This window comes from Hemitrygon akajei, chromosome 5, assembly GCF_048418815.1.
Source record: "Hemitrygon akajei chromosome 5, sHemAka1.3, whole genome shotgun sequence".
NCBI classification, from domain to species: Eukaryota; Metazoa; Chordata; class Chondrichthyes; order Myliobatiformes; family Dasyatidae; genus Hemitrygon; species Hemitrygon akajei.
In genome coordinates this window covers 25,937,000-26,061,989 of record NC_133128.1, presented here as the reverse complement: position 1 = coordinate 26,061,989, position 124,990 = coordinate 25,937,000, and the positions used below count along the sequence as shown (strand labels likewise).

Genomic DNA, 124,990 nt, shown 5'->3' with positions numbered 1-124,990 from the left:
AGAAATGTGTGAAGTATTCCTAGACTGATGCAGACCAGGCATTAATTACAGCAGAAACAAACCAGTCCTGATGCAGGAGAGTTCCTTTCCTGCCACAGATGCTGCTCGATCTGCTGAGTTGCTCCAGATTACAGCATCGGCCGTGTCCTGTGTCACAGCAGGTATCTTTGTCTTTGATTGTCCCATGGCAGAAGGTTAGACAAAAGTAACAAATAAAGGAAACGGTAGGGTACAGAGGCAAAAGTAGTTTACTGATTGCTCTAGGTACCCTTCAGCTGTTGTCTAAGCTACCTGGTCAATACACACAGTAAGGGCTGGTTTAAGCTCTGCAAACAACTTATCAATACAAGAGATTCTGCAGATGCTGCAAATCCAGAGTAACACACACAAAATGCTGGAGAAACTCAGCGGGTCAGGTGGCATCTACCAGGAGGAATAAACAGTTGACTGTCCTGGCCTGAAATGTTGACTGTTTATTCCTCTCCATAGATGCTGACTGACCCACTGAGTTCCTCCAGCATTTTCTGCAAACAACTCGGCTAAATGACCAGAATTAAATGTAATGCTGCTCTGTATACAAAGGTTCCCTGCTGTCCCAAATGTCCTGTCATAAGTAAACCAGATACCAGTTAACTTGGCTTTGAACTACTGTGATGAATAAACAGCAAAACTCCAGTAATCCAGTATTCGGCTGTGTGAAAATAGTTTGGCCTCTGTCTCATCCGGGATGTCCCACTACACTCAGTAGGACCACTCTCCTGTGCTCCCTTTGAATTCAGCAGGTCTCTGCTTCCCGTACTCTGTTTAAAGGCTTGATTCACTGGAATGTTTATTAGTGTAACATCTAAACACAAAGTGACTTAAAAGTATGTTGGAGTATTAGAACGTAACGTTATACAGTACAGTAGGGGCTTTTCAGCCCACAACGTTGTGCGAACCTACATAAACTTACTCTATCATCAATGTAATCCTTCCCTCCTACACAGCCCATAACCCTCCGTTTTCCTCACATCTCTGTGTCTATCAAAGTGTCCCTATGCAGCACACAGTGTGCTCCAGACATAAACCACTGTATAAAAAGAGTCTACCTCTGACATCTCCTAGAAACTTTCCTGCACTCGCCTTAATAGACGTTATATCCAAGAATCCGGAAGATCTGCCATTCCAGCCCGCCACCACCAAAGTCCTGGAAATGCTGAATTAATTGGAGTGTTTTATTTTGATAGTCTCATGGTAACTTTTCAAAAATGAACAATTTAGATTTTCATGCTGAATCTTCTTGCTGTCACAGTTTGTAAGCGTGCAGATTAAAGGTTGTGAGCAAATTCTTCAGTGAAATCTGCAAGCAAGGTGTTTGGCAGGAAAATACTCGGGACCTTGCTATTTCCTCTAACAGTTTTGTTGTGGTCTAAAGTAGCCTGAATGTTACTCATCATTCCTGAGTGTACATGCTGCTAGACCCGCTCCTGTTTTGCTGTAAGCTCGGAGCCATTCCCTAGGTCTTGGAACAATCGGTTTCATGACTGCAGACTTGCTCCTACCTAGAGCTGGTTTTGCGGATGGAAATCCAACTCTGCACATGGAAAGAAGATCTGCATATTAAAATTGTGGGACTTGTGTGAGTGCCGTCGTAAATATTTCTATTTTCCCGTTTGAGCTGGAAAATCAGATGTTGGCACCTCATTGTTGAATCTAGTGGCATTTGCTTTGTCTTGATTTTGTTCCATAAGACCTTCCATGAATGATGATAATTTTGCCTTTCTAGGAATATGAAATAAAATGAAAATGAATGCCTTTTTTTTTGAAGAAGTGTACTTTTGCTGCATTCTTCCTCGTTAGAATAAAACAGTACAGCTGGCAGAAATCTGAAATAAAGACTTAAGTGCTAGAAATACTCAACATGTATAGCAGCATCCACGAAGAAGGAAACCGGGATAACATTTTGGCTCGATGGGCAATTCCAACATTTTCTGGTCCAACTCTTCAAAAACCTGATTTAAACTTCATTAGCATGACTCTTCTCCCTCAAGAAGGAAGGTGTGGAACAGGTCAAAATCTATAGAACAATCTTGTGTCCATTCCTCCAGGGGGTTTCTTTCACCATTCATCTTACAGTAGGATGTTTTCTCCCCGCATAGGATATTCCCAATTGACAGAAGTGCAATGCCCACCTCCACTGTGATTGCCAAGTTAACTTGGTCTGAAAATCACACAAGTGTACTTTATACCAGGGCTGCCATGGTTGCTTAGTGACTAAAGACTGATTTATACTTGTGCGTCGCATCTACGCCATAGGTACCGTGTACCCTACACCGTATGGTGACGTGCACCTCCCCAAAAAAGTAACTCACGTGTCACGGCAACGCAGACCGCAACAACTGTGATTGGTCCGCTTGGTAGCATCGCATTTCCGGTTGCTTCTTCTCAGCCATGTCTGTACACTGATGCAAAATAGATGAACCAAATGGACCTGTCGACATGCGAAAATGTTTGAAGTGCATATCCTCATCCATGTCTCTCACAAAGAAACTCAACGCAGTGGCATAGAAACCCCACCGCCAACTAGCGTTTTGGCGTGCACCAACGCATGCTCGCCACGGCATAGAGCGGCGCAGAAGTGAAAATCGGCTACGGCGCAGCCGGTACGCACAAGTATAAATTAGCCTCAACTCAATGCTAATGCTGTTCAGGGATATCGGATTTCAGTTCCAGCTCTGTCTGTAAGAAGTTTGTACATTGTTCCCATGAGCGGGTGAGTTTCTTCCGGGTGCGCCAGTTTCCTCCCACAGTCCACAAATATACTGGTTAATTGGTCCTTGTAAATGGTCCTGTGACTAGACTGGGGTTAAATATGGGTGGTGCCCCTCGTTGGGAATTCTACCTCGAAGTAAAAATACGAACCAAGATTTTGTGTTTTCCTTGGGGGGGGGGGGGGAGAAATTTAAAGGGCCGACACTCAAACAGTGATACACTGTTCTCTGCAACAGGAAACAACTTTGCATATACATGAACTACCTTGCCTGTGCAAGGTACAGGTTGGTTGGTTTTCATGCTGCAGTATCATTTCAGTTTCAGTTTATTGTCATTTAGAAACCACAAATGCAATGCAGTTAAAAAATGAGACAACGTTCCTCCAGAATGATATCACAAAAGCACATGACAAAACAGACTACACCAGAAAATCCACATAACGTTTGGCAATCCTCAATCCAGAGTCCGGAGAGGCTGCTGCATATTAATATCGCGCTACCGTCTTAGCGCGTTCCCCGGAAAGGAGCTCCAAATCCACCAGACAAACAAGACCAAAAACTAAAGCTGCAAAACCACATAGTTACAACAGTGCAAACAATAGCATAATTGATTTTAAAAAAAAACAGACCATAGGCTCAGTAAAAATATTCCAAAGATGTTAAAAGACCATAAGTTCAAAAGAAACCACCACACAGTTTCCACAAGTCCTCAGGGTCCTGATTGACTCATCATCCCATGCAGGCGGCAGAAGGGAATACCCCCGCTATGGACTTCCACGGCGCCGCCGGACTCAGCCTCACAGACGCACACACAGTGAAAGCTCGGTCAAACCCAGCCAGCCTCGCAGACACAGCACACAGTGAAAGCGACCTGACCACAGCGGACTCCGAGTCCTTCGAGCCTCCGACCATCCCCTCCGGCACAGCTTCTCTGAGCACCATCCTCTGCCGAGCGTATTGAGATGCCCCCGCCAACGGCCATTGGGAACGCGACCCCGAGGACTGGGGGCCTGTTCCTCCCAGCAGCAACGAAGGTCTTCCTGGAGATTTCCAGATGTTCCTCCGTGCACCCACGTCCGTTTTTCATCCGATTATGATTGCGCACGGCACCCCGCTTCACAAATAATCAGCTCCGGAGTGGCCGCTGCAAGCCGCGTCGCGCCGCCATCTTGGCAAGGATTTGCAGTTGCTCCTGAAGACCTACTCGTCTCGGTCCGAGCATCACTGGCGAATTCAGGCTGTTCATATTCCATGCAGGAAGATTACACAGCCCACTGAAACTGGCCGACTGGGCATAGGGATTTGCAGGCATTGATGGCTTCTGTGGGTCGCAAGCAGTCATGTGCAGTGTATTGGTAAGACTTCCCTGGAAATCTTATGTCAAGAGCACCAAGCTGTGGCTGGGAAGGAGAGTCACCTACAGTCCTCTTGCACAATAAAAATGCCTTTTGAAGGTTTCTGTTCTTTACTAGTATGCCCACCTCCCTCTGTTATCCTGGGAATACACTCAAATTCACCAACTATCATGATAGTATCAGTTCATTAAATAATAATACTTCCTTGGTATTGGTTTATCATTGTCACATGTGTCAATATAAAGTGAAATGTCTGTTTTGCACACCACATACAGATAAAAATCATTACTGTACACAGTGCATTGAGGTAGAACAATAACAATGCAGAATAAAGTATTCAAAGTGCAATGCAGGTAAATGATAGAAGTGCGATATCATAATGAGATAGGCTGTGAGGCCAGGAGTCCATTTATTGTATAAGAGGTCCAATCAAGAGTCTGATAACTGTGGGGTAGAAGCTGCCCTTGAGCCTGGCATTTCCGGGCTTTTGAATCTTATGCCCGATGGGCGAGGGGAGGAGAGAGAGTGCCTGGGGGTGGTTGGCATTCCTCTGAAGTGCTGGCTGCCAAGCCTAAATGCCAGCAGCTGTAAGATCGTGTGATGGTTCAGTGGAGAACCAGTACTGCTACACCAGGAAATTTGATGCCGCTGGCCTGTGAACCTCAAAATTAAAGATCTCAATTGAGCACAATGGTGGTAATGAAAGTTGGTGAATGGTAGGAGGTAAAGGGCTAATAGTCCAGCAATCTGGGTTCAAGACCCCGACTTGAAATCAGACTAATAAAGCAAATGTGTCATTAGTATTAATGACACTGAAACAACTAGATTATTATAAAACTTCATTTGGGTTCGTGTTTTGTTCAATGAATCAAGTCTGATCTATATGTGACTCCTGACCCACACGTGTGGTTGACGATTAATGCTTTGTTGCTGTTGCCTGACATGCACTCAGTTACACTGCCTATAAAAAGTATTCATCCCCCTCCCCCCCCCCCGGAAGTTTTCATGTTTTATTGTTCTACAACACTGAATCAGAGTGGATTTAATTTGGCTTTTAATTTGACACTCATCGACAGAAAAAGATGTGTCAAAGTGAAAACAGATTTCTACAAAATGATCCAAATTAATTACAAATATAAAACACAAAATAATTGCATAAGTATTCACCCCCTTTAATATGACACAACAAATCATCACTGGTGCAGCCAATTAGTTTTAGAAGTCACATAATTATTTAAATGGAGGTCTGTTTTTGGAGACCTGTGTGCAGGCAAGTTGTTTCAATTGATTGTAGTAAAAGTATACCTGTATCTGGAAGTTCAACTGCTGGTGAGTCAGTATCCTGGCAAAAAAATACACCATGAAGACAAAAGAACACTCCAACCAACTTTGTGAAAAGGTAATTGCATGGCATGTCAGGAGATGGATAGAAGAAAATTTCTGTCAGTGACTGTCCCTTGGAGTACATTTAAGTCAACCAACAAATGGAAAGAATATGATGTAGGTGTAAATCTGCTTAGAGCAGGCTATGCTCAAAAAATGAGTGACTGTGGGGGAAAGGGACCAGTGAGGGAGGCCACCAAGAGACCCATGACAACTCTGGAGGAGTTACAAGCTCCAGTGGCTAAGATGGGAGAGACTGAACATACAACAACTATGGTCCGGGTGCTTCACCAATTGCAGCTTTATGGGACAGTGAGAAAGAGAAGTTGGAGAAAACTCACAAAATCTTGGCTAGAGTTTGCCAGAAGGCATGTGGGAAACTCTGAAGTCAGTTGGAAGAAGGTTCTATGGTCTGATGAAACCAAAATTGAGCTTTTTGGCCATCAGACTAAATGCTATATTTGGCATAAGCCAAACACTGCTATCATCAGAAGCAACAAAGTTAATGTCCTGGAATGGCCAAGTCAGAGTCCAGACCTCAATCCAATTGAGAATTTGTGGCTGGTCTTGAAAAGGCCTGTTTTCTCAGAGTTTGGATCCTAGTAAAGCAAGTGAATACAAGTCCTTATGGGGCTTATAAACAGAATCAGCTGACCTTCAATGCTCTCTTCAAAAAGCAGAAGAATTTTGTTATAAATTTGATTGTTATCGAATTCATACTATCCATTCTGTGATTAACAATGACAAATAATTTTAAGTCCTATATTGAATCTTGGAATTTAAAGTTGCATTATGTACGAACTTGCCAAGGGTATGATATCAACTTTCCATCCTTTTGGTATAATATAACTTCAATTTGCCATGCTCTCTTCTTGCTGCTACCATTGGAAAAGAGGTACAGGAGCCTTAGCTTCAGAAACAGGTATTACACTACAACCATCAGGCTCCTGAATCAGCGTGGACAACTTAGCTCACTGCAACACTGAACTGACTCCACGCCTATGTGACTCACTTTCGAGGACTCTGCAACTCATGTTCTCAACATTATTTATTGAGTTGTTTATTTTTAATTTACGCAATTTGTCTTCTTTCGCACATTGGTTGTTAATCAGTCTTTGCTTATGTATTGTTCCCTTTTCATGCTTTGTGGCGCATTGGGCTGAATTTTCCCCCCCATTTCTTTAGCGTTTAACTGTTCCATGTGAGGCTGAGTTGCTGGCTTGGCACTCAGCCCAGCACGGATGGAAAGCGTGCAAGGGGACAGCCAGATTCGAATCCGGGACCGTTCACCTCAAAGTTCGGTGCTGATGCCACTGCACCTTTGTTTATGCATTTCCCCATAAATTCTACTGTATCTCTTTATTGTTCCTGTAAATGCCTGCAAGAAAATGAATTTCAAGCTCATATATGGTAACATACAGAATATGATTTTGATTTTTAAAAATTACTTTGACTTTGAAATAGAAAATGTCCTTGATATTTATTAGTGCGGGGGGAGGGGATGATTAAATAAAAGCAGTTGCTGCGATAGGCTTTAAGAGGTGACTGAGAGCAAATATTTTATTCCCTGTGTTTTTTTCCCTTGTAACTATTCTTAACGATTGTTTTCCAGATATTCCATCCAGTATAAGAGTTTCTTCTCAGTGTCTCTCCTTTTGAAATTGAGGAATGGGTTTTCAATTTACTCATTTGTTAAATGCCCTACTACCATAAACGTCTTTTTATTAGCCTTGAATGTACACTAGCTGTTTCACATTTGGTTTAATTAAATCATTTCCAAGCAGTTAATTAAAAATGACAAGTTATTCAGCCACAAGAAATGCTTTGCAGTACAAGGCTGACATTTTATTTTGTGCCTGTTAATTGCACATTTTATGCAAGAGACTAGCATATACAACTTGAAATGAAAATGCCTTTCCATTAATGGCAAACTAGGAGATAGCACAGTCTGGCTTGGAAATTCTATTATTTAGCCTAATGTTTACATGTGAAAAGCAACTGAATTTGTCAGATAAAAAATCCTTTAACTGATTCAGGGGAGAAGGCACTAGATGTTTTTGGCTTCAATGTGTTGAAAGCTGAAGATGGTGGATGTTGGACAGTAAGAGTCCAGGGATATGCAACTGTGCACAAGTTACAGGAGTGCCTCACTGAACAGCACAACAAGTGATATTTGCTCTACTCCTGCCTCCATGAGACTATAATATAGGAGAGGATCAGGCCATTCAGCCCATCAAGTCTGCTCCACTATTCAATTATGGCTGATTTATATTTTTCTTTTCTCAACTGGATTCTCCTGCCATCTCCCTGTCACTCTTGACCTGGTAATCAATCAATAACCTATCAACCCCTGCCTTAAATATATCCAAAAACTTGGCCTCCACATCTCCCTGGCTGAAGAAATTCCTCTCAATTCTGACAAGACATCCTTTTATTCTGAAGGTGTGCCCTCAGAACTGGAAACATCCTCTCCAAATCCACTTTTTCCAGACTTTTCAGTATTCAATAGGTTTCAGTGAGATCCCCCTCCACCACCCATCTGAAGCACCACTGAGTACGTGCCTAGAGCCATCAAACACCCCTCATATGTTAAGCCTTTCATTCCCAGTATCGTCGTCGTGAACCTCCACTAGACCCTCTCGAAGGGCAGCACATCCTTCTTTAGATATGGGGCCCAAAGTTGTCGCAGTATTCCAAGAGTGGCCTGACCAGCACCTTTTAAAGCCCCAGCTGTATGTCTTTGTTTTTATATTTCGAGTCCTCTTGAAATGAAAACCAATATTGGATTGCCTTCCTTACTATCAACTCAACCTGTAAGTTAATGTTGAGGGAATCCTCAACTAGGATGCCCAAGGCCCTTCTCACCTCTGATTTATGGATGCTTCCCCATTTGGAACACTGTAATTCTTCCTACCTAAGTGCATAACCTTACACTTCCCTAAGCTTTATTCTACCTCTCACTGCTTTGACCATCTCCTAACCCGTCCATGTAGTTCCACATAGTCCCTGCCTCTGCAACGCTGCCTGTCTCAGCGCCTATCTTTGTACTGTTTACAGTAATACAGCAGGGAAATAGGCCATTCAGCCCAACTGTCTGTACTGACCACAGCTGCTAGTCCCAGTTGCTGGTTCAGCCCATTACTCTCTGAGCCCCTCCTCTCCAGGTAACTATGAAATGTTGCAATTGAACCCATCGTGATAACTTCCTTTGCCAGCTCATTCCAGATGCTCACTACCTCACCAACGGCTTTTAAAATCTCTTCTCCCCTTATGTTGTATCTGTACCCTCTAGTTTTGGACTCTCCATCCCTGGGGAAAATATAATGGCTGCCCACCTTATCCAAACGGCTGCTGATTTTATAAACTTCTGTAAGCTCACCTTTTATTCTCCTGATTCCCAGGAAGTAACAATCCAGTGGGGGGGGGGGGGAACCTCTCCCAATAATTCATGCCCTTTAATCCAAGCAACATCCTCATAAATGTCTTCTATGCCTTCTCCAGCTTGACAATGTCTTTCCTAAAACAGGGTTAGCATTCAGGTGTGGTCTCACCAATGACTTACATAATGCTCCCACTCCTAAACTGGTTATCCTGACTGATGAAGGCCAGCATGTTGAACACCATCACCACCAAAACGTCCACCTTGTGCGGCCACTTTCAGTGAACTGCATTTGTACTTCCAGCTACCTCTTTCTGAACATTTGACAGTGCCCTGCTATTCACTGTATATATCTACCCTGGTCTGAAAGCCCACCATCACCACACACTTAGCTGTTGAAAATCATCCTCGGCCCATCTCTCAAACAGATCTAGAGGTCTTCATGATTTTTTGTATCCTACTTTCACTATCAACAAGACCTACTAATTTAACAATATTAGCAAAATTCCAAATTATACCAAGTACTTTCACATCCAAATCATTTATATACTTAGTGAATAAAAGAAGTCCCGAGACCAAACTCTGGGTTACCCCACTAGTCACAGGTTACACCTTCAACCATCGCTCTCTACTTCCCATTATCGATCCAATTTTGAACCCACCTTGCTAGTTCCCCACGTATCCCATGCAACCTAAGCTTTCCGATCAGCCTGCCATGCAGGACCCTGTCAAAGGCCTGACTAAAGTCCATAACACTGCATCCACTGCCAATCTTCATCTATCCCCTTAAGTTACCACTTTGAAAAATTCCAGAAGATTAGTCTGACAACAGCTATGTACAAAACCATGTTCGCTATTGCTGATCAGGCTTTGACTATCCGATTGATGGTAGATCTTGTCCCTCTTAAATCCTTCCAGTAACTTCCCTACAAATAAAGATGGGTTCACTGGCCTATAATTTCTTGGCCTGTCCTTGCTACCCATCTTAAACAATGAAACAACATTAGCTCTCCCTCTAGTCACCTGAACTTTGTCAATGGTTAACAACGAAGGAAATAACAAGGAAAAAGGAGCTACTGCCTTCCCGGCTAAAGTCTTGGGCTTCTAGCCCGGGTACAGGTATCAATGTTTCAATGACAAACTCTGTCATCTTTATCAGGGATGACTTCACAAGGGTATCCCATAAGAGGTCCACTTGGTCATCTCCTGGTTTTGGCCACCTTAATGTATGCAGGATAGTTTTTTGCATCAATACATAGAGGTACCAACTAGAGAAGGGGCAGTGTTAGATCTCCTGTTAAGGAATGAGATAGGTCAGGTGATGGAGGTATGTGTTGGGGAGCATTTCGGGTCCAGTGATCACAATGCCATTTGTTTCAATATAATTATGGAGAAGGATAGGACTGGACCCAGGGTTGAGATTTTTGATTGGAGAAAGGCTAAGTTTGAGGAGATGCGAAAGGATTTAGAAGGAGTGGATTGGGACAATTTGTTTTATGGGAAGTATGTAACAGAGAAATGGAGGTCATTTAAAGGTGAAATTTTGAGGGTACAGAATCTATGTTCCTGTTAGGTTGAAAGGAAAGGTTAAAAGTTTTCAAGGGATATTGGAAACTTAGTTCGGTAAAATAGAGAGATCTACAATAAATATAGGCAGCATGGAGTAAATGAGGTGCTCGAGGAATATAAAGAATGTAAAAAGAATCTTAAGAAAGAAATTAGAAAAGCTAAAAGAAGATACAAGGTTGCTTTAGCAAGTAAGGTGAAAATAAATCCAAAGGATTTCTACAGTTATATTAATAGCAAAAGGATAGTGAGGGATAAAATTGGTCCCTTAGAGAATCAGAGTAGACAGCAATGTGTGGAGCCAAAAGAGATGGGGGAGATTTTGAACAATTTCTTTTCTTTGGTATTCATTAAGGAGAAAGATATTGAATTGTGTAAGGTAAGGGAAACAACTAAGGAAGTTATGGAAACTATGACGATTAAAGAGGAGGAAGTGCTGGCTCTTTTAAGGAATATAAAAGTGGATAAATCTCAAGGTCCTGACAGGATATTCCCTAGGACCTTGAGGGAAGTTAGTGTAGAAATAGCAGGGGCTCTGACAGAAATATTTCAAATATCATTAGAAATGGGGATGGTGCCGGAGGACTGGTGTATTGCTCATGTTGTTCCATTGTTTAAAAAGGGTTCTAAGAGTGAACCTAGCAATTATAGGCCTGTAAGTTTGACATCAATGGTGGGTAAATTAATGGAAAGTATTCTTAGAGATAGCATATATAATCATCTGGATAGACAGGGTCATTAGGAACAGTCAACATGGATTTGTGCGTGGAAGGTCATGTTTGACAAGTCTTATTGAATTTTTTGAAGAGGTTACTAGGAAAGTTGACGAGGGCAAAGCAGTGGATGTTGTCTGTATGGACTTCAGTAAGGCCTTTGACAAGGTTCCACATGGCAGGTTAGTTAGGAAGGTTCAATTGTTAGGTATTAATATTGAAGTAGTAAAATGGATTCAACAGTGGCTGGATGGGAGATGCCAGAGAGTAGTGGTGGATAATTGTTTGTCAGGTTGGAGGCCGGTGACTAGTGGTGTGCCTCAGGGATCTGTACTGGGTCCGATGTTGCTTGTCTTATACATTAATGATCTGGATGATGGGGTGGTAAATTGGATTAGTAAGTATGCAGATGATACTAAGATAGGTGGCATTGTGGATAATGAAGTAGGTTTTCAAGGCTTGCAGAGAGATTTAGGCCAGTTAGAAGAGTGGGCTGAAAGATGGCAGATGGAGTTTAATGCTGATAAGTGTGAGGTGCTACATTTTGGTAGGAATAATCAAAATAGGACATAGATGGTAAATGGTAGGGCATTGAAGAATGCAGTAGAACAGAGTGATCTAGGAATAATGGTGCATAGTTCCCTGAAGGTGGAATCTCATATGGATAGGGTGGTGAAGAAAGCTTTTGGTATGCTGGCCTTTATTGATCATTGAGTGTAGGAGTTGGGATGTAATGTTAAAATTGTACAAGGCATTGGTGAGGCCAAATTTGGAGTATTGTGTACAGTTCTGGTCACCAAATTATAGGAAAGATGTCAACAAAATAGGGAGAGTGCAGAGGAGATTTACTAGAATGTTACTTGGGTTTCAGCACCTAAGTTACAGAGAAAGATTGAACAAGTTAGGTCTTTATTTTTTGGAGCATAGAAGGTTGAGTGGGGACTTGATAGAGGTATTTAAAATTATGAGGGGGATAGATCGAGTTGACGTGGGTGGGCTTTTTCCATTGAGAGTAGGGGAGATTCAAACAAGAGGACATGATTTGAGAGTTAGGGGGCAAAAGTTTAGGGGTAACATGAGGGGGAATTTCTTTACTCAGAGAGTGGTAGCTGTGTGGAACGAGCCTCTAGTAGAAGTGGTAGAGGCAGGTTCGATATTGTCATTTAAAGTAAAATTGGATAGGTATGTGGACTGGAAAGGAATGGAGGGTTATGGGCTCAGTGCAGGTCAGTGGGACTAGGTGAGAGTAAGCGTTCGGCACGGACCAGAAGGGCCGAGATGGCCTGTTTCCGTGCTGTAATTGTTATATGGTTAAAATGTGCTTTAAGGCTGAAAATACCTCTTTCCTTGTAATATGTTCCAATACCTCACTACTTATTTCCTTCATTTCTTTGGCATCCATAATATTCTCCATAGTAAACACTGAGGAGAAATTGACATTAGAAATCAGTCATCTCCTGCGCCTTCACCCATGGACAGCCCTGACAGTATTTAGGTGTCTCTCCCCCCAAGACATCTTTTAACTGTAAATATAACTGAAGACCCCGCTGGGATTGTCTCGAACTCTGCCTGCCAATGCCAAAACCACTCAGAACATCTACAGAGAGCGCTGCCACAAGAAAGCAGCACCCGCCATCAAAGACTCTCGCCATCCGCGCCATGCTCGCTTCTCTCTACCACTATCGGGTAGGAGGTACAGAACCCTTACGTACCACACCACTGGGTTCAGAATCAGATATTACCCTGCTGGTTATCAGGCTCCTGAACTGGTAGGGATAACTTCACTCACCACAGCTCTGAACCGATTCTACGACTTACAGACTCGCTTTCAAGGACTTTACAACTCATTTTGTCAGAATTATTTTCGTATATTTGCACAATTTGCCTTCGTTTGGACATTGGTCATTTAACAGTCTTTGTTTATGTGTAGTTTTGTTTTGTAAATTCTGTTGTATTTCTTTATTTTCCCGTAAATATTTGCAAGAAAACGAATCTCGAGGTAGTATATGGTAACATGTACTTTGATAATAATTTTTACTTTGATATTGACATCTCATTTGCTTCTAATATTTTGAAGTTAAAACTTCCTTATCAGAATCAGGTTTATTAATCACTGATGTATGCCGTGAAATTTGTGGCAGCAGGCCAGTCCAGAGCAATTTTTAAAAATTACTAAAGTTACAATAAGAAATGAATTAAAAAATAAGCCATGCAAAAAGAGAGTGATGTGGCGAGGTAGTGTTCATGGACAACTCATAGATCTGACGGCTTATTTCACACCCTGCAGAAAATTCCCTCAAATTGTACGACTTCATACCAGTCTCTGAAATATGACATTAAATTGAACAGGGGTACACACATTAGTACTTCTTGGATTTAATGTGATGAAAGTGATTATGTTGCTAAATGTTGTTAAACTGCAGTGATTAGGGTTGTTCCGGTTGATTCGAGAGGCTTCTATTTCCAGTGTTCTTATTGCTTTGCTTTTGCATTGTCTATTTTTATTTTTATCTGTTACATGATCCGACCGTATCTCATTCCTACATAAAGCCCAGATACAATACCTGCTCCCCCTGGCGGCGGCGGCGGCAGCAGCAGCAGCAGCAGCAGCAGTTACTACTGTTGCATTGTGGGAAGCCCTAGGCCGCAGGCTGGACAACTACCATGGCGACCAACATCGAGGAGATTTTCCGCTCGTTTGTGGTGAAGAAGATCAAGGAGATCGAAGATGAGAAGCACCAGAGGTAACGGCGCGTCTGCTCGATAAATGGCGTGGAGGTCAAGAAAGGAGGCGGCAGAGTTTTCGGTGCCCGGGTTAGAGGAAGGTCCGTGCGGCCTCCGGTGGAGCGAGCAGACGGCGGCTGCTGCCCGCTACCCGGCCCCGGGCTGGGAGGAAGAGTGTGAGGGGGTAGGGGAGAGTTCAGCCGGTGCTCTTGTTGCTGGCGTTCAGGCCGAACAGTCCTCTAGCGGCCCCTGAAGCCTGGTGTTGGGTTGGGGAGCGGGCACGGTGTTGGAGGAGTCAGGGAAGGTGGGGGTGGGGCAGAGTCCAGTGTTGAGGGTGATAAGGGAGAGGGGGGGGGGGGGTAGCTGGTAGGGGAAAGCATGGGAACCTAGGGATGGATGATTTGAACACAAAATGCTCTGCAGTTGCTGGAAATCTTGATGATGCAGGAACTCAGCAAGTCGGGCAGTTTCTGTGGAGGGGAATAAACATGATAAAGGTCTTGGCTCGAAACATCAATTGTTTATTTCCCTACAAAGGCACTGCCTGACGTGTGAGTAATTTGGCTGTCTAGGAGCTCAGGAGAAGGAGTTGGTTCAGGAGTGTAACTTAAGAGCTCGGGTGAAAGCGGGGTTACTACTGGACAGCCTGCGATGATCCAGCAGCATCGTGGCGGTTGTTGGGCTCCCAGGGTTAGAAAGTTGCACACAGCAAATGAGCTCGGAGGATTGGGGCTTGTTGGCCAGTCTGGCAGCCTTAGGGCACACCAGGGCAGGTGTAATGGGGGAAAAAATACAGTTCATTTGAAAACCCCAGTTACTGATCAGTGGGACCCAGGCTATTGGCCCAGTGAGCATTGCCTATAGATAGATAGATAGATACTTTATTCATCCCCATGGGGAAATTCAACTTTTTTCCAATGTTCCATACACTTGTTGTAGCAAACTAATTACATACAATACTTAACTCAGTAAAAAATATGATATGCATCTAAATCACTATCTCAAAAAGCATTAATAATAGCTTTTAAAAAGTTCTTAAGTCCTGGCGGTAGAATTGTAAAGCCTAATGGCAATGCATCCTGTCTGAGGAGCATTGCATCGATAGTAACCTGTCGCTGAAACTGCTTCTCTGTCTCTGGATGGTGCTATGTAGAGGATGTTCAGAGTTATCCATAATTGACCGTAGCCTACTCAGCGCCCTTCGCTCAGCTACCGATGTTAAACTCTCCAGTACTTTGCCCACGACAGAGCCCGCCTTCCTTACCAGCTTATTAAGACGTGAGGCGTCCCTCTTCTTAATGCTTCCTCCCCAACACGCTACCACAAAGAAGAGGGCGCTCTCCACAACTGACCTATAGAACATCTTCAGCATCTCACTACAGACATTGAATGACGCCAACCTTCTTAGGAAGTACAGTCGACTCTGTGCCTTCCTGCACAAGGCATCTGTGTTGGCAGTCCAGTCTAGCTTCTCGTCTAACTGAACTCCCAGATACTTGTAGGTCTTAACCTGCTCCACACATTCTCCATTAATGATCACTGGCTCCATATGAGGCCTAGATCTCCTAAAGTCCACCACCATCTCCTTGGTCTTGGTGATATTGAGACGCAGGTAGTTTGAGTTGCACCATATCACAAAGTCCTGTATCAGTTTCCTATACTCCTCCTCCTCCTGTCCATTCCTGACACACCCCACTATGGCCGTGTCATCAGCGAACTTCTGCACATGGCAGGACTCCGAGTTATATTGGAAGTCTGATGTGTACAGGGTGAACAGGACCGGAGAGAGTACGGTTCCCTGCGGCGCCCCTGTGCTGCTGACCACCGTGTCAGACCTACAGTCTCCCAACCGCACATACTGAGGTCTATCTGTCAAGTAGTCCACTATCCAATCCACCATGGATACTAGTTCAGTAAGCCCAGCCATTAAACTTAGGTTAGAAAGTTGAGAGCAGCAAGCTGGCGGACTCAACATGGAGCTCTTGCCATTGAGATCCTAGTTGCTCAAGAGCCTGGTGTATGGTACTGAAAAATGCATGCATTTTGAACAGAACATCATTATAAAATGGAACTGACCAAGATATGTTTTAAGTGCTGCTTGCTGTGTGTCACTCAAGATTTCCAGCAATTGCAGAATCTGGTGTGTTTTTGATTATCTGATCTCCCGAGCCCAGAGATTATCAAAAACACGAGATTCTGCATTTGCTGGAAATCTTGAGCGACACACACACACCCAGACTGCTGGTGGAACTCGGCAATTCAGGTAGCTTTTATGGAGGTTGACGTTTTGTGTCAAGATGCTTCATTCAGACCCTGAAGAAGGGTCTCGGTCCGAAAAATTGACTATTTATTCATTTCCATAGATGCTGCCTGACCTGCTGAATTACTCCAGCATTTTGTGTGTCTTGCAGCTGATGCAAGTTCAGTGTTACCAGACGTTTACTTTGGGAAGATCCTCAGTTCTCCCAAAAAACGTATGATGCTAGCAATCTCTGAGGATCTAACCTGGTCCCAACATACTGATGCAACTATAAAGAAGGCAAGAAGCAACTGTATTTCATTAGGAGTTTGAAGAAATTTGGCTTGTCAACTAAAACACTCAAACTTCTACAGGTGTATCGTGGAGAGTATTCTGATAAGTTGCATCGTCGTCTGGTATGGGGGTGGGGCTACTGAACAGGTTCGAAAGAAGCTGCAGAAAGTTGTAAAATTAAGTTAGCATCCATCTTGGGAACTAGCCTCTGTAGTATCCAAGACATCTTCAAGGAACAGTGCCTCAGAAGAAAGATGACGTCCATGATTAAGGACCCTCATCACCCAGGATATGTCCTCTTCTCACTGTTACCATCAGGTAGGAGATATAGAAGCCTAAAGGCACGCACTCAACAATTCAGGAACAGCTTCTTCCCTTCTGTCATCCGATTCCTAAAAGGACATTGAACCCATGAATACTACCTCACTTTAAAAAAAAATACATATTATTTCTGTTTTTGCACTATTTTTAATCTATTCAATTTGCATATATTAATTTATTTTTTTCTCTATTATCCTGCATTGCTTTGTCCTGCTGCTGCTAAGTTAACAAATTTCACGGCACATGTTGATAATAAACCTGATTCTGCAATCTTTCAACATCTGGTTTTTTGCGTATTAACATAGTTGATATACGTAGTTATTGATACAGTTATTCATGTTTCTTTTTAACCAGAATGGAATCGGCACTATAGCAATCAGTATATTGACTCACATGGTAATGAACAATTGAGATTCTGTAGTATTAGTTGGAGGGGGTACGGTATAACTGCAACTGATGAGCTGTTAAAAGTGTTGTGCAGATATGTCTAACACAATGTATGGACTGAAGCTGTATTTAACTGACCAATGTATGTAAATATCAACTGATGACTGATACGGGAGAAGTAACAGTCTGTACCAGTTTTCTTTTTGTATGCTTTAGTTGGGGAAACAACTACAAGGAAAATAAATTTCAATGTTAATATTTTTCACCCTGTAACCTTATTTTCACTTGTTAAAGGGCCATGTGTTTGCTGCACTAATTATCAGTATCATTTGACTTGTATGATGTGAAATATGTGGTTTCTTGGCAGTGGTACAATGCAAAGTCATAAAAATTAACATGAATTGGAAAATAGAGCGGGGGGGGGTGAAGGAAAAGTAAGGTAGTATTCATGGGCTGTTCATAAACCTGATGGCAGAGGAGATGAAGCTGTACCAAAGTCATTGAGTGTGAGTCTTCAGGCTGTCCTCCTAGATAACAGTAATGGGAAAAGGGCATGCCCAGGATAGTGAAGGTTCCTTAGTGATGCACGTTGACTTCTTGAGGCACTGCTTCTTGAAGATATCCTCGGTGGAGGGGGCGGTTGTGCCTGTGAACGAGCTGCCTGAGTCTGTAACCCTCCACAGCCTCTTACGACTGTGTGCATTGGAGCCTCCGCGCCAGACAGTGATGCAACCAGTCAGAATGCTCTCCACTATCCATCTGTAGAAATACTTGGTGACAAACTGAGTGTCCTTAAACTCTAATGAAGTAGAGTTGCCCGTATGCCTTCTTCATGATTACATTATTGTGTTGGTCCCAGGATAGATCCTCCGAGATGTTGACGCCCAGGAACTTGAAGCTGCTCACCCTTTCCACCACTGATCCCTCAGTGAGGACTGGTGTGTGATCTGATATTTCCATCCTGAAGTCCACAATCAGTTCCTGGGTCTTGTTGACATTAATTAGAGGTTATTCTTATGATACAATTCAACGAGTTGATCCTCCTCACCAACAATGGTAGCATACTCATTTCCTTCTGTAGAGGTGTGACAGAGGTTTGGAATTTGGACTTAATTAACATATTGGGACTTCAGTTAATACGTGGCTTCATGAGTTAGATATAGTGTGGGATGAATGCTACAGTTTGCTAGTACAATATTAAGCTGCTGTTGGAGCTTGGTGGATTTTGTGGTAAGTTAATCTGAGCTCCATTGTATATCTAATAATAAAGATTATAATTTTTATTATATACAATATAATACTGGGTATAAAGACACTTTGATCTAATTTGTGTTTGTGTTTTGATGAAATATTGTGCCCAAATTTTTTGCTGAGTTGAAAAGAAAGTGCTCTTGCTTTTCAAACTTCCAGATTTAGAAGGCACTACTAAAGAAGGGGGACTTACTGGCGGTTTTTACAACAAAAAATACGACTAACTTCTCTGTTGATAACACTTTTTATGGGTGTTGGTCTTTTTGATAATTGGGTTCTTGCTTTGTGGCTGCCTGTAAGCAGACCAATCTCAAGGTTATAGAATTTATACATGTGTTTACAGATTGTTTACAATAAGTTTACCAGCTTTTCAGTGGCAATTTGCAAACTTTAGAGGTAATTTTCATCATAACATTTCCTGAAGTGAATCTACAATGTACACGTGCAAGAAAAGTACAAAAATACAACTGCAGATGCTGTGGATCAAAGAATACGTACACAACGCTGGAAGAATTCAGCAGGTCAGGCAGCATCCGTGAGAAAAGAGTAGCCAACGTTTCAGGCCGAGACCCTAGGGTGCTGCCTGACCTGCTGAGTTCTTCCAGTGTTGTGTACGTATTCTCTGCAAGAAAACTACTGTCTCTTCAGTGAGTCAAATTGATGATTCTACTGAGGCATGTGGAATCTGAAGCATGTTATTCAATATGAAGGAGAAATCTATAGAACAAATAAGAAGGGAATGATGAGATTTAGAAATGGAAGAAGCAGACAAATGATTAACAATAATTAAAACTGAAGAAATAAGCTAGTCACCTTTTAAAATTAACTTTTAGTACAGGTGCTCCATGGGTTGCAAAGACCTAACTTAAAGGAATCAAACTTTATGTAAATTCTCCACTGAAGTTTTATAGAACACTTCAAGGTAATATTTAAGAGTTTTGTGGTATTCATTAATAACTGGATTCAATATATATTTTATCAGATTATGTGGAGTACCAGGGTGAATATTGAAAGAATTTTAGGAAGTGTATGTAGAGTGATGTGAAATGGTTATCTTTAGGAAGTGGGCCATTCTGACTTGTGGAAGAATTGGAAAAGAAGCCATACATAACCCAGGACTGCTTACAGTTGCACTGAACACATAACATTGCATTAGTGAGGTTATCAAGTTATCACATAACTCATGGGCAAGTTCACACCTGTGTTTCATAAGCAAATTGAGTAATGAAGTACTGATGCAACAGACATTGTTGAACTTCAAGTGTTTTCATTTCTCTCCTATGTAAAACGATAACTGTGGATACTGGAAATTGCTGCTTGATGTTCATCAATAGTTTTAGCATAAAATCCATGCTGACCTACTTCATTAATATTACACTTTAAATGGGTTATTACAAGTTTGCCACTGTTGGTAATGAGATTGCCAGATGTTTGAGGTTGCATAAACCCTAGTTAAAGTTGTTTAATTATTGTATGCAGTCAACCTTCACTAATCCAACTACCTGTAATCGAGTTCCTTTGATAATCCGGCACTGATTTCAAATTTTCCGCGTAATCGTAATTTCAAATTTCGTTGGCCACTGTACCAATCTACTGTGCATTGTTTTGTTTGTGCTAGATCTGTTCACGTGTTGGCACACTCTTGTAAGCACAGATAGGCAATTCCTGCTTGTTTTCCTACATTTATTATATCATTTGCATGAGGTGCAGCCGCCTGGCACACACTGGGTCGGTCCGCCTTCTCGCCTGCCTGCTGGCAGTCACACACTACTTTCCAGCATCGCCCGGCCGGCGCTCCGTTCTCTTCTGCCTATGACCTCAGATCAGATGTGGCGACCAGCTGAATTTAAGCATATTACTAAGCGGAGGAAAATAAACTAATGAGGATTCCCTCAGTAACTGCGAGTGAAGAGGGAAGAGCCCAGCACCGAATCCCCAAAATGTGGTGTATAGAAGACCTCCTTTCTCCGACTTCTGCTTCTGCTCACCCAGATGTGCTGCCACCAACATCAACAGTTTTTGAACAAACTGTTGTGCCAGTTTCAGCACCAGTTCCTGATGCTTCACTCATTTTTCAAGATGTAGATGTTGACGATTCTGACAACCCCACACATGCAAGCATGTAACTTTGTCTGAAGGTATATTAAATGTCTCACTTTAGAAGCGGAAGTGCTCAACTGTTCTGTGTAAGTTAATTCCTGTACATTTACCTGTACCTTTTATTTTATCTGTGCCTGTACAGTATATTCATTAAAATTTCACATGCTACTCATTTAATATTTGTATCATTATTATCTAACTTGTACTGATTTACATGATATTTTAAAGATATGATGAGGCGGTTAGCTATTGCTTAATGTGATCCTTCTGTAATTCGGCATTTTCACTGATCTAGCACTCTGCAGGTCCCAACAGTGCCGGATTAGTGAAGTAAACTGGAAATAATTCTTTAATGTGTTGGATACAGTGTTACATTGAGGAGAGAATAAAAGTTGAAATGATTTGAGAAAATGTGTCCAATTATAAAGTTTCTGTCACTTTGGAAAGTGGTTCAAAATGAATTTAGGTAGAGTTTGCAGATCTTGGTAGATCGGGTAACATGATAATTTTGCGGTATTGTCAGTAGTTCAGTGACGTACAGTAGAGGATGTGAAGTAATAGGACAACACATTGGGATCATTATTACTTCATTAAAGTGGAATGGACATTTGACGTTTTCTTGCTAAGCTTATTTAAATTGTTCATTTAGCAGTGTAAATATCATCCCACATATTTGAGTTGTCTTTGAGGAGGTTTAATAAAGCAGTCTGTTCTTTTCTCGTGATGGTTTGCGGTAAAGCTTTGGTTCACTGTACATGATATGAGTAAGCATGCCGGTGGAATTGTATTTATCTAGCATTGCTGTTGTGTGTCTTCCCCTTAAGAGAAAATTCAACTTTTTGCTGTTACACTCCATCTTGTTGTTAGGATCAATAGTTTGCATTCATACTGTACCTTCATCCCAAACATTCCAAGGCTCTTCGCTGGAACATAATCAGAGAAATGTTGGCAGTGAGCAAAAGGAGTTATTAGGAGGAGTGACTAAGAACTTGGGCAAACAAGTAGAAAGTCTTAAAGAAAAGGAAGGATGCTAAAATAACATTTTGAATTGTAAAAAGATAGCTTAATAGGAGAAGTAGCATATAGTTTTAAAATAACTTTGAAGCGCATTCAATTCCATTGATGCAACACTATAATCTTTTTTTCAGTAAATTACAGTTGACTGGCTGTCAAGCTGTGCCATATTGAATAAAATCAGGGGCAGTAGAGAAATTTTTGTAGATGGGGTGGCAGGTAGGCTGGTGACATTTCCTGGAAGTTGATGTATGCTGTAAAGTTCCTATCACTGCATAAAATCATTGCAATCCTGTTGTGCTGTTTCTGATTCTTGGCAAGAGTTGGGTTTATACAACCCGAAGGTAACCTTATGTGTGACTTGTGCATGTGCATAAATGTACATGAGTATTCCTTATTTACAAAGGGTTGAATTCCTGAAATATATAGTTGAATAGTTGGCATTTGTATTGGTGGGATGCAATGCACTATTCTTTAGAACAGAAAATAAGTTCATTAATGGAAGTCTGCCCTAAAGAGCCTCTGGTGTTGCAGCAGTAACTTGTGAATTGAATATTTCTAAGTGGAAGAGTTCCTGAGCTAGTATATTTCTATTGAAGTTGCTGTTTTCCCATCACTTAGTGTTACTCACAGAAAAACATGTTAAAATGGCACATGCCATGGTTACTGAATTCTAAGAGTTCCTGAATTAAGAGAAAGGATAGTAAGTTAGTTGTTAGTTGACAACTTGAGACCGTAAGATATAGGAGCAAAATTGAGCCATTTGACCCATAGAGAATTTATTTTATGGCAATAAACCAGGGCCATTTTGAAAAATAAAACTATAAAAATGAAGTTATAAACCATGGAGAATGTAGTCTCCATTTCTGTCTGCAGAATCATACCTGTGCTGCTGAGTGTTTCACCTTCATTTTTGTTCTAGTTTTGCATGAAACTGTAGTACCCAGTATATTAGCATTGATGAGTCGAGGCTTGGATAACATGCATTAAGGTAGCTACTGTATATAATCGTTCTTTTATATTTCATTTGCTAACTGTATGTTGGGGGAACTATCACAATTTTTTGAGCAAGACTTTTTCACTGACATTTGAAGTCTCTTTTATCTCTATTATTTAAATTTGAGTAATGTTTAAACCATTTATCCATCTACGATAATGTGACAACATCCCCAAAGTGTGACATGACAAATTCTTTCCAAAACCAAAAGTGCACGATCTTTTACACGTGCACAAGCTTTAGTTGTCTTTGCTGGAAAACAATCATCTGCAGCAAACAATTCTGTCCTCACTTGAGATCCATAGAAAATCACAGACAATGCAACAAAGTTAAATCAATCAGTATTCGGAAGATGTCAAATGATACAAATTCAATGGAAACTTCAGATCTTTCCAGGATATTAAAATTAAAGTGCTTTTATTCATGAAAAGGTTGATCTGAGCATCATTTTATGATCTTTTTACAGTAATAAGCCACCTTGGATGTAAAGAATGAATATTATGTAATTTTGATAACAAGGAAACATCTCAGCAATACAGCAAGATCAAGAAATGGACAGTTGATTTTTGGGTCAAGACCCTTCATTTGGAGGCTGAATGTATGGTATTAACCCAGAGTGTCGAGTGTTAATTTCCCTCCACAGATGCTGACTGACCTGAATTCCTCCACCAGTTTGATTTTTTTTGCTTTAAGTAATTTTGTCATAATAGTGATGTGAGATTTTGCCCGTGGAAGTATTTGTAGATTTAAGTTGTATGTTATAGGTTTTTCTTTTTCCTTACTTTTCTAGTGGAAAGGTGACCAATGAAGCAAATGGTGAAATTAAGTTGGAGGTGGAGCCAAAGGAGACCGAAGTTGTGGCTGAAACCATTTTGGAGGCACAGATTGTAAACAGTAGTGATCATGTGTTATCCAGCTTAAATGAAAAGCAAAGTGATAAGCCTGGTGGGTATCGATGTTCTTTTTCTTCTATTACTAAAAAACGTTATTAAGATTTAAGCAAGTGCATGCACCATACAATATTGAAATTCTGCCATGTTTTTTAAAGATCTAATATTTCTTATGATTGAGGGACTGCCATTTGGCTCCTCAGTCTCATGTATTTACCATGCAGTCAGTTACCAAGGCTGAAATAGTTATATGCAAGCATTATCCTATATTTACATATGACTATGCTTTTTCAGCCCTATAGATGGATTCCATTCACATGCTTATTTGGTTCTTTTAAAGGCTCAGCAGAATCTTGCCCACTATCCCCTTTAGTAGTGCATTAACCACTCACTGCCTAAAAAGTTACAGAAAGGAAAACTGTTCTTTTGCTGATTACTGTCATTCAATGCTTCCACAGTTTCATGACCCAATTAAAATTTTGCTGTCCTCCTGACTTGCTCTTCCAAGGAGAACAACTCCAACTTTCACAGTCAGTATTCATAAACTAAAGTTTTTCATTTCCTCACATCTTCCTAATATATTTATTCTACACCTGCTGGAAGGTATGCAATAATGTGTAGTCTGGAACAGGCCACAGTCCTCAAATGTGGCAATAATATGCCAAAGATTTCCTGTGGACATAACAGCAGTTTCAATTTATGTGGTGTTTTAATGTAGCAAGACAGTCCTGAATTTCCTATTAGATTTGACAGCAAGTATCTTCTGTATGAACACAAGTTTTGGATTTTTTTTTGTTTGGGTCTCTATATTTATCCCTTTATTCAGACTGAATTGTTAATGGATCTGACAGGCAGCATTGAATCTCTCTTGAAACCTGAACAGAAAAATTATCTTGTATTTCCAGTTGCACAGAATGAGTGTAGGTACTAATGACACGACCTACTTAATATTCTGGCAGATCTCCCATTCCCTCTACTCAAGTGCAAGCTCAATGCATCACATAAACTTGCGTCTTTCTGCATTTGAGAAAGTTGAAGGGTTTGCTGTCATATCTGACACTTCTACACTTTTTTTCCTGTTCTGATCCCAAATTGCTGATGAGAATAAAGAAAAGTACTTGCATCAGAAGAATTTTTACTAGTCATAAATAAAACCAATAATGAATTTATTTGTTATTAATCCAACTGGTACAAGGACAGTTCAGTATGTTGAAAACATTTGGTTTCAATTATCATGGAATTTCTGTGGAATTCTGTCCATGAAAAATGCATAAACAAGTTCCAATACATTCAAAATATGTGCATTATTTTCTGACTCAAAAGAGATTTGATTTGTTAAGGTTTCAATTTGTACCTTGGCAGTTGTCTGTTTTTATTCTTTTTATTCAGATAATAAAGAGAATGTGACTGTGGACAGCATAACAACAGAACAAGTTAATTGCCCAGCTGTGGATAACAAAGAAGATGGTTCAGCTGCAGCTAAAAAGAGCAAAAAGCATAAACACAAGCATCACCACAAGCACAAAAGTAAGAAAAAAAAGAAAAAGAAGAGGAAAAAAGATAAGAAAAGAGACCACTCTAGGTCACGGTCAAAATCTCAAATAAGTTTGAAGTCAGGCTCTGACTTAAAATTACGGCCACAATCACAATCAAAGTCCCCCTCCAAATCTCCTTTACACACTGAATGTAGCAGCAGAGTAAGTGAAAATTGCTCCCTTTTGATGAAATCGGCTGATTTTGGGTCAAATAAAAATGCTGTTGCTGAAACAATTGATGTGAATACAGTTGTACCAGTAAAAGTTGAGAAAGAATGCTTGCTGGCTGAAATTAAGCCATTCCCTCAAGACAATTGTAAGACAGATCAACATGCAAAAGAGAACTGTACTGTTGACACAAATAATGGTAATGAATCAGCTACTACTGGAAATGTTTCTGAATTGTTGGCTGCACAATCAACTTGTGGACAAGACCAATCATCTAAATTGACTCTTGATAGAAGTTCGGACAAAGAACAGTCTAAATCTAGTCAGACTGTTGAGGAAAATAATAAACATGATCAACCTGAAGAAAGGAGAACAAAAAGAAGTCGGTCAAGATCTCTTTCAAAGTCATCGAAACATCACAAGTCCCAGCTGCATTCCCATTCTCATCATTCTCCTGTAAGAAAATCCCGTGCCAGCTCAAGTAGTAGACGATATGAATCAAGGAGTTTGTGTTCCAGAAAAAGGCCATCACCAGCACGACATAGATCAAGGTCAACTTCGAGGGAACGAAAAAAGCACACAGAATCATCCCCAAAGTCTAAAAGGAAAGCATCTAGATCTCATTCTATAACAAAAAAAGAACAACGGTCAAAATCAAAATCTCGTTCTCCTTTACGGATACGCCATAAATCAAGATCAGACTCTTTAGCAAGGTCCCAATGTCAGCCTAAATCAATATCACGGCACCGTTCTAGGTCCAGTTCACGTTCAAAACGCAGGAGTAGAACTCGTTCAGGATCTTCCCGGCGATCAAAATCCAGGGTAAAACGATCACACTCACCAAGACCCAAGTCAAGGTCCAAAGACCGGGTATGTCATCGATCAGCTTCCAGAGGATACCTCAGTCAGCTTGTGAGGACACGGAGATCACCTGATTGGCGAAGACGATCCAGATCTCCTTTAAGGAGAAGCACCGGCAGAACAGCTGAACGTCTCACAGATTTGGGTAAGAGGCAACTTTTTTTTTTGGAATAGGTAGGAGGTTTCATTTAGGCTGTATTTTTTTAAGATAAGATAAAATGACTTATCCTGAAGGAAATTATTTTTGCAAGTTTGTTCAGTCAGAAATACATACTTAAAAGTACAAAATGGAGGCATTGAGGGACGAAAAAAATACAAAAAGTGCATTAAAGGGTAATAGTGCAAAATACAGATGTGCAATGAAATCATGTACTTGAGGAGGAGTTGTAGTCTTATAGCCACAGAGAGAAAGTGCTGTTCAGTGGTGCACCTTGGTGAAAACAGTCTGTTACTAAAGGTTCTTCTCTGTTTGTCCAGTATTTCCACGGAGGGGTGAGAGGGGTTGTTCATAATGCTCTGTAGCTTCTGCTGCATCATCTTCTCAGACACAACCACCAGGGAATCCAGTTACACCCCCAGAACAGAACTAGCCTTCCTAATGAACTTATTGATCTTTATGGTGTCAGCTGCTCTCGTCCTGCTTCTCCAGCAGAGCACAACATAGAATAGAATGCTGGCCACCACTGAATCGTAGAACATCTACAGCATGGTACTGCAGGAGTTGAATGACTGGAGCCTCCTTGGGAAGTGCAGTGGGCTCTGTCCCTTCTTGTATAAAGCCCCAGTATTTTTAGTCCAGTCCAGTCGTCCAGGTGAGTTCCCAGGTATTTGTAGTCCTGGATGACTTCTGCATCCTTTCCATTGAACATAGGTTCCATCCCTTCGGCCCACAATGCTGTGCCGACCCTTAAACCCTTTCTCCCATATAACCCCCCACCTTAAGTTCCTCCATATACCTGTCTAGTAGTCTCTTAAATATCATTAGTGTATCTGCCTCCACCACTGACTCAGGCAGTGCATTCCAGGCACCAACTACTCTCTGAGTAAAAAACCTTCCTCTAATATCCCCCTTGAACTTTCCACCCCTTACCTTAAAGCCATGTTCTCTTGTATTGAGCAGTGGTGCCCTGGGGAAGAGGTGCTGGCTGTCCACTCTATTCCTCTTAATATCTTGTATACTTCTATCATCTCCTCTCATCATCCTCCTCTCCAGAGAGTAAAGCCCTAGTTCCCTTAATCTCTGATGTTTCCACATCCTTCCTATAGCGAGGTGACCAGAACTGGACACAGTACTCCCAAGTGTGGCCTAACCAGAGTTTTAGAGAGCTGCATCATTACCCCGTGACTCTTAAACTCTATCCCTCGACTTATGAAAGCTAACACTCCATAAGCTTTCTTAACTACCCTATCTACCTGTGAGGCAACTTTTAGAGATCTGTAGACATGTACTCCCAGATCCCTCAGCTCCTCCACACTATCAAGTATCCTGCCATTTACTTAGTACTGTACTCTGCCTTGGAGTTTGACTTTCCAAAGTGTACCACCTCACACTTCTCTGGGTTGAACTGCATCTACCATTTCACAGCTCACTTCTGCATCCTGTCAATGTCTCACCACAATCTTAGACAATCCTCTACACTATCCACAACACCACCAACCTTTGTGTCATCTGCAAACTTGCCAACCCACCCTTCCACCCCCACATCCAGGTCGTTAATAAAAATCACGAAAAGTAGAGGTCTCTGAACCAATCCTTGTGGGACACCACTAGTCATAATCCTCCAATCCGAATGTACTCCCTCCACCACGACCCTCTGTTTTCTGCAGGCAAGCTAATTCTGAATCCACCTGGCCAAACCTCCCTGGATCCCATGCCTTCTGACTTTCTGAATAAGCCTACTGTGTGGAACCTTGTCAAATGCCTTGCTAAAATCCATGTAGATCACATCCACTGCACTACCCTCATCTATATGCCTGGTCACCTCCTCAAAGAACTCTATCAGGCTTGTTAGACACGATCTGTCCTTCACAAAGCCATGTTGACTGTCCCTGATCAGTCCATGATTCTCTAAATGCCCATAGATCCTATCTCTAAGAATCTTTTCCAACAGCTTTCCCACCACAGACGTAAGGCTCACTGGTCTATAATTACCCGGACTATCCCTACTACCTTTTTTGAACAAGGGGACAACATTTGCCTCCCTCCAATCTTCCGGTACCATTCCCGTGGACAACGAGGATATTCCATCAGGCCTCAGGGACTTATCCGTCCTAATGTATTTTAACAACTCCAACACCTCTTCTGCCTTAATATCAACATGCTCCAGAACATCAATGTCACTCATATTGTCCGCACCTTCATCAAGTTCCCTCTCATTGGTGAATACCGAAGAGAAGTATTCATTGAGGACCTCTCTCACTTCCACAGCCTCCAGGAACATCTTCCCACCTTTATCGCTAATCGGTCCTATCTTCACTCCTGTCAACCTTTTGTTCTTCACATAATTGAAGAATGCCTTAGGGTTTTCCTTTACCCTACTCGCCAAGGCCTTCTCATGCCCCCTTCTTGCTCTCCTCAGCCCCTCCTTAAGCTCCTTTCTTGCTACCGTATATTCCTCAATAGACTCAGCTGATCTTTGCTTCCTAAACCTCACGTGTGTTGCCTTCTTCCATCTGACCAGATTCTCCACCTCACTTCACCCTACCATTCTTTATCTTCCTCACCAGGACCAATTTATCACTAACATCCTGCAAGAGATCCCTAAACATCAACCACATATCCATAGTACATTTCCTTGCAAAAACATCATCCCCATTCACACCCACAAGTTCTAGCCTTACAGCCTCATAATTTGCCCTTCCCCAATTAAAAATTTTCCTGTCCTCTCTGATTCTATCCTTTTCCATGATAATGTTAAAGGCCAGGGAGCAGTGGTCACTGTCCCCCAGATGCTCACTGACTGACAGATCTGTGACCTGACCCGGTTCATTACCTAATACTAGATTAAGTATAGCATTCCCCCAGTCAGCCTGTCAATATACCGTGACAGGAATCCATCCTGGACGTACTTAACAAACTCTGCCCTGTCTAAACCATTGGAACTAATCAGGTGCCAATCAATATTAGGGAAGAAAGAGATGGAATGCAGGGTGTTTGCACCCCCTGAAGTCCACTTCCAACTCCTTTGTCTTACTGATGTTGAGCTGCAGGTTATTCAGCCCATGCCACTCAACAAGGTCACCCACCACTCTTCTGTACTCAGCCTCTTGACCCTGGCTGATATAGCCCACAATTGCTGAATCGTCTGACCACTTATTCAGTGGCAGGATTCCAAGTTGTACCCCTGAAGTTTGAGGTGTGGATGGTGAACAAGAAGGGGGCAGGACAGTTCCCTGATATGCCCCTGTGCTGCTAATCACAATACCTGATACACAGCTCTGCAATCTCACATACTGTGGCATCTAGACAGGTAGTCTGTAATCCAGGACACTAGTGGAGCATCCACCTGCATCTCCATGAGTTTACTCCTAGTAAAGCAGGTCGTACGGTATTAAAAGCACTGGAGAAATCAAAGAACATGATTCTCACAGTGCTGCCTAGCTCATCCAGATGGGTGTAAGCTCCTGAAGCAGGAAAGTAATGGCGTCCAACGATTATTGGAAGCAGAATCAGAGTCAGGTTTAATATCACTGGTGCATGCTGTGAAATTCGTTAACTTAGTCGCTATACATTATTGTTTTAAAAAATCCTATAAATTACAATAAGAAATATATACTGTATATAAAAGTTAAATTGTTCAGAAAAAGGAAAAAAATACTGAGGTTGTGTTCATGGGTTCATTGTTCATTCAGAAATCTAATAGTGGATGGGAAGAAGCTGTTACTGAAACATTGAGTGTGTGTCTTCAGGCTTCAGTACTTCCTCTTTGAAGCAGCAATCAGAATGAGCATGTTCTGGATGATGGATGTGGCCTTCTTGAGGCACTGCCTTTTGAAGGTGGCCTCTGTGCTGGAAAGGCTGGTGCCCATGATGGAACTGGTTGAGTTTTCTACTTCCGGCAGCTTTTCCTGATCCTATGCAGTGCCCCTCCATATCAGATGGTGATGCAACCAATTACAATGCTCTGTGCCGTACATCTGTAGAAATTTGTGAGTGTCTTTGGTGACATACCAAGTTTCCTCAAGCTCCTAATAAAATATGTAGCCACTGTTCCTGTAGCTAAAAAGACCAAGGTAACATGTCTGAACAACTGGTGTCTTGTCGCACTCACCTCAATAATAAGCAAGTGCTTTGAGAGGCTGGTAAAGGACTACAGCTGCAGCATGCTACCACCCACACTGGACCCCCTACAGTTCACCTGCTGATACAACCAAGCAACAGATGATGCAATAGCCACAGCTCTACACACCATTCTTATACATCTGGAGAAAAAGGATGCATAATTGAGAATGCTGTTCTTGGACTACAGTTCAGCACTCAACACCATCATTCCCTCCAGGCTTGACTAGAAGCTCAGAGACCTCGGCCTTCACCCTGCCTTGTGTAGCTGGATCCTGGACTTCCCTGTCAGATTGCAGGCAGGTGGTGAGAGTAGGTTCCCTTACCTCTGCCCCTCTGACCCTCAACACAGGTGCCCCTCAGGGCTGTGTCCTAAGCCCCCCTCCTAAGCTCTCTGTATACCCATGACTGTGTCGCCACTCACAGCCCCAATCTGCTAATTAAATTTGCTGATGACACTACACTTATTGGCCTAATCTTAAATAATAATGAGGCAACCTACAGAGAAGAAGTCATCACCTGACACAGTGGTGTCAAGAAAACAACCTCTCCCTCAATGTCGCAAAAACAAAGGAGCTGGTTGTGGACTACAGGAAGAATGGAGACAGGCTAGCCCCTATTGACATCAGTGGATCTGGGGTCGAGAAGTTAAACAGCTTCAAGTTCCTCAACATAAACATTGCATGGTCTGTACACACCAGCAGTCTGGTGAAAAAGGCACAACAGCTCCTCTTTCACCTCAGACAGTTGAAGAAGTTTGGTATGCGCCCCTAGATTCTAAGAATTTTCTAAAGGGGCACAATTGAGAGCATCCTGACTGGCTGCATCACTGCCTGGTATGGGAACTCTACTTCCCTTAATCGCAGGACTCTGCAGAGAGTGGTGTGGACAGCCTAGCACATCTGTGGATGTGAACTTCCCACTATTCACGACATTTACAAAGACAGATGTGTAAAAAGGGCCGGAAGGATCATTGGGGACACGAGTCACCCCAGCTACAAACTGTTCCAACTGCTACCATCAGGGAAACGGTACTGCAGCATAAAAGTCAAGACCAAAAGGCTCTGGGACATCTTCTCCACCAGACCATCAGACTGATAAATTCATGCTGATACAGTTGTATTTCTATGTTATATTGATTGTCCTGTTGTACATACTATTTATTATAAAATACTATAATTTGCACATTGCTAATTTAGACAGAGACATAATGTAGAGATTTTTACACCTCATGTATATGAAGGATGTAAGTAATAAAGTCAATTCACTGTCGTAGCTTCTTCGTAATTGCATCAGTATGTTGGATCCAGGCTAGATCTTCAAAGATGTTGACACCTCGGAACTTGAAATTGCTCACCCTTTCCACCTTTTTGGCTTAAGATTAGTTAGTTTAGCTGCTACATAGCTCCAGGGCCCTGAACTACTGAATAGTCTGTGGAGTTTGGGGGAATGCAAATGTTCCAAGGGCTGGGATAGATTTATTTACCATCACTTAAGTTGTACAGAAATACAGTGAATTCTGGTTAATTGGGGCACATTGGGACTAGTACATTTTGGCCCAATTAAGTGTCTGCACCAATTAGCCAAAGTTTCATAGAAATAGTTAAAGGCTATAAAAAATGATGAACTACCATTTAACTGAGTAATATATTATGTATTTAAATGAAATACAGAAAAAATTAGACCACTAACAATACTACTACAGTACTACAAAACTGTATAGTTCTTAAAATTTATCAACGGAAGAACTCGTCCAATGTATGTTCCTTTGTTGATTGATTGTAAATGAACAAAGTCATTGCAGACACCTAGTGCAGATAATTGATTCATTGCTTTCTTCGAACCTGATAGTGTTTTGAGTTTGTAGCTATGAGAACCATTTGGTGTAGCCCAATTTTTTTTAAAAAAAATGCTTGTTTCATCAGCATTGCAGATACCATCTGCACAAAATCTTTGAGGCGTCAGGAAGTTTTATAGATTTCCATGTTTCTGCACTTACAGCATCATCATGTGCTTTCTTGAATTTAATGTGCCAAATTTTCCATCAAGCCTGTGAGCTATCTGTTATTTTAAAATCTTTGAGACCAGCTTCTTATCTAGTTCCACTGACTTGTTTTTTTTTAACATTGATCCACTGACACACACACGCACTTTATCCAGTAATAGTGGAAAACTATTAATTGGGATCCTCTTCAACATCTGGATCTGTAGCTTTTCCATAGATGCTGTCTAGCCTGCTGAGTTCCTCCAGCATTTTGTGTGTGTTGCTTGTTTTTCCAGCATCTGCAGATTTTGTTTTTGTGATTGGATTACTACACTTCGAAGTCTCTTCCAGGGATGCCTATCCTGAAGAAGTTTAAATCTTCCTTTTGATGGGACTTTAGTGAAGCCCTCTCTTTCTTCTCCCCCCTATGATCTCTGCGGCATCCCGACTCTTCGACCACGTGCTCACCCAGATCTACCACCACAGCCATGTATCCTTCCTGGGAACATGTCTTTGCTGCTGGCTTGTACCAGTCATCTTTTTTTTCCGCCAGTCTTGATGAAGGGTCTCAGCCCAAACCAATGACTGTACTCTCTTCCATAGATGCTGCTTGGCCTGCTGAGTTCCTCCATCATTTTGCGTATGTTGCTTGGCTTTGTAGCTTTTTGCTTCTGTTTTTGGGGTGTTCCCTGTTATCCCTTGTGTAATGTCCTTACTTCTTGCAACTCATCTTGCAGATGTATCAGATGTGCAATTGTAGATCTCACCATGCCAGTTATCTTTGCTAGCTGACGTCCCAGCTGTTAGGTGGATAGCTTTTAATTTGTTTCAGTAGAGTAACTTTTTCGCTGATTGTCAGATCTTTTCATGGTATTTTGGCAAGAGTCTGAAAGATTTTAATAAAAAAATCAAAATTATCAAAAATCACTGCTTTTTGAATCGGTATGCATCAGCCCATACCAAAAACACATGCAACTGTTTGTGCTAAGTGCAGTGCAGTGTCTAACAGCCACACAAGTGCACGTGACTGATGCTAGTTAGAAACAATTTGATAAGTTTCTTGTCTCAATTAGTGGCATGGGGCCTCAAATAAACATAGGGAATCTCGTCTGTTTTCTTGTTTTTGTTCTTTGAGTTGTCCCAAATAAGCGACTGTCCTGATTAACCGATGGCCCAATTAACCAGAATCCAATGTATTAAGTGAGAATCCAGATAGATGTTTTGGCCAATTTACACTTTCAATTGCATATGCAGCTCTATAGTAGACAGGTACATAAGCAACTTCCCTCCCCTGCAGATCTGTGAATTTTGATTTTCTTTTCCTTATCCAAGTTTATAGGACATTTGTTTCGATTGACTAGTTTAGAAGAAATTGACTTGGTGTTGCTTAGATTGTCATTAATAACAAGAGTTAACATCAAGATGGCGGCGCGACGACGCAGGGCGCAGCGGCCACTCCAGTAAGGAATATCCGTTATCTGTAAGTAGGGGCCGTGCACAATCCTGATTTGATTGAGACGGATGTGTGAAGCACGGAGGAACATCTGGCGAAACTTCTGACATGCCTGTGCTGCTGACGCTGCTACTGAGCGATCGGAGAGATCTCCAGAGAGGAAGGCCCCGAATCCTCGGCTTTGCCTGTTGCTTGGTGGCCGGAGCCGGGGTTGAAGCACTCGGCAGAGATGGTGCTCGGTGCTCGGTGTCGGAGGGCTGGTCGGAGGCACGAAGTTGTCGGAAGTTTTCGGACGGACTCACAGTTGGGCTGTGCTCGGGTGCTTCCAGAGGCTGCATCGGGAAGTTTTGCCACGTTGGAGGTTTCTTCCTTCTGCCATCTGCGTGAGATGATGGGCTATCTGGGACTTTGAGACTTTTTTTTTACCGTGCCCATGGTCTGCTCTTATCAAATTATGGTATTGCTTTGCACTGTTGTAACTGTATGTTATAATTATGTGGTTTTTTTGGTCAGTTAGTCTTGGTCTGTCTTGTGCTTATGTGATATCATACTGGAGGAACATTGAATTTCCCCTTGGGGATGAATAAAGTATCTATCTATCTATCTATCTATCTATCTATCTATTCCAACATGTCTGGATTCAGTTGAATAACCCAGAGGTAATAGGGGATGGTATGGTTGACCCATAATACCACTCATAATTTTTAATAAATCTACTAATAATATTGAACATTGATACCTAAAAATGGGATTAATATGGTTTGTGGTGTTAACTTTTTTGAAATCACAACATGATGAATTTTTCCACAGAAGCCTGATTTGGAGAAAAACAGAATGATTTAAAAAAAAAATAAACCAGTGGGTATTTTTTCCCCCTTATACACAGATAAAGCACAGTTGTTAGAGATAGCAAAAGCCAATGCTGCAGCCATGTGTGCCAAAGCTGGAATGCCTCTGCCAGCAAATCTGAAACCTGTTGTGCCTCTTGTTAAAGAAGTGATCACCAAAAAAAGGGGTTGTTCATCAATAGAAGAATTCACAGAGGTAAATATTTTATTCTCCTTTTACTGTTTTCTGACCACATAAAGCCTTAGTTATTTGCACTTTCCTAACTCCTGATACAGGCAGCTTGAAGCTTTAGAGATTTGGAAAATCACAAAGTACAAGATACTGGGAAGAATTTTATATTCATGACTTCTAAGGACCATTCTAAGTCTGATCTTTGTTCTGTGTAACTATTTGAGATTGGGAACTCTGTGCTCATTGTCTAGATTTGTGTGTGTGGTATGACTAGAGTATAGGAAGGCTTTTGGGGAGAGGAGAAGGTTTAGCAACATAATTCTGGGAGTAATAGTAAGCCCAGAAAACTGATATTACCTGGAAAGGATAATCTCATGTATTTCAGCTGGGAGCTTTGCCTAAATCTGCTTGGCTAAAAATGAATTTTATTCCTTGGTCCCTGTCTCTTATAGGAAGAGAGAAGGAAGGCAAAAATAATCTCCAAATGACATTTGAACATCTAAAAACAACATTGGTTTTATTTTAGCATTCTAACATTGGCATTCTTAACTTCAGTAGCTTGTAAAACAAATTATGAAACTTAAAATCCAAGTTGGAAAATTTGCTGCTGATGCATAGTATTTCCCCATCCTTCTCAGAAAAGTCGTTTAACAATAAATCTCTATCAAATGGTACCTGAGCTTGAGCAATGGTAACAACCAGACAATTGAGGGTGTAAAAGAAGTTCACAATCATATCAAAAGGTGCACAAGCTTTGCATACGTGTGCTTTTGGAATTCAAAGTATTTACTAATATCTGTCAAAAAACCTCATTGAACCCTCTGATTAAATTTGTACATATACCCTTTGAGATCAAATAGTAATTTTTTTCTGTATGCTTGAATTAATGGTCAAGATCTTGCTGGATTTTGCAGCAATTCCATGGTGATCTGGCATTATAATGGCAGGAAGTTTGCTACATTGTATGCAGATCTGATCACAAGTGCCAAACTTGATGATTCTGGTGGTGGATCTGCCACTACTCTTAGCTCTGAACTTGCAGGAATTTCTCCTGCATTTAAGTTGGGGAGTCTTTTTACAGATGGAGTTGTAAGTGCACCCATTTGAAAATAGATTTTATTGTTTCATGAAGAAAGGTAAGAATAAAGTAAGTTACGCTTTTTAATTGTGTGTTCAGGTAATCTTTATAAATAAAGAACCATAGAAATGTGCAGCTTAAACAGGTCCATGATTCATCTTGTCTGTGACTATCTTGCCTATACCATTCGCTGCATTAGGTCCATTTCCCTTTTCCTATCCAATGTAATGCCAGTGTCTCATGCATTGCTTGGATTAAACTCGTATCAGTCATTACTTCTCAACTGTCCTATTGTATTATTTAAACAACTTTCTTCACCGTCTATGATGCCGATTTTCATGTTGTCTGCAAACTTTCTAATCATTTACCCTATATTGTTATTAGGTTATTTGTTTTTGCTTTTAAAGGAAGTGCAAAGGTCCCAGCACAGATCTCTGCATTAGACCACTTATTACAGATTTCCAATCAGGAAAACATTCTTTCACCTCTACCTTCTGTCATCCAGCCAATTTTGCTTCCAGTTCACTATCATGCCTTGGATCCCTTGTGCCTTAACCTTCAGAGCCAGCCTACTATGCAGGATCTTACCAAAGTCCATATGGACAATATCTACCATACTGCTTTCCTCCATCAATTAGATTATCACACAAAAAAGATAAGATTTATAGGACTAACTTTTAAGTATTTTGAGGGAATTTTATTTTTAAAATGTACTTGTTTAATTGCTAACTGTTAAGAATGTCAAGGAAATTCAAAGGCATTGGGGAAAATTTGCAGCTTGATGAATGGTGAAAGAAGTGGTGTGGCTTTGGTGCTGCTGTTTATTGGAGACCTTCTGAGCAGTTTGATGAGCAGAGCTCATCTTAGACTTTCAGTATGACCCTGATTATATAATGCAGGCTTTGCTAGTTGGGAAGAGAGGGCTTTTGTCCACATGTACTCTTTGTATGAAAGTTGGACATCAAAATCTGGGTTTATGTTTCTCTTTCACTGATTCACACTTAATATAGCCATGAACATACTAGACAGCTATTAGAAGGAACAGTGGCTGTTTCCTTTTCTTCAAACTTTATTCTCCTCACCAATCTAGGGATAGAAGACTGCTCCTGGCAAGTGCTGAGGTATTATTTTTGTGCTGAGTTCTCTGCAAACAATAAATGCAGCAATTGCTGGATTCGTTTGCAGAATAAACTTTAAATGCTTTTGCTCATGTTGACGATTGATTTAGTTGTAGCATCTATATTGTGTGTTCATTCAATGTGTGTATTTGGATTTTTATAAATTATTTGGATACTTCCTTCTCAGAAATGCAAGAAAATAGTTGAAAGCAGCGATGATAATGAATTGGGTAACAAACCACATCTCTCTGAAGAGGATGAACCATTCAGTAGTCAACCAATTAAAGTTAATGAACTGAAACCCATTTCTTTCAGCTTGAATGTAAGTAATTTATGCATTAATGGAACCAAGTCATAGTGGTTTAATTTGTGTTTTCTTATTATCTAAGGGGTGTAATCAGCTTAGATGGATGCTCGACAGCTAAAAATAACATCAGTTTAACACACAGCCATGCTCAATTAGATGATGGGCTCAATTCTCAATCAGTGCTCAAGGAGGGTGTTCCCAGACAAAATAACTATTGGCTTTCTAATGGTTGGTTTCTAAAGATCTGTGTTAAGTAATCAAAAATCAGTTTCCATTCTAAGCACGGTTTTGTGATTCCATTGGAAAGGGGACATAAAATGATAAGTAAAATCACAGCTTTTGATCTATGTCCACTGCCATCAATGGTTAATTGGCCAGCTCCTCCTTTAATGGACTCAAATGTCATGAAGAATTTCATTAATGTACTTTAAGGCAGCAAGTGCCCTAGGAATTAATTTTCTGCAAAATGTATAAGCTTAGAAAATTTAAGGTTATCATTTGACTGAAAATTAATTTACTTTTTAAAAAGAGTTCCAGATTTCTGCCACCACTCTAGATAGAAACGATTCCTAACTTCTGAAAGGTCTGGGCCTACTTGTCCAGTGCATGAAGTTTTTCCTCTGTCCATTATATCAGACCCCATCTTTGCAATGTGAAAATAATAAATCAAATTTCCCCTTAACCATCTAAATTTGTTGCTTAGCTTTTTGATTTACCTAGCCTGTTACCTTTCATACTTTGGTGATTCTTATTACCTACTTTGTCAACTTTTGCTATTCGGTGTATCTTGCCCAGTCTTATGGGCCTGTGCTAGTTATTGCTTTCGTAAATTTTTGGTTTGTTTTCTTCCTTCTCAAATTATCCAGTGTTTTTCTGAAATTGAACCATTTGCTCTTTTTAAGATTATAGACTCTATCATGTTAAATTCTTTCATATACCCTCTCAAATGTTCTAGTGTGGTTTTAGAGATTAGCAAATTCTTCTGGAGTTCCATAGATAGTTTTGTTTCATGGAAGTCAGCCTCAACCAATTCCAAACTGTCTCCTGTTGTTTGTTTCCATTCAGACTCCACATTGACATTGATTTGTATTAAAATTGGAATAGAGAAGTTCACAATATATTTTGGATTGCGAACTAATCTTGGTTCACAATATGATAAATATGATGCTATGTCCTGTTTCCTTGTTAGTTCTGTGAATAATGGGCTAGATTAAGCTGATGATTCGCTGAAGGCTCTGTAGGGACACATCACCTGGTTACTATACGTTATCGGCTAATTCTGGGCTTCTACTGTTGCACACAGCAGCATGGAGATATAGAATGTGCTTTAAGTCAGATGTGCTTGCATCTAATCTTTTCAATTGTTACCTGGACTCTATGGAGTCTAGGAATGGTTTCTCATCAAGAGACTGGGAGCACTTTGTATCTGGTCCCTAACTTTTACCAAGCTGGCATTTGTTTAAATATGATAGTAGATTTTCTTTAAAATGGTAAATGAAGCTAAGTGGTTTTGTTCCATTATTTTAGCTAATAATGATTATAATTAAACACTTTTTAAAATTTTTAAAATATATTTTGATTGTTTTCTGAATAGCCCTGATAGCAGATATTTATAGATGAAAAATATAACAACAGCATAAGCTGTCATAGGTTATCAGTATGGTCCACAACCTGAAATCGTGTTGATGCAAATGACCCATTTCATTTTGCTGTGGCAAATTAGAAGCTACAAGGCCAACAAAAATGGTGGGAAGCTGGAGTAGTATGAGGATATACGGTATATCTGGATGCCCTGTCTCAATACTGTTGGAGCTTTTGTTTCAGAAAAGACGCAGTAAACAAAACCAGAAATACCCTTTCAGTTATAAGGTAGTGTTTTTATTATAGTCTTTAGGAAATGTGGCCTCTTTTACTTAACCCTGCCCCCTCTTCACCTGCTACTAAAAGCAACCATACCTTTTCTACATGCATATTTTCTGCAATTGTGTATTCTTTCCACAATTACTGTTGGGACCTGTGAACATTGTGTATTGGCCATTTTATAAGGGTTGTGGCAGGTGCAACATGGATAGAATTCAACATGTGAAATCCATTGAACTATGCAAGAAAATTTCAAAATTTACAGATTGATAACTATTGGTGTTGAATTCTACAAGGAAGATCAACTCTGAGATTGGCTATTTGTTAAGCTTGAACTGATTTCTTTGATCATTTTTAAATTGTTGTTATGTGTTTGTCACACTTGTCACTTCCATTATAAAATTCTCTACTATTCATATTTCAAATTAGATCCGCTAGCTTAAAGTTGCCACTTTGTGGGGCATTTCTTAGCTTTCTTTAGTTCAAATGCTTCTTTGTTCCTAAAATATTTTGACATATAGTGATACTTTAAATTAAACTATCAATAATATATTTAAAATCTGAAGTTTTTTGATAGGATGATTCATTAACACCACCTTCTTCTCACTTTCAACCCACTTTCTTCGGTATTCCATTCCATGACCATGCAGGCTTAAGGCTTCAATTTGAGTCCACCTAGCACAATCTCATGAGTAAAGGCTTATGAGTTGGATGAGTTCTAATCTTAGTGGTTGACAGTTATCAGTACTCTGCCTGTGTGCTTTTTTTAATGTTGCTCCCCATCCACACATGGCAGAGCTAGTCAAAGTCCTGGATTAACACTTCTTGAATACATCAGAATTATGTGAAGCAGCAATGCAAAAATACTTGCACTGCATTACTTTTTTTTTTATTTGACTGAGTTCTAGTGGGTCTTTAAAAACAGTAACTGAAGATTTTATTGACAATTGTCTTGGGGTTTAAAGCAGTTATTTGAGAGATCTGTGAAAGTTCTTTGTTGTCCAGGAAGATCTTGGCTGACTTCCAGTCCCTAGTAAATTAGCTCATTTCGTTTGGAATGCCAGTGAGGTGTATATATAATAGATAAACATTCCAGGAATAAGAAAGGAAACGTGTTCAGCATACACGTCACTGACTTGATCACTATCCTGTGACTCCTGTTGTTGTTTATGCCAAGTTATTGATGAATCTCCTTGTCCTGGGTACCTGTGCAGATTTGGTTACTGAAAATTATTTTAGCACTGTGAGAATATTGGTGGGAGGAATAAAACTTGTAACCTTGACTCAAAATTGTTTCTTAATATGTTTTTCTGCCATCCCCCAGACTTCTCTATTTAAACCATTGTCCAGCCACCCACAGTAGAAACCTTTTGCAGGTGCTATGTCTGCAGCAATGAAGATTGTGGTTGAAGCTTGGTTCCAGTGAGCACATTGAAATTCATTTTGATACTGAGTTGTGTAGTTTCAGAGAAGTCCACCTGAAGCACCTGATACTCGTTGTTTACTTTTCTGAAAGTACTCCTTCTAATATGACGGAGCAATGGATCGACTACTTCAGGCTTGTTTTCCTCAAGGTTGGAGAAAAACATCCAAAACTGAACTCTTCTTCAGATGTTTTATTATACTTCCCATTTAAACCGGAATAAGTAGAAGTAGCTTATTCCAAAGACGAGTTGAAGTTATCCCATGTTTCCCAGGAAGGATCAATGCAGATTCCTCCCTGTTTTGTAAGACACTGATGCAAAAAATGTGGCATTGCACTTCAGCTAACCTCAGAAGAATTAAATTCATGTTCTTGGTAAAAGACATACTGCTTCAGCTAGAAACATTACATGATGTGTTCTATAGTTTCCAGGTGTGTTTGTGCTTTATTCCTGCTGCTGGAGGAAAAAAATATTTTTTCATATTCTTCAATATGTAATACATCTTGGCAATTGTTTGATACTGCTAGCTTTTTTAGTTTTGTGTCTTTCATTCCAGAACATCATTTGCTGTCATCTCTGTAATAAAATTATTACACTAATATCTTGTGAATATAGTTTTAATTTTCTTACTCCTACCCCACCTCTTCAAAAGTGCTATTCCAGGTTGGTATATAAACCACAAGTCAGCCATTATGGGTATATAAGAGTTTGAGACCAGAAAAGGTAATTTTTCTTGAACAGCCCAATCCCAAGTCTGGAAGTTACGCACCAGTCTACCTTGATGTATAGGGATGTTGGACCCTGTTTTGTTCCATCTAAGAATTTCAGTTTAGTGTAGAGCACACATGAAGTTCAAATCTACAGTGTAGCTTGTTTGACCAGTTATCAATAATTATGTTTACCCATTTCCTTTTAATTTTATCTGGATTAAAACTTACTTTTGATTCTCTCTCTTTGAACTAGCCATCTCTGAAGTTTTCACAATTAATCTGCCTTCAGTAAAATGTATCATATCTTTCATTCTCTCAACTACCTGGGTGCAGTTGTATCCAACTGATATGTTTTTCTTCATTCTGTTAAAGTTAAATACCCACTCAAGTTATTTAGCAGTAGACAGAATTTTAAATTGCTTATTTCTTTTTTAACTGCTAATGCTTCATTCGTTTATTTCTTTTTGAAAAGTGGCTTTAATATCATGCTTTCATTATACACCTTCTGGGAGTATGTTTGAGTTCCTATGAAGTATGTTCTCCACAGTAGAAATCTCTAATAAAGCTGCTTATTTTCTTCTCTCTAAAATCAATTTCTTCATTTTCCCCCAACTGTTTCCTCTCAACTCTTCCTCCTGAAAAACAAGACTCAGTTTGTATCATAGCTGCACATTCTTTTTGTAGATGTGACTTTTACCATTTCTTCAAATCATTAGCCTAACTCCTAAGTCCAGTGCTTTACACAAGGAGCACTTGCATGGACAACAGGTTGTGGACTGCAGCTGTGCTGAGGTAGTTACCAGTTACTATTACCAGCTCTGCCATTATCAATGAGATAAACAAACTAAAATCTAGGGAGTACTTATGAGACATCCTGCTGTACATAGCTGAATGTCACATTGGGTAACGTTCTTAGAATCATCAGAGACTGGGCTATTTCATTTCACAATTGGAAAAATATAGTCTCATTTCGTATTAGCCTTCCACTAGAGTTTAAAAAAATCTTATCACAATTTCAAACTGATGTAGAATTTTTATTCTGGTGTTTAATAACCGAATACTGGAAAATTCTCATCTGGAGAGTCAGTATTATTACATGGTTGAAATTAGAACCTTGTTTCTACCCAATCTTTTTTTTCCAATTAGTTTCAGTCCTAAGAAGTTCTTTACACTTTTTCTTACTGTGCAAGTAATAAGGATTTTCTTGGGCTTCCAATTTAGACCATAAGACAAAGCAGCAGAAGTCGGCCATTTGGCCCATCGAGTCTGCTCCGCCATTTCATCATGAGCTGATCCAAACTCCCCTTTAGTCCCATTCACCCGCCTTCTCACCATAACTTTTGATGCCCTGACTACTTAGATACCTATCAATCTCTGCCTTAAATACACCCAATGACTTGGCCTCCACTGCCACCCGTGGCAACAAATTCCATAGATTCACCACCCTCTGGCTAAAAAAAAATTTAAAATTGCATAAATCAGTAAAGGTCTTCAAATTTAAATTTTAGGGTAGATAACCCTGGGATCTTACTTAACATACTGACAGATGGTAAACTGGAAGGTGCTTAGAATTTGTGGGACACCAGCAGGTATTACTCTCTTTGGAATGCAAGGCAGATAAAGACAACCAAAGGTTATCAAAGTATTAATTGTTTTATGGAATTGCAATTTTTAAGTTATGTTTTTTTAATTTGTAAAGTTAATGTCCTCATGGCAGATATTTAAATATACTAAATGTATCAGTGCACTCAAACATATTTGGAAAGTAGAAAAACTATGAATGCTGGTAATCTGGAATAAAAGCACACAATGCTGGAAAATCTCAATAGGGTAGATAGCATCCGTGGAGAATAAACAAAATTAACTTTTTAGGTCAATGAACTGACTTCATCCTGAGACATGACTTCGTTTCCCTTACCACAGGTACAGCTTGACCAGTGGAGTAGTTCCAGCACTTTCTGTTCTGAGACCGTCGTGTTTGGCTGAATTTTGCGCTATTTCATATCTGAACGCAGAAAGGGGTAGTTTGTTTGACGATGGAAAACAGCTACAGCAAGCTTGATTTCAGTCTTGCAGTATTTTTGCATGCCTTTTTCAACAAGTTTCCTAACATAGGGAACAAATTCAAAATTTTAATGTCCAGCACATAGTTTTTAATTCTCAGCTTTTTCCTTCAGCATCCATAAGGAGTGAAACTAAAGTCTCAGTTTGATAAATTTCCAGAGAATCAAAGAAAATTTTGAACAAATTTTATTGGCTTGAGTCATTAACTCAGTTTCATTTTCCACAGATGCTGACTGAATTGCTGAGTGTAGCCAGCACTTTGATTTTATCTCAGATTTCTGACATCTGTATTTTTTTATTTTCAGATTAAGAGCCCTTTTAATTTTATAAAATAAATTCTAATTTGGAAAGCTAATATGTGGTTCTTCAATTTCTGCATATCTGAGGTGATTCCAGTGCAAACAACGAATTGAGCAAGTACTGAGTTACGTGGATTTAAAATGCTACACATGTATTTAATCCTCTAAACTATCAAGTAAACTTTTTAACAATATATTGAGAAAATCATGATTGTAATATTTTTTGACAATATATTTATGTACATAATCCTTGCACAAATGATCAGTTCTTGTTAATAAATCAGCAATTTATTCCACATTTGTTTATTTCTACTGAATTTCTTGTTGCCTGATGATTTTTAGTATAGATCAATATTGATGATCTGCAAAAGTCATGCTAGCATAACAGCACAACGCTATTACAGCTCAGGGCTGGTTCAGAGTTCAATTCTGGCGCTGTCTATTAGGAGTTTGTACTTCCTTCCTGTGAACCGTGTGTTTCCTCTGGGTGCTCCGGTTTCCTCCCACATTCCAAAGATGTGCTGGCTTGTAGGTTAATTGGTCATTGTAAATTGTTCTATGATTAGGTTAGTGTTAAATAAGTGGGTTGTCGGGTGGTACGGTTTGTTGGGCCAGAAGGGCCTGTTCTGAGCTGTATCTCTCTCAAAAATAAGAGAGATGCACTTCAAATAATGGATTTTTCAATAAAAGCAGTATCATTAGCAAATTGGTTACACTCACAATGAAAAAGAAGAAATTGTGGAAATCTGAAGTGTAAACAAACTAAAAATACTCAACAGTTGAAATAACATTTGTGAGAAACAAACTTAATGTTAAATCTGAAATGGTTACACTGCTTTTCTTGGCACCTGTGTCAGGCAGGACAAAGATCACTTTGTAACACTTTCTGTTTCAGTTGATAAACATGAGATTCAGCAGGTACTGGAAATCTGAAGCAAAATATTTAAATGCCAGAGGAAGTCAGCAAGTTAGGCAGCATCTGTGGGAGGTAATAAACAGTTGCCATTTCAGACAAGAGTTGATGAAAGGTCTTAGCCCAAAATGTCAACTGTCTTCCACTCCATGGGTGCTGCCTGACTTGCTGACTTCCTCTGGCATTTAGGTGTTAGTCTCTTAGTCATTGACTGAAGTAGACTGTCTTGGCTTTAGTTGAGGTGATGTTGTGGCTTAACCACTAAGCAATGTCAGTTGTTTATTGGGAGTAAATTTCTAAGCTGTCTGTGAAAATAAGCTAAGAACTAGCCAGCATAGCCTCAGACGGGATGGATCTTGCATAGTCTACATGAATGGTGGAAAATCAGGTGGCCCACATGGAAATTGTAGCTAATTCAATGAATTATGAAGAAATTGGTGTTCATATTAAATGGTTGTGTTTTTCTTTGGGGTGGGGGGTGTTAGGAGAAGGATCTGCAGGGTACTTTAGTAATATTGTCCTTTTTCTAATGTATGTCAGTGAATTTGATTCTAAACTGATGAAGCACTTTTGCAAATGATACCTGTAGTGAAACGGAAGGAAGCCATTCTAATACTATAGACTGACATGGATAAAGACATAGGTAATTAATTTTTTATTGGAAATGGACATTAGGTTTTTCATGAATGGTTTTGAGTTTCAAACTGTTGGAATGGCTTAGGACTGATGTGAAAAATTAAAAAGACATTTGTTGATTCCTAGCAGTCAGCATTCAATAATGTTTGCTAGCATTGGTACAACATTAGAATAGAATAGAAATGAATGGAGTGGTATTGTTTTAAGTTGTGCAATTAACTAGACAGCTGCAAGCTGAAACCCAGCAAAATGGCTTCAAAACATGATGCTGTCAACTTAACAGGATGCGATTAAATTCACTGCATCATCAACACCTGTTCATCATCTGAAATGGAGCTTTAATTTTCACTTTTAATTCTATTCTCCCACATCTGCATTGATCCCACGATCCTGCATGTAACAATGCATTATACAGAACTAATGTATAGTAATCTGTGGTAAAGTGAGCTTCAGTTTTCGGTTCAAGCCTTGCTCCTGGACTTCCCATGATTTCTAGGCTGATATTACAGCACAGCTAACTTTGCTGTGTTATTGGAGGCGAGTCTTTTGACTGAAACATTAAGTGTTGAGTCAATGTGTTCTGATGGAGAAAACGGATTCTGTGGCACCATGAAGAAAAGCAGGGAATATTCCCTGGCTCCTGGTCAAAATTCATCCTTCATGATCAAGGAGATTAACTGGAATTTGTTGTTCGTTCAATGTTGTTAAACACAAGTACAGATTAGCTGTTTTAAGGCATTAGGTTTTTCTTATCACATTACGAACAATTTATGAGATGTAAAATGGTCATTAAAGGTGCTGTTTAAATGCAAGTTCTCTTTATTAATCATAATCCACTCCACCTCAGTGTTTATTTTTGCATTGTTTAACTGCTTTCTTGACTCTACTCATCCATCCATGACATCCATATCTATTGACTTTTCAAACTTCATTTTCAGATTCCTCTATAGCCTCGCCCAAAGCTTCCTCCAGATCTATAAACTTTCTGTTTTAAACTGACCTCTGGCATATAGCTAGGACTTGAAATATTTTTGGTCACTGTTTTACTTTGACAAAATAGGATATTCTGAGCCTTAAAAAATAGTATTAATCTGATCTCCAAAATACATTGCAAACAAAAAAAGGGATCTAAAAAGGGATTTTAAATCTTAAACACTTTAAGTTTATTTATGGTTGCATGTGTTTGCTGTTACATTTAGTATTACTGCCTCACAGACACTACTCTGGTCTCATCGCTGATTAGTAACCACAAACCCATTAATCTCTGCGCCATAGTCATGTTTTGAAATGGCCTTAAAATGTGTAAAATAATTAAAACATTGCCATCCCAATTTTATTGTTAGGAAAAATATAAAAACAAATTCCCAGCAGGTCTTTGGAAATCAGTGACAACTGGAAAAATCAAGCCTAAGCTAATACCATTTGTAATGGCTCCACCAGTGGCTTTTCTCTGACTAGACCCTGTGCATAGAGATTATTTTCCCCTCGTGATTTTGAAATTCATTTAATAACATTATGAGGAAAATATCCTATGTAAAATTAATAAATAGATTCAAGCTGATGCAGGATAAAAAAAATTACTTTTTGTGGAAACCTGTAATATATCAATTACATATCCTACTTTCCTCAAGATGTACAGCTTCCATTCAGAGTTATGCATTGTGTGATGGAATTTGCACTATTCTTCACCATAAAGCAAATCTCATTTTGCTACTGTAATAGAGTTGAGGAATTTCTTTAGCCAAAGGATGATAAATTTGTGGAATGCATTGCCACAGATGACTGTGGAAACCAAGTGTTTGGGTATATTTAAAGCAGAGGTTGATAGGTTTGTGACAGAATGTAAAAGGTTGTGGGGACAAGGTAGAAGAGTGGCGATGAGGAGAGAAAATATATCGGCCATGATTGAATGATGGTCGGAATGATCCAATTCTGCCCTCGTGGTCTTTAGTTGATGAAGTAGCATTAAAAGGGGAGTACGTGTTGCACATGTATTGTTTTTGAAGACTAATTACTTAAAGTTGATAAAACAGATTCCATAGTAGAGGTATCAAAAAGGTAAGGTTGAGATGAAGCATTAAAAGAGTTTTGAGAGATTTTTTTTTAACAGAGTTGCTGATTTCTGGAGCTTGCTGTCAGGAGCTGGTGAAGTTAGAGATAATCACTAGGTTAAAGAGACCTAAAAAGGCAAGGCATAGAATGATACCAAATATAAGCAAATGGGACTATGGTAGATGGGCAAAAATGTTGGCATGGACATGCTGAGTTAAAGTCTGTATTGTAAATCCCTATAACCCTGAGATGATTTGGAGTTGCATGTGTTTGTAAGAACAGTAGAATGTACAGAAAATAGGCCTTAATTTCAACTACAGGGACAAATCCAGTTTTGTCTCTCTATAGGCATGATTGCTATATATTATTCAACACCCATATTTCAACATGCTAACCCTCTCTCTTAATCATCTGGTCAGACTGCATGACCTTGCTGACTCACATTGGCACTTAGTTAAGTTGCATTTTTATTTCAAATCTATTTTCTGTTCTTCCACATCCCTCCCCCCCCCCCCCCCCCCCCCACCCAATACATTATAAACCTATCCTATCTAACCGGTTCCAGCTCGACAACTACCCTGAACATCATCTCACCTCAAAACATAGTTCTGAACTTGGTCATCTTCTGGCAATTAGCTGGAAAGGTTCCCAAGTTCTGGAATTTCCTTCTTAAACCTCAGTCACGCTATCTTCCTATCTGTTCAAAATGCCCTGCCTTAATCGTCTCCTTCAGTGACTTGATCACATTTTCTTTGATAGCACTCATGAACTGCCCTGAGACATTTTACCACATTAAATGTGTTATATAAGGGTAAGTCACTCTTACAAAAGATAATATTATGTGACGGCATCTAGGATAGTGGGAATTGAGAAGTAAGAGTTTTAGTCTGTAGCATTGATCTATTTGAAAGGAAAGAATGAACTCCATAATCAACACTCCTTGGTTTGGAATATTATTCCCTTCAAGACTTGGTTAAACTTAGTTTAAAGGATATTGAGAGAGGAATAACACTCCATAATGCCATTGTAAATCTCTGCCATATTGACAACTCTTCAAAAGAATCTACAGGGCGGGAAGGGGATGATAGGAAGGTACGTTATGCCAGAAACGAATCAGCAATCTCATTTATCTGTATGAATTAGAAAACTACATAAAAGACCTAGCATAAATTGAAAACCTTTAATTAGGGATGACAAAGTAAATGATCAGTAAAAATACACAAAATGCTGGATGAACTCAGCAGGTCAGGCAGCATCTAAAGAGGGGAATAAACAGTTGGCTTTTTAGGCTGAGGCCCTTCCCCTTCATAGTGGCTGCCTGACCTGTTGAGTTCCTCCAGCATTTTGTGTGTGTTTCTCAATATTTCCAGCAACTGCAGAATCTCTTTTGCTTGTAAAAGATCAGTCATAACCTTAATGGAGCAACCTTGAGAGGCCACATCACTTACTTCCCCTATTTCTGACTTCCATATAATTTTCATGAAAAATCTTTTTCCTAACATGTTCATGCTCCTTCAAGCAATAGACCAGCATTAATTGCAGAGGCTTGCTGTTAGATGGGCCTGTCTTTGGCCGTTGGATTTCGTGCATGGAGGGTTGTGCTTAGTGAAAGATGGAGGCTGTGCTGCTCCCTCTACAGGACGATCAGGAACTGCAGGAGGTCAGGCCCAATGGCCTAGAAATACGATTTTCAATGCTGTGGAAGTGAAAATGACCTTTCTCAAGAATGGATTCTCTTGCATTCTCCCCTAATTTCATTGAGCAGTAAGTGATGTTTGTAAGCAAGATGCAACTTCAGGATTAACGCAATCAAATATTACAATTTTCTACAGAATACAATACTACCTTTGGACTAGTAGGAAAATTTGTCCACATTTTCCTAGAATTGACCAGTATTGAGCTGTGTTTTCTTTGTGCATCTCCAGTTGTGCTTCATATGGACTTTTTATCTCTGAACTCCCTACCCTCTTTCCCATATCCTGCTCTGCCAATCCACTGGTTTTAGTCCACCTCCATCAATCAACCCAGACCTAAATACCTGATAACTAACCTACCTAAAAATGTCAACCTTCACTCCCAATATCCACCCATCCTGATCCTCGCACCCACCAATACCTGGCCCCAGTCCTGGGAAATAAGCAAATCCAAAATTATGCTCTTTTACTGATGCACTAATATTTCTGAGTTGAAGGATCTTCTTAAGCAAGAAAACAGAATAAAGGAAAAAGCAAGATAGATTCATTGATTCAATGACAAAATATATAAATTTCACTTACTTGGAGCCTTTAGCTCCCAGTGGAGCATAGGCCATCGCTGACCTCCCATTTCCATCGTCCTCTGAAGTCAATGGTATGGTTTGAGTTCATCAATGTTTCTGTAATCTATTGTATCCACTGTAAAAGGGATTGGTCTACACAACTTCACTGGAGCCCTATTTGCTGGCCTTACCCATTTCTACCTCTTATGACGGGGACATAGGGTTGGACTTAGAGAAGCAAAGCATATAAAGAAAACACAATATAAAGGAGCAAAGACTGGATTAAGAAAGAAAAAGTCAAATATTAAAAAAAATAACGCTACAAAAATGAAAACCTAAAGGTCTGAGGCTCCTAATTTGTAATAGTTTGTTGTCCCAGTAGGATTGACAGATGGGAATCAGAACATCATGTCATTAAAATGGCTTCAAATGACTTGACAACTTCTAGAGTGAGTTTAGCCTGTGCTTATAATGCAAGAACAGGATTTTCAAGTCACTCTGCATTGGAAAAGGAAGCTGATACCAGTGAAACAACAAATACAGCTTCTTAATAATTCGGCTTGGACTAAGAATGAAAGCTTTGTATCTTGGTGACAAAACAAATCACAGTTAGATTGGCTAAAAGCGGGTTGTCTTTAGTCCTTAATAATTTCTAATATTTGAGTTACAATGACCAGAAATTTATATGTTCTTTCTCAATGCAAATTGGACACAAGTTCTGAATTGTAAAGTATTCTCCAATTCTAACAAAGAAGATCAGTCACCTCAGGAATTATTTTCTAATTCTAAGTTTATTCATTGACATTCTTTCTCACTGAACTGTCAATTATGAATAGAAAATAAATAGCTAGTGTCTGTTTCCCATGTAGGGGTGTCTAATGCTAGAGAGTGTAGGTTTCAGTTGAGAGGGAGGAGATTTACAGGGATTCTGTGGGGCAAAAAATTTCACACAAATGGGTTGAATGGCCGGAGGAGGTGGTGGAGGCAGGAACAGTAACAATATTTAAGGTGTATTTTGACAGATACTTAAATGAGTAAGTCATTGGGGGGATTTTGAATTAATTAGTCAAGTGGAATTAGTATGCTTGATGCTTGGCACAGATGCTAAAGGGATTTTTCTATGTACAACTCTATGACTCCATGACCCTAACATCAAACATTTTTAGTCAAGGAGTGAACCCTTTTTGTGGTTATATAACCAAAGTTTGCTGTGTAAAATTTTAATCCGTTATTGAAAATTCACCTTGTGTTGATTCTTCATTTGGAAGAAAACCCCTTGAGCATTTTGAGCTCATATTGTCTGTCATGTTGAAAAATGAAATAAAAACAGAAGGTGCAGCATGCAGTAAGATAGGGTGAAACTGGATTAATATATTCCAGCGTAAATTGTTATAGCAAAATTTTAACCCTCTTTTCCTCCCTCTAACTGAGCAGATGGTGCCTGAGCTGCTAAGTAGGCCAATACTTTCGGCTTTTATATTAAACAATCAATAATTATAATAAACTTCTACACGAACATCATCGGCCCACAGTAATCTGAGAATGTCTCAGTTCGGAGTCAAAATCTAATTCTGATCGTCCTACAAGGTGGGGCTAATCCTAATTCTTCAACCCTGCTGAAATGGAGTTGACATTAGTATCCACATTAGAGTGCCTCTGTTTAGAAGAAGGTTGCTCAATGTGCTGTTTAAATTAGTGTCCCTTTATTAGCAGAATGCCACAGTGAAGCCAACAGCAAAAACCCAGGTGGCTCTAACTAAGGAGTTTCCAGTTTCCTCTGGTTCACAACACAGGAAGAAAGAGGTGCTGAATGGTTATGGAAAATGGGTTCCTGTGGAAAAAAACAGTAAAGAAACAACTGATGATGTCTTTCCAGAAGTCAGTTCTCAGGTGAGAATTCTGCCAGTGGATTTATGCAGTGTGTGATTGGGAGATGCATGCTTCATTTCTTTTTAATGGTTCTCAACAAATCCCAATGAATAGGTGCAAATTTGATTTTTTTAAATTATTGCAGGATAACTTTGAATTTGTTAACTATTTTGTTCTTAGCTTCCAATCACACCTATTGAAAATCTATTATTTCATTGGTAGAATAATGATGTCATTATATTTTGTGTCATTAACCATTAATTAAATTAATCATTAAATGATAGATGCTGTCAGTCAAAGGTTAGAAAGTTGGTTAGAGTTATTACTTCGTCTCTATTTGGCACTGTATTAAGCACTTAAGATATCTGGTTGATGCTCACTTCAAGGCTTCTAAGCTAATAACTCGCCAGCTGGACATTTAAAAAATATTTGTTTATTTTCAGTATTTGGGCATTGCCTGTAAGGCCAACTTCCTAATTTCTCTTCGCAAAGTGGTAGTGAGCCACGTGATTTACTTGGTATTAGTTTATTATTGTAATATGTACGAAGATACAGTGAAAAGTTTGTCTTGCATACAGATTAAATCATTGCAGAGTTCATTCAGTTAGAATAAGGTAGTTCTTCTGATGAAAGTAATCCCATCCCTATACCACAGACCAGAAACTCAGCTGCACCAGCCAGTAAATACCATGATGATAATAAATACCAAGCAGGTCAGAGGCAGGGTATCCTGTAGTGAGTCACTTATGTCCAGTCATTCCAGAGCCTTTCCACTATCCAAAAGGCACAGATCAGCAATCTGACTGAGTACTCACCACTCGCATAATTGTAGGGCCAACAACTCCCAAGAAGATCAACACCATCCAAGACAAGCAGCTTTTTGATTGGCATGCCATCAACTGTCCTAACATTCTTTCTGTCCTTCACTGGTGCACAGTGGCTTTAATATTTACCGCTGAAAAACTTGGACTACAATAACCCCTCCCTCCTATAGCACCTCTCAGACCTACAGCCCCTATTACCAGGAAGGACAAAGGCAGCAGATGCATGGGGACAGCACCACATGAAAGTTCCCTTCCAAGCTGCGCAGTATCCTGACTTGCTGGTATATTGCTGGTCTATTTAAATCCTGGAATGCTCTATCGAACATCGCCATGGGATTACCTTCACCAGAAGAACTACCTTACCCTAGCACAATGCACTGTGTAATTAATGACTGTGTAAACAGATGGTATCTTAAAGAGGCATTTGGGTAGTTACATGGAGGGGAAGGGCTTGGAGGATAATGGGCTGAAAGTTGCAACTGGGACTAGCAGGGAGGATGCTGTGGTCAGTATGGACCAATTGGGCTGAAGGGCTTGTTTCCATGTTGTATTATTCTATGGCAGTGGAGGAACATTGATTCATGATCTGCAAGGGGATATCAGGTGGTATTCAAGAGGTAGTTCCTTACCCACATTTAACCTGAGGCTGTGAAATTTCATAGGGTCAAAAGGTTCAAAAAGTTCAGTTTCATTTATTATCAAAGTTTGTATCCATATACAACTCTGAGATTCGTCTTCTTCAGATAGCCACAAAACAAAGTACATGAAGGTCGTTCAGAGAGTAACATCAAACCCACCCCCCGCACAAAAAAGAATGGTATTCCAATCATCAACACCCAGGTCCCCTTCCGCCGCACAAAATGAAACAAGAACATCGAGCCCAAACCTTCCTCCCCACACACAAACCAGAACAAGAGCATCAACCCCCAAAACCCATCCCCTTGTAGAGCAAAATGGAACTTAATGGGTGAAAAACACAGAATATTAAAACTGTAAGTCTGAGAAAGTCCACAGTTCATAAACACAATAGTCCAATCAATAACCCAGAGCCATGATAACATCTCCTCCGTTAATGAAGAGAGAGACACCACATGAGCTCAGGGGCCTCCCTGCTCACCACAGCGAGCCACACAGTGATAGGCTGCTCACAGACTCCTTCTTGGCAGTGATCAAAAGGAATGCAGTTGGCACTGATCTCTTGCTCGTCTTCTGCATTTGCCTCGATGTCTCAATCTTCCTTGGTGCTTTATTGGCGGTAAAGAATGTTTTAATTCTTTAATAGAGTTAACGGAGTTGAACATAAGCTCATGCCCCGTTTCGAAGTTTCTTTGCCTCAAGGCCGTCCAAGCATGTGATCACTTACCAGAATCCTCTTGAAGATAGCCAAGTGCTGGATCACTCAAACTATCTCCAGACTGTAAATTGCAGGCTCTAACAGTCCCAGAAACATATTTAAGATGAGAAACCTATGTAAAAGAAGTAAAATAGACTATCTGGAAGATGTCAACCGAGGGAGCATTGTATGCTGGTGCCATCTTGACCGGAAGAACTTGAGTTAATATTGAGGACTCCTGGGCTGCTCCCTCCGGCCTGTATACCAGTGAACCACTAACTTTGAAGAATGGACAGGAAATATCCACTGATTGTGATGAAGAGTCTGCAGCATTGTCTACTATCTGTCCTGGTATCCTGTTATAAGCACCTATCACTCTCTGTGTAACAAAAAATCTCACCCCAGACATCTTCTCTAAGATTTCTTCACCTTAAATGTATATCATAAAATATTTGACATTTCTACCCTGGGAAAATGATTCTGACTATCTGCCCCATATATGCCTCCCATAACACTGGACAACAAAGATTTTGCTTTCTGAATACCTTCAGGTGTATCTTATGAACATTGGGCTACTGATCATGAAAATCATCATGAAATTTCCCTATCATGCACCATTTTTTAATAAACTTATGTTTATTATTTCAATTCATAATTCAAATCAATTAAAATGTTGCCTACAATGTAAGCTGGAAAGTTTCCTATCTTGTCCAGGCATGTTTGGGCATGCTTAGACGGAGTGGCTGCTCCATGGCAGGATGGGTTTTAGTAATAATTATTGGGTTCAGGACTGTAAGGATGGAATTTGCTATCACCAGGCACAAAAATTTCTGTGAAGGATTTTGATATTTGAGACAGATAATTCCCAGAATAACTGATGCCAAGATTAAGGAAAGCATTTTTGTTGGTCCACAAATCAAATGGGTCATCAATGACAGGCAACTTGAAGAGTTTCTAGTGGGACCGGAGAAAATCACATGGAAGGCATTCAAGGAAGTTGTTGAAATTTTTCTTGGCATCTACAGAGCACCAAACTAAATGCAGCTGGTTGAAAGCATGTTTCAAGCATATAAAACCATGAAATGCAACATGTCACTAATGATTCATTTTCTGCATTCCCATTTAGACTTCTTCCCTGTAAATCTTGGTGCTGTTAGTGACGAGCATGGTGAAAGGTTTCACCAGGACATTGCGGTCATGGAGAAAAGATACCAGGGCAACTGGAATCCATCAATGTTGACGAATAGTTGTTGGACACTAAGCGAGAAGCCTCAGACACTGAGTACAAATGAAAATCATTAACAAAATATTTTTAACTTAGTTGAACTATTGCAAAGCATCAGCACCATTATGCAACTAAACACATTATATTCAATAAAAGTTAATTTGTTTCTCCAAATTCCTACGTGATACAAGTAGTCTGAAATTATATTTGTGTTCATCTTCAAGAAGTCCATCATAAACAAAAAAAATTCTGAGGAAGCAACACTTCTGAAAAAATTTGTTGTCCTGTGTGTTTATAAACTTTATCAGTTCCGTCCTCAGCCTTTGATTCTCCGAAGAAAACAATCCAAGTTTGTTCAACTACTACTTCTAGCTTATCCAGTTGGAACCAGGTAGCATCTTAGTAAACCTCTCACGCACCCTTTGTGAAGCTTCCACATCCTTCCTGGAATGGGCTGACCAGAACAGCAAACTTTATTCTTAAGTGTGACCTAACCAAAGTTTTACATAGCTGCAACATTACTTTCTTATTCTTATACTCAATACACTGACCAATGAAGGCAAGCATGACTTTATCTACTTGCGTGGCCACTTCTGGGGTGCTATGGAGATGGACCCCAAGATCCCCTCTTACACGTGATTCCTTGAGTGAAGCTATGTCAGATGATTGCTTGACTAGGTGATGCCTAGATGTTGGTGTGGAGGACCTTGCAAGGTCAAATGAGCCATATGGTTGTGTCAGAATACAGACCCTACATTGATGCCAGATGGTCCATACAGTGCTATTCTTTGTTTAAACAAAGTAATGCTGGTACAAGTGAGTTGCTGGCTATTCTATTTCAGATGGCATTGGATATTCAACTACATGAGGTGGACGTGGAGTCATATATTGGCCATACTGGGTAAAGCTGGGAGATTTCCTGAAGGAAATTCGTGAACGAGATGGGGTTTTATAACAACTAGTCTCTTTTCATGAGTATCTTTGTACCTCTGTGCCTCCCTCTGCAGCTGGACCTTCAGCTTCCTATCTGGAAAACCACAATCTGTACGAATTAGGAATAACATTTCCACCTTGCTGACAGTCCACATTGGCGTTTTACAGGGATGTGTACTCAACCCACTGCTCTACCCTTTCTATGCCCGTGACTGTGGCCAACTATAAATTTCCTGATGATACAAGCACTGTAAAATTGACAGAATTTTAGGTGGTGACAAAAGGGAGTACTGGAGCAAGATGTACAGTTACTTGAGTGGTGTCGCAGCAACAATGTTGCACTCAACATCAGCAAGACCAAAGAGCTGGTTGTGGACTTCAGGAAGAGTAAGACGAAGGAACACAAACCAATCCTCTTAGAGGGATCAGAAGTGGAGAGAGTGAGCAGCTTCAAGTTCCTTGGTGTCAATATCTCTGAGGACCTGACTTGGATGCAATATATCAATGCAGCTATAAAGAAGGCTAGACAGGGACTATATTTCATTAGGAGTTTGAGGAGATTTGGTTTGTCAACTAAAACACTTGAAAGCTTCTACAAATATACCTGGAGAGCATTCTGACTGGCTGCATCATCGTCTGGTATTGGGGTGGGGGGCTACTGCACAAGATTGAAATCAGTTGCAAAAACTTGTAAAATTAGTCAGGTTGATCAGAAGTACAAGCTTCTGTAGTATCCAAGACATCTTGAAGGAGCAGTGTCAACCATCAAGGATCCCCACCACCCAGGACATGCCTTCTTCATGATGTTACCATCAGGAAAGAGGTACAGAAGCCTGAAGGCACACACTCAGGTATTTAGAAGCAGCTTCTTCCCCTCTGCTATCCAATTTCTTAATGGACATTGAACCCATGAACACTACCTCACTACTTTTTTATTTTTTGCACAACTTACTTTAACTTAACTATAACTGACATATACATTCTTAATGTTAGTCAGTTTTTATCTGTATTTATTCATCATGTATTTCATTGTACTGCTGCCATAAAGTTAACACATTTCATGACAATGCGGATGATATTAAATCTGATTCTGATCATTGATATGATAGGTTGGTGGCTTTTTCCCTAACAGCAATTATTAATTGAATTTAAATTTCAGAGGCTTCTGGGGAATAACTCTGGTACATTTCTGTAGATTACCAGTCATTGAGTCGTTCAGTAATATATGAAAACAATCCCTTCAGTCCAACGTGTCCATGCTGAACAAGATGTCTACTTAAGTTAGTCCCATTTGTCCACATTTGGCACATATCCCTCAAATCTTTCCTATCCATGCACCTGACTGAATAACTTTTAAATGTTGTTATGTGTTGTTTGTGGTAAGAACCTTTACCACACCCTCTGGCAGCTTGTTTCATATACCCATCACCTTCTGTGTGAAGAGGTTGATCCTCAGATGTCTTCTCACTTAACCTATGCTCTATATTTTTGATTCTCTTTTTCCTGGGAAAAATATTGTATATATTCATTCTATGTATCTATGCCTCTTGTGATTTTCTATGTTTCTTATGTTCCAAAAAAGAACCTAGCCTGCCCAAATTCTCTCTATAACTCAGGTCATCAGGTCCTGGCAATAGCTTAGTAGTAGCGTGACACTGCTCGGGAGATCGGAATCCAGAGTTAAATTCTGGTGTCCTCTGTAAGGAAATTTGTATGTTCCTTTCTGTGTCCACATGGGTTTCCTCCAGGTGCTCCACTTCCCTCCCACAGTCCAAAGATGCACCAGTTAGTAGGTTAATTGGTCATTGTAAATTGTCCTATGATAAGGCTAGGGTTAAATCAGTGAGTTGCTGGGTGGTGCAGCTATAAGGGTCTGAGGGGCCTGTTCTACGCTGTATTTATGAATAAAAAATTATCTTTTAAATATTTTGTGCACTCTTTCGTTTAATGGCATCTTTCCTATCTCCACAGTAGAGTCATACAACATGGAAACCATTCTGGTAACATAAACTGCTGTGCCATTGTCAAATAATCGAATGTGGGCTGTTCAGATTTCAATAAAGAGCCAAGAAACAAAGACTAAAATTGTTTGAAGAAGAAAATGCTCTGCAGTTTATATCTCTCCAAATAGAAATGTTAGCATTTTGTGTTCTAGGTTGTGGATATCTCTGCAACAATGAGTGAGAGAGCAGCGGCACAGAAACGTCTTGTTAAGAATCCGTATGACGTGGAAGCAATGTCAATGATACTCAGAGCACAGGAACAGGTAAGTGGGAAATGGTCTGGGGAATGGTGCTCTCTTTCTTTCTGAAATGAGTGTTTGGGACTGTCCAGGAGTTTGTGTGGTTGTCTGAAATCTTGACTGATATTCCACTGCAGGGTGTATACTACATTGTAAATCACCAGAAAAGCTCTCCGTGCCGCTGTTGGAAGAAGAGTAGAATTCCTCTCATGGCCTGATCCTCATCCCTCACTCATTTAGCACCATTAGGTCATTCATCTAATTGAGTATCTTACCATGAATCCCTGGTCACTACTTTCTCATTTGTTTACTGTGAAGTGTTTGATAGTATTTTTGAAAGACATGATATCTAAATGTTAACCTTTTTGTTTTCTACTGAGCTTTTGCATTGTCATTGTCATTCCTTGCAGCTTCAACTTCAAAGCAATTTTATCCTTCCACTATTCACTCACTTTTAATTATGTTTTAACAGTTTATTTTTTGTCTCCTAAATTTCCCTTTCTCGATTCTATTTTCTTCTGAGGAATGCTCTATGCTTGCAGGTCATCCTTGGGACCTTGCCTAAGAAGTAATCTCACATATTCAATTCTTTACAGCAAGTGTTGCCAAATAGTTGACTAAGATTACAAAGTTATTATCCACCCACCACATTAATGTTCAATGAACAACCATCTGAACTGACAGTTCTTACAGTAGTTTTTGTTTGAATCTGAAATTAGAAGCCTTTCTTAATGTAAATGCAAATATAATTTTAATTGATGACTGGCTTAAACAAATTTTTTTCTAAGTTGTAATTAGATAGTATAAAACATAAGTTTAGAAGAGTTCTCTCCGGCTGCTGCTTCATGTTGTAAAAGGTGTGTAATGGATGACAATTCTATTGTAAGTTGCATTGGGAGTAGATGCATAGAGTGGGTATGTAGCTTCTCAGGTTCAGAATAACCATTAAACTGGGCAGCATTTGTATTTTTATTTTTTGCTGAACGGCAGATACTCTTAGCTCCTGCTGTCTGGGATCATCGTACAACACACAGTCGTTGTAAGGCGATGTACGCATATCAATAAGCATATATGTACTATACATCAATAAGTATTGATAAGGTCGCAATACATCTTTCTAACCTCTGCAGAAAATCTTCTGTTATAATGGATGAAGGTATAACCACTCAGCATTAAAATTTAGCTAATGCAAATTGATTCTCTCCAAGGGATGTTTTTATGTGGAGCATAATCATTTTTAGTTTTTAGTTTGGATAGCCCGTGTCCCACCTCCTAGATGATTCTTGCATACTCACATACTCAAAATGCTTTATTCGTATAGGAGCTTCATTCTGTTTAAAACTGAATTAATTGTATTAATACTGCCAGTTTTGTTATTAAAATATTTGATTCAAATAATTGAATATCTTTGTTAAGGGTGAATTCCAATTCAAAATCTTCATATTTGAAGATGGTTTAGAAAAAATGACTATAGATAGATTTTAGGACAATGAACAAGGAAACTGCTTCAATCAGACAACAAGGCTGTGTATTTCACTTTCATGGTGATTTGTTGAAACAGGAACCATACTAATATTCAATATTGGTATGATAGCTGAATGGAGTAAAAGCAATCGAAAGATTGTAGGCCAGGTGGGAGATAAACGCAGCACAGTTAGGTTGAGTCAAATTGATTGCCTCTGTGTTGGAACATCTGTGCTTATCTTCTGTAGACGGGTGGGTCCGAGCAGCCTATCTTAGTTGGAGTAAATGTAATATTGTTAGCCCTCTAGACTGACAACATATTGATAGATTTTGAATGTTTATGTCTTCAAGTTATTTTGATGTAATTGGATTTCAACCAAGTATTCAATGGTTTAATGTGGTTTCAATATATTTTATTTTTGTCAGATTGATGTGTGGGCTCAGGCAAACTCTCTGCCTGGTCAGTTCACAGGTAGTACTGGAGCACAAGTCTTGACCTATGACGAATTAACACATAGTGGTCCTCAAGCCTGGATCAGGAAGGTAATGGACATAGTTGTGGATATCTTATTATTACCAGCTTTGAAGTATTTGAAGTAGAAAATTCTACAACAGTTTAAGAGTGTGTTATGGGTCAGTAAGGGCGAGGTGCAGAAGAATCTTGTATTGACATTGCCCACTTCATTTTTCTCTTTAAAAAGAGTTGATTTCTCTTCTCTAAGTGGCTGCTGATCTCAATCAAATCTTAAGTACTTGAAAAAGAAGAGTTCTTCCTGCTCATTTTATATTGATTGACATTCTGCATTAAATGGTGCTGTTTTTTATGTGCATCCTACATAGAATATGACCTACAGATAGAGCTCTCTGTAGACATCATTTGCTTTGCATGAGGTTATTCTGGCAAAAGTAAAAGAGGAAATAGTTGACTAATAGAGAAAATATGTTGTTATGAGTGGAAAGCTGCTCTCATAGTTTGCCTCAATTTTGAGACCTCTTGGACTGGGTTGAAGCACTTGGTTCCACTGCATTTGATTCTTGCAAGTATTCTAAGACACCTTGCAATATTTAAGACAGGCTGTGCAGAAATGGGTAATAAAATGAAAGACAGTGTTAAATGGTAAATGCATTTGAGTCCTGGATTAAATGTCTTATTTGAATAGCCAGGACTTCTGAGGATTTTGGTAAGAATCCTTAGAAGGGAAAAGATGAAACTTGGCATATTACTTGCAATGTTATTATTTACTGCTTCAAAATTGATATTAATCAGAACCATTAGGTAAAACTTAAAGGATTTTTAAAATCATAGTTAATGTTATGATATCCTGGGCCATTCATAAAATTACAGGGTTTTAAAGCTCTCTTTAGCCTAACCAAATGTTTTTTTTAACTTAAGTATCAGTAGGATACAATACTGGCAGCACAAGTTGCTTTCAGTCTAAACAAGACAGAAATAGTAAAAGGAAGTAATGCTTTGCATTTCTGTATTTCTTTTACAAAATGTTGAATGATTTATGGTTCATGTTTCACTTCTGTCGTCAATTCATTTGAGGAAAAAAAACTAATGTCTGTTTCAGTTTATGTTCAGTGGTGTATCCAGTTCACAAACAAGAGATGCAGTTATGCAAAGAGAATTTAACTGAATTAGTCTGAATCCAAATTGGTATGAAACAGTGTTTCATATATCTTTTGTTTTAAGTATACCATGAATGTGTAAAAAAAACTTTTGCCTTTTAAATTTATACCATTTGGCAGAAATCATTAGTGCATTTGATGGCCATGGGAAATTGTCAAGGATTTTGTTTCCCTCCCATTCTTAACAAATTCTATTTTGAATTTCATGGTTCAACTCCCAGAAATATGTGAGGCTTGGTAATTTGTGCCTTGTCTGCTGCTCTCTTACCTCATTTGCATCACTTACCTCTACTTTCGAATTCTGCATTTTTAATTCTTTCTCCACTTTCAGGATCCTACCTTGAGCAGTGTTAAGGGTTGGGTAAAATGGCAAGGATATTCCAAGCTGCTTTGTTCAATGTTTGTAAGGCTATCAAACATCCAGACAATCTCCGTGAAGTTTAAGGTTCTTCATTAAGGGCACTTTTCACCTTCCCATCCATCTCAGTAACCAGAACTGAAATGCTTTTTTGCCTGAAGTAGCTCCATGAACTAAAATCTAGTTAACAAGGATATCTGGTATCCTTATGCTTTGATAGTTAAATCTCATAAATTATTAAGTTGTGGAGATTTAAGCTGACATGAACTCTTAATCACCCCTTGCTCTGAAAGTGCTTTGACTTTTTAAATACAAGCATAAATCTCCCTGAATGTATTATGACAAATCCTATTTGCATATTTAGAAGGTTTCTGAACACTAAGTTTGTCTTTCTCAGGAACATTATATTCTAGGTGTTGCAAATAATTTTGAATAAAACTTCTTGTTTTCAATACCCAAGTTTGATTGTGAAACATCTATGAGCGAGATTTTATGTCATTAGTAATTATATACTGGGTTAATGAATTCCAGACCTTGATAGTTGAAAATATGGAAAGAAAATACTTTGTAATAAATTCTTTGCTTTAGATCTCTTTTCTATGTAAGTTGTGTGCAGTCCATAACGTAGTGAAATTGGATTTGTGAACTGAATACATATTGAAAATACTGAAACAGATGTTGATGATAAAAAAATTCTATCATTGCAAAGCAGGTACAAAAGCAGGACGGAACCCTGGGCGACATTGGCTGGGGTTTGTATCATTCTCTGCATGGTTGCCTCTTTCTTTTGTGAGGTTCCTGGAAAATCAGGGCAAGAAGGAAACAGAAGTAAGTAAACCCATCCAGGTTTTTGGGAGGAGTCTCCTGGTATTCAACATCCTTGGTTTATTTGAAGAGCTACTCTGTTTAGACAGTTTTTGCATGTGTTCCAATATGTTATTAAAGAAACAGTTTTAAAGTTTCAAATCTTCTTACTCATTGTAATGAAAATTTATTTAAATTTTATGGTTTGCTTTAATAAAAAGTCACATATGTATGAAAACAGTTAAAAGGTTAATTAAATCATTTACTAAATAAATTGATTCTTAATTTCAGTCCTTTAATGAGTTTTATCTTTTTACATATGGAGCTCTTGCAAAAGTTTTTAAATTTAAAAGCAATGACCTTACTGAAGTAAATTATATTTGCATGGTTTAACATTTTAATTAGATTTTGCTGTTTTACCTTTCCCTGCACTGGAAATGATGGAAATGCCTATTTGTAAATGTGTTTACTGTGGTGTAACACATTTGTCAGAGGTGGGCCTCAAAACCATTGTGTGTGTGGGAGGGGGGCTTCTTTATGTTTGGAAACTCATTAAAAGTTAATAATAGCTTTCACTGTAGCTGAAGTAAAAGCAACAGTACAGTACAGATATTAGATGGATAACTAATATCTTCTTGGGCAAGATAATTTTTAATTATAGAATTCAGGGTATCATCTTGATATTGAAGGCAATGGGACATTATATCACCCCCCCTAAATCTTTAAGAACAATGAAACTTGTTCAAACTTGAATTCTTTATAGAGTTACAAGGTTTGCCTTTTACCGCAATTTAGCTCTTATACTAACCGTTAAAATTGTACATCTGACTGCAGGATTACATTCCCTTTGAGGTATTAATTGTCCTTTACCTCTACAAACTAGTAGGCAGAGAGGAAGGGCAGAGAAAGGTGATGGTTCATGATTGAACTCTGAACATCGGCCTCACGGTATGCAGATCATTTGCCAATTAAATCCTTTTAGCTGTCTTGTTGTCATGGGCAACCTAACATAATGTCACATGTAGGAAATACTTCACACTTGTTCCATTGTATCAGCCTCTGCAGAATCCTTGCTCTCCATCTCAAATGTCTTCCCCGTTATACAACACGTTACAGGATAAACTAGCCCTGTTATGATTATGCATCTCTGTATGAGATATAAATAAATTCTTGGATCAACAAGTTTATGGATAACACTAAGATTTGGGGCATAGTGGACAATGAGGAAGGCTGTCAAAGCTTGCAGCGTGATTGGACCAGCTGGAAAAACGGGCTGAAAAGAATGACTGATGGAATTTGATGCGGACAAGTGTGAGGTGTTGCGCTTTGGGAAGACAAACCAGGGTAGGTCTTGCACAATGAATGGCAAGGCACAGAGGAGTGTGGTAGAGTAAAGGGATCTGGGAGTGCATATCCATAACTCCTTGAAAGTAGCGTCACAGGTAAATAGGATTGTAAAGGGAACTTCTGGCACAATGACCTTTATAAATCTGAGTACTGAGTGCAGGAGTTGGGATGTTATGCTGAATTTGAATAAGATGTTGGTGAGGCCAGATTTGGTGTCTTGTGTGCAGTTCTAGTCACCTACCTACAGGAAAGACATCAGTAAGGTTGAAAGAATACAGAGAAAATTTACAAGGCTGTTGCTGGGATTTCAAGACCTGAGTTACATGGAAAGGTTGAATAGGTTATCACTTTATTCCCTGGAGCATGGGAGAATGAGGGGAGATTTTATGGAAGTATACAAAATTATGAGGTGTTGAGATACAGTAAATGAAAACAAGCTTATTTTAGTGAGGTCAAGTGTGACTAGAACTAGAGGTCTATCATTTAAGGGTAAAATGTGAAATGTTTAAGAGAAGCCTGAGAGGGGAGCTTCTTCACTTAGAGGGTGGTGAGAGGTGCCAGTGGAAGTAGTGGATGCTGGTGTCATTGCAACATTATAGAGAAGTTTGGAAAAATACATGATGGGAGAGTATTGTTCAGGTATGGATTAATGGGACTAGGCTGAATAATAGTTCAGCATGGATTAGATGGGCCAAAGGGCCTGTTTCTGTGCTGTTCTGCTTTATTACTCTATGGCTCTAAAAAAAAGTCCAGATATTCTTTTTCAATATTTCTCAGGTGTGGGTTTGGAGCATCTCAACTCACATCTGAGGAAGATGAGTCTGAATCAGGAAGATTTGAGACAAGTACCTGTTCCAAGCAATTCCAGACTGCACATTTTCCACCACCTGCAACCTACACAGTGACTTTGCATATTTTAGACAAATTTATTTTCATATTTTATTTGGCCAATGAAAGGCTTTTTTATTGTTACAAAGCATTGATTAGGCACTGCACAAAATTCAAAATACTGACCACCAAGGACTGATTGGCTGACTGATACAGGAACAGGCAGAGAATTGTGGGATATAGACTATGTACAGGCAGATGTGCAGTTTAATTTAGCATTTTGTGGTGAAGGGCATATTCTTTTCTATATAAGCTTAAATGAATCATTCCAACATCATTTAATGCAATGAATTCACACTATTACCAAATGTTCAGCTTTGCAGCTTTTATGATACACTCCACTCAAGACCACTAATATCCAAAACTGTTCATTTTATACAAGCGCTGACCATGTTTCTTGCTCACATTAATTTGTCCCTTTTTGAGCTATCCTCTTATTGCTTGTTGACCTTTAGTTGTAAGCAATTCTGATCATTTGTTACCAAGTTTGCAGTCTCTTTTACTTTCATAATATTCCAAGTTAAATATTAAATTAATTTCATTCTGAGACCCACTCTGAGTAATCTCTCACCCACATTCCTTTCCAATTATGACTATGCTGTGCAGTCTTTTTGAAGCATGTTTCTTGAAAGTTCTTGTTACTTAAACAATGACTTATTTACAATTGTAATTTGGATTTATATTTTAAGATGTATTATGTAATAATGCATTCCAGAAATTGCAAATTGTGTTGATCAGTGTAGCTGTAAAAGGCTACTTTGACCTCTGTCTACATGTCTACTTACGAACAGGATCAGTTCCTGAAAGCTGCACCTTTAACTGGAGGAATGGGAGCACAATTGATGCAGAAAATGGGATGGAGAGAAGGCGAAGGACTGGGGAAAAACAAAAATGGACCAGTAGAACCTATTGTTGTTGACTTCAAGACTGACCGTAAAGGTGAAGATGCGTTGTGGCTTTAGCTCAATATAGCACGGAGTAGCATTACAGCAACAACCCCTCAACTAATGTTAATGTCAGTTTTCTATGTTAATCATTAAGATTGATGTCACTAGTGTGATAAATCAGGTGTGTGGTTTCCACAATGTTTATGTATTCAGAAAATAGATTGAAATATTTACGGTCAGTTTCGACTTAACGTGTGCTCCTAGTAGAGAGAGCATTGGCTTTGGGTCAAGTGAGGAGTGGGGTCAAAATTTGGCATGTTGGTGGGGAGGGAGTGGATCAGCTGAAAAAGATTTGAGAAGCCATGTAATATGAACATAGTCCATCTCTGCTGGCATCAACTTTTCTGTGCCGGTTCCCTATAACCCTTAGTTCCTTAATCTTTCAAATATTTATTTCCATCTAATGATCTGTTCTCCCCCACCCTCCAGAGGAAAGAACTCAAGAGAATTCTGTTGTGCTGTAAAATTTAGTTTACATTATCTGCCACAGCCTGTCACTGTACTTTGTCAATTTCCTGCGCCACCTCTTTCTAATCTTCTCAAGTTATTAACTATCCTGTTAGCTTCCTCCAGTTTAAAGCAAAGACTACAATCCTGTTTATGCAATTTGACAAGACACTGGTCCCAATATTCTGCGATAAACCTCTTGGTGATTCCATGCTTAACTGGAGAACATTTCAGAATCTGGAATACAGTGCTAGGGAAGCAGAGAGAGCAAAAGGGGGCTGGATATCTTCTTGAAAGGGAAACAAGATGCCAGGCTGTGAGGAAGATAGGGGAATGGGTCTGGCTGGTTTGCTCTAGCACAATGATGGCACAGACTCAGTAAACAAAATGTCCTTCTATATGCTGTAGCCTTTCTGCAATTTTATTCCAAGACAGATTTTCATCTCCAACAAATCATTGTGAGCATGGCCGAGGATTTGCTTCTTTTAATAAGCTCTCCATCATTTAGTAGGTGAAGACTTTTTTGAAACTCAGCTTAATGTTTCAAATGCTTGGCCATGATCTGATAAAATAATGGCATTTTTAACTTTATATCACAATGTTATTTACTTGTATCCAACATTTATACCATTTAGGTCTGGTTGCAGAAGGAGAGAAAACGCAGAAGAAATTTGGAAATTTCCCCATAATGAAGGTCTTGTCAGGTACAAGTACACAGCCACAGTGTCATTCATCAAATCTTTATATTTTGCTGCTGACTTTAGGTGGTAGCTCCTCAACCAGAATATTACAAACTATCAGTAATTTTCTTAGTAACACTTTTACAAAAATTACATAATGCAGAATACTGAGCTATATTGCTTGTTTTTTTTTTTGTTTCCTTGGATGTTTATAAAAACCTTTTGGATTTAGTCATTGCTTTAATTACAAATTGTTAAATTTTGGTTGCCTGCATTTTATGACAAATTGCTATTACTTTGTTTGATCCTTAGGAAAACACCCAGTTTCTGCTTTGATAGAAATTTGTAACAAGAGAAAATGGCCACCACCTAAATTTTTGATGGTTTGTGACAGTGGCCCAGATCACTGTAAACATTTTCTGTTCAAGGTGAGGAAAGTCATTATTTAATTCATTATTAGCCATATTTTCTGAAGCACATTAATTTGTTATTTACACAATAAATCTAATAGTTGTAAGATTCAATCAAACATATGCTTTTGGATTAGGTAGTAGATTCCAAGTAATGACATAACATTTCTTCCAGGCAGGATTACCAATCTGGAGAATCTTGGAATTAGTATGTGTTTCAACTGTTTTGACCCTTATACACTTTTAGGGACAAGGTTCAGTCGAAATTGAATACAAATTCTAAAGTACAAAACTTATTCAGGAAAGGCTAACTAAAATTAAACGTGGTAACATCAGTACAAAAGTTGGAATGGTGGAAGTCAGAGCAAAGGAAATTAAACATCTTATTATTTTTGTGATTTTTTTCTCGTGTTTTCCTATAGTATATAAAAATAAGTGCCATCGTATTAAAATGTGCTTGTAATCATCTTCACAGTTTCATGACATGAACAGAATAGAATTAACATTTGAAATGAGCTAGGTGGTGAGCAAAGATGAAGCAACATTATACTAGACACCAAGGTTTGGACTGTATATAAATCTTTATTAAATTTTGCCATGTGTAAACAACTGCATCCTTGCAACCATTTGTTAGTGTAAATATTTTATGTAAGCTAAATATTTAATATTCTGAAATAAATTGAAAAATATGGTGAGCCTATGACTATTGCATTTACAGAAGATGATATGCATTTTTGTGACAGGTGATGATCAATGGCACAGAATACAAACCCAGCCTTGCTAGTCCCAATAAGAAGCATGCAAAAGCCTCAGCAGCCACCATTGCTCTACAGGCCATAGGACTTGTTCCAAAAGAAGGTGCTACTTCAGCCACAAGTTCTAAGAATGCCCCAGATGACCCTCCATAAATTACTTTGAAAATTGTTCAGCAATTCTGTAAATAAAGTTTTATTATACTATCAATTACTTGATGATTATTTTGAAAGCAACTTTTTCATGCTCTGTTAAATGGTTTTAACGATGGTATCTGGTTCCTACTCAGGCAGAGTCATTCTGGGCTTAGCCCCCTGCCCATATTCCTTATCCATCTGAACTTTTTCTTGGAGAGTTGGATGAGCATATGTAGCTCAGCACAGGCTACAGGCACTTACCCGGAGGCTCCATCCCTTGAATGATTCGAGAGCTTGCCAGTTTTCAAAAGCTTAAGTATTTTTAAATGCCTAATAGCAAAACATTTAAAAGATAAAATTTTAAAACACTTGAAAAAATACTAGGCATTAATTTGACTTTCTCAGATGTTACCAGTTGCCTCGTATACAAGCACTCACTGTCACTGCCATGAAGCAGGGCACTATAATCAAAGTACACCTCTTTAACCTGCTACAGTTCAGCTTCTGGGTTTAACATAGAATATCAGACAACTAGCAATCCAGTAATCTGAGATACTGAGTTGCAAATAAATGATAGCTAGAGGTCCCCCTTTCAACCTGCCTGTACCTGTAAATATAATGTTGGCCAAAATTAAGAGTAGTCAGTAGGTTTGCAAACATTTTCTGTAAAATGGAATCAGAATTAGAATCAGGTTTATTATCACCAGCATGTGACGTGAAATTGGTTAACTTAGCAGCAGCAATTCAATGCAATACATAACCTAGCAGAGAAAATAAAAACAAGAAAATCAATTATGTACATTGAATTAGATTTTTTTTAAATGTGCAAAAACAGATACTGTATATTAAAAAATGTAGTGTCCAAAGATTCAATGTCCATTTAGGAATCAGATGGCGGAGGGGAAGCTGTTTATAAATCGTTGAGTGTGCCTTCAGGCTTCTGTACCTCCTACCTGATGGTAGCAGTGAGAGAAGGGCATGCCCTGGGTGCTGGAGGTCCTTAATAATGAATGCTGCCTTTCTGAGACACCGCTCCCTGAAGATGTCCTGGATAGTTTGTAGGCTAGTACCCAAGATGGAACTGACTAGATTTACAACCTTCTGCAGCTTCTTTCGGTCCTGTGCAGTAGCCCCTCCATAAAAGACAGTGATGCAGCCTGTCAGAATGCTCTCCACGGTGCAACTATAGAAGTTTTTGAGCGTATTTGTTGACTGCCAATCTCTTCCAACTCCTAATAAAGTATAGCTGCTATCTTACCTTCTTTATAACTACATCAATATGTTAGGACCAGGTTAGATCCTCAGAGATCTTGACACCCAGGAACTTGAAGCTGCTCACTTTCTACACTTCTGATCCCTCTATGAGGATTGGTATGTGTTCCTTCGTCTTACCCTTCCTGAAGGATCTTTGCTTATTCTACCAAGATTACGAAACTAATCTAGACTGATATCGGTGAAATTTTGTCAACTTCATCTTTCTTTGAATGCTTCTAAAGTTACACCAGTTTTGATCAACCTCCATAAAGAGGTTGAGCACAGTTGACTGGCCAATCATAGGCACCGTAATCCAAGATAGAAGTCTTAAGCTTTGAGATAGAGTATACACAATGGGCCAAGGACATAGGGTAACAGAGGAAATGAAACAGATTGACATTCGGAAGGAAACGGTGATGAGAAGACTGATGGGACTGAAGGCTGACAAATCCCCAGGTCCAGATGGTCTGCACCCTAGGGTACTAAAGGAGGTGGCTCTGGAAATTGCGGATGCATTGGTAATCATTTTCCAATGTTCCTTAGATTCAGGATCAGTTCCTGAGGATTGGAGAATGGCTAATGTTATCCCACTTTTTAAGAAAGGAGGGAGGGAGAAAACAGAGAACTATCGACCTGTCAGCCTGACATCGGTGGTGGGAAAGATGCTAGAGTCCATTATTAAGGATGAAATAGTGGCATATCTAGATAGCAGTGATGGGATTGGGCCGAGCCAGCATGGATTTACCAAGGGTAAATCATGCTTGACTAATCTGTTGGAGTTTTTCGAGGATGTAACCAAGAAGTTGGACGGGGGAGATACAGTGGATGTGCTGTACCTCGATTTTCAGAAGGCATTTGATGAGGTCCCACATAGAAGATTGGTGGGTAAAATCAAAGCTCAGGGCATCGGGGGTAAGACATTGACATGGATAGAAAACTGGTTGGCAGATAGAAAGCAAAGGGTAGCGGTGAATGGGTGTTTCTCGGAATGGCAGGTGGTGACTAGTGGGGTGCCACAAGGCTCGGTATTGGGACCACAGCTGTTTACCATTTACGTTAACGATTTGGATGAAGGCATAGAAAATAACATCAGCAAATTTGCTGATGATACTAAGCTGGGTGGCAGTGTGACATGTGATGAGGATGTTAGGAGAATTCAGGGTGACTTGGATAGGCTGGGTGAGTGGGCAGATACTTGGCAGATGGCGTTTATTGTGAATAAGTGTGAGGTTATCCACTTTGGGAGTAAGAACAGGAAGGCAGATTATTATCTGAACGGTGTAGAGTTGGGTAAGGGAGTAATACAAAGAGATCTCGGAGTCCTTGTTCATCAGTCACTGAAGGTGAATGAGCAAGTGCAGCAGGCAGTGAAGAAGGCTAATGGAATGTTGGCCTTTATTACAAAGGGAATTGAGTACAAGAGCAAGGAAATCCTCTTGCATTTGTACAGAGCCCTGGTGAGACCACACCTGGAGTATTGTGTACAGTTTTGGTCTCCAGGGTTAAGGAAGGACATCCTGGCTGTAGAGGAAGTGCAGCGTAGATTCACGAGGTTAATTCCTGGGATGTCTGGACTGTCTTACGCAGAGAGATTAGAGAGACTGGGCTTGTACACGCTGGAATTAAGGAGATTGAGAGGGGATCTGATTGAAACATATAAGATTATTAAGAGATTGGACAAGGTAGAGGCAGGAAATATGTTTCAAATGCTGGGAGAGTCCAGTACCAGAGGGCATGGTTTGAGAATAAGGGGTAGGTCATTTAGGACAGAGTTAAGGAAAAACTTCTTCTCCCAGAGAGTTGTGGGGGTCTGGAATGCACTGCCTCGGAAGGTAGTGGAGGCCAATTCTCTGGATGCTTTCAAGAAGGAGCTAGATAGGTATCTTATGGATAGGGGAATCAAGGGATATGGGGACAAGGCAGGAACCGGGTATTGATAAGGAATTGATCAGCCATGATCTCAAAATGGCGATGCAGGCTCGAAGGGCTGAATGGTCTACTTCTGCACCTATTGTCTATTGTCTATAATGGGAAAACATCTTCCCAAAAGAACTACACACACAAAATGCTGGATGAACTCAGCAGGCCAGGCCTTAGCTCATGAAAAATATTGCACCTAATTATATAGTGGCAGTGAAAAAATGTTAGAATTATTTGTTGCATGAGACCAGGATTCATAAAATTATCATTCAATGAAAATAAATGATAAATCAGACCCTGAATTGTCTGAAACTTGACTGGCATTTTAACTTCACACATAATGAACACACAGCTGGTTACTGTTTATGATGTGGATTGTGTATAAACTGGACTGACCTACTGCTGACAAGTGTCATCTCTCAGCTTTTACTAGCTTTTTCAAAGTTAACAATGTACAACTGAGACTTGTCTTCTTACAGGCAGCTACAAAACAAAGAAACCCAAAAGAATCAATTAAATAGACTGCCAAACACCCAATGTGTGAAAAAAGAACAAGTCATGCAAGCAATACAAGGAAAACAAATAGCACTCAATGTTTTAAAATCTAATAAAGTCCAAACTCAGCCTCTAATGTCAACTAAAAACTGGGAATTGAAATAATGGTTTGATTTCTACTTTTCAATTAGATAGTATTGCATACATTTGGATGACAAGTATAAGTTGAGGAAGTGCCTAATGCTTGTCTGATTAAAGAAAAGACTCAAACAAAGCAATTTGAATATTTAATACATAATAAATAGTCAATTAGGCACTTTAAATGCAGCTGAAAAGGCATTGGATCCAGCAAGTGGAGTATCTGCCCAATGTTGAATATAGATTGTTCAAGTTAAAAACTGATTATATATACAGTATATATTTCTTTTCTATTTTGAGATTTAGAATTACTTTACACTTTCTTTTATAAATTGATTTATGATTAAATCAACATGCAGTTTGCTACAAACTAATATGTGCCGGAATCTTAAGTTGTATCAGTTGAGATCTAGTTAATTCTCATCCTATTTCAGTGTTAACTGTACGCTATATTTATCACAGGCTAAAACAAATTTCTAGATAAAATACACTAAAATAAGCAAAACTTCACATTCTAAAGATTAATACAACCCTAAATTTTGTTTGCTTATTTGCTTTCTCACTGTGGCAGTGTAAATAAAAAAAATGACTGCAGTTCTTATACAGCAATACCAATATATAAACACTGATATAAACGTTGTTACTGATACAGTTAACTGGAGAGAACATGCATGCCAGTAAATTGTGGGGCTGATGATCTGGAAATCGTATTTGTCACAATATTTGACAAGGCTGATTTCTAACACATCCAATAGCAGGGAATTATTTAATGAGAAAAGGCTACTTGCTGTTAACAATCTCCTAGATAAAGCTAAATATAATTTAGACATCTTGTCTAATACTCATAATTTTACCTTAATGAAAAAGTCAAATAGTATTCTATCCACCTACAGCTCCTTTAAATCTAGAATTCATTATGCTACACATTAATAGCCCCTCATTTCCAGATAAACTATTTACTATAGAATCTCACTGATCCAATGGTTCAAAAAAAATTTCCTTATTTCAAACAGACATTTCAAATAGCCTCCAATGACCCAGCATCACAAAATATGAAATGCATTTATTGTATGCATTAAAAACAATTTAAAATAACATGGTTAATACTAATGTATAATATAATAAATAGGTTTGGTATGTGTCATTTAATATCTATTTTTTGGTCCTCTGCTTCAATCAACATTCATTTATAAAATCCATCTGCCGTTTTCTCCAGCATTTAGTTGTATTTTGTCTCAACACCTATGAAGGTGACTTCTGAAACTTTTGAGTCACAAGTTCTACTGGAATTTCAGCAATTACAATTTCCACAAATACCGATAGTCCTTCATTTCTAGATGCTTCATGGAGGATTTTCCAAAGGTTGGCTGTTGCATTAGTTGATTCAGAGTTTCTGGGTGTAGACCATAATTAGACAGTTCACTCGAAGAGTGGTCCTGCTGAAACAAAAGCGGATTTGAATGCTCAGCATGGAAATAGTAAATGAAAATACAAGAGTGTAATTGGTTTATATTAAGCAAAGTACATGATCTCAATGAAATTCAACTTCCTAGATGGCATTGAGATAACCACACTATTCGTCACCCAACATCCCAAAGGGATCCTTTGGGATCTACATTTAAATTTTGCCTGAAAATCAAGCTAGTCACAGGAGTATGTATTCCCAAAGTTCAGATATCTTGCCGAGCAAGTAAAGCCATCTCGAGAAACAGCTCATCTATTTGAATTAAAACAGCTCCAATGGAGAAGTCAATATAACTACACTGTATTCGAGTGTTTTCTAATATTTAAATATACATTCTTAACTTTTTTTTTTATTGACTTTTGAATGATTTTAAAGTATCACACACACATCAAGTCCCTGACAGGTTGCAAACAAAGGGCCTGTCTTAACATTGTCCAAGTGTTGTAAGGGCCGAGTCAAAATATTTTATTTGGAGGAAGAGCACAGTAACACCTTTTCTGGCCCAGCAAGCCTGCGCATACTGAGGCGATATTAAAAAAGCAATTCTATCTGATCCATTTCCACCATTCTCCATTTTGTTTTTAATCATGTTATCAAACCCGAGATGCAAGAAGCAGCTAGGAGAATCTGGCACCCAGGGGAACATTACCTTGTCATGAGTATATTTAAAATCTGCACAGGGTCAGGATCAAACACAGATTTCTGGAACCCTGAGACAGCAGCATTATCTGGTGCAACATCACGCCACCCAAACTTGAACCATCCAGCTAAAGTTTAATAGGCAAGCTGGTTTACAGAAAATTAGCCCAATATATTTTCATATTTTTCCCCATTAGTTATGAGTTCCTTTTAATTTACAGCAGTATTTATCAAAAAATTTAAGCAACAAACATTCTGCCATCACTATTGTTTCCTTAACTCTTGCCTCTGCCTGCTTCTAGCTGGGTAGTGGTTCCCTTAGTCACACAGTACCTAATCCAATCTACCTTTCTGTTGATGGAACATTTCACAGCTGAAGTGCAGCAAGTGATCCTGTGAATTATACTAAGCCCCAATCTTTTCTGTGAAATGCTCGTAACAGACATGCTGAGAGTGTTTTACAAGGCTGTTGATGCTGTTACTCCCTATAGCCTTGGATCTAGGCTGATGATTACACTATGTTCAATTTCATGCACACTCTCTGAACAGAGAAGCCCAGATCTGCATGCAAGATTAGATTAAATTTAGGTAAGGAGTGATAAATGAAGGAATATTTGCTGTGAAATGACCATCTTCAAAAAGATAGAAGCTAAACCAGGAATTTCCTATCCAACAGCTCTGTGGGAATACCTTTACTAAAGAGATAGTAACAGCTCAAGTCAGTGGTTCATCAGCCTCAAGGGAAATGAAGGATTATGCAACAAAGCTGGCTTTGCTAGTGGCACCTACATCATAAAAAGTCTTCATCTTAAGTTTACACAAGCAGATTTTTTTTGTTTTAAATTTTGTCAAATGAAGTCTGGAAATAATTATTCCTGTTCTAAAGAGGTTGTTCCAATACGTTAATATAGGATGTTTAATTTATTGGTCCTCACCACAACCAACTCTGCAAGATTGTTCTATGTCCATGATCACCTTTTGTTACCAAATAAGTTTCTCAGTTCCACTCTTATTTTCATACCCAATCACCATATAAATGCCCAACTCTCACCTTCTCAGCTTTATTTCCCCTTTATTGTTCCCCATGCCCCATTCCTCTTTGCTAACTGCACTTTTCCCTCAAAATATTGGCTTTAATTATGCAGTAGTTTCCTTCAGCTCTCCATTCCTACTCTGATATTTTTTCTTTCACCCACTCCTAGATACGTCCAGTGTTCTTGCTTTTCTCAAAATTGTCTTCACCCTTCCCCAACTGTACAGCTTCTCCCTACAAAATCTGACTACAATGCAATGCTGCTCTTTGTACTCTTGACTTGAGAGTATGCTTTCCAATATAATTGATACTTCTAACCACTGTAGCAGTGAAGAGGGCACCAGTTTAAAACCCTGTACACAACATGTGATAATAACCAGGTAATCTGTTTCAATGATATTGGTTGAGAAACAAATATTGAGCAAAATACAGGCGAAAACTATTCTGTGCTACAAAATATTGTAATTAGATCTTCTACTTGCAGCAAAATATTGACTTAGTATCTCATTTGTAAGATGGTACTCCCAATAATCCATTAAGTGTTTTAATACATTTTGCTCAAGTCATTCGTTGGGTTTTGAACCTGGAATTTATTGACAAACCAGAATGACAACTTTGCTCATATTAATTGACAGCACATCTTGTGCATTATAGCAGTTTTACATATTTCCCCAAATATCATTTGCACCAGAGCTTCAGAAAATAATCCATTCAGAAAACAACTTACATTTTGTGAGCTAAAACTTTGAAGATAAAAATCTGATGTCCTTTACCTTGCCTTCATGATGTTCCAGTTTGAGAGCTACATTAAATACAGAAGTTGGTTCATGTGAGTGAAAGCCGGCTGTGAAGTTTCCTTTCTGTGCTGACTTCAGCATCAGTGTCAGACTGTGTAGGGCGTGAGGCATGATGGGACCAGTGATCTCAAGGCAGTGAGAGTCCTTCATTCCAGATAGATGCTGTGTCCTAACATTAATACTTCTAGCCTGAATAAATTATGAAAAAATATTACTGAAAATTCTAAGAAAACAGAATAATGTCTTGGTAATTTGATAAAAGGTGAAATATTAAAAATACACAGCAGTAGGTCCCAAAGCAATTAGAGAAAATATTTCAGGCTACTGATCCTTCAGAAAGGTCAACAACTAGAAACATTAACAGTTCCCATCTCCACAGATTTTCTGCTTGACTTTTAATTTTCAGTATTTTGCTTTGAATCTATTTTTTCCTCTCCACTCAAGTTTTGCAAGTTACTTAGCAAACGTCTCCAAAATAAAAACAACAGACTGGACTTCATTGACTAATACCATCAATTCTGAATGGAACCACCAGGGTTTAACCAATTAAACAGAAGTTCAGGGACAGTCTGTCAAATGTTCATGTCCCAGACTCACTGAAAGATTCAGAATTCTGTATGTCAGTTCATCCTGCTACTGGACTCCAAGGGCCAATGAAAAGAGATTTAAACAGTGGCCATTGTGGGAATAGCCATTGTTAGAGTGAACAGAGTTAGAATGTGGAACTGAGGCCTCAGCTCGAAAGGTTTTGGCGAAAAAAGGCAGAGACCAAGGCTCCTGAGGCTATGGCAAGGAGGCACAGGTGAGTAGCAGGCAAGAACATGCAAGACTTTTTTTTTTAATAAATCAGTTAACTAAAAAGAGACCAAATTACAACTAAATAAAGTAGCAATGCAGAACCAAGTAATGTGTCATGGCCGCATGATATGGGAGCTGTTGGACCCCCACTGTAATTCTTGATGACTACATCTGCAGAAAGTGCTTGCTTTAGGAACTCAGGCACAAAATTGATGACCTAGAAGCTGAACTTCAAAACACAGGGAAGGGATGACTTACCTGAATACTAGAATAACTACTACAAATTTGGTCTGTGGTCAGGGACAAGAGGGTATGACTACGAGTAAGGCAGGTAGCAAAGTCCATGAGGTAGTGCTGGAGGACCCTTGGCCTTTGAGATTGCCCCACAGGTCTGAGGTTGTTGCTCAGAGTATGAGAATGGGGGTTGATAGAAGTTTGAGAAACATTCATGGCAACATGGTTCTGGAGCCAGTCAAGAGGTGGAAGAAAAGGGAACTATAATTGTAATCAGGATATTATAGTCAGGGGAACAGACAATTCTTTGTCACAAAGATCAGGAGTCTTTAAGGCTATGTTGTCTGCTTGATGTCCGAGTTCCTGACTTCATATGACCTGCAGAGCAATTTGGAATGATCCAGTTGTCGTGGCCCATGTAGGTACATACAATGAAGGAGAAACAAGGAAAGAGGTTCTACTGACAGAATTTGAGCAACCAAGGACTAAGTTAAAATGCAGACCCAAAAAGGTAATAATCACTGGATTGCCACTGGAGCCATGTGCCAATTGGCACAGGGTTAATAAGATCAGAGAGCTAAACACATGGCTCAAAGATTGGTGTGGGAGAAATGTTTGAATTTGTGGGACATTGGCAACAGTATTGGGGAAGGATCAAGATATTTCCATGGGTCTGGGCAAATCACATAACTAGGGTTGTTGATCAGGCTTTAAACAGTGGTGGTGGGGGGTATGCAAGTTCAACAGCTTGGAAAAGTATGGATGAAGTAAATTACTGCAGAAATGACTGAAGTTTCCAGAATAAAAAGACAAAGTTTAGAATCGGATAGAATTTAACTTCAGGCAACTTGAGTCAAAATTGAAGTGTGGTGAATACAGGACTGAAGGTGTTATATTTGAATGCACGCAGTATACAAAATAATGCAGATGATCTTGTAGCGCAGTTGGAAATTGGCAAGTATGATGTAATGGGCATTAGAATTGTGGTTAAAAGATCACAGCTAGGAGTTTAACATCCAAGGGTGCATATCTTATCGAAAGGATAGGCAAGTGGGTAGAGGGGATGGAGTGTCTTTGCTGGTAAAATATATAATCAAATTTTTAGAGTCATAGGATCAGAAGATGTAGAATCCTTGTGCATACAGTTGAGGAGTTTCAAGGGTAAAAAGACTGATGAGAGTTATATACAGGTCTCCAAGCAGTAGCCAGAATGAGGGCTGATTACAATGGGAGATAGAAAAGGCATGTAAAAGGGGCAATGTTATGAAGGTCATGGGGGATTTCACTATACAGATAGATTGGGAAAATCAGGTTGATGCTAAATCCCAAGAGAAGGAACTTATTGAATGTTTACAAGATAGCTTTTTAGAGCAGCTTGTGGTTGTGCCCACTAGGGAAAAGGCAGTCCTGGATTGGGGTGTTGTGTAATGGAACCAGATTTGATTAGGTAGCTTAAGGTAAAGGAACCCTTAAGAGAAAATGATTATATTATGAATGAATTCACCCTGCAGTTTGCGAAGGGAGAAACTAAAATCAGATGCATCTGTATTCAGTCAAGAATAGAAAGCTTGAGTGTGGAGCTGGCTAAAGTTTATTAAGAAAGCACTAAAAGGGCTGACAGTAAGCAACAATGGATGGAGTTTCTGGGGGTAATTTGGAAGACGCAGGATTGATTCATCCTAAAGAAAATAATAAGGGCTCTTAGGCATATGGATGTAAAAAAAAATGGTGATAAGGGCTATGTAGGAGGGAAGGGTTAGATTGATTGTAGAGTAGGTTTATAAAGCTCAACATTGTGGGCTGAAGGGCCCACATTTTGCTGTACTGTTCTATGTTTTAAAAATGGAATATTCAGGATTGTTCTACAATCACCTCTTTCAGAATCCTATGATGCAGGGTATATCATGAGGATTTGCCCACATTTTATCCTCTCAATTTCCTTATTTTCTCCAATTTTAATTTTTTTTAAAGTTCACTGTCATAAGAACTTCACTTTCCATTTCTGCTACATTTGTAACCTCTGTGATATAGTTTAATGTATCAGCCATACTTTTAACTACCCACAATTTCCTATTAACATCAATATACATTGTGTTTGTATTTACTAGCCTCCTTTTTTAAAAAACATAGCTGTAGGAACTGGGCTAATCATTAGATAGATAGATAGATACTTTATTCATCCCCATGGGGAAATTCAACTTTTTTCCAATGTCCCATACACTTGTTGTAGCAAAACTAATTACATACAATACTTAACTCAGTAAAAAATATGATATGCATCTAAATCACTATCTCAAAAAGCATTAATAATAGCTTTTAAAGAGTTCTTAAGTCCTGGCGGTAGAATTGTAAAGCCTAATGGCATTGGGGAGTATTGACCTCTTCATCCTGTCTGAGGAGCATTGCATCGATAGTAACCTGTCGCTGAAACTGCTTCTCTGTCTCTGGATGGTGCTATGTAGAGGATGTTCAGAGCTATCCATAATTGACCGTAGCCTACTCAGCGCCCTTCGCTCAGCTACCGATGTTAAACTCTCCAGTACTTTGCCCACGACAGAGCTCGCCTTCCTTACCAGCTTATTAAGACGTGAGGCGTCCCTCTTCTTAATGCTTCCTCCCCAACACGCCACCACAAAGAAGAGGGCGCTCTCCACAACTGACCTATAGAACATCTTCAGCATCTCACTACAGACATTGAATGACGCCAACCTTCTAAGGAAGTACAGTCGACTCTGTGCCTTCCTGCACAAGGCATCTGTGTTGGCAGTCCAGTCTAGCTTCTTGTCTAACTGTACTCCCAGATACTTGTAGGTCTTAACCTGCTCTACACATTCTCCATTAATGATCACTGGCTCCATTTGAGGCCTAGATCTCCTAAAGTCCACCACCATCTCCTTGGTCTTGGTGATATTGAGACGCAGGTAGTTTGAGTTGCACCATATCATAAAGTCCTGTATCAGTTTCCTATACTCCTCCTCCTGTCCATTCCTGACACACCCCACTATGGCCGTGTCATCAGCGAACTTCTGCACATGGCAGGACTCCGAGTTATATTGGAAGTCTGATGTGTACAGGGTGAACAGGACCGGAGAGAGTACAGTTCCCTGCGGCGCTCCTGTGCTGCTGACCACCGTGTCAGACCTACAGTCTCCCAACCGCACATACTGAGGTCTATCTGTCAAGTAGTCCACTATCTAATCCACCATGTGAGAGTCTACTCCCATCTCCGTTAGTTTGTGCCTTAATATCCTGGGCTGGATGGTGTTAAAGGCACTAGAGAAGTCAAGGAATGTAATCCTCACAGCACAACTGACCCCATCTAGGTGAGAGAGTGATTTGTGCAGCAAATACGTGATAGCATCCTCCACTCTCACCTTCTCCTTATACGCAAACTGAAGAGGATCCTGGGCGTGCCTGGTTTGTGGCCTCAGATTCTGTATTATCAGCCGCTCCATGGTCTTCATCACGTGCGACGTCAAAGCAACAGGTCTGAAGTCATTCAACTCCTTTGGTTGTGGTTTCTTCGGTACCGGGACAATACAGGATGTTTTCCACTGTCTGGGTACTCTTCTCTGCTCCAGGCTCATGTTGAAGATGCGCTGTAGTGGTTCTCCCATCATTTAATTTTCTCATACTATCTCATCTACCTACTACTTTGCAATGTTTTAGTGCTCTGCTATGGAAAAGGTGTAATTAAGCTGGAAAAAGTGCAATAAATATTTATAAAGGTATTTGTTTAGACAAACTAACCTGTAAGCTAAATATTATCAGTCAATATGGCAGGTCATGCAAGGCCAATTTAATTGAAATAAAGGAATCACGAGAGAGAACATACTTCATAGTAATTTTTGACTTTTTTTGAAAATACCTTCACAAGATGGGTACAGAGGGGAAAAGAAACAAGGACCAATCAATGGATCAATTTATTGCAAATTGGCAGCTAAGGTAGGTAAGCAAGAATATCATTGGAACTTGTTTTAATTAGTAACTTGGTCAGCGATAAAGAGGTTCCAAAATAAGCAAAATTATTTTCTTGGGCAACTGGACACAATACTTAAGAGGCTTATTGTGAAATAAATACACAAGTTACAGAGTAAACTCTCAAATTATGAAATAGAGTAGTAAGGTTATTACATGATATTCTACTATAAACACATCTCCTTTCAGTAAAACAGTTTAGTACTTTAAAGCTCACCTTTAATGTCTGCATTGAGGCTCCTCTGAATGCAACAGGGGCCAAGAGTGTAGGTGGGAGTCCTGCTTGGGGCCCAGCTCCAGCTACTATGCTTTTGTTGTTCATAAGGAAGTTCAACAAAGTGAACGTCTGAGGGCCTTTCACCATTACAGCTGATTCAGGCTTATGGTCCATGCGCACAAGGGTGTGTTCCTTACGACTGGATTTTAACATGAAGGAAAAGCCAGAAATCCAGAGTTGATGATACAAAAAATTGTGAAAATTCAGAGTGGTGACAATCTGAAACCTATAGTCAGAGTGAATCAGATTACTCATTGTTGCTGAATTCAATTATTTGAATTTGAATTCTCAGTTTCCTTAGTGGGACACAAGCTTCTCACGATCAACAGCTGCCCTGTAACAACCACTTTAATAATATTCCCTTAAAAATTATGAGATATCAATACACAAAAGGCAGAAATCATTGACAGTTTATTATACAAGGCTGTCTTATCCCTACATTCTTTCCTCTACCTCTCACCACTCTTCCCTTTTATTTTATTGCTTTTCATTCTGGTCATCTTTTATTTTTCAGATCAACCTACTTTGAAAGCAACATGTGGTGTAAACACAGGCAGTTGGAGAGGTTTGGTTAAGAGCACTAGAGCTAAAAAAAAAAGTGCAGGAAAGAGCTAGGTCTTTAAAATTACAAGCCTACTCTCTGACTGCTGGGTTAACAAGGCACTCCTTCAAATCACAAAGTTCAATACATTTTTGCAATGAATTTTTGCATGTTCATAAAGTAACTCATGCTGAATCAAGTCAACTGGTGGATTAAACTTTGCCTGAAAGGTCAGCAAGAATCAATGCAAATGGTCATTGAGTTAATAAGCAATACATTAAAATTAGCCTGTTTAAAAGGAGCGAAAAAAAGTTGGAAAACAGTGATGTATTCTGGATAGTGTTTTGGGATTGGCCTGAGGATATTCACAATATAACAGTCAAGTTTATACCATAATAGTACTTTGCAAACCTTGACAACAATTCCCTTCTCTTCCTTGGCATTATTTACACAAGATGGAGCAAGATGGCCTATACTATTCTCCTGGACCCATCTGATACTTCTCCAAAACAGAGTGCAAATTGAGTTATTTCATAACAATGCTGCAATAAACGACAATCTAATTTTAACTGTTATGCATTCAACAATTAAAACTCTTGGATACTTCATAAATTAACCACTATTCAATTTATTATTGTAATCATCAGGAACCCAACACATTTATGGAATGAATACCCTAACACTAGTGAACAGTTTCAACAAAACTGCACCAAGATACATTGAAATAAGAGACTGCAAGTCTGAACTAAATTTACTGCAAGCTTCTTCATTGAGTCTTTGGTGCATCTGCTAAGCTGACAACGTTAACGTTTTCTGTTTTAAAAGAGTTTCATTTATATTCAGGTCACTTGCAAAAAATTGCTGATGTATAAGTAGCAATGTAATTGAAGTGACTACATGCACTTCTACCCTGTAATTTTCATAACTGCAAAATGAATATGCAAGGCACAAACCATTCCCTGCTACTTATAAAGAAACCAAGGAGCATACTATAGTAGACAATAAAACGTCTACATTATGAACATCTTAGCTAACAGATCAGGAGAAGCTAAATGAAAATGAAAATTTAACATCATTCCCTCTTCTGATCATTCAAGCTGAAATCCTGTCGGCGCTTCATTCTCCAGGAAACTTGGTTTAAAAGGATACAGTTTAATGGACATAGAACTAGGCTTTCTAACTTTGTCTTGTACACCCATCTCTTTCAGCCAGGATATTCCACCATCATCATTGTCATCATCTTCACTACTACCAGCATGTTCCCTATATCGAAAAAAAATATTAAATGCTTGTTAAACATTCATGATGGTAATTAATGTAATTATGTGAGTTATTTTCATAGTATCACTAATACCCACAGCTTTTATATTTTTGTGCCAGATTCATTTAAATATTAAACACAAATATTGGTGTGAATAATCTAAAAAAAATCTGCATTTATATGGCCAGATTCCCTATTTATAATTGTTCAGGTTTTTTTAAAATCTCTAAATATCAATTTATCAGTTCTAGTCATTTCATTAGATTTATAACTTGACTGGCTCAAGCAATTGTATAAAAGTTTTAATTTCTTAAAAATTGCAAGCCAAGGTGAAAATATAGGGATTGAAAAATTATAGTTCAGAATTTTTGCCTCAGAAATAACCTCTTTGGCTTAAAATATTGTTTTGTGACAGTCAAAACAAAAATGTTCTAAATATCTTATGTGCATAATTTGTAAAACTAATGCAGATTTGCTCCTATGTCAAGTCAGTAGCACCCATCCCCATGCCTTAGCTGCCTCTAAAAAAAATCACAAGACTTTTAATTAAAGCATTAAGATATCCTAATATCATGAAACCCTCTTTTCCAAAATATCCACATTATCTTTTCCCATAAAGTAGACTTACTCCTGAACATCCAAGATTTTTTCCTGTGTTTCAGCATCTGGAATGTGTAACCCCAAATCTGTAGTTTCACTTTTTTTAATTTTAATATTTCTTCTGTCATCCAGTAATGGCAAGGAAAATGTAATCCCTGTGCAAAGAAAAAAAACTGACATAAATATATACCCTATCAATATCAAAATGGGGAATCTAATGAAAAGTGTCACTATTTTTTATGGGAATCATGTTCTGAACTATGATTATAGCTACAGCGTTATTATACAAATGGATTTATGATCCTGTTGCATGAAGAGGGCTGAATAAACACTACAAATATTAGAACTGTTATAATTCACCTTCTATTTCAAAATGCAAGGTAGTTCTTTTTAAAAAAAAAAACAAGGTCTATGTCACTAGAATTCAACTGGACAGGAATTGACCTCAGAGAGCTAATCATCCCTGCCCCCACCAACTGCCATCATAGCACATCAAGGTTGAACTTATCTTACCTTCATCTTTCATAGCTTCTCTGAGACCTCTTGTTGTAGGGGAAATAACAGCAGTAAGAACACCACTCCCTGCTATTCCAGCTGCTCGGAACAGCACAGTGAATTGGTATGTGCAGAAGTAGAAATACGGGCAAAGTTTGGCTCGCAGCAGATTATACAATGAACTAAAGCTGAGTGACCTGGAAAAAGTGAATAAAGAAGCAGTCACTTGGAGTGAAGGTGTTGTTACATTTCATGATAGTCTTCTCTACTGAAGGCACTAATATTGAATTTAGAATTTCTAGGAGTTGGACTCAATAGCATAATTTGGAAAGACAATCAAATGCAAACTCACAATAGCATTCCATCAACAATGCTGTTATGTAGTTAGTGCAGCAGTCAATTTGGACAAATTTTGCAAGATCGAGGTAACCGTTGGGAAAAAAAATAATGCTGGCCAGGACAGAATTTTTATCTTGAGTCATGGGTCTGGACAAGCAGGTATGTACAATTATTTTTTAAGCTTACTGACTTAAAAATAATCACAAAAATACTGCAAAACTTCGGTTCCAAAAATCCTGCCTATCCAGTACAGAAATCTACATTTTCTAAGTGTAAGACACACAAGAGACTGCAGATGCTGAAATCTGATGGGTCATGAGAGCATTAAGCTCTCATTGAGCTCTTTTCTTATGGAAAACTGAGCAAAATTGCTTTCACTCCAAATTATGAATACAAATCCCAGAAAACAAGCTTTAACCCAAATCCATAGTAAAATCCTTAGTTAATTGAATTTTTAAAGTGAAAACAATAAGGCACCAATATACCATTCACTCATTAGCACTTGCTGGAGTTCTTCATCTTGTGCCCATGGATTATTTTTGCCAGCCATTTTCCGCTCTGCACCTATACGAGGGAAAAGTGATAGCCATGGCAGGGAGGGGTGAAGCCAGTATACAAGATTTTGTTGGAAGGCACAGCGTAAATCCGTGCATGATTTTGGGTCCTGTATAAAGGAAAATGTTTTATACTGTCAATAAGAAATTAGTTTTGTCACAACTTAACTTCAGGAATCTGTGCAACACTTATTTGAACTTTTCTTCTTTAAATTAACCCAATATATTAATGTTATTTCATGCATTGTTCACAACTCCAAACTCTTAATCCCACCTTTTCAAAGGCAAAGATTAGTTCAGCATCTGACCCACAGCACTTCCATCTTAAGTGATTAGTTGCCTACACACACAATGTTGGCAAACTGTCTTAAATTTGTTTGAATTATCAGAAAAAGGAATTTGACCTCCCACTATTAAAAATCTGCCCTCGCTCCGTACAGAGGAAAATAGACCTGATAAGATTCAAACCAAATGCCAAGTTTTTAATCAATTAATTTGGTTAATAATTCCAATTTTATTGTAGCAAAAAGTACATGAGGATATGAGTTAAAGATGATTAATTTAGTACCTCTATATGTAAAGGAAAATCAACTATTGAGGAACGACAGTGTTGAATTAATCCTTTGGCTTCTTCTGAAGCTTTGAGTTGATCAGTCCAAGTAAAAGGATGAGGGGATGTGAATAAAGCCCATGTTTTAACGCTCCAGTCAGCAGGGAAGTTTTCAGGTAAAGTGCATTCAGGTAGTATTCTAGAATCCTGAAAATTATTAAAAACAAAATCATGAGAAATTACTGAAGTTTGTCAAAAAGTCTGTTAAAAATGCAAGTTCTCCCTAATGCAATATGTACTTTTTGACTCTGAAGATCTTTTGAGCCAAATTACAAAGGAGGGGAGAAAAATATTCCATGCTACTCAACAATGCAATTACCATCAAATGATCCCATTAAAAGAACTCATGAGATTATAGCACTGAATTTTGAATTTTATTTTAGCAATACAGTGTTGGAGTAGGTCTTTCCAGCCACGCTGCCCCAGCAACCAATTATCCTACCTGGTATGTCTTTGGACTGTGGGAGGAAACTGGAGAAAAACCACACACTTCGGTGGTCATACAGAGACTCCTTACAGAACTGCACCGGAATTGAACTCTGGAACGCCCTGAGCTGTAATAGTGTTGTGCTAATCATTACGCTATCAGTTTATTCAGAAAAAAATTGTCCGTTAATTGTTCCCAACATGAAGAGCACTGATTCATCAGCTGAAGGAAGCTAGGTAATGGTAAGGATGTCTACCACATGACATGAAATTTGAGAGTTTCTGAAGTCAATGCTGAGAACACCAAGAGATCTTGCTTCCCTCCAGTATTACTGTTGTTCTACTACCATTGTTAGGCCTATTTTCCTCCCAAGAACTGTCAAGGAGTCTGGCACAATTGCCTTTAGCTACCACTCTGTATGCAGGCTGTTGTTTGACTAAACTGTGGAATAGATCTCCCAATTTAGACACTAATCACAGAGTAATAGTGGAGCCATCGGTCATCAAGGCGAAAACATAAAAAGTGGGACTAATAATCCAGCATGCTTGGGGCTCAAGTGGAGCCAAATACGCAAATTTCCCAGATGACCGGATGTCATTTCTACTAGTTTTCTTTCATGTCACACAACATTTTAATTGTGGTAACTGGTTACAAAGCAGCAAAGGGCAAGTCCAGTGCTAGACAAATTTCACCAGCTATCTATTTTCTGGAAGACTGGTTAATCTTTACACTACTAAATACTGAATGATTAATTCAGGCCAGCTTCACAGTAGACTGCATCTTGTCCCTGCCCAACACTTACAAATACATTTCCCAGGTCCTTCAATGTGTTCCATTTCTGAATTGCAACCTCTGGATTCTAATGTGGCATGTTAACCTTTGTATCCCAATAGCAAAATGAGCTGGCATCCCATTTATTGTTATTTGCTATTCTAGTGCATGCTGAAATATACATTAATCAACAAAATATAATGATGTACAAAACCTTACTTTATGTTGTATGGGAAATGGTATTTCTTGGGAAAAAAATTTTGCTTCCAAAATGGAATCTTCATCTCCTGAAGGCAGCACCTATTGTACAGAATGAAGATAGGTATTAGTAGATAAAATCTAAGTAACATTAAAGATATACAATTGTATGCTAAACTCCACTGGTTATCCATAGAAATTACCCAAGATTATCCAGTGGGGAATAGGACCTTTGAGCTGCACCGCCCAGCAATCCCGTTTCCGAGCCTGATCACAGGACAATTTACAATGACCAATTAACCTGCCCACTGGTACATCTTTAGACTGAGAAGGGAAACCAGAGCAACCCAGAGGAAACCCATGTAGTCACGGGAAGAATGTCTTCGTCCTTACAGGGAGCAGTGAGAACTGAAAACAGGTTGCCTATACTGTACAGCGTTGTGCTAACCACTACACTCGATAAACAAAAAGTGGCATCATAGTGTTAACCTATAACTGAAACGTGAAAAACTTCTCAGGTTTTTAAATCATCTCATGGGTGCTACGCTAGCTTTGCGGTTAGTGTGGCGCTATTACATCTGGGTGTGTTCCAGAGTTCAGTAAGGACTTTGTATATCCTTCCTGTGGAATACACAGATTTTCCCTGGGTGCTCTGGTTTCATCCCACAGTACAAAGACGTACGTGGCAGATCATTGTAAATTGTCCTATGAATAGGTTAAGGGTAACTTGGGTTGTGGGATTGCAGGGGCAGAGTGGCTTGAAGGGCCTACTCCAAGTTGTATCGCTAAATATTGTTCAAATAGAAGAATGAATGTATATTGGCAAATCAAAGTGATGAATTCATTGATCCTTGGGCACACAATTCAGGCTGTTATTCCAAATTAAGTTAATTTTAAACCACAGAAATACCCTTCATTCGAGATGTTAAAATGTCTTCATTTACAGGTGGATACAACAAAATCTTATGGCAAAATTTCTAAGGGAAGGGTAGCATCAGAATCAGGTTTATTATCACTGGCATGTGTCATGATTTTTTTTTAAACCTAACAGCAGTATAATGCATTATATGATAATATAGAAAGAAAATAAATAGATCAATTACAGTAAGATATATGTATATTAAATGGATAGATTAATATAGTACAGAACAGAAATATTATTTGAAAATGTGAAGTGGTGTTAATGGCTTCAACGTCCATTTAGGAATCAGATGGCAGAGGAGAAGAAGCTGTTACAGAATCGTTCAGTGTGTGCCTTCAGGATCCTGTACTTCCTTCCTGACGGTAATAATAAGAAGAGGACATGCCCTGGTTGACGGGTGTCCTTAATAATGGATGCCACCTTTCTGAGGCACTGCTCCTTGAAGATGTCTTGGATACTACAAAGGCTAGTTCCCAAGATGGAATTGACTAATTTTACAACCTTCTGTAGGTTTTTTTGGTCCTGTGCAGTAGCTCCACCACCCCCCATACCAGACAGTGATGCAGCCTGTCAGAATGCTCTCTACAGTGCATCTCCTGAAGTTTGAGTGTTTTAGTAGACAAACCAAATCTCTTCAAACTCGTAATGAAATATAGCCGCTGTCTTGCCTTAAAAGCTGCATCAATACGTTGGGACCAGGTTAGATCCTCAGAGATCTTGACATCCAAGAACTTGAAATTGCTCACTCCACTTCTGATCCCTCTATGTGTATTGGTTTGTGTTCCCTTGTCTTACCTTTCTTGAAGCCCACAGTCTTACTGACATTGAGTGCAAGGTTGTTGCTGCAACACCACTCAACTATCTGGTATATTGCACTCATCTCTATTTGAGATTCTACCAACAATGGTTGTACCATCAGCAAATTTATAGATGGTGTTTGAGCTATACCTTGCTGCACAGTCATGAGTATGGAGGGAGTAGAGCAGTGAGCTAAGCACACACCCCAAAGTGCGTCAGTGTTGACCTTCAGCGAGGAGGAGATATTATCACCAGTCTGCACAGATTGTGGTTTTCCGGTTAGGAAGTTAAGGATTCAATTGCCGAGGGAGGTACAGAGGCCCAGACTCTGTAGCCTATTGATCAGGACTGTGGGAATGATGGTGGTAAACACTGAGCTATAGTCAACAAACAGCTCCTGACATAGGTGTTTGTATTGTCCAGGTAATCTACAGCTGTGTGAAGAGCCATTTGAGATTGCATCTGCCGTAGACGTACTTTAGCGATAGGCAAACTGACCAATATTTATCCCTTAACTAATACCACTAAAAGCATTAACTGGTCACAATTTCTTTACTTACTTGTACACTGATACCTTTACCTGCAAAGATGACTTGTTACATTTCATAAGCCTTTAACCTAAAATATTAACCACTTCTTTCACAAGGGTTGCTACTGGAACTGCTGAGTACTTCTCATTTAAATAATTTCCATTTATTTAAAAGATGTTTCTTCCCAGGGCTGAAATGGCTAGCAGGAGAGAGCACAGTTTTAAGGTGCTTGGAAGTAGGTACAGAGATGTTTTTTTAACACAGAGAATGGTGAGTGCATGGAGTGGGCTGCCAGCGACAGTGGTAGAGGTGGATACGACAGAGTCTTTTAAGAGACTTCTGGACGGTACATGTAGCTCAGAAAAATAGAGGGCTATGGGTAACCCTAGGTAATTTCTAAGGTAAGGATAAGTTCAGCACATCTTTGTGGGTGGAAGGGCCTTCATTGTGCTGTAGGTTTTCTATGCTTCTATGTTCTAATAAAGTATTTTTGAAGTTAAGTAGAAGATTACATACAGGAAATTCAATTGGACTGTTAATTCTATGCTTACGCACCTACAATGATTTCAGTTTATAAATAAGCAATGTTAGCACCACTGTCCTCTGTTATTAGATGCCTTCCTCTTCAGTCCTTTATTCTACCCATCTCTTCTCAGATTCTTACCTCATCCCCCTCACCTGTCAGGTTGCATTCCTTCCCCTTCTACCACCTCCTTATTCTGGCTTTGCTCCTCTTCCTTTCCAGTCCTGATCAAGGGTCTCGGGCTGAAACATCCACTGTTCATTCCCTTCCATCAATGCTGCCTATTTTGCTGAGTTTCCCCAGCATTTTGTGTACATTGTTCAAGATTTTCAGTAGCAATGCTTTCATAAAGTTCTTTAAGCCCTACAATGTTCCAAAATATCCGTACTGTTTCAACTATGCTCTTTTGATTATTCCCCCATCTTAAAAATCTCTCGTATTAATCACCATGACTTCAACTGGAAAATCCAAAAGTTCAGGAGTTTCCACCCTTAATCTTCTGTGTTTTCCTTCAACCATCTACTGTATTAAAATCTACAACCAAAGGACACAGCATCAGAATAGAGCAATGTCCATTCAGAATAGATGAGGAGAAATTTCTTTAGTCAGTGGTAAATCAATGGAATTCATTGCCACAGGTGGCTGTGGAGGCCAATTCATTCGGTATATTGAAAGCAGAGGTTGATAGATTCTTGATTAGTCAGGGCATGAAAGCTTATGGGGCGAAAGCAGGAGACTTGGTCTGAGGGGGAAAACGGGTTTAGCCATGATGAAATGGCACAGCAGGCTTGATGGGCCAAATGGTCTAATTATGCTCCTATATCTTATGGTCTTTTGAATAGGCTATGATCATCCAAGGCTATTGTCTTGTTTTTTTTAATTGGTCTATTTCAGACTTGGTCTGGTAAACAGTCTTGATTATAGCAGGTAAGTATGATTCTGAACTTCAATGTATCACTCTGATCCAAACCATTTACCATTCAAGTTAATTCTTAGATAGATAGATAGATAGATAGATACTTTATTCATCCCCATGGGGAAATTAATTTGAAGTGCTTTATTAACTGCTTTGCACATTTGACAACACCAGTTTTCCAGCAACTTTCAAGTATTATTGTAAACATTCCATTTGACAAGCTTTTCCCAGATAGGCAAACACATTTTATAATCTGAAAATGCCCAGTAAAATTATAATTTTAAAATGAGATTAATGTTAAATGGGTGGTTAGTGTAAATAGAGTCAAGGTACTGAAAGATCCATTTCAGTTCTGCAACTCTCTATTGCTTTATTATACTTTGGAGGTTACTAAAGGAGGTGGCAAGATGTTATAGCTCTTTGAAATTGAAAAATAGATGCACTACACTTAAATATCTATTTCTTCCATTGATTCTACCAGAATTTTGGTGTAAAATTTAGGTTTCCAACATGTACGGGCCTTTATTTATAGGGAACCTCTCAGGTCTCTTCCAGTCCATCTCAAAGCCCCTTCCTGCCAAACTATTTTTTGAAATGCAGTCACTTCAATAATGTAGAAAGGGTGAGGGAAGTACACGCTAAACTCCCACAAATACAATCTCTCTACAGTTTACTTTAAGTGATTGGGGTTTCATGGATAACACCACCGTGCTTAATTTCCCCCCTTTACATGAAATAATCCAAAAAATGGCACATCCCCTAGAGAAAAACTCGAGTATATTTCTGACTTATATTATTTTAATCAACAAATGAAGATAATAGAAAGTTGCTGGAAGACTGAAATAAAACAAAAATGCTGAGAACACTCGGCAGTGGAAAGAGAAGCGGGGTTAATGCTTAAAATGGAAAAGTTCGTCTTCCCAGAGATGCTTCATGACATTTCAGATTTCCAGCACTTTGACTTTAGTTTAACTCTTCCTATGTGTTGCGCTGATATTATCTGTCTGGAAATGTAGACGTAAAGAGGGAAATCGTTGACATCGCCAACGTGGGAGTTTGGAAGGTGTACCTGAGGAACCCCTTTGCTCAGCACCGTCTCCTCGGCAGGCCGGCCGCTCTCAGGGCCCGGACTCTCGGCAGGCAGCCCACAGGTATTGGCGATGTTGGCGAACGGGTTCCTCCGGCACTTCTTGCTCTGCGGCTGGTGGCCGGGGCCGCCGTTCTCAGCCTTCTGAGCAGAGGAGGTTGGCGGCAGCTCCTCCGAGGGAAGCCTACCGGCCGCGCCGCGAGTCCGCTTTCTCCGCAGCCTCAGGATTTCCGCGGGCTTCTTAAAGCTGGGCGAGTAGCCGGCTACCTGCTCGACCGACATCCTACAGCCACCGGTTTAAGCTCCAAGCCCCCAGGAAGTGAAACGAGCGGCAGTTTTCGGACGTCTTAGCCAGGAGTTATTTAATAATTATTAATTAACTCGTTTCGTGGGACTTCTAACGAGAGCTAACTTAAAACTATTCCTTTCTATTCTTGTTATTAATTCAAAACTAAACGTTGTCTCTTGCTCTGTCTCTGAGTTAAACCCCGCACATCCGAGCTGGAAGAAAACCTACAGATTTCGCGGGAGATCCGATTTGAACGCTTCGCGCCAAGTTAGTGCGCATGCGCTGTAAAGGAGGCGCGGCTGACTGTGGGCGGGCTGGGGGGGGGGGGTCCGCACATGCGCACTGCCGTCCGTAACCAGGCTCAGCAGACGGCCGAACCAGCCCAGTCCAGTAAGTGAGATGGGAGGAGGGTGGATTGTCGGCATGTGTTTCGTGCACCCTGTCGTCCCTGTGAGGGGAGATCCTACCGTACACATGCACGCTGCAGAGCTGAAGTAGAGAGATGCGTGCAGACTCTCGGACTATGAATGCCAAGCTGCAGTGTTCACACTCTTCGATTAAAACCTTCATGGGAATACAAAAGAAACAGGAGGAGGCCACTGAAAATAAGGCCTTCTATTTACATAACTCCCCATAGTTTTCAAATTAACAAACTCTCCCCTCACCACACCACCACTTCTCAGTTTGTACATCGCTATTTGTGTCACAGTCTTTCAGAGATGTATAGCCTGGATACAGGCCCTTTGGCCCTACTGGCTATGTTCCCTCTAATTTGTAATGACTGGTGTGTGCAAAAATCCTGTGCTGTGCAATTTTCCACCTGGTAACAACAGCATGTATGCACTGAATAATTTCTGCAATAAAGATTATAAATAAGCCAGTTCTACGATCTGCAGACAAATCATCATGAACTCCACATTGTCAACACCATCTGCATCAGAAACTGGAAAAGAAAATGTGATTGTGTTCTATTTAATATACCAGCAAGGTGGAGGGTGACAACCTTCAGTGCGCAGTTTAAATTCCTTTGTGTGCTAGTAGAAAAAGATGTGTGCTCACATGTTCATGCACACCCTGGAGGGAACATTGCCTACTGGTCCTTGTAGATCAAGATTCCCATCTAAACTAGCACCATGTGTTGGGAATACTAATCAGCCATCTCTAATTGCAGATATTCTCTGTTCTCTCCAATCACCTCTACTTCGGCCTCTTATCTAAGAAAGGTTGTGCTGGTATTGAATAGCTTCACAAGAACGATTCTGTGAATTAAAGGGTTAAAGTATAAGGAGTGTTCAATGGCTCTAGGCTAGTGCTCCCTGCAGTTTAGAAGAATGAAGTGGGATTTCGTTGAAATTTACTGAGTACTGAAAGGCCTAGATGGACTGGATGTGGAGAGGTCGTTTCCTATAGTGGGAACCAGAGGGCATAGCCTCAGAATACAAGGACATCCCTTTAGAACAGAAATTAGGAGGAACTTATATAGCCAGAGGATAGTGAATCTCTGGAATTCATTGCCACAGACTGTTGTGGAGGTCCAGTCATTAGGTATATTTAAAAGGGAGGTTGATAGGTTCTTGATAATTCTAGGTGTAAAAGGTCATGGGGAGAAGGCAGAAGAATGGGGTTGAGAGGGATAATAAATTAGCCATGATGGACTGGCAGAGCAGAGTTGATGAGCTGAATGTCTTATCTCACTACCCCTGCAATTTAAAACATACTTGTATCTCATCTTTCCCTGGTACTGATGAAACTGTAACTCTGTTTCTCACTCAACTGATGTTGTCTGGCTCTCGAGTATTGTCTATTTTAGAATTCAAGCACCTACTGTTTTAACTTTCAAAGCACATATTCAATTGATTAATTTGAACGATGTTAGCATTGCAAAACAGAGGCAGTTCCAGATCCCTGAAGATCCTCCAAATTATATTAAAGAAGACATTGAGTTATTAATCATAGCATGTTGTGGTGTATCTAGACTATGACAGAATAGTCTCTCAGAGTTGAGGCTGGTAACAATTTGGAAAATGATGGTCAGAAAATTGCAGCAGTTCAGGTCATAATGCATCATTACTAAAACATAATTGTAACTGCTGTAGTTGTTGTTAAGACTTTAATAGACTCTTAAACTTTATGTGGATGCTGTAGGATAAGTTACTGAGACCAAGAGGACGGTGACGTCAAATACATAATGCAATGTATTCAAGGTTATGGAGATATTTATGATGATGCTACAAAGAACATTAGAAATGAGGAGTTAGACAATTTGACACTGTGTGCCTGTACAGCCTTTAAGATTACGGCTGACCTTCTACCTTGGCATTACATTCACGTTCTATCTCTGTATCTATTGATTAATAATTAAAAGTTATCTATTACTATTCAAATGAACCCAGCAACTAAGTCTCCACAGTTATTCTCAATAGACAATTCCAAAGTTTCACTAGTTGTTGACTTGTTTCAATCCTGAATGGTTTCCTTATTTTGAGATTCTGCCATCTTGTCACTCAATAGCCAGGGGAAACATCAGGTCTGAATCTACCCTGTTTTGTCCCATTAGAATTCTGTTTTATTGTTCTCACCTCTAATTCTTCCAAAGTCTAAAGAATATAGACACAATCTACTTAATTTCTCCACAAAAGATCATCTTTTCATCCTAAAAATAAGAAATAATTTTTATTTCATTTGTCACAAGTGTAGGGTTCTCAGTAATATTAACTATAATGTTAACTGTTACCTGCTAATAATAAAATGGCTTCTCTGAAGTGTTCTAATGAAATGGCTTCTCTGTAATGTTAACTGAGGTAATGTTCTCTGTAGCTGAAATATTTGGGTTATAACTACTGATAATGGGGAGACTAACCAATGGGAGTCTTATTATTCTATCTGCGTGTGGGAACCCGGGTTGATGCGCAGGAAGTTCGGTGAGGAGAAGTGAAGAGGGAGGACGTGCGGGAAGTGCTTTGGTAGACCACCGTGGTTGGTCCCAGTCCGGGGGGGTCATGCAGTTCGGAGGAAATTGAATGGTGGACTCTGGATCTTGTGTGAGCTCCAACATGTGAACTGTATAATCTCTATTCTTGGCGGCTTTTTATTTTATAATTTTGTTTCTCTACTAACCCCATAGTCACATTAAAATTTATAAAGTGTAATCATTTAAATGTACGTTGTGTACGGACTGATATTTTACATTGCGGGTTTGTGCCGGGGTGCATACACAGCATCTCCGCAAACGTGAGACACAGTTTGGCGGGCAGACGTGGTTTCCCCTAGATGAACGTGGGTTGATAGAGCTGAATGTTACATTTGCGTCCCGCCTTCCCTGGGATGGCAATCTCCTCTGGCAAATCTGCCCCTCTTATGTCCTCACTTGTCTGTACCTGTCTCAAAATCAAAGTTCCACGATGCAATCTCCATTTTGCGAACAGCTTTAACCCCACTCAAACCGCGAAGTAACACTTCTTCCGATACACTAGTCTCCACCCCCATCAACACGCACGCATTGCTCTCTGCCATCTTCACAGCCACACACCAGCCCCAAAACGCAGCTGTCGCCATCACAACTGTACTTTAAGCCGAGCTGCTATGCAACACGTACAGAATTCAATCACCGGACGAGCACCCCACAGGGGAGGGACAGCGCAGAGGGCTGCGAGTGGTGGGGGGTCCGCGAGAAGAGGGGCGGCTGGTAGCGTGTGCTATAACTGTGGGGAAGGGGGCCACTTCCTGCGGGAATGTGAGCGGCAGGGAGACCCTCGGAGGGCAGGCCCCGGGCATCCAAACAGGGAGAGGTGTCGGGAAACTTAGAGGAGACCCAGTGAGGAAACGGCCTGGTGTCTCTAGGGGAACACATTCCCAGCAATGTACCAAGGAACCCCCGAAAGCAAAAGGCCCGATTCCGGAAGGATTAGTGGGACCCCAATCCAGTGTGTTGCTACGGATAGAGGGACTCTATGCTGAAGCCATACTCGACACCGGGTCGCAAGTCATGTTACTATACCGTTCGTTTTACAACCAGAATATAAAGCATTTACCCTTGACCCCATTCAGTGCGTTGGAGATTTGGGGCGTCAGTGCTGGGGATTATCCGCATGACGGGTATTTGTCAGTAAAACTGGAGCTTTCAGAAGCCGATGTGGGAGTGTCTGAAGTTCTGGAGTCGTTAGTGCTGGTTTGTCCGGACCTGGTTGAGATGGGGGGGGGGGGGGGGGTGCTTCAATTCTGGTGGGGACCAACACCCCTGTGGAGCGGAGGCTCATGGGAGCCTGCCAGGAGAGGGCGGGTGAGAACTTTTAGGAGACCTGGGCTGTGTACCCAGTGTTTCGAGCTGCTTTTGAGAAAGTGCGGAGCTGCCCTGGGCCGGATACTGAATTTAAACGAGGGACTGTGTGGTGCACCCAGTTGAAGCCGAAGGTAATAAGGCCTGGGGAAGTAGCAAGAGTGATGGGAACCCTCAGATTTCCTGGAGTGCCTGATGGCGAGGCCCTTTTAGTGGATGCCCCGGAAGACTTCGAGGGGGAGTCACGATTTACGGCTGGGGTGCAGGTGAGGTCCGAAGTGCGGAGGCCCTCAGTGGTACATGCGAGGCGGATAGCCGCAAGTGTCAGGAACACTACAAAGAGAGAAATCACCTTTAAGAGAGGGATGCCACTGGTGCATTTGTTCCAGGTGACTGTAATGTCTTGTGTCCCCATGAGGCCCACGGTAGGGGGGCGGGGGAATGATTGGAAAACAAAGCTGAGTGCTGAGGCCTTTAACTTTGGGGACTCTCCTGTACTGCTGGCTTGGAAGCAAAGGCTGGTGGAGAAGATGTTGAAGCTGGAAGATGTTTTTTCCCTTGGCGAGTTTGATGTGGGTTGTTCCAAGAGCCACTTGCCACACTATCTGGGTGACTGAGGAAACCCCGTTTAGAGAGAGGTTGCGGCGACTGGCCCCTGCAGATGTGGAAGATGTGCGCTAGCACCTGCGTGTTGAAGGAAGCTGGGATCAGCTCGGAATCCCGAAGCTCTTATGCGTCCCCAATAGTAGTGGCCCGGAATAAGAACAGAAAGGTATGCATGTGTTTGGACTATAGAACCCTGAACTGGTGCACTGTCCCTGACCAGTATACAATCCCGAGGGTTAAAGACCCGCTGGCCTGTATGAGTGGGGCAAAGTGGTTTAGTGTGCTGGACGGGGGAGTGGATATTACCAGATCCCAATGACTGAGGCCGACAAAGAGAAGACGGCATTTATATACCCTCTGGGATTTTTCTAGTTCGAAAGGATGCCTCAGGGCATATCAGGAGCACCTGCCATCTTCCCAAGGGTCCTGAAGAAGACGGTGGGGGATATGAATTCGCTTGAAGTGTTGGTGTATTTGGATGATTTGTTAGTGTTTGGATCCACCTTGGAAGTACACGAAGCAAGGCTACTGAAGGTGCTAAGTCAACTGAAGGAGGAAGGGTTAAAACTCTCCCTGGACAAGTGCCACTTCTGCAAGACATCTGTTAGCTATGTTGGGCACATAATCTCGTGAGATGGAGTAGTTACAGACCCGGCTAAGATAGAAGCAGTGACCACGTGGCCGAGGCCCCAGACGGTTCGTGAAGGGCTACGCCAAAGTGAGTCACCCGTTGAACCAGCTTCTGCGTGGTTACCCTCCCTTGGAGAAGAAAGGGAAAAGGGGACGGGAGGTTGGAGACTGTCTCATCTTGTCGGAGCCCTTCGGACAGAGGTGGAATGCAAAATGTGAGGAGGCTTTTAAATCGCTGAAAGAGTTGCTGACCCAGGCACCGGTGCTGGCTTTTGCGGACCCCCGATTGCCTATGTACTACACACCAATGCCAGCCGAGAGGGAGTCTTGTATCAAGATCAGGACACCGGGTTGAGACCTGTGGCATTTGTCAGCTGGAGTTTGTCCAAGAGAAACTATCCCACCCATAAGTTGGAGTTTTTCTCATTTAGATCAACGACTTGCCAAGTATAGTCATGCCGAAGGTCAGACTGTTTGCAGATGACTGCATAATCTACCGAGAGATAAAAAATGACCAAGATGCTCAGCTGCTGAAAAATGATATTGATTCATTATGTCAATGGGAGTCTCAATGGCAAATGTCCTTCATCTCATCTAAATGTTATGCTATGCACGACAGTCACAAAGTTAAACCAATCAATACGACGTATAACATGAAAGGAAAGATTCTTGAACCAGTCACCCCCCCACCCATATCTTGGTGTTGAAATTAGCAAGGATCTTAACTGGGCATGCCACATCAATCAGATTGCAGCCAAAGCAAACAAAATGCTGGGTATCCTGCGAAGAAACCTCCATTCATGTAGTAAATCTGTCAAGGTCATGGCATACATGTCCGTCCAAAGCTTGAGTATTGCGCAGCCATATGGGATCCCCATCAAGCTAACAATAAGAAGTCCATCGAAAAAATCCAACGCCATGCTGCTGGCTATGTGTTAAATGATTACAGCAGGAAATCCAGTGTCACCAACGTGCTCTCTAACCTTCAATGGGAACCACTTGAAAAACGGCGTACTCAACTATGGTTATTCTCCATTTTCAAAGAAGTTCACAGCATCACTCCATCAAACATCCAAATTTGTCATAGGGTCAGTTCAACTTGACAGCAAAGTGGACCTTACATATTGGAAACCCCTTCATTCAACAAGATTTGCTACCAGTACTCCTCTACCCAAGATCAACAAGAGAGTGGAATCTTCTGCCGCCAGACTTGCGCAGTATTTCTGACATTAATATTTTTAAAGATAGACTCAATCAAATTAATTTAGGGGATCTAGTCAAAAAAGCTCACTTTACAATCTAACTCTCATGCTGCTCACACCGACTGCGCGTTATAACGGCCGTCCGGCAGTGCTTGTGCAGTACCAAGCAGAAGCAGAAGTTCCTGGCGTTGAAATGGGTGGCGGTGGATAAGCTGAGTGACTATCTCTACGGGGCCAAGTTTGAGGTGAGGATGGTCAACAACCCGCTTACTTATATCCTGACTTCAGCGAAACTTGATGCTACAGGCCATTGGTGTTTGGCAGCCTTGTCAATATTTGATTTCAGACTGAAGTACCAGCCGGGGAGCAGGAACGTCGATGGGTGCATGAGGAACTGGAGGGGGATGAGGAGTGGGAGAGCGTTCCTGCCCCTGGGGTGAAGGCCATGTGTCAGTTTGCTATCACCGTGAAGGCCGAGGATAAGGAGAGGCTGGACAGCGCAGTGGACTCATTGGGAGCTTCTGATGATGCCCTACCCCCGGTTTACTGTGACCTGACTGCTCTGAAGACCAAGCAGCTGCCAGAATTGGCAGGGGAAGTGGCAGCTGCTCAGCGAGATGACCTGGGCATTGGCACTATTTGGTATGCAGTGGAAAAGGGGGATATGGCGTGGGCGGAGAAGACAAAACATGCTTCAGTGCCTCCATTACTGAGGGAATGGCCTCGGTTGAAGTTGAGGAAACAAATTTTATACCAGGTAACATCACCTCCGGACTGACCTTGGTGTTGGCAGTTAGTCCTGCCTGAGAAGTAACGGAAGATTGTGTTGAAGTCACTGCACGATGATCTGGGACATTTGGGGGTGGAGAAGACTTATGGATTGCTCAGAGACAGGTTTTACTGGTCCCGAATGAAATGGGAGGTGGAAGAGTACTGCAAGTCGTGCATTCGCTGCATACGCCGGAAGACACTGCCTATGCAGGCCACTCCTCTGTCATTCTTGCAGAGCGCAGGGCCTCTGGACTTGGTGTGTATGGATTTTCTGTCCATAGAACTCGTTGCCAGCAACACCGTGGATATCTTAGTCATCAAGGAGCACTACACTAGATATGCTCAGGCTTTTCCTACCAAGGACCAGAGGGTGACTACGGTGGCAAAAGTGTTATGGGAGAAGTATTTTGTGCATCATGGCCTTCCCCGGCGGATCCATAATGACCAGGGACGGAATTTTGAGAGTAAGCTCATCTATGAGTTACTGGGCATGTTGGGAGTTGAGAAATCGAGGACCATGCCCTATCATCTGCAGGGCGACCCCTAACCTGAGAGGTTTAATCGGACATTCCTAGACATGCTTGAAGCTCTTGAGATCAGCAAAAAGAGCAGATGGTGTCAACATATTGGACATCTGGTTCACTGTTACAAATGTACACGCAATGAAGCTACTGGGTATTCATCCTATTATCTGATGTTTGGGCGCAAGGTGAGGTTGCCCACTGACCTCTTTCGGGACTGACGCGGGTGACATACTGCCGAAGCATTATCTGAAGTATGTGTCTGATATGAGGAGAGAGCTGAAAAAGACATACGAATTGGCGGGGGGTGGCGGTCGCCAAGCAAAATCGGGGAAATAAGAAGAGGTATGACCAGAAAGTGAAGTTCTCCCAGCTCCTGCCAGGAGACTGAGTCCTCATAAGGAACTTGGGTTTACCTGGAAAGCACAAGTTGGATGACCGCTCGGTGGTCACACCCTATGTAGTGGAAAGTCAAATACCAAACCTACCGGTTTTCCGGGTGAGGCCTGAGGACGGGAAGGGGCCTGTCAAGATTCTCCATTGGAACTACCTGTTGCCCCTGGGACAAGAGGTGCAGGTAGACCTAGAAGCCAACTTGGAGTCTACACCTAGTACGAGAACGTTGTGGAAGCGAGGGGCGATGGAAGAGCTCACCAGAAAAGAGCCTGGGTCGGGCCTGCCCCCTGAAAGGGATCTGGATTCGGAGGATGATGATTCGGATGGGTGGTTCATGCTGCCGTTCGTTAACTCCCTCGTGACGGAGGAAGAGACTCCAGGCCCTTCTCCCACTGTGTCAGATGAGGTGAGGGGGGCTATTGGTGGGCAACAGGGAGTGCAGCCAGACTCTGGAGGAGAGGGAGGGAGGCTTGAACTCGAGGCGGGGGCTCCGAGTTGCAGAGAGGTTTGAGTGACAGATCGCAGGAGGTTTCGCCAAGTGTCTCCAGCAGTGGTTGAGCCGGAGGAGCTAGAAGAGGGGGAACGGAGGTCACAGAGGATTAGGAACCCCCAGAGAGGTTGGCCTATGTAGCTCCTGGGGAGCAGGGTGTGATCTGTACTGTTTTGGGGAGTTATGTCACTGTCTTCTGCACAGATTGGGCTCTGTGTTTTGCAGGAAGGGTTGGTGAATTATCCGAAGATCATGAGGGCATGACTAAATTCGGTGGGGGGGGGGGGTAATGTAGGGTTCTCAGTAATATTAACTGTAATGTTAACTGTTAACTGCTAATAATAAAATGGCTTCTCTGAAGTGTTATAATGAAATGGCTTCTCTGTAATGTTAACTATGAGGTAATGTTCTCTGTAGCTGAAATGTTTGGGTTATAATGGGGGGACTAACCAATGGGAGTCTTGTTATTCTATCTGTATGTGTGGGAACTGGGGTTGATACACGGGAAGTTCGGCGAGAAGAAGCGAAGAGGGAGGATGTGCGGGAAGCACTCTGGTAGACCACCGTGGATGGTCCCAGTCCAAGGGTTGTGGAGTTCGGAGGAAATTGAATGGTGGACCGAGGATATTGCGTGAGCTCCAACATGTGCTCGAGCTGTATAATCTCTGTTCTTGGTAGATCCTCAGAGATACTGACACCTACTGATCTTGAAGTTACTCAACCTTTCTGGCAGACCTCAAGGATGTGTTCTTAGCTCACTGCTCTACTCTCTTATCAGCAAGGTGGAGATGTTATTTCCATTCTGCACTATAAAAAATATTTTAAAAATATCAGTGCAAAAGAGAAATAGCAAGGCAGTGTTCATGGGTTCATGGAACATTCAGAAATCTGATGGCAGAGGGAAAGAAGTTGTTCTTAAAATGTCGTGCGTGGGTCTTCAGGTTCCTCTACCTCCTCTCTGATATTAGTAATAAAAATGAGGACATGTCCCTGGTGGTGATGGTCCTTAATGATGGAAGCCTCCTTCTTGAGACACTTCCTTTTGATGATGTCCTCAGTGGTGGGGAGGCTTGTGCCCGTGATGGAGCTAGTGGAATCTACAACCCTTTGAAGCCTCTTACAATAGTTCAATAGTTCCACTTAATATCAGAGCAATGTATGCAATGTACATCCTGAAATGTTTGTTCTTCACAGACATCCCATTAAAATAGAAGAGTGCCCCAAAGAATGAGTGATAGTTAAAAATGTTAGAATCCCAAAGCCCTCCCCACTCCCCCCTCCCATACACAGGCAGCAGCAAAGCAATAACTCTCCCACAGCCCCACCCACTTCCGCAAAAAAACACCAGCACTCCCCACCCACCAAGCATACAATAGCAAGCCCCCGGTAAAGACCATGATTTGCAGTACAACTAAAACTAATCGTTTACCTGATAATTTGATATGCCACAGGCTCTCCCTCTCTCCTCAATAAAGGGAAAAAGAGGTGTCCTCTTTCACTGTGAGAAGGGAGAAATGACAAAACAACTTGCTGATTTTAGGTGCTAAAATTCAGTTGCACTGCATTTTTTCTCCAAATTCTCCACCCAGAGAACCAGCAACACTTTCTCCCACCAACAAGAAAAAGAGAAAGTGTGACTCACGGAACACAGACCCTCCGACAGCTGATCCACCATTCCCGATGTTCCGTTTTTCTCCCCTGACGCTTCATTTGGTGGCAGTGGCATAGAATCAGCCCGTCCAGAGGGCCGCTAAACATCAGAACGCTGCAGACGTGCTTGTCTTCTAGGCCTTATCCTTGGGATATCAAAAGCGGCCGGTCGTGAGCCACTGGGAACACATCCCACCACAGCAAAGAACCCAAGTTCATGGGGTGGGCCTAGGATAGATCTTCTGAGTCTTTGACTTGAAACTGCTCACCCTTTCCGACACTGACCCCTCAATGTGGATTAATGTTTGTCCTCCTGACTTTTTCCTGGAGTCCACAATCAGTTGCTTGGTCTTGCTGAAAGTGAGTGCAAAGTTGTAATACCACTTGAACAGCCTATGTATTTCACTTCTGTATGTCACCTCGTTGCCATCTGAGATTCTGCCAACAACAGTTGTCTCATTGGCAAATTTATAAATGGCATATACTGTATAAGTCTGTGCTTAGCCGCACAGTCATGAATTCAGAGATAGTAGAGCAGTGGACTACGCACATATCCTTGAGGTGTGATTGTGTTGATTGTCAGTGAGGAGGAGATGTTATCACCCATCTGTACAGACTATGGCCTCCCAATGAGGAAGTCAGAAATACAACTGCAAAAAGAGGTGCAGAGGCCCAGGTTTTGAAGCTTGTTGGTTAGTACTTGGGGGATAATGGTGTTGAACATTGAGCTGTAATCAATAAACCGATCCCAAAAAGATATAAAAAGGCAAAGCTTTTTGTAGCTGCGTACTGTACGTCCCTGAGTGTGTATTCAGGCTTGTGAACTTCTGTTGGGAGGTGGCTACCACCAACTGGGCAGCAGCACAAGAAGCAAGAGGAGCAAGGGTATCGACTATCACTGCCAATTAACGTAGAACTCATTGGAGAGCTCCAAGCAGTTTAAGCCATCCTGGAGCTTTATAAAATAAATACTCCCAAGTTCCTACCTGCCAAGAAAATAAGTTATATATATTATGAAAAATAATTATAATAGAGTTTAGCAACGTCATGAACACTTTGATCACTTTGCACTAAAATAGACTATGTTTTTGTTCTGAGTGTGCTTTCTCGTTAAACTTTGTGTTTAATTTGTGTTTTACGTGTGAATGCTTCTGCAAGTAAGCTTTTCATTACTCCGTTGCATACATATACTTTGTGCATAGGACAGTAAAATCAGCTTTATTTATATAAATAAAATGGACCATGGCTTCCAGTATTGTACAATTCTGTGATTTTAAAATTAAGTGAAATAAATAACCAGAGGAACTTATATTTGTATATTATGTTAAGATGCACTGAAGGTTTTAAGTAGCCTGATTAATTAGTTATAGACAGCACTTTTAAAATAAACAGATTGATTTCCATTTTAGTAACCTTTGAATCAGCACAATGCATTGCAAGACAAATGTTCTGCTCTATTGAATATACGTTTAATCCTTGGATTTCCCTGAGTTGCATTTGTCATTGGATGACATTGCTTGGAAGTCTTCTCCATTTTCTTTAAGATACTAGAGGTGAGTTAATTCCAGGGTTTTCTCGTGCTTCAATAATTTCCTACCTTTGGCTCAAAATATTAATATCATTGCCTTGGAAGATTAGGTGATGGAATGCAATCTGAAACTAATTTAAAAAAAGATTATTGTTTTTAATGCAATGTCCTGGTAAATCGACTTCTTGGATCCCTATGCATGAAAAAGCATTGAATAATATAGGGGCAGAATTAGGCCATTCAGTCCATCAAGTCTGCTTTGCCATTCCATCATGGCTGATCCTGGATCCTTCACAACCCCATACACCTGCCCTCTCGCCATACCCTTTCATGCACTGACCTGTCAAGAATTTATCAACTTCCGCCTTAAATATACCCACGGACTTGGCCTCCACCACAGTCTGTGGCAGAGCATTCCACAAATTCACCACTCTCTGGCTAAAAAAATTCCTCCTTACCTCTGTTTTAAAAGCTCACCCCTCAACAATGAAGCTGTGCACTCTATTTCTGGATACCCCCACCAGAGGAAACATCATCTCCACATCCACCCTATCTACTCCTTTCAACATTCTGTAGCTTTCAATGAGATTCCCTTGCATTCTTCTAAATTCCAGTGAGTACAGGCCGAAAGCTGCCAGACACTCCTCATGTATCAACCCTTTCATTCCCGTCATCCTCCTTGTGAACGTCCTCTGGACTTTCTCCAATGACAACATATCCTTTCTGAGATATGGGGCCCAAACCGTTGACAGCATTCCAAATGCGGCCTGACTCATGTCTTATAAAGCCTCAGCATTATTTCCTTGCCTTTATATTCTATTCCTCTTGAAATAAATGCCAACATTTCCCCTTTGCCATCCCCTGACCCGATACCACTGCCACGTCTGTCATAAAAGCCCTGTGCCAGCTCTTCACTCTGTTTGGATATCCCTGCTATATCCACAGTGATAGAGGGTCCTTGTTTATGAGTGACGAGCTGCGCCAGTACCTGCTGGCTAGGGGTATTGCTACTAGTAGGACCACGAGCTATAATCCCCGGGGGAATGGACAGGTGGAGAGGGAGAATGCCACTGTGTGGAAGGCCACACTCTTAGCCCTTAGGTCAAAGGGATTGCCGGTCTCTCGTTGGCAGGAGGTCCTCCCCGAGGCAGTCCACTCCATCCGCTTCCTGTTACGTACGTCCACCAATTCCACCCCTCATGAGCAACTCTTCTTTTCCCAGGAAGTCTGCCACTGGGACCACCCTACTGGCTTGGCTGACGTCCCCAGGGCCAGTGCTGCTCCGGAAACATGCAAGGAGCCATAAATACTCCCCGATGCTCGAGAGGGTTCTCCTACTTCATGCGAACCCCCAGTATGCCTATGTGGTCTTACCTGATGGGTGGGAGGACGCAGTCTCCGTCCGCGATCTGGCACCCGCAGGAGCACCAGACCCCTACCCCAAACACTCCAAGGTGACTATGAACCCCGTACCCACCGAGGTCTATACCCATGAGACACCGCACACACCAAGCCCTGCACAGACTACTCACGACCCTCCCATACCGGGCGCCACGCACACGCATGAGGGATTATTGATGCCTAACAGGCTGGCACCTCAAGTCAGGCCAGAGCCAGCACAACCACCGTCACCGGTGCTACGTAGATCGCAGCGGCAGACTCGACCGCCTGATAGACTTAACCTGTAAATATACTTGTAAGAAACTTCGCCCTATGGGGACTCTCTTTTAAAACAAAGTGGGGGGGGGGTGGTGAATGTGGTAAACTATGTATACCTGTCTGGACACGCCCCTCTGCTGACTGCTCCTGTGGCTCCTCCCACAGACCCCTGTATAAAGGCGATTGGAGGCACTGCTCCCCCCTCAGTCTCCGAGATGCTATGCTCCATTCTGCTGCTAATAAAAGCCTCTCGTTCACCTCCTGTCTACGAGAGTTATTGATGGTGCATCAGGGACTGAGTCTAGTGGGAGGTTGTCCTGTTCCTTTGTCTGTCTTGTACTTGCTGTTCTGTCCTTTTTGCCTTGTTTGTGCCGTTGTGCTGTTTGCCTGGCTCGACCCCGGCTTGGAGGACCCACTGTTAATCATCTAGTTCTGTAAGTCTGTTCTTGTAGTCACCCTGGACCGAGCTCCCTTCTGATCCCTTGCCTCCGTTGGGTAAGCAGGCTGGACTGCTGTTGCCCGGTGGGGGGACTCTGAACCTTTCCTACCCCTCTTCTGATGGGTTGTGCCCCACAACCTGCCTAGGTGCTCTGCGTCTTGCCCAGGCCCCTGTGTTCCTGCCTGGTAGGCAGCCCTGCCCAGGAGCTATGCGGCCTGCCCTGAGGACTCCGACCCTTTCTTACCCCTTGCTTCTGACGGGTTGTGCCCTGCATCCTGCCCTGGTGTCCCGTGACCTGCCCAGGCCCCTGTGTTCCTGCCTGGGAGGCTGGGCCCTGCCCAGAAGTAATGCAGCCCGCCCAGGGGGCTATCCTCCCAGCATTCCTTGTCCCATAGACCCATCCTTTAGCCTAGCCAGGGTCCTGCCTTTGCCATGAACTCTCTGAACCCAGGATCACCGTTGCATGCCACGGTCTCCCCATCTTGTTCTATCCTTTAGTTGTTTCTGTCCTGCCCCTAGTACTTCAGTGCCTGCGTTTAGCATTTGTGTCCAGTCTCCACGCCCCCTTGTGACAGCATTCCCTCTGCTACTTTTTTGTCCATTCTTCCAATTTGTTTAGGTCCTGCTGTAATCTCATTGCTTCCTCAGCACACACTACCTTTCCAGCTGTCATAGTATCATCCACAAACTTTGCTACAAAGCCGTTAATTCCATTATCCCAATCATTGACAAACAATGTGAAAAGTAGCGGTCCCAATACTGATCCATGAGAAACACCACTAGTCACTGGCAGCCAACCAGAAAAGGCCCCCTTTATTCCCATTCGATGCCTCCTGCCTGTCATTCCTCTATCCATGCCAATATATTTCCTGTAATGCCATAGAATTTTATCTTCTTAAGCAGCCTCATGTGTGGCACCTTATCATATGACTTCTGAATATCCAAGTAAATGATATCCACTGCCTCTCCTCTGTCCATCCTGCTTGTTATTTCCTCAAAGAACTCTAACAATTTCATCAGGTAAGATTTCCCTTTACAGAAACCATGCTGACTTGACATATTTTATCATCAGTCTCCAAACAGCCTGAAAAATCATACCTAATAAGAGACTCTAACACTTCCCCAGCCACTGAGGTTAGGCTGACTGGCCTATAATTTCCTTTCTTTTGCCTTCCTCCCTTCTTAAACAGTGGGGTGACATTTGCAATCTTCCAGTCCTCTGGGACTAAGCCAGAATCAAGTGATCCTTGAAAGATCGTGACCAATGCACCTGTAATCTCTTCAGCAACCTCTCTCAAGACTCTGGGATGTAGACCATCTGGTCCAGGTGACTGATCTACCTTAAGACCTTTGAGTTTGCCTGGCATGTTTTTCTTTGTAATAGCAATGGCACTCCTGTTCCCTGACACTCTCAGACTTCTGGCACACAGCTAGTGCTTTCCACGGTGAAGACGGATGCAAAGTACCCATTAAGTTCATCTGGCATTTCATTGTTCCCCATTACTATCTCACCAGCATCATTTTCCAGTGGTCCAATATCAACTCTCACCTCCCTTTTACTCTTTATATAACTGAAAAATCTTTTATTATCCTGCTTTATATTATTGGTAGTTTGCCCTCATATTTCATCTTTTCCCTTCTTATAGCTTTTTTATGGTTGCATTTTGTTGGAAAAGATTGCCAATCATCCAACTTCCCACTCACTTTTGCTACCTTATATGCCCTTTCCTAGGCTTTTATGCAGTCCTTAACTTCCCTTGTTTGACACAGTTACCTACCCCTGCCATATGAGAACAACTTCTTCTGTAGAACATATCTACCTGCGTCTTGTGAACTATTCCCAGAAACTTCAGCCACCACTGCTCTGCCGTCATACCCACCAGTATCCCCCTCCAATCCACATGGGCAAGATCCTCTCTCATGCCTCTGTAATTCCCTTTATTCCATTGTGATGCTGATACATGTGACTTGTGCTTCTCCCTCTCAAATTGCAGTATGAATTCAATCACATTATGCTCACTACCTCCTAAGGGTTCCTTTATGTAAGCTCTCTAATAAGATCTGGGTTTTGCACAACATCCAATATAAGATAGCCTTTCTCTTAGCTGACTCAAGCACAAGCTGCTCTAAAAAGCCATCTAGTAGGCATTTAATAAATTCCCTCTTTAGCAATCCGACACCAACCTGATTTTCCCAATCCCCTTGCATTTTGAAGTCCTCCATTACAATGGTGACATTTCCCTTATTGCATGCCTTTTCCAGCTCCCTTTGCAATCTTAACCCCACATCTTGGCTACTATTTGGAGGCCTAGCTATGATTCCCATAATATTTTTTTTTAACCCTTGCATTTTCTCAACTCCACCCACAAAGATTCAACATTCTCTGACCCTGAGTTATCTCTTTCTAAAGATGTAATTCCATCTCTTACCAACAGAGTCACACCATTGCCTATGCCTTTCTGCCTGTCCTTTCGATATAAAGTATAATGTATGATGTTAAGCTCCCAAATATGGCCTTCATTATCCCTGTCCCCAAGTCTGGATCCCTCACGAAGACAGATAACTACCGCAGTATCAGCTTGACCTGCATCTTAGCAAAGCTATACAATCGGGTGATCTTGAACAGGATTCACACCGCCATTGACCCTAAGCTAAGATTCAATCAGAATGGTTTTCGGCAGAAGCACACAACAGTAATGCTAATACTTGCTCTCTGTAGAATCATCGAGGAAGTCAAGACGAACAACCTACCAGCCGTGCTTACTTTCATTGATTTTCGCAAAGCTTTTGATTCCATTCACCGAGGTAAAATGCTGAAGATCCTGAAAGCTTACGGAGTGCCATACCATCTACTGAGAGCAATAGAGTCCAGCTATACCGAGACCATGGCAAAAGCTGTATCACCAGATGGAGAAACAGCAGTGTTCGAGCTCCTAGCTGGTGTGCTGCAAGGAGACACTCTGGCACCCTACATCTTTATAATCGTCCTTGATTACACTCTACGTCAAGCTACCAAAGTTCATGACAAGCTTGGTTTTACCATAAAACCAGGACGAGCCAAAAGGGTTGTGGTGAACTAGATATACCTGTCTGGGCTGCTCCTGTGGCTCCTCCCACAGACCCCTGCTGACTGCTCCTGTGGCTCCTCCCACAGACCCCTGTATGAAGGCAACTGTGACCTGTTGCCCTGCCTCATTCCCCAGGATGTAGTGTTGTTCATTCTTCCAGTCAATAAAAGCCGATACCTCGCTTCCTACGTCTCAGCTTGAGTTATTGATGGTGCATCAAGGGTCAGACCAGTTACGCTCACAGATCTCGATTTTGCAGATGACACAGTCCCGCTCTCTGACCAGATGGAGGAAGCACAGCAGCTACTGACAAAAGTGGAAATTGAGTGCAATAAAGTTGGACTTCGCCTAAATGCTAAGATGACAGAGTACACAGCGTTCAACTGCGACAAAGCTACTCTCAAGACCATAAAGAATGATGCCATTAAGAAAGTCTTAGACTTCAAGTACCTCGGGTCAACAATGATGAGTTTGGTGAAGGACATAAAGATATGGAAGGCACTGGCATAGAGGGCTATGAATGACATAAAGGAAATCTGGAGGTCAAACCTGACCAGACGGCTCAAAAAGAGGATCTTCATAGCAGTCATAGAGTTCATTCTCATGTGCGGATGCAAGGCATGGACCCTCACCAAGGCCATGCAAAAGTCGCTAGATGGTTGCTATACATGAATGCTCCGGATGGCTCTTGATGTGAGCTGGCAATAGAACATGATGAACTTTGAGCTTCATGACGACCTACCGATGCTCAGTAGTAAAATCAAAGTGAGAAGACTGCAACTAGCGGGACACTGTCTACACCACCCTGAGCTACCTGCCAGCCTAGTCATCATATGGGAGCCCAAGCATGGGAGGATATACCCTGGGCGCCCTCCCAAAACTATGGTCAACATGCTCATAGAAGATAGCGGCATGGCTAATGTAGATGAACTGAACTCACTGATGAAGGAGAGGGAGGAGTTGAGAGTCCATCATCGTGCCCGACGCTGGCCCCTAGGCCTGAGTCGACATAGTAGTAGTCTTCTTACAACCATGACCTAGTGATGCCCACAACGTCATACCAACCAATCTCTAATTGCACCATGAGTTCGTCCACCATATTCTGAAGGCTACATGCATTTAAATACAGCACCTTCAGTCCTGCATTCTTCGCCCTTTTGAATTTTACCCCTGTGGTACAGTTTAACTCTTTGCTCTGTCTGCATTTGTACCTAATCATCAGTTTGTCCTTCCTTACATTCATGTTATACCCATCATCTACATGTAAACCTGCTGGCCCATCCTCAGCTCTATCAAACTGGTTCCCATCCCCCTGCCATATTATTTTAAACCTCTCCCAACAGTAAACCTGCTCCTAAGAATATTGATCCCCGTTGGATTCAAGCGCAGCTGGTCCCTTTTGTACAGGTCACACCTATCCCAGAAGAGATCCCAATTATCCAGAAATCTGAATTCCTCCCTCCTGCTCCAATTCTTCAGCCACACATTTATCTGCCACCTTATTCTATTCCTATCCTCACTGCCGTGTGGCACAGGCAACAATCCCAAGATTACTACTCTTGAGGTTCTGCTTCTCATTTTCCTCCCTTACTCCCTGTATTCTGTTTTCAGGCCAAACTATCATCTGTGATTCGTTTTCACATCCACAGAATCACCTATCTGTTCTGCTGACTATACTGTCCCTTACTAATGCTGCCATCCTCTTCAGTTCCCTACCCTTCTGAGCCACAGGGCACCAGACTCAGTGCCAGAGGCACGGCTGATGTTGCTTCCCCCAGGTAGATCATTGCCCCCAACAGTACTCAAAATGGAATACGTATTGTTGAAGGGGACGGCCACAGGGATGCTCTCCACTATCAGACATTCCCCTTTCCCTCTCCTGATGGTCACCAATTTATCTGTCTCTTGTAGCCTTGGGGTGACTACCTCCCTGTAGCTTGTGTCTAACACCTCTTCACTTTCCCTAACAAGCCGAAGGTCATCGAGCTGCAGCTCCAGTTCCCTAACACGGTCTCTAAGAAGCTGCACCTTGATGCACCTAGTGCAGTTGTGGCCATTGGAGAGGCTGGAAGTCTCCCTGAAATTCCACATCTGACACCCAGAACAGAACACTGGCCTGTAGACATACCCTCTATTCTCTCAAGAGTTAAGTAAGAAAAAATAAATAAGGAATGAATGAATTTACCTACTTACCTTGCCTTTGCCTGTTCTTGCTGAAGCCTTGTTGAGCCAAAGCCTTACCTCTCTGACTCAGACCACTCTGATGATTGCTCCCATGATGACCACTCCGCTAGATGGTACTCCTCTTTTATGGACACTGGGTTCTTCAGTGGACTTGTGTGGGAATGCTTCTACTGTGTCTGTATTGTACTCCAATCAAAAATGAGGGCATTCCAGGTGAATTTGCTTCCCTATATAGAAATTATTTTCAGAGTTCTCATTACGTTAGCATTAAATTATATGTTTTATCATAAATCCAATAAATATTAACTTGATCCTTTGTATTTCACCAAGATTTGCCAGACGTTTAATGCACAATTTATTCTTTCCTGCGACTCTATGAGACTTAGTGCTCATTTTAGGCTTTGTTTCAAGAGGAAAAATCAAGAACAAAGGCTCTTTTTGTCTATAAATGGCTGAGTACGTCTCACTTCAAATGGTAACATTTAGTAAAAATAGAATAATGTGAATGAGCATAGTGCATCTTAGATTAATGATTACTGTTTCATGGGATTTCTTCAGACTGAATGCCGGTCATAAAACATAGCTCTGCTGGATTCCATTAACTGAAATATTTCCTACACATATCACATCTATAGACCTGGAAAGTTTCTCTGTTTTATTCTGTCTGCCTTCTGAGAACAAAAATTATTCTACTGCGAATAGCTCCTGGTAAGTATTTCTGGGAATAATGCAGAAGGTGCAGGATCAGTTCATTCCAAAGAGGAAGAAAGATCCTAAGGGGAGTAAGGGGCGGCCGTGGCTGACGAGGGAAGTAAAGGTCAGTATAAAAATAAAAGAGAAGAAGTATAACATAGCAAAGATGAGTGGGAAACCGGAGGACTGGGAAGCTTTAAAAGAGCAACAGAAGATAACAAAAAAGGCAATACGCCAAGAAAAAATGAGGTACGAAAGTAAACTAGCCAAGAATATAAAGGAGGATAGTAAGAGCTTCTTTAGGTATGTGAATAGAAAAAAAATAGTTAAGACCAAAATTGGGCCATTGAAGACAGAAACGGGTGAATTTATTATGGGAACAAGGAAATGGCAGATGAGTTGAACAGGTACTTTGGATCTGTCTTCACTAGGGAAGACACAAACAATCTCCCAGATGTAATAGTGGCCAAAGGAACTAGGGTAAAGGATGAACTGAAGGAAATTTATATTAGGCAAGAAACGGTGTTGGATAGACTGTTGAGTCTGAAGGCTGATAAGTCCCCGGGACCTGATGGTCTGCATCCCAGGGTACTTAAACAGGTGGCTCTAGAAATCGTGGACGCATTGGTAATCATTTTCCAATGTTCTATAGATTCAGGAACAGTTCCTGCTGATTGGAGGGTGGCTAATGTTGTCCCACTTTTCAAGAAAGGAGGGAGAGAGAAAACAGGGAATTATTGACCGGTTAGCCTGACGTCAGTGGTGGGAAAGATGCTGGAGTCAATTATAAAAGAGGAAATTACAACGCATTTGGATAGCAGTAGAAGGATCAGTCCGAGTCAGCATGGATTTATGAAGGGAAAATCATGCTTGACTAATCTTCTGGAGTTTTTTGAGGATGTAACTATGAAAATGGACAAGGGAGAGCCAGTGGACTTTTGATAAAGTTCCACATAGGAGATTAGTGGGCAAAATTAGGGCACATGGTATTGGGGACAGAGTACTGACATGGATTGAAAATTAGCTGGCTGACAGGAAACAAAGAGTAGTGATTAACGGGTCCCTTTCGGAATGGCAGGCTGTGACCAGTGGGGTACCGCAAAGTTCGGTGCTGGGACCGCAGCTGTTTACAATATACATTAATGATTTAGATGAAGGGATTAAAAGTAACATTAGCAAATTTGCCGATGACACAAAGCTGGGTGGCAGTGTGAAATGTCAGGAGGATGTTATGAGAATGTAGAGTGACTTGGACAGGTTGGGTGAGTGGGCAAATGTATGGCAGATGCAGTTTAATGTGGATAAATGTGAGGTTATCCACTTTGGTGGCAAGAACAGGAAGGCAGATTACTATCTAAATGGAGTCAAGTTAGGAAAAGGGGAAGTACAATGAGATCTAGGTGACCTTGTACATCAGTCAATGAAAGCAAGCATGCAGGTACAGCAGGCAGTGAAGAAAGCTAATGGCATGCTGGCTTTTATAACAAGAGGAATTGAGTATAGGAGTAAAGAGGTCCTTCTGCAGCTTTACAGGGCCCTGGTGAGACCCCACCTGGAGTATTGTGTGCAGTTTTGGTCTCCAAATTTGAGGAAGGACATTCTTGCTATTGAGGGAGTGCAGCATAGGTTAATTCACAAGGTTAATTCCTGGAATGGCGGGACTGTTATATGTTGAAAGATTGGAGCGACTGGGCTTGTATACACTGGAATTTAGAAGGATGAGAGGGGATCTGATTGAAACATATAAGATTATTAAGGGATTGGACACGCTGGAGGCAGGAAGCATGTTCCCGCTGATGGGTGAGTCCAGAACTAGAGGCCACAGTTTAAGATTAAGGGGTAGGCCATTTAGAACAGAGATGTGGAAAAACTTTTTCACCCAGAGAGTGGTGGATATGTGGAATGCTCTGCCTCAGAAGGCAGTGGAGGCCAAGTCTCTGGATGCATTCAAGAGAGAGTTAGATAGAGCTCTTATAAATAGCGGGGTCAAGGGATATGGGGAGAGGGCAGGAACGGGGTACTGATTGTGTATGATCAGCCATGATCACAGTGAATGGCGGTGCTGGCTAGAAGGGCCGAATGGCCTACTCCTGCACCTACTGTCTATTGTCTATATTGTTACTGAGAATACTGTGTTTATTTTAACAATTCTGGGGAGCAAAAGGAAAATATCAGTCTGAATTAGATTTTCAATTAATCATTAGCAGTTACAGGAAAAGATTTCATGTCCTTTTTAGAGTGGTAAATTTGGAATAATTTTTATTGGAATCTTTCAGATGTCTTCCAGAAGAGGAATATTACCTCCATCTCAATGAAGTAGATAGTATTAAAGGCATGGCCAAAAGCATTAGTAGCTTTTAAGCATGGATTTAAAAATAGTGGTGATAAGGTAGATCTAGGTGGCTTTGAGATGTTCTTAAGCCCGAACAATTTTTAGATAAGTATATAATCCGTTGGACGAACTCAGTTGGTCAAGCAGCTTTCATGGAGTGAAAGGAATTGTTGGACAATTTCTTATTCCTGCAGATACTGCCTAACCCATTAAGCTCCTCTAGTACAGGGGTCCCCAACTTGGGGTTCACAGCCCCCTCCATTAATGGTAGGGGTCCATGGCATTAAAAAGGTTGGGAATGTTTGCTCTAGCAGATTGTTTATTGCTCTGGATTCCAGCACCTGCAGTCTCTTTTGTTCCCCCCACACTTTTTTTTAGATAATCTTGGTAAAGGAAGCATGCAGTTGAGATCCTTATGCTTTTATGTTATTCGTTCACAATCCCTTTAGGACGAGTAATCCCAGGCAAATTAAAGGGCCGGAAAAAATCATCCAGAAATTCTGACAAATAGGAGAAATTATGTTGATAGATGATGTTAATGGAACTTAAACTGAAAGCGACTAATCATTTTGATAGATTTTGTTATGGGGTCTAAATGAAAGATACTGATTGAGATGAATTTTATTCCAATTATTGGAAAAAGTAAATTAAATTAAAATAAATAGTGTAAGCAAGTTGCCTGCTTGGACTGCAAAGCATGGGCTGGAAAAGTCGCGTACATCTGTGACAGTATCTGTGAAGAAAAATATCCAGATCTAAGGCAATTATAAATTGAATAGATTCCTTATCTATTAATGCTAAATCATTAATACAACGTTCCCTTCTGACTGAGGGCATCAACGATATAACTAATCCAACATAAATAATTATACAAACTAAGAATATATTAAATTTAGTTTCTTTCTTTAATAATTATGTCAATGTACTCTGATGCCCACAGATTGGAGAAGAACTCAAGCATTCCAATTGACACTGGTTGACACCTCTCTTCAATATACTGCACTGATCTGTAAATCCTTTCTTTCTTAGAGTCATAGGAAATACAGCACAGAAACAGACTCTTTGTCTTGTGTTCTTATGTCCCATCTAGTCTGTGTCGAACCATTTAAACTACCTACTCCCATCTATTTGCACCGGGACCATTGTTCTCCCATCCATCTACTTATCTTAAACATTGAAATTGAGCTCACAGTCACCAGTTGTGTTGGCAGCTCGTTCCACACTTACGACCCTCTTTATGAAGAAGTCTCCCCTTGTGTTCCCCTTAAACATTTCATCTTTCACCCTTAACCCATGACATCTGGTTGCAGTCCCACCCAACCTCAGTGGAAAAAGTCTGCTTGCATTTACCCTATCAATGCTGCTCATAATTTTGTATCTCAAATCTTCCTTCAATCTTCTATGTTCCAAGGAATGAAGTCCTAACTTATTCAATCTTTCCATATAATTCAGGTCCTCCAGTCCTGGCAATACCCTTGTAAATTTTCTCTGTACTCTTTCAACCTTATTTACATCTTTCCTCTAGGTAGGTGACCTAAAGTGCACACAGTTCTCCAAATTAGGCCTCACCAACGACTTATGGAACTTCAATATAACCATCTCCTGTGCTCAATACTTGGATTTATGAAGGCCAATGTGCCAAAAGCTTCCTTTATGACCCTATCTACCTGCATCTTCACTGACTGGTCATTTATAAAAGCTCAACATTGTTCTCAAATCTAGATAATTCAATCTCAGGTCCAGTAATATATGAACTTCTTCCCCATCGTAGTCATTGCTGGGGTCAAAGTGAAAGCGCCAATGGTTTTGTACAGTAATGGAGTCTAGATCACAGGTTGATAGGCTGGTAAAGAACACATATGGCATGCTTGCCTTTATTAGTTGAGATATTGAGTTCAAAAGTTAGGAAGTTATGTTGCAGCTTTATAAAACTCTAGTTCAGCCACATCTGATGAATTGTGTACATTTCTAATCACCCACTATAGGAAGGATGTCGAGGCACTGGAGAAGGTGCAGAAGTGGTTTACCATGATGTTACCTAGATTAGAGGACATGTGCTATAGCAGGATGTTGGACAAATAGATTGTTTTCTCTGGAGTGGCAGAAACTGAGGGGAGATCTGATAGAGGCTTATTAGATTTTGAGAGGCTTAGGGTTAACAGACAATATATTTTTCTAAGAGTTAAATGTCTAATAGAAGAAGGCATGCATTTAAGGTGGTGGTGGTGGGGGGGAGGAATTTCAAAGGAGATGTAAAGGGCATGTTTTTACACAGAGAGTAGTGGGTATCTGGAATGCACTGCCTGGGGTGACAGTAAAAGCAGAAACATTAGAAACTTTTAAGAGACATTTAGGAATGCACTTGAATGTGAGAAAAATGGAAGAATATGGACATTGTGTAGGTAGAAGAGATTAGTTATTTGAATTCCAATTAAATTGGTTGGCACAACATAGTGAGCATGTTCCTGTGCTGTGAGCATGTTCTATGACCAGTGGTGTGCCTCAGGGATCTGTTCTGGGACCCCTTTTCTTCATGATTTTTTTAAATGACCTGGATGAGGAAGTGGTGGGATGAGTTAGTGAATTTGCTGATGACACGATGGTTGGAGATATTGTGGATAGTATGGAGGGCTGTCAGAGCTTACAGCAGGACATTGATAGGATGCAAAACTGGGCTGAGAGCCGATGGAGTTCAACCCAAATAAGTGTGAGGTGGTTCATTTTGGTAGATCAAATATGATGGCAGAATATAGTATTAATGGTAAGACTCTTGGCAGAGTGGAGGATCAGAGGGATCTTGGGATGTGAGTCCATAGTTCACTCAAAGCTGCTGCGTAGGTTGACTGTGTGGTTAAGAAGGCATATGGTGCATTGGCCTTCATCAACCATGGGATTGAGTTTAAGAGCCAAGAGGTAATGTTACAGCTATATAGGACCCTGGTCAGACCCCACTTGGAGTACTACGCTCAGTTCTGGTCACCTCATTATAGGAAGGAGGTGGAAACTCTAGAGAAAATGCAGAGGAGATTTACAAGGTTGTTGCCTAGATTGGGGAGAATGCCTTCTGAGAATAAGTTGAGCAAACTCGGCCTTTTCTCCTTGGAGCGGCATAGGATGAGAGGTGACCTGATAGAGTTGTGTAAGATGATGAGAGGCATTGATCGTATGGATAGTCAGAGGCTTTTTACCAGGACTGAAATGGCTATCACGAGAGGGCACAGTTTTAAAGTGCTTGGAAGTAGGTACAGAGGAGATGTTAGGGGTAAGTTTTTATGCACAGAGTGGTGAGTGTGTGGAATGAGCTGCCGGCAACGGTGGTGGAGGCGGATACAATAGGGTCTTTTAAGAGACTCTGGATAGGTACATGGAGCTTAGAAAAATAGAAGACTATAGGTAACCCTAGGTAATTTCTGAAGTACATACACGTTCGGCACAGCATTGTGGGCCAAAGGGCCTGTATTGTGCTGTAGGTTTTCTATGTTTCTATGTTCTATATTCTAATGTTTCAAATGTAATATTAAGTGCTGAAAAGCTGAAGCACTAATAAATATAAGCACCTTGTTACGTTTTAAACTGCCTTTACAATCGGAAACTACCGTTCCTTGTCGATTAAAGTGTGGTGGAAATAAAAACCTATATAAAGGAGCAGCTGAGGTGGAGATGCTAGGGAGGTTGAATACAGGGTAGCTTTATTTATCACATGTACACATCGAAACATGCAGTGAAACCTGTCAGTCTGTGGCAACAACCAACACAGACTACTTTTGTGATGGTTGGAGGCCATAAGTGTTGTCCTGCTTCCGGCACCAATGTAGCATGCCCACAACTTACTAACCCTGACTACTACATCTTTGAAATGTGGGACGAAACTGGAGCACTTGGAGGAAGCCCATGCAGTCACAGGGAGAACGTACAAACTCTTAACAGACAGCAGCTGGAATTGTTGGCGCTATAAAGCATTGAGGTAACTGATACAACACCATTCCACCTGTATAGAAGGGCCTTACATTGGAATTATGCCAGTTATTATGCAGCAAATATGTATAAATTTTATTATTTTTATTTTCTTGGTGTTTGTACATTATAGGATGATAAAACTAGGAGACAATCAGTCTCTTGACTCTGTTTTGTTACTCAGGTCACAGCGGTCTGATATATTATATCCAACTAAGAGCCCATACATAGAGAAAGAAGAAGGGTGCAGAGAAGATACGATTCCAGGTATGAAGGATTATGGTTACATGGAAAGACTAGAGAAATTGGGGCCAATCTCCTTAGAACAGAGAAGATTAAGACTTAATCTGAAAGGCTTGAAATGTAAGGAGTTTATATATTATACAGGCCAATTATTTCCAATGCCTGAAAGATAAATAGAGGACATAGATTTAAGTTAATTGGCAGAAGAACTGGGGAGCTTGAGGAAAATTCTTTACAATGCATTATGCAATGAGGATATTAAATGCACCTGTTTAATGAAACAAAAAAAAAAATCAGAAAATGCTTTAAGTACCCAGCAATCAGGCAACTAGTGTGGCAACTGAGGGAGTTGATGATGTGGCAGTCATATATTTAATAATAATTTGCAAATGAAATTGGCTGAATATGCTGGAGGTTAAACTAATTAGCAGTGATATTGGAAACGGACAGGGTTTAAGACCAACTGCAGAAACCAGAAGAAAGTGATGGATTGAGTGCCCCACCTATAGTTCCATGTGATGGATCAGTCAGATTTGAAGGAAGTTTCTGTTGAAGAACCGGTTAGAAAATTAGATATAAAGTGTGGAGTAACAGTACAGGCTGTAACACCAGAAAGTGTTTCACACAGAATGAATTACTTTTCAAATTCAGTGATTGTTATATTATTTAGATCAGGTTATTGGTAGGGATCCATGGCATAAAAAAGGTTGGGAACCCCTGATTTAGATGTTTTGCACATGGCAAGATGTCGCAAGCACTGATGAGATGCTGTCTATGATATGTTAACTTGGTTTTGGTCAAGAGATGAATTGTCTAATTCTGCTATTTCAATGGCAACAAATAATTTTTAATAAAAAAGCTGGGTACTTCAGTGCTCTCTTTTATTTCAAACTTCAAGTAGCTGCTGTTTTCTACATCTTGTTTCTCTAGATTTCTTCTTTCCCCTCACCTTTGTGTTTGTTCATGTCCTTTAATTCACATTTCTTTCAGCCAGATGATATGCCATTAACAAATCTTCACCATCCTCTTTCAGCAGGCAGTAGCACTATATGCATCAAGGTCTCTAAACCTCCACCCTATCGCAGGCCAACTTATCTAATAGTAGAAAGAACCTGCACAGGAGGAGAGGGAGCTAACAAATGCAGGAAAGAAACCCTGAACTTTCACTTTGTTTTACCACTAGGGGTAGTAAGTGAACTGTGATTCTTCCACAAGATTAGAAACACAGATTACATCAGGGTACAGTTGTAAACATTGATCATTGAATCTGGGAAATTCTTCTGCTATGCAATTAAATTGATTTCTCAATGACTTATTTTGATCAAACACACAAAGTTCTATTCAACATTGGGAAGTGGTTGCTGCAGGTCACAGTGTTGACCACATTAGTGATCCAAATTAAATTCTGCCACTTGATTCTTATACTTTTAGATTGACAACATGGTTAAATGGTTTGTGAAATCACTATAGCTAATTCTGATAAAGGAAAAAAGACTTGATTGAATGAAAAACAACGAAGATATATTTAGCAGTTTACATTTGGAGAACAGCTTTTTTATTTTCTGCAGGTGTATATTGATTCATTTGTGTTGGAGTAAAATATTCAGTTTAAAGAAAGTTGTTTTCAATCAATCTACAAATATCAGGGAAGAAATTAAATTACCGAAGTAGGAATTAAGTAGGAAAGCTAGGTGTACCTTTTTCAGGCAGAGGTTATCAATATAAACTAATAAAATCATTGATATTTAGAAATGGGATCAGGCAATCACATATATTCATTTCATTCAACTTTTTGGATCAGGGACCTTTCCTCAGAACTGGGGGAAGGGTTGAAGGGGGTGTCAGTTTTCAAAATAGTGAAAGATATTAATAAATACCTTTGAATAGGTTAGGATTTTATTCCCTGGAGCGTAGAAGAATGAGAGGAGACTTGATAGAGGTGTATAAAATTATGATGGGTATAAATAGAGTGAATGCAAGCAGGGTTTTTTTCACTGAGGCTAGGGGAGAAAAAAACCAGAGGACATGGGTTAAGGGTGAAGCGGGGAAAGTTTAAAGGGAACATTGGGGGGGGGGCTTCTTCACACAGAGAGTGGTAGGAGTGTGGAATGAGCTGCCAGATGAAGTGGTAAATGTGGGCTCACTTTTAACATTTTAACATTTAAGAAAATGTTTAACATTTAGCTTTTAACATTTAAGAAAAACTTGGACAGGTACATGGATGAGAGGGTTATGGAGGGATATGGTTCAGGCGGAAAAATGGTTCGGCACAGCCAAGAAGGGCCAAAAGGTCTGTTTCTGTGCTGTAATGTTCTATGTAGCTATCTATGATGTTGGGAAGGGTGAGGTGTAAGGCAAAAGACAATATGGAAGCAGAACCAATTAAGGGTGAACAGTGTGAAAGTTTGAAGTTTAAAAAAGTTGGCACAAATTCTAGCACACATATTAAACTAGAAAACAGGCAATTACTAAAGCACAAGAAGTCACAGCCAGCTAATGAGTCAAAGTTCAGACACTCTGCACTGGCAATCCTTTGTGTGTGATGCTATAAAACAAATGGATCCACATTTCCACAAATAAATCCTACGAAAAAATTATAAAGAGGTTATGCTGAAAGGAGTTGACTTGAAGATTCCTTGAAATTGGCCTCTGGACACAAACATATTGATCTTGATTTGCTCTGATAATACATATTACATGACCAATCATTGGCCATCTTGCAAAAAATTAAATCATGGAAAGGGTGGTGATAGTGAGGGGTGTAGGTTGTGGGGAGGAAGGGATAGAGTTGATTGTAGGCAGTCAGGAGACTACAGCTTGATGTGGAGTTAAGAGTACCCATATGTTATGTTTTGCAACTCCATAACATTAAACTAATTGAAAGAAAAACATGGAGCCAGGATTAACTTGTTGTATATACTATTTACATAGTATTTATTGCTGTTATTTATTGTTGCACATATTATTTATTACAAATTACTATGGATTGCACATTGCACATTTAGATGGAGACATAATGTAAAGATTTTTACTCCTCATGTATATGTAAGTAAAAATGTCAATTCAATCCAACTCAATTCTTAGTTCATTTTACCTTTAGTGAGAAACGCACGTACCACATGGTGGCATAATGACGTATGTCATTCATGTACTTTTACATATAACCAATAATGAATTATTTAAACAAAGAATGCTTAATCAAACAATATATTTGCAATATTACTCAAATATTACTGAAATATTAAATACACAACACCATGCTCTTTCAATCTCTAGAGGTCTGCTATAAAAAGTTTGCTGAACTATTTCTTCTGAGAACTCCAGAGTTTCTGGAAGGGCTGGTTAAAGTAGTCTATAGCATTCAAATAATTTTTTTACATGGATATACAAAAGTTCCTGCTTTAAACATTGAAGCTATCTTTCACTCTTCCAGTCATTCCCCATTTTCCTGTAAACTGATACATTTAGTTCTAAATCTGGACTCATTGGACACAGCTCACACTCCTCGACGTTGCCAGTCTGTTTTATACGCTGTCACCAAAAGAAAAGGCAAATTCCCATGAGGAAGTAATAAGCAATGACACATGATGACTGCCATGTTATAATCTCCAAGATGCATTTGCAATTAACTCAATCTGTTCCTTATCTCCAGTGTATTTGTATGAAATATCACAGACAAAACAGACTTTATTTATAGATGCTGCCTGGACTGCTGTGTTCCACCAGCATTTTGTGTGTGTTGTTGTTTGAATTTCCAGCATCTGCAGATTTCCTCGTGTTTAAACTTTATTTTAAACTGAGTTCAAAACATGGGTTTCCCCTTCAAGTGGTTGGAATATTTAAGAGGTGTAAATGCAGCACTGTGGTAATGTAGCAGTTAATCCGATGCTATTACAGCTTGGGGGATTGGAGTTCAGAGTTTAATTCCGATGCCATCTGTAAGGAGTTTGCACGTTCTCCCCGTGACTGCGTGGGTTTTCTCTGTGTGCTCCAATTTCCTCTGACAGTCCAAAGATGTACCAGTTAGTACTTTAATTGATCATTGTAAATTGTTCTGTCAATAGGCTAGGCTTAAACAGGTGGCTCGCCGGGTAGCATGCCTCTTTGGGCCTGAACGGCCTGTTCTGTGCTGTATCTCTAACTAAAATAAAGAAAATAAATGATTTTTTAAAAATGTTGGTGAACCAAATTTCTTTAATGTCATACATTATCTACATACATCTTTATTATCTATTCATGTTTCATGTCCGCAAACAGTGACATTAAAGCTGATGCTGTAAGTTCTGAGGTTCCTGTAGCTTCTTCCTGAAGGCAGCAGCGAGGAGAGAGCATAACCTGGGTGGTGGGAGTTTCTGATGATGGATTCTGCTTTCATCTGACAGCGCTCTGTGTAGATGTGCTCAATGGTGGGGAGGGCTTTACACACGAAGGACTGGGCCATATGTTTCGTAGGATTTTCCTTCCAAGGGTATTGATGTTTATGAACCAGGCTGCGATGCAGCCAGTCAGTATACTCCCCACCACAGACCTATAGAAGTTTGCCAAAGTTTTAGATGCTATTTAAAATCTTCTCAAGCTCCTAAGGAAGTAAAGGTGCTGCTGTGCTTTCTTTGTAATTGCACTTGGGCCAGGACAGGTCCTCTGAAATGATAACACCGAGGAGTTTAAAGTTGCTGACCCTCTCCACCTCTGATCCTCTGATGAGGGCTGGCTCATGGATCGCTGGATTCCTCATCCCGAAGACAATAATCTGCTCCTTTGTCTTGCTGACAGTGAGCTTATGCTTTGTCTTCATGTGTAAAAAGTCATCCACTTGAAATAATTTTTTTGCTCTAGCACTATTATTTTGCCATTATCTTGAAAAATAGGCTTTAGAAGACAAAGCAGTTCCTTGTTCATTGCATTTCTTTAGCGTAAACTTATGAGGTAGCTTCAGTTAACATAATGCCATCAGTACAGGTGGTTCTGCATTAAGTCTACAGTAGTGTGCCTGAGAAATCTTGCATCAGTGTGTTATAAAAACAGTTATATCAATAAGAAAAAGGCAATCAAGGGCTAGAAAGTTTCTGACTTACAATTAGAAAGCTATTTCTCCCAGCGGGATTTTCAAAATTAAATGTGTCTGAATAGCAATAAGTTAATTTTGTTTCTGCAAGCTAAAAATGCTAAAGCCTATATATTCTATTGTTTAATAAAGTATCCTTGCACAAGAATCAATAGAAATGATTGCTTGTCAATTTGCAAGTATCTCTCATAAATGGCTTCCCGTGGTAAACCTGGAAGCCTGAGTTTTTAAGAGACAATGGTGTCTGATTCCTGCAGGGCTAGTTCCCAATTGAAATCATGTTATAACCAGGTCATCTCACATCATACAAGTAGTATTATATGGGCTGAATTGGTTATAATGTAATTGTTCTCTAATTCATTAATTAAGTTATATCTAATTTGTGTTATGGAAATATGTGTTACAGCTGAACCACCTGTAACTGTATTAAAAATTTCAGTCCAGTTCATATAAAGTACTATATTATTATCAGGCTCATCTCTTGGAGTAGAAGAGCACTTGTAAAGTTGAGGTTACAAATGAGCTATAATGTATTTAAATGGCCCAAAAATCAGTCGTCATTGCACTCATTGCTGCTATCAAAGAAAGGCGTGGAAAGGATTTGGGATCTCTTTGCGAAATCTTTTATCAGACGACAGTCCTAGGGGATCTCTGTGTCCAGAAACAATTTTGGGCCAAGATCCTGATGAAAGGTCTCGGCCTGAAACGTCAACTGTTTACTCTTTTCCATGGAAACTCTTTTATCGTCTACTTATTGAGCAATGAGGGTTGTTTATTGTTCTTCTCAAGTTGATGGACAGTTGCCTACAGAAATCTCTGCGGTGTCACAGCTGAAGATACTCCCAATGTTGGTTACGGAGTTCCAAGATTTAGATCGAGTGATGATAAAGGAACAGTGACTAATGTCTAAGTCTGGATGGCGTGAAAGAGTGATGGTGTTTCCATCGATTTGCTAACCTTGTCATTCTTCATGGTGGATGTCATGGATTGATATGTGCCTACAGAACAAGAACAACCTGAACAAGAAACTGGTGTGTGCTGGTGGAGGGAAAGAACTTCTAGGGTGGTGGATAAGATGCCAGTCAAGCAGTTTGTTTTGTCTTGGATGGTGCTGAGTTTCTGAATTGTTATTGAAGTTGTGCCAATTCAGGCAAGTGGAGGGGATTTAGTCAGACTGCTGCCTTTGTAATTCATGTACTCTTGAATCTGCTATCAATTTTATGGTGGAATAATAGTGACTGCTAACAGAACGGTACTTAATCAGTATGATCTAAGGTATAATACTTACCATATCATTCAGTATGCTAACATTTATAAGAAAAATGGAGGCAATCTGAAATAGAAATTCTGGATTTAGTATGTCAAGCATGTTCTGATTTATGTCTGGTGTTATTTATTTTCCACTGAAAGTTTGAAGTATTTTCAGCACATGGTTGTTTTTATATCCTTTTGTATTTTTTCTAAAACACATAATTGAAGTCACAAGTCTAAGGTTAGAGTTAATACAGCATTTTTTGTATTGATTTTCCAATATTTTTGCCACATAGTTGACCTGGATTTTGTTCCTCTTTACTCTGTTGCTATATGCTGAAAGCTGTGAGTATAATTTTAAACCATTTTATACAGTGTGCTTGCTAGCTGACAATATTTACACAGGAGGTATTTGTCCTATGATTATTATAGTTTCAAATTATAAGAAGTTCCTTGATCATTGATGCTG

The 124,990-nt window shown here is 40.4% G+C and overlaps 2 protein-coding genes across 6 annotated transcripts; one reads left to right on the top strand and one right to left on the bottom strand.

The window, feature by feature from the left end:
- Positions 1 to 13,764: 13,764 nt before the first annotated feature.
- On the top strand, positions 13,765 to 67,747 carry LOC140727560 (uncharacterized). 4 transcript variants are annotated; one of them, XM_073045043.1, is made up of 12 exons: positions 13,765 to 13,890; positions 23,264 to 23,418; positions 24,753 to 26,072; positions 34,530 to 34,687; positions 37,047 to 37,181; positions 51,095 to 51,271; positions 57,721 to 57,831; positions 59,698 to 59,814; positions 65,092 to 65,239; positions 66,330 to 66,398; positions 66,687 to 66,802; positions 67,528 to 67,747. In XM_073045043.1, the coding sequence occupies exons 1-12, from the start codon at positions 13,811 to 13,813 to the stop codon at positions 67,690 to 67,692; spliced, it is 2,751 nt and encodes a 916-aa protein (XP_072901144.1). In that variant the 5' UTR covers positions 13,765 to 13,810; the 3' UTR covers positions 67,693 to 67,747. The 4 variants fall into 4 exon arrangements, with proteins under 4 accessions (XP_072901144.1, XP_072901143.1, XP_072901146.1 ...); XM_073045042.1 differs by having other exon boundaries at positions 51,092 to 51,271; XM_073045045.1 differs by lacking the exons at positions 66,330 to 66,398; positions 66,687 to 66,802; positions 67,528 to 67,747 and adding an exon at positions 61,974 to 62,089 and having other exon boundaries at positions 51,092 to 51,271; positions 65,092 to 65,228.
- Positions 67,748 to 70,711: 2,964 nt separating this feature from the next.
- LOC140727278 (protein downstream neighbor of son homolog) lies at positions 70,712 to 91,770 on the bottom strand. Of its 2 annotated transcripts, none has more exons than XM_073044536.1 (10): positions 91,257 to 91,770; positions 86,520 to 86,600; positions 85,061 to 85,249; positions 84,424 to 84,602; positions 83,618 to 83,796; positions 83,133 to 83,259; positions 82,393 to 82,506; positions 80,643 to 80,841; positions 75,392 to 75,604; positions 70,712 to 72,920 (listed from the first exon to the last, which is right to left on the bottom strand). In XM_073044536.1, exons 1-10 carry the CDS (start codon positions 91,554 to 91,556, stop codon positions 72,780 to 72,782), a joined length of 1,722 nt encoding a protein of 573 aa, XP_072900637.1. In that variant the 5' UTR covers positions 91,557 to 91,770; the 3' UTR covers positions 70,712 to 72,779. The 2 variants fall into 2 exon arrangements, with proteins under 2 accessions (XP_072900637.1, XP_072900638.1); XM_073044537.1 differs by having other exon boundaries at positions 70,712 to 72,917.
- Positions 91,771 to 124,990: the final 33,220 nt, after the last annotated feature.

Bases quoted from the DNA above. Each gene is read 5' to 3' on its own strand.
- LOC140727560 (XM_073045042.1), top strand. From the start codon at position 13,811: ATGGCGACCAACATCGAGGAGATTTTCCGCTCGTTTGTGGTGAAGAAG. The intron at 51,272-57,720 runs GTGAGAATTCTG...TTTGTGTTCTAG, and splicing joins TTCCAGAAGTCAGTTCTCAG to GTTGTGGATATCTCTGCAAC. The intron at 66,399-66,686 runs GTACAAGTACAC...TTTGATCCTTAG, and splicing joins CATAATGAAGGTCTTGTCAG to GAAAACACCCAGTTTCTGCT.
- LOC140727278 (XM_073044536.1), bottom strand. From the start codon at position 91,556: ATGTCGGTCGAGCAGGTAGCCGGCTACTCGCCCAGCTTTAAGAAGCCC. The intron at 75,605-80,642 runs GTGAGCTTTAAA...TAATTTATTCAG, and splicing joins CCTCAATGCAGACATTAAAG to GCTAGAAGTATTAATGTTAG. The intron at 72,921-75,391 runs GTAAAGGACATC...CTTTTGTTTCAG, and splicing joins TGGAACATCATGAAGGCAAG to CAGGACCACTCTTCGAGTGA.